At 35.9% G+C, this 144,179-nt stretch overlaps 3 protein-coding genes across 4 annotated transcripts in view; all 3 read left to right on the top strand.

Annotated features, from left to right (window-relative positions):
• Window positions 1-26,930: 26,930 nt before the first annotated feature.
• On the top strand, window positions 26,931-101,797 carry SPINK5 (serine peptidase inhibitor Kazal type 5). Of its 2 annotated transcripts, XM_003933988.4 has the most exons (34): window positions 26,931-27,050; window positions 28,337-28,362; window positions 33,524-33,651; window positions 35,632-35,704; window positions 49,986-50,104; window positions 53,590-53,653; window positions 54,762-54,889; window positions 56,687-56,750; window positions 59,878-60,005; window positions 61,332-61,419; window positions 63,259-63,386; window positions 64,663-64,744; window positions 65,899-66,026; window positions 66,803-66,884; window positions 67,229-67,356; window positions 70,081-70,129; window positions 72,500-72,627; window positions 74,193-74,277; window positions 77,292-77,419; window positions 78,510-78,576; window positions 79,913-80,040; window positions 81,338-81,428; window positions 83,088-83,215; window positions 83,632-83,704; window positions 84,606-84,733; window positions 84,898-84,976; window positions 88,032-88,159; window positions 88,913-88,985; window positions 89,670-89,759; window positions 89,870-89,997; window positions 91,119-91,215; window positions 95,537-95,667; window positions 98,024-98,114; window positions 101,498-101,797. In XM_003933988.4, the coding sequence occupies exons 1-34, from the start codon at window positions 26,996-26,998 to the stop codon at window positions 101,504-101,506; spliced, it is 3,252 nt and encodes a 1,083-aa protein (XP_003934037.2). In that variant the 5' UTR covers window positions 26,931-26,995; the 3' UTR covers window positions 101,507-101,797. The 2 variants fall into 2 exon arrangements, with proteins under 2 accessions (XP_003934037.2, XP_003934036.2); XM_003933987.4 differs by lacking the exon at window positions 89,670-89,759.
• Window positions 101,798-109,500: 7,703 nt separating this feature from the next.
• On the top strand, window positions 109,501-119,245 carry SPINK14 (serine peptidase inhibitor Kazal type 14 (putative)). The gene is made up of 6 exons (XM_074401104.1): window positions 109,501-109,602; window positions 109,742-109,776; window positions 113,309-113,394; window positions 114,756-114,799; window positions 118,076-118,212; window positions 119,200-119,245. Exons 1-6 carry the CDS (start codon window positions 109,501-109,503, stop codon window positions 119,243-119,245), a joined length of 450 nt encoding a protein of 149 aa, XP_074257205.1.
• Window positions 119,246-143,380: 24,135 nt separating this feature from the next.
• Window positions 143,381-144,179, top strand: part of SPINK6 (serine peptidase inhibitor Kazal type 6) — a 14,264-nt gene continuing 13,465 nt past the window's right edge. Inside the window, exon 1 of the mRNA XM_003933989.3 lies at window positions 143,381-143,496. Coding sequence (XP_003934038.1) covers window positions 143,439-143,496 — 58 coding nt within the window. The 5' untranslated portion in view covers window positions 143,381-143,438. The remainder of the gene's footprint in view (window positions 143,497-144,179) is intronic.

Here is a 144,179-nt window from a genome sequence, read left to right as displayed (position 1 = left end):
TGACAACTGTTTCCACTGATTGTATTTTCTGACTCTGGAGGTAAGTCAATTTGGCATGCAAGAATTTGGCCACACTAAGTAAATATTCAAAGCAGAATAGTTAACCAAGATGTTTGTTTCAATATAACATTAGCCCGCTATATTAACTTCCTATAAAGAAGAGATTTGCTAAAAGAGAGTATCAGACAGAAAAAGCCATGAGAAATAGGGCAGAATCAGCCTCTATGAACCATGTGTTGTTTCCTTTGCATTTTGGACTCATTTTTTTTTCTAAGCATATCCATCATTATTTTTATTCACCTTTGTTACTGTCTAATTAAACACTGCAATATCACTTTTCCCCCAGATATCCTCCTCCTGAGACTTACCCACATATCTATGTGTTCAGATCATTCATCTCTTAAGGTCTGTGTCAAATTTTATTTCTCCTATACATTGTATCTTTCAGCTAATAGTAAATTTCCCCAGTCTGAATTCCCATGGGACTTTATCTTTCGGGAGTTATAGCTTTTCGTTTCAAATAAGTTATATAGGAGATATGCCTTCTCCATCCTATTGCAAGCTCCTCGAGGGCAAGGTTTGTATCTGATTTATGTCCAGTAATTCCCACAGGACTTTAAAATTGATGCTCAAAAATTACTGAATCAATGAATGTGTAAAGGTTTTTGTTGGAGAAAATGAAAAATGAGAAGTGGATTTTTAAAATAAAGAAAGGGGCAACAGGTCTCAATAATGTGTTCAGTGTGGAAAGATACAATTCTTCATAACATGAGAAATATTCAGCTAATATATGACATACCTCAGAGCACTTGAACACAGGAAAAAATGTGGCAGGGAGAAAGTGTTCACAATTGTCATCACTGTGATTTTCACACTGTTTACATGCATTTTTCCTTTTTTTATTTTCACCAGTTAATCAATATATCAATAAATATGTACATGCCTTTTTGCATGTCCATATTGTGCTAGATCCGGGATAAACACTCATGTTTTAAAAAGTTATGTTCCCTGAACTTGTGATAAGGGAGGAGGCTGGATGAAGCACCCTGTTCTCATCTCTGCTTGAAAACATAACACTTCTATTTATTATGTAAATTATGGTTGTATTTAAGGTATTATTTGAGCACATTTTATTGTTTAAACATTAAATTAGATACTTTAAAGGCAGAAACATTGTAAGTCTCAGAAAAAGACCAGAAGACACCTAGAAAGGTTCTAAATGAACCAGCAGAGAGGAAGTTAGGAATGTAAGCCTTGGAACCCGAGTTTGAAATAGATCATGATTGTAAGAGTATAGAGTTAGAAACACAAATAAAGCTCTAAAATGTGACAAATTGTGGGTCCCTGAGTAGCTTGTTAAAGTTTTAGCATAGGCGAGGATCCATTCAAAGAAGAAAAGAAAGGGGTTGGAAAGCAGATCTCAGAGAAGTTCAGCTGTAGAGATGCTAGGAGACACAGTAATGATCAGAAAACTTAGAGGAGACAGATAGACCAAGGAGAAAAATCCAGTGCTCTGTATCTTCTTTTAAAATGCTCCTATCTCTGGCAGAAATGGGTAATTAATAGATTCAATATTTTTTGAGTGGGGCATTCTGCACTCACTAGAGTAAGGATTTGATTTTTAAAATCGGAGATGAGAAACGTCAATTTGATAGAGTATTCAAAAAAAAGTGTTGGCTCGACACAGTGGCTGTAATCGGCACCTTGAAGGCCAATGTGGGCAAATCATGAGGTAAGGAGTTTGAGACCAGCCTGGCCAACGTAATAAAACCCCCTGTCTACTGAAAATACAAAAATTAGCCAGGCAAGGTGGCCGGTGCCTGTAGTCCCAGCTACTAACAGGCTGAGGTGGGAGAATTGCTTGGACCTGGAGGCGGAGGTTGCAGTGAGCCAAGATGGTGCCACTGCACTCCAGCTTGGGCTGCAGAGTGAGACTCCATCTCAAAAAGAGAAAAAAAAGTGTTACTTGGCCTTTTCTATGGGTGCCTATATCCCCTCTGAGTAACATATCAGAATCCCTTGTTACAGAATTGACTAATTACCAAGATAATTATCAAAGCTTTGAAGCTAATTCTGGTTACTAAGCACAGGAAATAATTTCTTTTCTCACCTCTCTATCAACATTTCAAATGGGACAATTATTTTTTCTGGGATAAGGGGGTGTCCCGAGTATTGTAAGGTAAACACCTTACAATAGCAGCATCCCTGGCCGCTATTCACCAGGTGCCATAGCACCTCCCCTGTTGTGACAACCAAAAATGTCTCTAGACATTGCTAGATGTCCCCCGAAGGGCAAAATTTCTGCTAGTTGAGAGGCACTGGAATGGAGCAAAGCTAATAAAAATGCAGACTGAAGGTTAAACCCATGACATTAAATGCTGCATATGAGATGAGTGTGTTTGTCCCCTGGAATTGAGGGTGATGAAGGAAGAGTCAATCCCCAAATCAGGCATGAGTGGAAGATTGAAAAAGAAGCTGTGGTTTGGGAAAAGCATCTACTAGGGCCCATTTTAGATCAAAGGCTGTGGTAACTTTGTGACTGTAAATCTATACTTGGTTCTTTGGGTACTGAACTCTCTCTAGAACTACACTCTCAAGAAGGCTGAGTGTGTTTGCTTGTCAGAGCTCAACGAACAGGTTTTCCTTCTTTCTTTCTGCCTTGTCTCACTAGGCTCATTCCTATCTTCATCCTCACTGCTTAATGAGAAATGGAGGTAGAAAGTGTGATCTGGCGAAGGCAACTCCTTTGCCCGAAAATGGTAGTCATTTTTCCCCTTGAAGAAGAGGCCTGAGGCCAAACAGTTTCCCTGGAGTAATCACTATTTCTTTTAGCTCAGAAATATAATCTAAACAGGCAGGGAATCAAGAGTAAACTTCCATGAGAATTGTAGAGCCCAGATCTCTATACATGCCTCTCTTAGAAAACGGACGTCAGAGAATATTTACTACTTCCTTCATAACTAGGCTGCCATTTTCCCATTGCATCACAACTCTAAGATGAGAGATTACTTTGACTCCCAAGCTTTGTTTTCCAGTTCAGCTTCATGCATACCAGCTAATTAGGCAACATGGCAACAGGGTGGAGTGATACTTGTATTCTAGATGTCTCCACACCCACAGTGGATTTGGCTGGTGCCACTGCCAGGCACCCTCAGAGCAGTGGCATCTTACAATGCAACCACACCCAGACAATACAACAAATTGTATTTTTTGAAGATTCATGCTAATTAAAAATTGTATATTATCAATTAATCTATGGGCAAAAAAGAAAATTTTCGGCTCATTCTTCCCTCTTCTTATCCTCTACCTTTTTTGAGATTTAGAGATACAATAAGCCATGTAGGTGAGTATACCTGATGAAGGCAGGAGTTGAGGTGGCTTGACCTATGCAATGCCAATTTGGACTAACCCAGGCTTTTGGAATATCAGGAATAGAGGCTAGCTTTTGCTTGGCACCTTATAGTTTGTGGAATACTTTCATTTACAGTTTGTTTTGTTTTGTTTTTGACATGGAGTTTTGCTCTTATTGCCGAGGCAAGAGTGCAATGGCATGATCTCGGCTCACCACAACCTCCACCTCCCAAGTTCAAGCAATTCTCCCACCTCAGCGTCTCAAGTAGCTGGGATTACAGGCATGCCCCACTATGCCCGACTAATTTTGTATTTTTAATAGAGACTGGTTTTCTCATGTTGGTCAGCTGGTCTTGAATCCTGACCTCAGATGATCCGCCTGCCTCAGCCTCCCAAAATGCTGGGATTAAAGGCGTGAACCACCTCACCCAGCCTCATTTATAGTTTAATTACATTTTCATGACAAAACTTATATATAGGTGGTACTATTATTTATATTTTATAAATAAGAAAAGTGGGCTCAGATATAAATAAAAGTGTCAAAAATCACACACAAGTTGAGGGGCCCAGTTTTGGCCTCAACTTGCATTCTTTTGTCACTTTTTTCATAGCTATTTTCTATGTAACTTAATGGTGGAATGTTCTGGTCTAAGATGTCATCAATTAATTCAGTATATATTGAGCACTATTATGTTCCAGGTACTGCTACCCGCAGAGGCAATGTTTTTATTACATTGGCTGATATACTTGACAGGTATGGTTTAATTTGTCTGTCTCTTTGTTGTCTCCTTGCTCCATTTCCCAGTGTACCTCACCTCATCAGTAATTTAGGAATGTAATCTGTACTCACAGTCTTGTGAGTGCTGGGATTAAAACACAGAGTTCCTTACTCTGTAACAAATATTATTTTGAACACAACTGTGACCTTGCTAGAAAGTTAGAGAAATAAGAGGGATTGATAACAGCATGAAAGGACATATTTTTTTTCAATAAGACATTTCTTCTCTTTAAATGTTTGAACATTTAAGAACTTAAAAGGAGCTGTTTGATTTTCTGAACTATTTGAAAAGGTGTCATTTTTTCATGACTCAAGTGACCTGTCAATCCCTCCAGCCATGTGTGGCTGTTGTTCATTGAAGATGAACCAATTCCTTCCAAGGATGTCACCATTTGTAGCACAATCAACTCCAAAAGAAGGAGCACTAACAAGTAAATGATTTCTCTACCCTAGGGGCTACTAATTTGTACCCTTAAAATTAGGCACTTTTTTTTGGCACTTCCCACAAAATATTCAGCACTCCAAGAAACCTTGAGGTGAATTGCCCCACCATGTTCTCTAGTTGGATGTAATCAATAGGCTAACAATTAAGAGACTTGTAATAATAGCTAGCATTGAGCATTCCTCATGTGCCAAGTATCATCTAAAGGCATTATAACATGAATGAATGAACTTAATCCTCATGGCAATCACTATTACGCCTCTCAGTTTAGTGGTGAAGAAATTGAGATAGAGGATTTAGGCAAATTGCCCATCCTCATCCAGCAAAGAAGGCACCATTTGACCCTGGTAGCATTGCTCCAAAGCCAAACATTCAGCTTCTGAATTATGCTTCCTTCTCAAGAAGGCTTGGTTGTGTACGGCTTGACTGTTACCAATAATAAGAGTTGCTTCAGCTCTGTAATGTGATCATCCCAATCTGCTCAACAGTCCTATCAAGTGGATGATACTCGAGGTGATTTGCCTGAGGTCAAAGTTTTTAGCATTTCATACATTTCCAAAATGTCATTGGCCTATGTATGGTGCAGACTGGAGAAGTGATCTCTGTTGATGCACTGTCTGGGTGAGTCTGGAGAAGATGATCCAGGAAAATCCTAAAATACAGTTATTCCTCAGAATAGGCCAGGATTGATTTCCAGGACCCCTACATATACTAAAATCTGCAGACTCTCAAGTCCTGCAGCGACCCTACTGAATTTGATGTGTTAAGTCAGTCCTTGGTATAGGCCAATTTTGCATCCTTCACATATTGTATTTTCAGACATGCCTTTCAGTGAAGAAACTCTGCGTATCTATGGACTTGTGCAGTTCAAACCCAGGTTGCTCACAAGTCAAGTGCACTTTACTTTGGAATTATGGTGTGGGAGTTTTCAAAGGATAACTATCACCCTTACTTCCCTTCAAAATAAATCATGACGTTTGTGGTTGAATCATATTAGGGAAAGGTGGCATTGAGGGTGTAGGCTGCTTATTTTTAAACTTCAATAATGAGGAAATGCACTCTATTTTCCTTAGTTCTCCTATGCTCATCTGTAGACTAAAGGAAGGAGGCGTGCTATATGAATTTCAATATTCTATCCAGCCCTAAAAATATATATTCACTTAGTTAAAAGTAACATTTTTGTTCTTAAAAATAGTACCCAATTTGTGCAAAAAATTTATCAGACAAGAAAAGTATGAGAGAAACATAAAAAGTCATAAGTAATTCTACCCATCAGAGATAACAAATGTTATGATTTCTTTTGAAAATTCGTTTCTGTCTCCCTTAATACACACCTATACAATGCTTTAAAATAGTATGAAATGAATATGAATATTTTTCTAAAGTTAGGTTTCCTGAGATACATTTTATAAAAGCAAAATCACAATTTGGTTGTGCAGTTACATGAATTTTGGTAAGCATAATCACTTATGCAACCACCAGCACAATAAACATACAGAGTAGTTTCATCACCCCAAAAGCTCGCATGTGTACCTTTGTAGTCAGTCCCCTCCTCTGATCTCCAGCCAATGTCATTGTTCTGATTTATGCCCTTAAAATTTTGTCCATTTAAAAATGTCCTGTAAACAGTATCCTAAAGTATGTAACATCTTGTGTCAGGCTTCTTTCACTTAGAATAATTCTTTTGAAGTTCATCCATGTTGCAACAGGTATAGTATTTGCTTTTTTAAAATTCTTGAGTAGAAATTCATTGTACAGGTGTGCCAGTTGGTCTATCTATTTATCAGTTGATGTATATTTGTCTTGTTTACAGTGTTTAGTGATTACGATCCAGGTCATTACAAATATTCTCTTATGAGTTTTGTATGGACATATGTTTTAATTTCTCTTGAATAAGTAACTAGGAGTTAGGTTGCTAGGTCACACAGTCAGTGTATATAGGATTTTAAAATCTTCTTTTATAAAAACTTGTTTGAAAAAATGTAGATATACAGGAATTTGAAAGATGGTGTAGAAATGTTCTGTGTACTCTTTACCCAGTTTCCTCCACCAGTTAAGTCTTTTTTTCTTTAGATTCCTTTATTTATAACACATTTCATTCACAAAATGTACGGGTGTTAACTACAGCAGTTACAGTGATATTATTCATACTACACAGAAGAAACATTGGGTCATTAATTGATAACATCAAAGCCTCATTCACCTATACTGCATTCCCGAATCTTTTATGCCAACGGCCTAAAATGCTAAAAATGTAGACTACTACAAATTAAAAATAAATACCTTGATAGGCACAAATGACCAAAGTAAAACTAAGATTTATAGAGTCAGTTAATTAAAAATATTTCAAAACGAGAAGCCCAGAGCCACATGGCTTAACTGACAAATCCTATTAAACATTTAGTGAAGGATTAATACCAGCTCTTCACAAACCCTTCCAGAAAATAAAGGAACACTATTGGGAACATTTACCAATTAATTCTGTGAGGCTGGTATTACCCTAATACTAAAGCCAGACAAAAGCATCACAAGTAGACAAGTATGGATCAATATTCCTGATAAATACACACAGAGAAATCCTTTAAAATACTGGTGAAATGAGTCTAGCAACATATAAAAATGACTGTACACCATGACTAAAAAGGATTATTTCATGAATGCAATGTTGACTTAACCTTCAAAAACCAGTCAATGCAATACACAAAAATAATAGGATAAAGAACAACAACAATAACAAAAAGATCTCTTCAATAGACACAAAAGAGTGCTTGACCAATCCAACACCCATTCATGATTAATTTCTCTGGAAATTAGGAATACAGGAAACGTCTTACATCTGTTAAAGGGAGCTCATGAAAAACCTATAGCTAACACTATAATGGTGTAATGCTGGACATATTATCTTGACATTTGAGAACAAGACAATAATTTCTCCTCTACTATTATTTATCACAGAACTAGAAATTTTTTGAAATTATATAAGAAAAATAAACAAAATCCTCCACATTGGAAAGAAGAGGTTAGTATTGTTTTTATTGCAGATGATGTATAAAAGTTTATAAGAAATTCACTAAAACCCACTAGAACCCAGAAATGAGTATAACAGCATCACAAGATATAAGACTGATATACAGAATTCAGTTGTACTTTTATACATTAACAACAAGCAAATCTGAAAATGATATTAAGAAAACAATTTTATTTGTAACAGTAAAAAGTAAAATAATTGAAAGAAAAACTGAGTAAATAGACATGAATGTTTGTTTAGTTTAAATTATTTCATTGTCAAGTGTATCAGTTTAAACTCAACAGAATATATATATATGCATTATTTTTATTAATAATAGGGAACAGAAAACTCATGAATAAAATGTAACTAATTTTTATCTTCCAGAGTATCCCATTCTATTTTTTTTCAAAGTCACATCTACTATAATTCAAATAGAATTTGTCTCATAATTCTATAATGGATCTCAAGATAAAATCGTATTTGCTAAATATGCAAGATGAATTACAAGCTCAACAAGGAGTTCTTTGCTCAATATGGGAATTCAGAGAGCATGAAGTTTCACAGGGAAAAGTAAAGGTTTCTGAATGGATTGTGAATGACAATAGTAAAAAATAATGAGTCTTGTTTTTATTCATTGACACATACATTTGTACATCAGGACAAACTGCATGCAATTTTGGACTTTGATTCATATGAATCAGCAGTAAGTTCGTATTTATGAGAACTGTTCATTCACTGCAGATGATTTTGTCTCCTGGCAGGTGCCATAATTTTTTCTTTCATAGGCTACTCCAAAAATTCTAAAATACTGATAAAATTCAGTGAAGTGGAGCCCCCAGTCCACCCACCCCCTGCTCCTGCCAGCAGCTGGTGCCACCTTGAGCATTATGAGGTAGGGCATTCCATCAGGGCCCACCTTGGTGCTGTTCAGCTCCACATGCTAAGTCACTCTACAGCTTTCAGTGGAACTCCATCTTGTTGCCCAGCACTGCTGTCTGGTTGGCTGGCAGCCCAGCCTAGCACACCTGCCAAATGCCACCGAACTTGTTCTCCACCAGGCAGGTTTAGTGGTTGTGGTTGAAGGGCATCATAGTCTCCATGACCAGTTCTATTGCTGGTGTGGCAGCATCATGTGATGCTCTTCCTGGAACTCTTTGCAGTTCTCCAGACAGGAGATGGAATGAGTGAGATGGCCAGGCAGTGGAAGCAAATGGATTGGTGGCTGACAAAACCAGCAGTTTCATGTTCATTCACTAAGGCTGAGCTCAGTGAGTAGCCTCTGTGTCTTCAGCCTCATCCTCACATTCTTCTCACCTCTGGAGAATGAAGCACGATTTTCTGTCTTTGGGGATGTTCTAGCATCCGCCTATGGATGTCCCAGTATCTGCAGGTCACAGGGCAACAGAGGCTGTGGCAGAGCCACATAAGGTCTCTCAGAGTGAAGATAGAGCAATGGAGTTACTTTAGAGCCAAGCAAGCAAGTCAGAGAGCCAACAGTGATATTGTAATTAATTATAGTTCAGTATTAAAACTAAGAATTTGACTTTGGTAGAATGTATGTGTGTATTCAATGTCATTTTATTGCATGAATACATGTAATTACTCCTTCAATCAAGTTGATAAAGTTTGGATGTTTGTCCCCTCCAAATCTTATGTTGAAAGATAATGCCCAAAGTTGGAGGTGGGGTCTGACAGGAGGTATTTAGGTCATGCAGGAGGATCCCTCCTGAATGGCTTGGTACTGTCCTGTGGTAATGAATTCTCATTCAATTCATGTGAGATCTGGTTGTTTAAAAGAGTGTGACACCTCTCCCAGGCCTTCTTGTGGGAGTGTAAATTAGTTCAACCATTGTGGAATACAGTGTAGTGATTCTTCAAGGATCTAGAACTAAGAATGCCATTTGACCCAGCAATCCCATTACTGGGAATATACTGAAAGGTTTATAAATTATTTATTATAAAGATACATACACACATATGTCTATTGCAGGGTTATTCACAATAGCAAAGACTTGGAACCAACCCAAATGCCCATCAATGATAGACTGGATATAGAAAATGTGGCACATATACACCATGGAATACTATGCAGTCATGAAGAAAATGAGTTCGTGTCCTTTGCAGGAACATGGATGAAGCTGGAAACCATCATTCCCAGCAAACTAACACAGGAGCAGAAAACCAAACACACATGTTCTCACTCATGGTGAGAGCTGAACAATGAGAACACATGGACACAGGGAGGGGATCAACACAAATCAGAGCTTGTCATGGGGTGGTGAGCAAGGGGAGGGAGAACATTAGGACAAATCATTAGGACAAATACCCAATGTATGTGGGGCTTAAAACCTAGATGACAGGTTGACAGGTGCAGCAAATCACCATGGCATATATATGCCTATGTAACAAATTCTTGCCAGGATTTGGTGTGGTCATTATTTCTTATTTTAGCCATTCTGACACTCTACATTTCAGGAATCATTTTTCACCATTTCCTTTCTCGTATATCTATTGCAATTGAAAGATTCTACATATTCTCTCATGGAGGCTCCACATCCTTTTGTTCTTGGGTCTATGGTGATGTTGTTCTTCTGCTGAAATGTCACCACATTCCTATCCCTCCATGTTCAAACAGCCTCAAGCCACATATTTCTGAAAAGTAACTGCTGATCTCTTATGTAAAATTATCTTTCCTGGATACTTCATCTGTACTTCTTTTACGACATTATCATCGTCTATTGAATCATTTATTTTCTGATACAAGCATGATCTTCTATTCTCAGTTGCTAGATTCTATATGGTGGAGTAGCCTTTTTACTTTAGTCTTCTAAAGTTGCTAGATTCTATATGGTGGAGTAGCCTTTTACTTTAGTCTCCTTTTAACTTCCATATCCAGGATTTTCAAGCTTTCAATTAATTAAATTCAATATGATGCCTACTACAAATTGATTTTTATTTAAATTTTATTTAAATTTTTTATTTAGCACTAATCTTTGCCAATTAGGGTACAAGAGAAAAATTCTTAGTTTCAAATCTCTGCACAGAACATTTTTTAACCCTGTACCATATTCATCTTTACTTCTTCTAGTTAATTTCTATATAACATTCAAATTGCATAGTTTAGGCCAGGTGTGGTAGCTCACATTTGTAATCCCAGCACTTTGGGAGCCTGAGGTGGGTGGATTGCTTTAAGGCCAGGAGTTTGAGATCAGCCTGGCCAACATGGTGAAACACTGTCGCTACTGAAAATACAAAAAGATAGATGTGTGGTGCTATTTCTGAGACCTCTGTTCTGTTCCATTGGTCTATATATCTATTATGGTACCAGTACCATGCTGTTTTGGTTACTGTAACCTTATAGAATACTACAAGCCAGGTAGTGTGATGCCTCCAGTTTTGTGCATTTGCTTATGATTGTATTGGCAATACGGGCTCTTTTTTGGTTCCATATAAAATTTAAAGTATTTTTTTCTAGTTCTGTGAAGAAATTAAATGGTAGCTTGATGGAAATAGCATTGAATCTGTAAGTTACTTTGGGCAGTAACGCTATTTTCCCAATATTGATTCTTCCTAGTCAAGAGCATGGAATGTTTCTCCATTTGTTCTCTCTTATTTCCTTGAGCAGTGGTTTATAGTTCTCCTTGAAGAGGTCCTTCACATCTCTTGTAAGTTGTATTCCTAGGTATTTTATGTTCTTTATAGCAATTGTGAATAGGAGTTCACTCATGATTTGGCTGTCTGTCTATTATCGGTGTATAGAAATGCTTGTGATTTTTGCACAATGATTTTGTATCCTGAGACTTTACTGAAGTTGTTTATTAGCTTAAGGCATTTTTGGGCTGAGGCGATGGGGTTTTCTAAATATATGATCATGTCATCTGCAAACAGAGACAATTTGACTTCCTCTCTTCCTATTTGAATACGCTTTATTTCTTTCTCTTGCCAGTCTTCGACAAATCTGACAAAAACAAAAAACGAGGAAAGGATTCCCTATTTAATAATTGGTGATGGGAAAGCTGGCTAGCCATATGCAGAAAACTGAAACCAGACTCCTTCCTTACACCTTGTACCAAAATTAACTCAAGATGCATTATAGACTTAAATGTAAAACCTAAAATCATAAAAACCCTAGGAGAACACCTAGGCAATACCATTCAGGACATAGGCATGGGCAAAAACTTCATGGCTAAGACCAAAAGCAATGGCAACAAAAGCCAAAATTGACAAATGGATCTAATTAAACTAAAGAGCTCCTGCACAGCAAAAGAAACTGTCATCAATGTGAACAGGCAACCTACAGAATGGGGAAAATTTTTGCAATCTATCCATCTGACAAAGGGCTAATATCCAGAATCTACAAGGAACTTAAACAAATTTACAAGAAAAAAACAAACAACCCCATCAAAAAGTGGGCAAATGATATGAATAGACATTTTTCAAAGGAAGACCTTTATATGGCCAGCAAACATGAAAAAAAGCCTATCATCACTGGTCATCAGAGAAATGCAAATCAAAACCACAATGAGACACCACCTCATGCCAGTTAGAATGGCGTTCATTAAAAAGTCAGGAAACAACAGATGCTGGAGAGGATATGGAGAAACAGGAACACTTTTACACTCTTGGTTAACAGTTTTGGACTAAAGTTTATTATAAACAGATTCTATGAATTCTCTATATGTTATGCGAATACCTTGTTTTCGTCAAGGAAAACATTCTCTTCTCCAATGTTTGTAACTCTTGGCTCTCTCTCATTTATTGGGTATAAATCATTTAGAATTGGAATGTCGTCTTTGTGAAATGATTTCTTTGTCATCACAAAATGATTCTCTTTATCCCTGGTGATATTCTTTGCTCTGGAATCTATTTTGTCTGATATTAACATAGGCACTGAAACTTTTTTTTTTTGGATTTGTGTTAGTATCACATATTTTCTCCCATTTTTTTTACTTTTAAACTATTTATCTCTTTATGTTTAAAGTATTTCTTTTTAGGCAGCAAATAGTTTGGTATCTCTTTTTAAAAAGTCTAATCTGTCAATCGCTTTTAATTTACAGATATCGCCTATATTCATGTATAATACATTTACATAAACTATATGCTTACATTTAATATATACATAATTTACATAAACCAGATTTAAATGTTACATAATCCATATGGTCAGATTTACATCTACCATCTTATTATTTTTACCAATTGTTTTCTATTTTTACCACCTTTTTTCCTAAGACAGGATCTCACTCTTTTGCCTAATCTGTAGTGCAGTGGCATGATGCTGGCTCACTGTAGCCTCGACCTCTCTAGGCCCAGGTGATCCTCCCACCTCAGCCTCCCAAGTAGCTGGGACTACAGGCAGGTACCACCATTTCTACCTAATTTTTCTATCTTTTGTAGAGGTGGGGTTTCACCATGATGCCCAGGCTGCTACTACCTGTTTTTTAATTCCCCTTTTCTTCTTTTCTGCTTTCTCTTGGATGAATCAAGTATCATTATGATATCATTGTATCTTCTTTTATTAATTTACTAACTATAAATCTTTGGTTGTTATTGTTGTTCAAATGAGATTTAAATAATAAAACATAAATATTTATCTATGTAGCTACTCTTTTCAGTGATTTCCTTTCTTTTGCATATTCATATTTCTATTTATTTTTCTTATGCCTGAAAAATCTGCCTTTAATATTTTTCCTAGCACAATTCTGCTGTAAGTGCTGAATTATTTTAACTCTTTTATGTAAAATAGTCTTTATTTCACCCTCATTATCAAAAGTTGATTTCATGGGAGATAGAATTCTAGCTGGTAGTTTTTTCCTTCAGTCACTTAAAGATGTTGCTTTATTTCCTTTTCACTTAACATTGTTTTAAAAAAATCTGGTATCATCCTAATCTTTATTCCTTTGTATATAACAGGGCTTCTCCCTCACCCTCCTCACCCACCTACCAGCTGATTTTAAGACTTCTTACCTCACTATTTTTGCACAATTTGATAATGGTGTGCCTTGATATAGTTTACACACACCCACACACCCACACACCCACACACACACACAGACACACACACACATACACACACATTGTGCTTAGGGTTCTTTGAAATTCTTGGACCTGTTAATTTATAATTTGAACAAATTTTGGCTATTATTACTTCTAATATTTTTTCTACTTTCCTAGGCCCACTTTAAGGGACTGTAATTATATTAGCCTGCTTATAGTTATCCCACAGCTTGCTGTTGCTCTTATCTTTGTTTTTTTCTGTTTTATTTTGGACAGCTACTATTGTATGCCTTCAAGTTATTAATCTTTTCTTCAATAAGGTCAAATTTATTGTTGTTACATTTAGTATATTTTTAATCTCAGATTCAGTTTATGTTTTATTTTTATATCTTCCTTGTCCCTGCTTTACATTTTTGAATATATGAAACACAGTTATAATATCTGTTTTAATGTTCTTGTCTATAATTCTAACATTCATAACAGTTTTGAGTCATTTTAATCCTACTTATGGATTGTATTTCCTTGCATCTTGGTATGCCTAGTAATTTTAGACTGAATGCCAGACATTGCTAATTTTACATTATTGAGTAGTGGATGGATGCTTTTTGCATTTCTATAAATATTGAGTTTGCCCTGGGACACAAGTTACTTGGAAACCATATACTCTTTTTTGGTCTTGCTCTTAAATTTTTAAAGATAGAACCTATGGCTAATTATCCCCTACTATTGAGCCTTAACGTGGTCTTTCAGGAATCAGAGCTGTCTCCTCAACACAGAGTCTTTGTGCCTGTGGCTGAGTTTCTTCTCCATACTCTATGGCTTAGAAATTTTCTCAAGCCAGTAAACTGGAGCAATTTTACCATTTAGCCTGTTTGTTTACTATCTCATGGATGACTTTTCTTATTTCAAAAGATGGATGCCTACAATCTTGAAAATATTTGTTTAATATCTTTTGTATTTGTATTTGTTGTTGTTATTTGTTTGCTGCTGACAGGAGGGTAACCTCAGTTCCTGTGACTTTATTTTGGCTAGAAGAATATATCAAGTCAGTTTCTTTCTATTGATCATTCTTCTTATTATGGGATCTTTTACTGTTTCTTTGTATGTCTGGTATTTTAAATTTTTCTGTTAGACGTTGTGATTTACTTTGTTAGGTGATAGATATTTTTTGTATTCCTGTAAATGTTCCTGAACTTTGTTCTACAACACAATTAGGTTACTTGGAAATAGTTTATTCATGTCAAGCTTGCTTTTAAACTCTATTAGGTGGAACCAGAGCAAGTTTTGGATTTAATTTTGCCCCACTACTGGGGCAACACATGTCTCACATCTGTAAGTAAATGGCAAGGTTTTTCTTTCTAACTCATGGGAGGGAACACAAGTTATTTCCTTTCATATGTAAGTTCTGGATATCATTCCCTCTAACCTTTAGAGTGATTCTTTCCGCAGTTTGAAGTAATTTTCTCACATACATTTATTTGTCAGTACTCAGTTGAAGATTCTAAATGAACTATTTGCCACAAATCTCCAAAGATGTCTCTTTGAATCTTTCTCTTCTTGTTAACATGCCATGGGGATTTTACCTCCTTTGGTCTCCCAAACACTCAGCTTTGTATAATCATCTCTGGGAAACTCTTGGGAGCTACCTGTGTTCTCCATCTCTGTGGTACAGCCTGACAACTTTCTATGGGCAGTGAACTGTGGCAATGTAGGGATAACTTGGTTTGTTTCCCCTCTCCCAAGAATCACTGCTCTGTACAATATCATGTCCGATGTCAAAAATACCTGCTTTTACTGTTATTTTTTCTCATCGTTTTCAAGAAAAACATTGTTTTCGAATGTTTTTTGTGTTACTTCATTTATGCCAGAAGCAGAAATCATGTTTGTAATTTAAAAATAAATTGGTATATTCCTTAACCCACACCTCAATTTGTGTTTCTGTTTTCAGGATCTAAAGCAGACATATTAATATTCTTATTTGCCCAATTAAAGCCTTCATATTGATTCCTAATAAAGTTATAAAAGCTATCTCTTCAAGCATTTTTAAAATCGCTAGGAAAGGTGAAGGACATAGGAACAAGAATATTGATTTACTAGACTTCTATCTATTAAATAAATTGAAAATCTAATACATATTCAACCTGTTCTATATTCCACAGGTTGATCATGAGGGCAAATGAGAATGCATACAGAAAAACACTGATAATTTATAAGCATTTTACTAATGTTAGTATTTAACATCATCACCCAGACTAATTTAAATTCATTTTTCTCTTTCAATGCTTTGATGTTTTTCAATTCTCTTTATTTTCCTGAAGGTATACCTCTTCTTTGTACTCACTCCATGTTTTCCTTTTCTTTCATATCCGAATGTCACTGAGTTGGTGTTTAAAACTCTGTTGAATATGAATGACAAGGAAAAAGTATATATCAGAACATGAGTCAGGAAGCCTGAGTTCCTGCCTTAACTTTTCCATTTATGGCTAATAGATTTGAGGCAAATTAGTCAATCATGCAGATATTTAGACTTCTCAGCCGTAAAATGAATATAACACCTCTGCTTAACTTAAAGGTGAGGATCAACTATATAAAATAAACATAATATAAATATTTATATATTAATACAAATATTGTGTTCAAATCGGTATTGTAAAAGTTAGTCGACATGCACTATTCTATAATAAATTATACATATAATTGCTCTATAATAATATAACAAACAAATGCCTTTATTAATACTAATAACTGTAAGAAATACTTAAATAATTTTCTATACAGTTTTTAAGTATTTTTCCCAAGAGCATAACTAGTATTTTTTATTCAGAAGAGACAGAAAAAATAGTCTCTGTGCTGTAGACAATAGATAGTTATTACCTTTTTCAGGGTTATGTGGTTGGTAAATAAATGTTAACCATGTATAGCTTCTTGCTCAGAAATATTAATATTAAAATTTGACCTCTCAGTCAGAGATTGTATCTTTTTTTTTTTTTCCAGAATTTTAACATTGGATTCTCTAGCACAGTGCTAGGCCAAGGCAGGCATTTAGTGAATATTTGTCATATTCATGTGGAGAGTATTATGGAGCTCATCTGAAATACCATAACAATTATTTGACTTTGGGTTTAGATTTTTAAATTCTTGAATTGCATTTTCATAAGTTAGTCCCATGCCTGAGAATTCCTCTGATTTTAGAGTTATTACTCATTCCCTTCTTCCTTTCTTTTTTCTGTTTAATGAATCAAAGTCGTGGTGTGACACAATGATTACTGCTGTTTAACTTGGCACAGTCTTCATTTTTTTAAATTGCATTTTAGATTTTGGGGTACATGTAACTTTAAGACCTGGATTTGAGTCTCAGCTTGAACACTTATAAGCCATGTAGCCTGTTGTGAGTCACTAAGCCCCTCTATGTTTTTGTTACCTTCCTTTTAAACAAGCCTTCTTTTTTAAAGCAACTGAGATGAAATAAAAAAGTAATGTGGAAATTTGGTGTAGACTATAAAGCTGAATTAAGCTTTTAGGTTTTTTTGTTTTACCCATTCATTTATTCATTTCATTAAAAATATCTTCTCACTTTCTTTTCCTTGGCCATTTTACCAGAAGTTTGCCTATTTTCTGAATTTTTTTGAAGAACCAACCTTAGCTTTATTCACTTCTCTGCCCTTCTCCTTTATGTTCTGCTTTCTGATGGTTTGTTCTGTTGTTTTTCTCATTTCATAAATTGGACATTTAACCCTCTCATGTTCAAGGTTTTTCCCATTTTTAGTATCTGAGTTTATTTGAATTACCTCCCTTGCTTCACCCCATGAATGAGTACATGCATATATACAAACATGTATATGTACACATTTTTATTGCTTTTCCATGTGTATCTTTACATTATGATGTATTTGACCTGTTAATTATTTTAAAATGTTTTTAAATGTACAAACTTAAGAATTTTATAAATGTATTTCTTTTTCAAAAAAATTGAATTAATATCACTGTTAATAAGACAATTTTATATTTTGTGAATCCAGATAAAATGTGCTGAAGATACATTAAAATATATATGTATCATTTTTCTAATTGGAGAGACAAACAAGTCGACTTACAATTGCAAGACTGTGTCATGAGTGTAAGGTAAGGAAGTAGTAATGGCATTGGGTACTGAGAGGCAAAGAGTAAGAACACTCTGTGAATAGTCAGGAAAGGAGCCCCTGGGAACACACAGTCTAAGCTGAGTCCTTCAAGCAAAGATATACAAGTAAAGAAGAAGGAAAAGATCATCCCACAAAAGGAAGAAGCAATACATGAATGCTTTAGAAGTGGGAAACATTATCAAGTAAATATTTTTGATGGGTGGTATTTGGTATTTCGATATGGATAAACTCATCTCCATGATTCAGCCTGGAAGAGAGTGAATATCATTCATTTTTGGTAGATGGTATTTGGTATTTGGAAAGACTCACCCCCATGGTTCAGTCTGGAAGAGTCTTAAAGCAAGATGATTCTTGAAGTCTGTCTCACTCTGTTACACACATTGTTGAAAGACATCAAAATGTGTGAATTAAAGCACTTGGGAGTAGAAAAGATAAAATCTATACAAGAGAGTCAACTGGGTGATAACAAATGCACTCTGTGAACTCCAACCTGAAAGTTTGTTAACATCAGTTTGTTTTCTACTTTATCTAATGGCAAAGATTCTTCCCTTGACCAAACTTTAATCAGTTTCCTCTGAACCCTCTTTCTGACTAGGCCTTAGCCTTGGCCAATGAGAATTGCAAATTTTAAGCCCAAAAGATGTTGTCTACCTCCTTCTGTACTAAGAGACTTGAATATATGCTAGTACAGTTTCTAATACCTCAAGAACATGTTCCTGATGACCCAGCCCTTGCTTAAGTTCCTGTCTGAGAAGCTCAATGCTACCTAAATAAATTACTGTTTACCTCCCATTTCTTAGAGCATTTACTTTAGAAAACTTGCATTTGTAAATTAGCAAACACAAATGGCCTAACCACAATAACCAATCTCCTCTGCCATGTCCTTTAGTATTTTTCCTTTAGCACATGATATTCTCTGGGTCTGTGCTCCCATCTTGTAACTCCTATTAATTCCCATGTGTTATGGGAGGGACCCTGTGGAAGATGACTGAATCTTGGGGGTGAGTCTTTTCAGTGCTGTCCTTGTGATCATGAATGAGTCTCATGAGATCTGATGGTTGTAGAAGTGGGAGTTTCCTTGCACAAGCTCTCTTGGTCTGCTGCCATCCATGTAAGATGTGACTTACTCCTCCTTGCCTTCCACCATGATTGTAAAGCCTCCCTGGTCATGTGGAACTGTAAGTCCAATAAACCTCTTTCTTTTGTAAATTGCCCATTCTTGGATATGTCTTTATCAGCAGGGTGAAAATAGACTAAATTGGTACCAGGAGTTAGGTGTTGCTGAAAAGATGCCCCAAAATGTGGAAGCAACTTTGGAACTGGGTAACAGGCAGAGGCTGGAATAGTTTGGAAGGCTCAGAAGAAGACAGGAAAATGTGGGAAAGTTTGGAATTCCCTAAAGACTTGTTGAATGGCCTTGACAAAAATCCTGATAGTGATGTGAACAACAAGGTTCAGGCTGAGGTGGTCTCAGAGGGAGATGAGGAACTTGTTGGGAACTGGAGCAAAGATGACTCTTGTTATGTTTTAACAAAGAGGCTGGCAGCATTTTGCCCTGCCCTAGAGATTTGTGGAACTTTGAACTTCAGTGAGATAATATAGGGTATCTGGCAGAAGAAATTTGTAAGCAGCAAAGCATTCAAGAGATAGATAACTTGGGTGCTCTTAAAGGCATTCAGATTTTTAAGGGAAGCAGAACATAAAAGTTTGGAAAATTTGCATCCTGACAATGTGATAAAAAATAAAAATCTATTCTCTGAGGAGAAATTCAAGGCAGCTGCAGAAATTTGTATAAGTAGCAAGGAACCTAATGTTAACCCCCAAGACAGCTTTGTGACAGCCCCTCCTACTACAGGCCCAGAGGTTTAGAAGAAAAAAATGGTCCCCTGGGCCACACTCAAGGCCCCTCTGTTGTGTGCAGTCTAAGGAATTGGTGCCCTTCATCACAGCCACTCCAGCCATGGCTGAAAGGGGCCATGACTTCAGAGGATGGAAGCCTCAAGTCTTGACAGCTTCCATGTGGTGTTGAGCCTGTGAGTGCACAGAAGTCAAGAACCTAGGTTGAGAAACCTCTGCCTAGATTTCAGAAGATGTATAAAAATGGCTGGATGCCCAGGCAGAAGTTTTTTGTGGGGCCAAGGTCCTCATGGAGAACCTCTGTTAGGTCAGTACAGAAGATAAATGTGGATTTGGAATCCCCACACAGAGTCTCACTGGGACACCCCTAGTGGAGCTGTGAGAAAAGAGCCACCATCCTCCAGACCCAAGAATGGTAGATCCACAGATTGCTTGCACCATGTGCCTGGGAAAGCCACAAACACTCAATGCCAGCCTGTGAAGACAGCCAGGAGGGAGTCTGTATCCTTCAAATCCACAAAGGTGAAGCTGCCCAAGATACTGGGAATCCACCTCTTGCATCAGTATTATTACCTGGATATGAGACATGGATTCAAAGGATAATTTTGGAACGTTAAGATTTGACTGCCCTGCTGAATTTTAAACTTGCATGGGATCTGTAGCCCCTTTGTTCTGGCCAGTATTTCCCATTTGGAACAGCTGTATTTACCCAATCCTTGTACCCCCATTGTATCTAGGAAGTAACTAGTTTCCTTGTGATTTTACAGGCTCATAGGTGAAAAGGACTTGCTTTGCCTCAGATGAGATTTGGACTATGGACTTTTGAGTTAATGCTGAAATGAGTTGAAACTCTGAGGCCCTATTGGGAAGGCATGATTGGTTTTAAAATGTGAAGATATGACATTTGTGAGGGGCCAGGGGTAGAATGATGTAGTTTGGCTCTGTGTTCCCACACAAATCTCATCTTGTAGCTTCCATAATTCCTATGTGTTGTGGGAGAGACCTGGTGGGAGATGATGGAATCATGGAGGTGGGTCTTTTCTGTGCTGTTCTTGTGATAGTGAATGAGTCTCAAAAGATCTGATGGTTTTAAAAATGGGAGTTTATCTGCACAAGCTCTCTTTGCCTGCTGCCATCCATGTAAGATGTGGCTTGCTCCTCCTTGCCTTCTGCCATGATTGTGAGGCCTCCCCAGTCGTGTGAGACTATAAATCCAATACACCTCTTGCTTTTGTAAATTGCCCAGTCTAGGGTATGTCTTCATCAGCAGCAAGAAAATGGACTAATACAGAACACCTCAGCATTAAAAAAGCATCTTGCTTTTGGTTGTAGCAGAATTGAGCTTGGATTATACTGGAGTTTCTTTTCTCTGCTTGAATAGCCCAGATAAAGTGAGTCTTGCCACTTTTAATAAATATTCAGCTCAGCTCTGTTTCTCTTTGACACTATTCTGTAGGAATATAATGGTTACTTAAAGAGAAAGGAGTTTATATAAAGCTGTTTTCTCAACTGTATAACTGTTTCTATACATTTCTACACAGTGTACATGTGACTACGTCAATATATATGATGAGTGTATTGATTCCTAGAGCTGCCATCACAAAATACCACAGACTGGGTGACTTAAACAACAGAAATTTATTAATTTTCACATTTCTGGAGGCTAGAGTTTCAAGATCAAAGTGATAGCCAGTTTGGTTTTCTCTGAAGCCTCCCTCTTTGGTTTGCAATGGGCGACTTCCCACTGTGTCCTCATATAGTTTTTCCTGTGTGTGGGTCACGAGTGTCTCTTTTATATGTCCAAATTTCCTCTTCTAATGACATCAGCAAGTTTGGTCTAAGACCTAAACTTATAACCTCATTTTAATTTAACCACCGCTTTAACAGCCTTATCTCCAAATATAGGTACATCCTGAGGTAGTGGGGTTTAAGGCTTCAACATAAACATTTTTGATGGGACACAGTTTATTAACACAGAATATCTGAGATACATTAGTTACAGTTGTAGTTAATGTTGTTACTACAGTGTGTAGTGTTTAAGAGGCTGGGCTCTGGAGTATGAATGTCTTTATTACATTGACTATCATCGTTTGCAAGATCACTGCTAACAAGCTGCATGACCTTGGAAAAGTTATAGAATCTTACCAAGCCTCTATTTCTTTACCTATAAGAATAAAATAATACTTAATCTTTATATTTATTGCTGTACCTAAGTGCATGAAAAGAGTTAGCAAATTTTATGTCTTTATAAATTCTTTTATAAAGGTAGATTATTTTTCCTAAATTTGTTTATAAATCTAACAGTTTTATTCTTGCTTACTGTACACACACACACACACACACACACTCTATACATATAAAATTTGCATTTTTTTCCAAAATTAGGTAGACTCTTAGCTACTTCAGAATTAATTTATTATGATTTATTGAAAGACTATAGCTCCTCAAACCTCTGTTTTCTATTGTTAAGTTAAATCCCAGGAGAGTTTAAAATGTACTAAATTTTTAAGTGACAAACAGTGTGGGGCCATGGGTCAGGGGTTCAAGTAATATCAACTATAGGAAAGAGCTGATTGTTTTAAAAAATAAAATATGGGCTGGGTGTGGTGGCTCATGCCTGTAATCCCAGCACTTTGGGAGGCCAAGGCAGGTGGATCACGAGGTTAAGAGATCAAGACCATCCTGGTCAACATAGTGAAACCACATCTCTACTAAAAAAAAAAAATACAAAAAATTGGCTGGGCATGGTGGCACGTGCCTGTAATCCCAGCTACTCAGGAGGCTGAGGCAGGAGAATTGCCTGAACCCAGGAGGCGGAGGTTGCAGTGAGCCGAGACTGCGCCATTGCACTCCAGCCTGGGTAACAAGAGCGAAACTCTGTCTCAAAAAAATAAATAAATAAATAAATAAATAAATAAATAAATAAATAAAATAAAATAAAATAAAATATAACCCCATATGAAAATATTAATACAGTTAAATATTAGACATTGAAACTCCTGTCTTCTTAATTCTAATCTAATAAAAGCAAGAATTATATCTATAAATAGCAGTATCTACATAGATACTCAGTAAACTAACAATGCCCATCCCATTCTATTCTTAGATAAAATGATATGCTTATCTCTATAGTTCCTTAGTCTTTCCAGACAAACAGAAAGGAATTCCCACAGAGGGAGTGAAGTTAGTTGATTACCAGATAAGAAGATGAGTAAAGGCTGTTTTCCAGCTAGAGTCTTTTACAAAGGAGAACTCAGACATGTTAAATAGATAGGGAAAAACATTAAAATTATAGGAAAGCAAATAAAAAATTTACAAAATAAAAAAGAAATTATTTCATCTTTTAAGATCTACTAGAATATATAAATTTTACTCATGGTACAACATACCTCTTTTTGCTCAAGTGACTCTGTGTGTGTGTGTGTGTGTGTGTGTGTGTATGTGTGTGTGTGTGCGTGTGTGTGTGTGTGTGTGTGCTTGCATAGGGCTGTATCTAGTTTATAGCACTATAATATCTATATTATCCCTGAACTGTAAAAAAGTCTGTGAAATGTCCACAAAGAAACTCAGAGAAATTAAGGGTATAAAAAGTGAGAAAGTATCAAGGCTGAGATGACCATGCCAGCTAGTTTCTACTGCAGGTTTTTTTTGTGACACCAATTTTGTCAGGTAAGGAAAAGATAATAACACCTAATTGGCTGCCTCACAACACTGTATAAACAAATAAAATGAGCTAATGAACGGCAGGTTGTTTTCAAAGCTGTGGAAGGCAATCCAATCATAAAAGACTATAGCCATTTATTAACTATTATCATCATCAAAGATCCCTCTGGAGAGAAAAACAAAAGACTTTAAGAATGATATGGTAACTTTATATTTTGGAAATAACCTTTTTTTGTACTAACATCATTGATCTACAGCAATCTTTGTAATTTTCTCATTTCTTTCCCCTGTGTTAGTATCCTTCAGATTCTGGCCACCTTTATAAATGTGTAAGATTGTAAAGTTTGTAGTTTTTTTAATCTAAATCTACTCCTTTCTAATGAGAGGAAAGGAGTTTCTACGTGTTTGATGAATAATTGAAAGAGTTAAAAACAAGGATGACATTCTGGGTTAGAAGAACACCCTGATAACCTAACTCTGACCCAAACTCGAGTTCTCCAAAACTTCAGTCTCATTCATTTGAATTTAATATCCATAGTAATTTTCAGGAATGAAGCCTGATTAACAGAGCATGTGATGAATCACCTCTGGATTTACAACATTCCTAAAATGAAATGAAGAAAAAGCCCTGAGGAAATGAGCCAGCTGATGGGTACTTCCAGTTTTGGTGGTGCTCACTGAATCTTCTTTTGGAAGATTTCCAAACACTTTCTCTGTTTGGAAAAGATATCAGTTGCAAACTTTTTATTCATCATTTCAGAAAGGACTGCCATCACTGAGGAGCTCTTTTGCAGTAAGAAGGAAACCAACGTCTTCAATGTTTCCTCATAGAGAGATTCCTAAGACAAGCAATCATCTTTTGGTTCTTCTGTTCCACTCTAGCACCATTTCCACTCCTGGGAATATTCTCCATTTGGGCTAGACTAAGGGTCACTAAAGCATAATACACAATCATTGATTCTATTTTAAGGCATCAAACTTTTTTACCATCAATAACAGAAAATATGGTTAGGACACATTTCATATGGTCTGACAGGGCAGATGAAAGATAAAAAATTAGTATGGATATGCTAATATTTAGAAGGCACTTTTAGAGACACACAAGAAATCAATGCTGACTGAAACCAAGCAATGTAAGTTTTAACAGGTAATGTTTTGATTTGTTTTGACATTACGGCTTAAAATGCAATTAAAAGGGAAAAAGAGAACATATATGTTTATACTTTAATTTTACCTCAAAATGTATTGAGGGAGTTATTCTATGCTGAGTGAATGTGAATGTATTGGTGAAATTCACAATCAAGAGATGTTGACTTTTCTTGGTATCTTAGAAATTATTTAGTACAACCACATTATTACAATGTTGTAAAAATGCAAGACCAATTATCATTAACTATCAAGCTTATCACATATACCTGATATTTGTTCTAAGCACCTCTCTTCTCTTTCCCAAACACACACACACACACACACACACACACACACACACACACACAGATTATATGTGTATATATATATATATATATATATATATATATATATATATGTATATGATTTGTCTCTAAACCTCATAATGCTAGTACAATGTGGGTGTTATTATTTTTATTTTATGTATTAGGAAACTGAGGCTTAGAAAAAATAAGTGACTTGCCCAAGGCAACATGGCTAACAACTCCAGATTTGGACCCAGATCTACCTTGTTCCAAAGCTGGGTTCATTTCTAGCCCTACATAATTGAAAAGATCATATAGAATAGAAACAGATTTCTAAACCCTGTCTCATTTCTCTTGAAGCTGTGATGGAATTTGATTTTCTAACCTGTAACAGTAATGCAAGTTGAACCTGCTCTCTGTGGTCACTAATTTTACTATTCCATTGGGAAGGAGCAAAGCTACAATAATAGTGCAGACCATGATTATATATATATATATATATATATATATATATATATATATATATATATATATATATATTAGACAGGGTCTTGCTTTGTCGCCAGCCTGAAGTGCAGTGGCTCTATCTTGGCTCACTGCAATCTCTGCCTTCTGAGTTCAAGTGATTCCCCAGCCTTAGCCTCCCGCGTAGCTGGGATCATAGGCAAGCACCACCATGCCCAGCTAATTTTTTTGTGTTTTTGCGTTTTGTGTTTCACCATGTTGGCCAGGACGGTCTCGATCTCCTGACCTCATGATCCAGCCACCTCATCCTCTCAAAGTGCTGAGATTACAGACATGAGTCACTGTACCCAGCTCAATGATTATATTTTTATAGGAAATAAATTATCTCATGAGAAAAAAAAAGGACATATTATCTCACTTAGATAAATCTCAGAATATTGGCGTAGTCCCAAAGTTGACTAACCTTGATCAGTTTTTTGGAACCATCATAAAAAGGCCTTTGGTTGCTTAAAGTCTCAAACATTCCTTCTATGGATGTGAAGACCCTGAGAAGTACTGGAATGAAACAATTTGGCTCTGGTTTCAGTCATCTTCACATGTTTCTTCAGGTGCTTCCTTAGGCTATTAGGGCAAAATAAGCTGGTAGAAAAAAAGGTATTACTTGTAGGATGAAAGAAGAAACTAAGGAGAAGAAACTTTGTTCAGAAAATGTTACATTTACATATTTATAAATTTTACAGCTTGTTTCTTCTTTACTTTTTAGGAGACTAAATAATGGGATGATACAGGAAGAAATCTAATTTAGGGAGAACTGATGGAGCCAAAATTTTCAAACAGTAATGTGGGTAAGCATGGGCTATGGAAAGTTAAACCGAGTCTCCAATGTTTGTGATTATGATGCTTGACTAGAATATAAAGTAAGGCTTCAAGATATAAAATATCCTTCAGATGGAGAATTTTAAAAAGCAGTTACATACAAGCTTTATTTTTCCCAAGTTTCTGCCTTTTTTAATGTATAAGGGTGAAGCAGTATACAGAGAGGAAAGAATGCTATATATGTGGTCTGCTTACAAGTGCTGGATGCCTCCTCTGCCTGTTCCATCTAAACTGTCTGCTTATGAGAAAGACATTGCTCCTCTGAGACATTGCTCCATATATTCAACATGAGAATTTTGCTATGTTATATTTTAGAGTCGTTCAGCTCTAACATATATATGAGTCTGTGACACTGAACTCAGAGACTTCAGAACATCTACAAATGAAAGCAGCAGGAACCTGGGTTTCTCGAGATGTGGGAATCTTTAAATCTATACCTGACTGGTAGGACAACCAATCTGTCTTTCTTTCCTCTCTCCTCCCACTTATGAAGGGATCCTAAAAAACGGAAGCTAGCTGGGTGCAGTGACTCACGCCTGCAATCTCAGCACTTTGGGAGCCTGAGGTGGGGGGATCACTTTAAGGTCAGGAGTTCGAGACCAGCCTGTCCAACACGGTGAAACCCCGTCTCCACTAAAATTACAAAAATTAGCCAGGCGTGGCAGTGGGTGCCTGTAATCCCAGCTACTTGGGAGGCTGAGGCTGGAGAAATGCTTGAAGCCAGGAGACAGGGGTTGCAATGAGCCACGGTTGCCACACAGTGAGACTCCATCTAAAAAAAAAAAAAAAAAAAAAAAAGAATAAAGGAAGTTAAAGTGGTGTGGTATGTACATCCTGTGACCTTGAACAACTGGTTTTATGTGGGTGTCACCAGGGCTTGAGTATTTATACAAGTAAATTTCATCTGGCCGAGTTCAGTCACATTGCACCTGCTGAGCAATGCACGGAGTGGACCTGTAGGCAACTTGCATCATCTTCAACATGAAGACAGTCACAGTGTCCGTGCTTCTGCCCTTGGCTCTTTGCCTTATACAAGGTGAGCAATTTGTGTATAATCTAAGCCTCTTGCCATATGGCTCAAAGCCCTGGGGAAGGGACTTCTCTACCCCTACTCCTGCCAAAAACTGTTTACGTAGGTATGTATAATTCTGAACTATCTTGCCAGACACAGAGTTTTGAAGATTTATATATGTGCCTTTATAATTATGTTGTTATCTTTAGAAATGGCAAGTAGTTTGAGATCTGCATTTTTATCCACAAGAAATTCTTTCATTAATTCTTTATTAGTTCTGAAAACTGAATAGATTCTTCTTCATTTTCCTCTTACCAGATGTATCAATTCATAGTGCATGTACATATATATGTAATAGACATTTAAAACTTACTTGTAAATAACATATTTTAATACTGTAGGTATAAATGAAATATTTTTAAAATTTTAATCATCTGTTTTTATTTTAAAGCAATAATGTCTAGCTTATTTTAGTCTTGTGTTTTCAAATGCTAAATCAATTGAAAGTATTTCTCTCAAAGAGTAAGGGACTTTTGTGGGAGCTGGAAGGTAGATTTTTACATTTGCTATTTAACCCTAAGAGAACACAAATTGCCTAGACTTAGGTTGCTCTGGAAGATTTAAATTTTAAAAAAGAGAACCTCAGAGATAGTCTGAGATCATATACAAATAATGCCCACTTTCCTAAAATAGGTGTGTAGGTACCTATAAGGAGGCAGAACTGCCAGGTTCAGAAAATTAAATTTTAGATATTCTATAAATATAATGCTATATTATAGGTTCAGGTGAATGTTATATTGTAGTTTTCAAGTGAAACTATAATATTATCTCAAAAATTATGTTATAATTATTAATTAATTTCAAAAATTAAATGATTATAATTTAGTTTCAGAAATGTAATTTGAAAAATCAAAAATTAAATAATATAATTTCAAATTATGTTATAATTGGTATAGTATTTTGCATGTACGTTATATTATAATTTTAAAAGGGAGGCTGCCATTTATTACTCCAATGGGACCTTTTGAAGATGAGCTATTTTGATGGGGTTAGAATTCAAGTGAATATTATTTTCTAAGGTAACTGGAATTTTCTATGTGGTTAGACCTTTGTAAGTGTATATACTGATCTCCTGGTACAGTAATCTTCTTTTATTTACCATAGTAAATCTTAATGTGTTCAAAAACAATTTGTGGTTTTACAACATATTGTCATTAAAGCAGTCAAGACACTGCATTAAATGAAGTATTTGTTTTATTTATTAAATATTTTACATTTCCTTAACTTTGGTTTTTACGTTTTCATCCCAGATGCTGCCACTGAGAATGAAGATCAGGTTAGTCCTGCTTTTTCTGTTCATTGAATTCATTCCAAGATTCCTAAAGAAAAATAATTTGTGGCCAACACCTTCATGTTAATAATACAAACATATTATACTGGTAGGTACTAATAGCTTTTGTTAAAAACACAGACAAGTTTTTATCAATCAAGACATGAATCTCTCTCTCTCTCTCTCTCTCTCTCTCTCTCTGTTTCTCTCTCTCTCTCTCTCTCTCTCACACACACACACACACACACAATGTATTAATAATGATGAATGTCTGCAAGAGGCAACTTACCATGTTAAAGAAGTACTTTAAAATTTCATAAACAAAAAATAAATCAACTGGCAAACTACTATTGTTCCATTTAACATCTGAACAAACCATAATGCAACACATGGGAAGCTAAAATAAATAGTCTAATAATTGTTATGCAAAAGAGTGTGGTCTGTATCTTTTATATAGTCAGCATATATAGTTCATCTAATACATATTTATTGAGCATCTATTAGATGTCAGACCCTGTTTAAGATGCTGGAGATATTTTTAAGCAAACAAAATAGATGAAATTCCTGCCCTGAAACTTACGTTTTATAATAAGTAGCTTAGCAAAACCTATGGTACATTAAATAATGATAAATGCTAGGAGAAAAATAATCAGGAGGCAGAATAGGATTCCTGAGAATGGAGGTGGTATCCATGCTCATAAGGATAATCAGGGAAGTTTTCTCTGGAGAGACATTATTAGAATAGGGATCTGAAGGTCATTAAGGGGAACAAACCGTGAAGGTCTTTGCAGTTTACAGCAGACCAGAGAGAAGCACCTTTGAGCACAGAGGCAAGAAAGTGCTTTACCAACTCTGAAAACTCTTTTGTTTGATAAATTAAAAATTCATTTTCTAATAGAAGTTACATTTTTGATCTATTTGAAAGATAAGATGACCAATTACTTTCTCACACACATATTTTATATATTTATATATACATACACTGCTATACATGCTATTAATTCAGCACTTAAACCACAAGTTTAAATGTTTTGCTGAATATGTGGCAAAATTTGCTGTATCTCTGGCCATGAACATTAAAGAAGTATAAAGGTGAAACCGTTTTTCCTTACAATGAAACTCTGAGAACCATGGTTAAAATACTCTTGTTGTATTTTGCTTCAATATATATATATTTTTTTTTTGAGACGGAGTTTCGCTCTTGTTACCCAGGCTGGAGTGCAATGGCAAGATCTCGGCTCACTGCAACCTCCGCCTCCTGGGTTCAGGCAATTCTCCTGCCTCAGCCTCCCGAATACCTGGGACTACAGGCGAGCGCCACCATGCCCAGCTAATTTTTGTATTTTTAGTAGAGATGGGGTTTCACTATGTTGACCAGGATGGTCTCCATCTCTTGACCTCGTGATCCACCCGCCTCGGCCTCCCAAAGTGCTGGGATTATCGGCGTGAGCCACTGCGCCCGACCACTTCAATAATTTTTTTAAAGAAACTTCTTACATGAGTAGTCTAGAGAATTTTATCATGTTCTCTACTATTTCATCTAAGTTTGCTGATTAGGGAGAGGTCCAGAAAGTTTGGTAGAGTAAAAAAAGGCTGGACTTTTGGGAGGAAGAGAGCATGCTCACTTAAATGTTTTATACTGGAAAAAAGAAGGATATTATGTATAAATCTCACTGCAAAAAGTCATTTTCTTTTTTCAGGGTTCATGGTGATGGCTGGTAATTTATGGCAGATATTGTGAATTTTACACTGATATTTTTATAGCATTAACCTTTATTTCACTGAAAAATATTTAAAAAACAAATTCAGTGACTTCTTATATTGGTATTAAAGTCAAGAAGTACACAAAGAAGGAATTATTTAGTTGGAAACCTTTGTGTTCTTCTTTTTTGATACTGTGTCAGAAATGAAAACTATTGATGTAGTCTTTTTTATGATGCTGCAATTTTTGTTATTTTCCAAGTTTAGTAGCTCGGGTTCCTTTTAGCACCATAAAACCATGTTAAATGTCATAAACATGCACCTAAAGCACAGGGGAAAGCACTACAGTAATCTTCAAGGATTTTAAGTATGCTTAAATGTGTCATCACCAAAGAGTCATTCTGCAGGCAAAAGCAAACTGGTCAGTGTTTTATCACTGAGCTAGGGCAATGCCAGCCAGCAATGGAGGGTCTTATAATATCTGGAGATGGACCACAGATTAGACCTCCGCCAGTGAGGGAAACGGGGAGAACTCGGCTTCAGTTTTCCTGGAACATGATGAGAAAAAGAGAATAACAGGCACAGTGACAAAACAAACAAAACAAGCCAGGGACTGGAAGTTAGACTGCAAGTTAACAGTTGCTGAAAAGTCATCTGCTCAACTCAGGATGACATTTGGTCATATGCTTCTGTTTCAACCCTCTCTATAGGGTAATTGAAAGGGTATTCCATTTTGCTAGGAGAAAAACTCAACTGTGTCTTTCCATTTTTATGATGTTTTTCTGTTTCCTAAGAGAATATATCAGATAATTTCATAACTCGGAAAAATAGCATTGAATCTCATCTTAACTGATTAATCACAAGTTTCCTAACCTGTTATTTGGGCCTCTGATGCTCGGTTTGTAAGAGAGAGAGTCTTTCTAGGAATTAAGCTCTTATCTAATAGTGACATTGGAGAAGTCCAATTTAGGGATTATTCTGATTGATGCAATTCTTCTAATTTTTCTTTTATAAGTAGAGACAAGGTCTTATTATATCACCCAGGAGAATCTTGTACTTCTGGCAATCCTCCTGCCTTGGCATCCAAAAGTGCTGAGATTACAGGCATGAGCCATTGCACCTGGCCTGATGCTACTCTTTTATGATAAACACTCAAAATTATTTAGAGCTTTATTCCAGGATTATCATGAGTCTTTCTTCTGTACACTTTCTATAAGACTTCCTTCATAAGGGATATATTTTTATTACAAAGACATCAGGCCCTTCTCTGATTCTATTATACGGATTTTAGGATCAATTATACTCAGCAAGGTAAGCATGACTTACAAAGTTGGCATTTGATACTGTGACGTCAGAGATCAGATAGATCTGAAGATGCTCAGTTATTAATTTGTGTCCTGAAATTACTATTGTGCTACTCCAATGGAGTCACTGTGTAGTGATAATAATCTTAGAGCTGTTTTAGCAGGCGGTTCCTGGTAAAATTTCCCAGGGCTAGTCTGTGATATTATTTAGTTATTCTTCTTCACCATTAATTATTTTGTAATGCTACCAACTGTCTACCATTTTTAAGAGACTAGATTAGGTACATTATTATCCATCCAGGTAAGTATACTCCTGTTCTACTTAATGCTGTATCTATGGTATCTAGCAAAGTATAGTAATATAATAATAAGTGATTGTTGACTCATTGAATGATGATAATAAAGATACAGGAGGCTAACAGAGTTCAAGACTGAACTGGGCAATGTAGTGAGACCCTGACTCTCCAACAAAAGAAAGAAAAGAAAAGAAAAAACAAGTACAAAACACCCCAGATACAGACATAGGTGCCTAAATAGAATCCTTTAGTAAATTTTTTGGAAGAGGATGTGTTTGTCAGAGTCAAAGCAAAACTTTGTTTCCTGATACAAGAAGCAGATTTTTTCTTTTTTTGAAAAATCAAAACAAAATCAGCAAAGATCCCCTTAGATTCCAAAGGCTTAATCTAAAGACCTAGTGGATTTTCACTGGGTGCAGTGGCTCATACTTGTAATTCCAGCACTTTGGGGAGCTGAGGAAAGTGGATCACTTAAGGTAAGGAGTTTGAGACCAGCCTGGCCAATATGATGAAACCCTGTCTCTACTAAAAATGCAAAAATTAGCCAGGTATGGTAGCATGCACCTGTAGTCCCAGTTACTCAGGAGGCTCAGGCAGGAGAATCTCTTGAACCTGGGAGGCAGAGGTTGCAGTGAGCTGAGATCACACCACTGTACTCCAGCCTGGGTGATACAGCAAGACTCCATCTATAAAATAAATAAATAAATAAATAAATAAATAAATAGTGAATTTTCTAACTTAAAAAGGAACATAACATTTTAAAGTAGTACTTTACTAGGTAGCTCAAGTGTATCATATTTTAAGCTCCTAAAAAAGAACGAGTGATGTATAGCAGGACTTTAATAAAATGCATTGAATGAATGAAAAGAAAGTATTCTCACTTTTGGAGGTCATTCTACTTTCTTTTCCCCCACCAATTCTATTATTCAAAACGTTTTCACTCTCCTCTTTAAACTTTGCATAATGCAGTTATTGATATTTGCAAAACCAAATGCCCAAAACAAATATAGCAGGATTTCAAGGATGTCTCACAGAATAGTAAAATAATAGTTCCAAAGGATACGCCAAAAAAAAAAAAAAAAGAAAAAAGAAAAAAAGAAAAAAAAAAGAAAGAAAAAAAAAGAAAGAAAAAAGCAGGGGAGGCTTATGCAACTATTGGAAGTATGGGTACTTTTTTAAAATATATAACACAAATTTGAAAATGCAAAACGCTTAGGCCTCTCCCAGAACTTTGGAAGGGATGTGACAGTCCACAGCCCCGAATCTTAAGCTTTATTAGCTTTAAGGTAAGTCTGCCTGTGCTTCTAAGTCAAATGATGTATCAAGGGACATCATGTCCTTTTCAGAAAATAAGCCAGCCTAGGAAATTGTTTTCCAAATATATATAACCAAGAAATCATTTTTTCACTTAACACTGTTAAAATTTTTAGGAGCCAATATGTTGCAGTACACCATGGGGAAATGCAAGCAGACACTTAATAGTGTTCAATGCTCAAACACCTTGCCTCAGTCCTTCAGCAATATTTTCATATTTCTTTCATAGCAATTACTATTGGCCTACTGTGTGCTAGGTATTTTAGATGTGTCATCTTAGCATATTCCAGTAATAATAATGACAATCGTCACCAACATCAAAATAATAATAATAATAAAGGAAGAAGAAGAAGGAAGGAGGATAATTTATTAATTGAATATTTACTATGTGTTAGGCACTGTCTGAGGGCTTTACATACCTATAATCTTCATAAAACCTTTGAATTGTATGTATATATATGTAGATATACATATATCTACATATATATGTCAAACCAAACCTTTGTTTTGATGTAGTTTCAGCTAACACAACTTTTTTTGGCTTTATCTTAGGAAATATGCAATGGGCTTCAGGCATTCATGAAAGAGGGAAAACTGTTCTGTCCCCAGGATAAGAAATTTTTTCTGAGTCTTGAAGGAATAAAGCTCATCAATAAATGTGCCACATGCAAAATGATACTGTGAGTAAAGATTTCTTTCTTTCTTTCCAATGTTTGAGTGAACAGCTAGCCTCTGAACTGGTAAACGTATTCTGTTTCTTTTCTTTCAAGTGCATTTTTCTAAACCAAAATGGTTAAATAAAAGTGCTTAGCAGATCACTCTGACATCTTCCATCAGGTAAAGTTGGATAATTGCCACTCACCTAGAAAGATTTTAATAATCATTCAAACAAGATTCCAAAAGCAGCAGAGGACCTGGTATCAGTATCTTTTGTAGCACTCTATTGTCTTTTGAGGGTGTAGTTCCACTTTGAACTTCCTGGTTTTGGAAAAAGATGAATTTGAAAAAGAAAGTCAGATTCCTTGGGCCTGTTAAGACCTGATTCTGCTGCAGCCTAGGGGCTGAGAAGATCAGCTTAAGCATGATGCCAGAATCTCCTTGTGGCAGCCAACCGGCTGAGGACTTAAGCAAGGTATACCCTGATTCTGTGAGCTGCCAGTGTCTTTAGACACCTAGTGTTACTCCAGGATGAGATGAACTGAAGGGTAGATTATAGTTTCCAACTCCTTGCAACTCAGAAAGGATTTGTATCCTGGAAGTTTACCAATCTCTATCCAATGCTTCTTAACTTGGTTCCCTTCTCTCCCTTGTCGCTGCAAAGGTAAAAGAAGGCTTGAGTTATCAAGTGCAAATCCTCCAACCAGTGTCCTAATTTGTTTTTGAAAAGGAAGGTTAGCTTCAATTTTTGACCAATGTCAAAACTTCAACCGTGGTAGCAAGCCAATACTGAGCTTACTTACTTTTAGGATAATTATGTTATGACTGGCTTTTTAAATGTCAGTTTGGTATATGTTATGGGATTTAATTTGGGGATTGACATAATCGATCATATTGGGATAATGAAGCTCAGGTCATTTGATCATGCACTGCTTCTAGTGAAGAGACTGTGAGAAGATAAAGAGGTCAGGACAAGATTTAATAGAGGATGGGAGGCCCAGGGTAGATTGAATAATTCTTTCTTCTTTTGAAAGCTGAATGTAAACCAGCAAGGGTATTATTTACTATAAAATTTTCTTCTTGTTTTTTCAGATGTTTTAATATAAGACTGAAAGTATGAATATAACAAATGTACTGAAAAATAATGCAAAACAAAGATAAAATGCCTTAAGTGTCTGAAGACAGTTTATCATTTTGAAGCCCCTCATTCAATTATTATTTTTATTACTTGTGTAAATTATGTTGGAATAGAATTGGTATCTTTGCTTGGAAAGAAGGAGGCTGTGCAAGGCATAGAAGCTGTCCTTAGATCGCTAAAGTACTGCCTTATGGAAGAGAAAATTGATTGGCTCTGTGGGTCCCTAGATGTTGGAATTAGAACCAGTATAAGCAGTTTCAATGTGAATATTGTCTTTCAAAAACTGCATTTAAAGAATAGTGCAGATAGCTTTGAGAGTTGATGACTACCTGGCTGTTGGAAGTAGTCCAGGAAGGTAGTCTGTTATGCAGTTAAAGGTAGAGATTCTTGCCTGCAATAATACCGTGTTCCTTTGGGAGGCCGAGGTGGGAGGATCACAAGGTCTAGAGATGGAGACCATTCTGGCTAACATGGTGAAACCCCGTCTCTACTAAAAATACAAAAATTAGCTCAGTGTGGTGATGTGTGCCTGTAGTCCCAGCTACGGGGAAGGCTGAGGCAAGAGAATCGCTTGAACCCAGGAGGCAGAGGTTGAAGTGAGCTGAGATCGCGTCACTGCACTCCAGCCTTGTGACAGAGCGAGACTCTGTCTCAAATAACCATAATAATGATACGATGTTCAAGATATTTTTCAATGTTCAGGGGAGATCTTAGGTATTGTGCCCATTTCTGAACATACCTCCAATTTTGACAATGCCAGACTAGGCCGAGGAGTAGTAAAATTAAGTTTACCATGTATGCTGCTATTTCTAAAAGTTGAGCAAACAACAATGTTTAAACTATGCTATTCTTTGTCCTCTTCCAGGGAAAAACAAGCAAAATCACAGAAAAGAGCCAGGGATTTAGCAAGAGCTACCAAGGCTACTGCCCCAACAGAGGTAAGACTATTTGGAGCCAACCTGTCATGTTTACTTTTGAGAGGAGGTTCGACTCTACTTAGAGCTCTCTGTTTATTCCTTAATTACTAGGTCATACCTGTTTTAAAGCCAACTACTTAGAAGGGAGGGAACATGGGTTAGTCCAGGGGTGGGCTAAGTATCTGGTACATCTTGTCCATAAGCCCAACCCATGACCCAACTTTGAAAACATCTGAGGCACTGACAGAAACTAAGAGGTGGAGTGAGCCAGTGTGACGTCTGCCTTCCAAGGCCATCATTTCTCATTCCTCTTGTCCTGTCTTAGCCCAAAGAAGAGCTTTCCTGGAACTGTAAAACTAAGTTCAAATCTTAGAATTCTTATTGCCTTTGTAACTTGGAAAATGTATGTATCTCTGGATCTAAATTTTTTCATCTATAAAATGAGTTTTAGACCAAAGAGAAACTAAGTTTTAAAAGCCAGTCTCAGGGTTGAACATGTTCTAGCAGGCATTTGGCTCATTGTATTTCCTTTTTCTTTTCCTCTTTTGCTTTTTACTATATATGTTGTAGTACCTGGAGGGTACTCCTAATTCAACTAGAGTTGCTTGTTTATATCTATTCTGCAGCTGGGGACTCAGGCTAATTTTTTGTTTAAGAAAAAGGTTCTTCGATTTAAAAAAAAAAAAGGTAATAAAACATCAAGAAGTAAAATAAAAGGAAAGAAACTGCAAATTGAGCCTAGTATACAAACCATTTCACTTTACACTTTTTTAAATTTATAAAATATTTTTTAAATTTATACAAAAAATAGAAAAATAAAATTAAAAAATAAAAACTTAGGACCCAGATTGGTGGAAATATCTAGCCTACAATATCTCACAAAGAGGTTATTGACGAAGGTGGGACCACCACCAGCTATTCTGACCACCACTCACATCACTCCAGGCCTCCTAGGCAGTTTCTTCTCTACTTTCCTCTTTCTTTTCCTTCTCTGCTGGTTCCAACACATAATTAAAATAATCAGTCTGGGTTAGCACACCTTAATTACTTATAGCATCCATGGTCTAACCACGCTGTCATCTTCCTTGGCATTGTTAGCCAAGAACGTCTGAAAACCTCAGCCTCCGTAGTAAACATAGTCTACTAAATTCTTTGCCTGGGCTCAACCAGTCTCACTTTTAAAACAATAACAGACACCACAAAATTGATGAATAATTGCAAATTCTTTATCTGCTGCAAAAGAGAGCTACTTTAATATTCTGCAAAATCTGTGGAGGCCAGAAAGGTTTAGTGGCAACTTTGAATGTGCCTTATTTGTCACATTCAGAGAGTGGCTCACTGTGTACCATCCATTCTCCTTTTCCTCCTCTCTCTTCTTCGTAAAAAAATGATATATCTATGATGTTTAAAAATACACCATAAGAGAAAATAACAAGAAAAGCAAAATACATACAAAAATACTGATTTTAACAAATCTGCTACCTAAAAAATAGAGCTAGTTAGATGTTTCCATATATACACAAATTTATTGAATTTTAATCAAGTTTGAGTTTCAAAAAATAAAATCACAGCTTTTATTTGTTCGTTTAGTTTTGTTTTGAGAAGGAGTTTCGCTCTTGTTGCCCAGTCTGGAGTGCAATGGTGCGATCTCAGCTCACTGCAGCCTCTGCCTTCCAGGTTCAAGCAATTCTCCTGCCTCAGCCTCCCGAGTAGGTGGCATTATAGGCATGTGCCACCATGCCTGGCTAATTTTGTATTTTTAGTTGAGATGGAATTTCTCCATGTTGGTCAGGTTGGTTTGGAACTCCTGACCTCAGATGATCTGCCCACCTCAGCCCCACAAAGTGCTAGGATTACAGGTATGATCCACTGCACTGGGCCAAAATTACAGTTTTTAGATATAAAATTACTTTCTGTTAATATTTTATACCTGAGCGACCAAAAAAACTGTAAGAAAAAAAAAAAACTCTCTAGATAAAACTCTGATAGTGACATGGTTCACTACTTAGGAAACTAATTACATAAATAAGTAGTAACTTAAATTAAGTAAGTTAAGACAGTTAATATTTGGCTGTGTGCCTTTCAAATAAGTTCTGTCTAAATGTTTACTTGTCTCTGTATTTAAAAGGATTCATGCAATTAGAACATGTGTTTGTTGTTGCTGTTGTCTCTCTCCGCTATAAAACAGAACAATGTACTCGTTTTCTTCTTAGATTCCTCCTATCAAAAATCAACCCTGCTACTCACTCTAAGAATAAGGTGCTCTGCATTTCAGGGAATCTCCTCCTACAGACATCTTCTCACTCTGTCTTTCATTATAATTTTCTTTTCGTTAGTACATCATCCTTTCACTTCCCAACTCTGGTATTTGCGCCATCAACAAGTCTTGTTGGTACTGCCTCCAAAGTCCGACTCCTTTGCTCCATTCTCATCTCTACCGTCTCAGTCCAGTCATCCATTATTTCTGATTTCTGACGTTTTTGGTACATGTGAAGACTTTTCTTTTAATTGATGAATTCATTCATTCCATGTTTCTCATAATTTAGGTTGCTAACATTATACAATATTTTCACACGAGTGTAAGTGCGTGTTTCTGAGGTCCCTCTTCTTTCAGATTCATTTATTGCTTTAATAACTACTATAGTAAGTCCTCCGACTTAGTTCATGTTGTTAAAAGTTGATGGACCTATGCAGAGATATATGGTTTTCATATATATGTCAGAGATAAAAATAATTGAATTTATAAAAATTTCATCTTGAATTTGGTAACCCAATGTATTTAGGGATACAAAGAATTTATAAATTAATTTGGGTGAAACTGACCTTTTACAATATTAATTTTCTCCCCTCAAGAGCACCGAATAGTTTATGATTAATTAATACAATTTCGATCCACTTTATAAAATGTATAAAATAGTCACGGATTTTTATAATTTTTGTTAATACTTTTAAAATGTGTAAATTTATTACTATTTTGAAGAGATTTGGTTTTTTATTGCATTTTATCTGTTTCTTATTGATACAAACAAATTCTATTGATTTCTTCAGGTTAATCTTATGTCAGGCAACTTTTGTTTTTGCTCTTGGTAGTTGATCATATTATCTACATATAACAAAAGTTTTATAATATTCTTTTCCATCTTAGCACATCTTTCTTTCTTTCTTTTCTTATATAATTGGTAAAGGATCCAGAGTTCAATGGTTAAACACTAGTAATGATAATGAACATCAAATATCCCTTTGTTTCTTCATACTAAAGGGACTACCTCTAAAGTTTCTCCATTAAGTGTGATATTCATCATAGGGGTTTTTATCTATACACTTTAGCAAGTTTTGAAAATCTCTATTTTTAATTTTCTGAATATGTGTTTCTTGTTATTAAATGTCTTTTTTGCAATAATTTAAATAATTTTGTTTAATTTATTAATGTAAATACATTTCTGAATATATTACATAATGTTAAGCTATTCTTGTTTTTCTAGAGTAAATCATACTTTATATTTTAAATAAATTGGATAGTAATATTTTATTTAAAAATTTTGCAGTTACATCCTTAAGTAAAATGAATCTACACATTCTCCCTTAAATTATTCTTATCTGGCTTGGGAATCTACATAAAATTCTCCTAAGGTGTGACACTTCAGCCTATGACTTAATGAGGTCGTTGGCAGATCCTCTCCTCAAAAAGCAACTATAAAGCTAGACAAAATTGATGAAGAAAACCATTTTAGCAATCTGAAAATTGATCAGCAGTCTATGCCTATCTGAGAAGCATTTATCTTGAAAAAATCCTGACTTTAGGAATGAAAAGAGAGGTCTGTGATATTCTTGCTCAGGGATACTCCCATTTCAAACCTTGGCTTGGTTGGCATGGAGGTTTTATACAGGACAGAGTACAAATGTCAGTAACTGCATTGCCATTGTTGAAGAAGGCCAACCTTTTTGGAGTAATGAGCAAAAGCCATACTCAGAGGTGTTTTCAGTGTAAGTGATAATCTTCACCAAGGGTAAGGAAAATGGCCTGAGGTTGCAGTCATAATTGAAGCAAGTATATTCCTGGCTGAGACTTCACACAGGCGTGAAAGAACCCAAAGAGGACCAAGATATTCCCAAACTCTCAATTGACCATAAAATTGTGCATATTCACTTAATAAACACAAAATATCTCAGTGAGAAGCAAATGCTGGGGTAGATGTAAAAGTGGCCTAAACTTTGCATGCCCTACCCTACGCACAAAGGTGTATCTGAGAGAATGAAAGCCTTGCTAGCTTGAGGTATCTGAACACAAACTGTGTTAAATACTTAGCTGTCCACAAAACTACAGAGACATAGAAGAAAAACATAGGAAGCAAGGCTTAAAAAAATAACCATAATAAAAACTATTATCATCTTCTTAGCAGCACATCAGCAATGGCAATTATGAGAGAGGAAAATCTCTAAGACTCAATTCAGCCACAGAAGCAAAAAAGAATAAAAAAGAAGTGAAAATAATCTTTAAAGAAATAACTATAAACCTGAGTACCTATATTATCTAAAATGTTCAATTTTTATAATCCAGGTGAGTTAGGTTAAAAAAATTCAATTTTCACCAAAAGTCATAAAATATTCAAAGTAACGAGAATATATAACCCATACTCAAGAGAAAAAATTAATGGAATTTGTCTTTAATTGTGTACAGATGTTAGACTTGGCAGACAAAGACTTAAAGCAGCTATTAAAAATGTATTCAGAATACTAAAAGTAATCATGTTTGAGGATTCACAAGGAAGTATAATAACAATGTATAAGCCAATAAAAACTTTCAATGAAAAAGAGAAATAATTTTTTAAAAGACCAAGTGAAAATTCTGGAGTTGAAGGGCATAATAACTGAAATGAACAGTTCAATAGAGAGGCTAAAAAGCAGATTTGTGAATGCTTAAAAAATGAATTAGCAAACTTGAAGAAAGCTTAATAGAAACTAACAATGGAAATACAGAGATGGACAATATAGAAGAAAAATGAACAAAATTATACACTTTTTGAGACAGCAGGAAGCAAACCAACATATGCCTAATGAGAACACCAGAAATAAAGGTGAGAGAAAAAGAAATACAAAAATTATTTGAAGAAACAATGGCCTAAGATGCCTTAAATTTGATCAAAAAATAAATTTCACCATTTAAGAAACTCAGTACACCCCAAATAGGATAAATATGAAGAGATCCACATGTGGCTCATCATGATTAAAATGTTGAAAACAAAACAAACAAACAAAAAAAAAAAACAAAGAAAATTCAGAAAGTGGCAAGAGAAAAATGACACATCCTATATGCAGGCTGTATACAATTAAAGGCTGGCCCCTCATCTAAAATAATGAAGACCAGAAGGCAGTAAAATGACATGCTCAAAATGCTGAAAGAAAAAAAAAGGTTAAGCAATATTCCACATCCTTTAAAACTATTCTACAAAAATTAAAGTAAAATAAAGATATTCCCATACTAATGAAATCTGAGAGATTTTGTTGTTAACATAACTACCTTAAAAATAATGATGAAGGAAGTCATTTAGCTGAAAGGAAATAACTACCAGTTGGTAGCTTGTATGTACAGACAGAAATGTAAAGCACCAGAAATAATGAAAATATGAGTTATTCTCCTAGCCTTTTTAAAAGAAATAATCTTAATATATAAAGCAATAATTATAATGCTGTTTTAGCAGGTACATGTATGTATGTATGTGTATATTATATATATAATATACATATATACATATATATACTATACATATTATATATATATAATATATATCATGACAATAGAGGGCAATGGAGAAAATAAAGCTTTATTAAGTCAAAGTTTCTATATTTTGCCAGAATTAAGTATTATTCTAAAATAATTTGTAACAAATTAAGGTGCATATTGTAAGTACTAGAGTAGCCACTAAGAAAATAACATATATAATAAATGTATAACATCAATAAATAAATTAGAAAGGTATACTAGAAATATTTAACCCCCAAAAAGGTAGTAGTAGAACAATAGAGAAGTAAAAAAGAACAAAAGCATATTGAAAACAAATAGAAAAATAGAAATGTAAATACAACCATATTAGTAATTATATTAAACATCAATGGTTTAAACATCCCAATCAAAAGGCAGAAATTGTCAAATGGTAACAAAAGAATTATAAGCTATCTCCAGTAGATGGTCCTTAGATTTAAGACACAAATAGTTGAAATGATAAAAGATGCTAAGCTTAACCATAAGAGAGCAGGATTGGCTATATTAGTATGGGACAAAATAGACATTAATACATTATTAGAGATAAATAGGGATATTTTACAACTTTAAAAGTGCCAATACATTAAGAATTATAACAATAATAAAAGTATACCCTCCTAATAGGGGCTCAAAATTTATAAAACACAAAAAGCTATAATTAAAAGAAATGGAAAGAAATGAAGAATTCAAAAATAATAGCTAGGAATTTCAATACTCCACTTAAAATACTGATAAAACAGCTAGACAAAATATGACCAAACGGAATACTTCAAACAGAATATTATCAATTCAACCTAAACTGATACATAGAGAGTGCTTCTCCACTGATTGTGAATATGTATTATTTTAAAGCTATAGAAGAACATTTTCAGGATATACTCTATACTAATTTACAAACTTAATAAATTTAAAATATTAAAATAGTAAATAATAACAAGTAATAAATTTAAAAAAATTAAAATACTATATAGTATGTTTTTTTTACCACAACAGAATTGAATTCAAACCCAACAAGAAAAATAAATCATGAAAATCCCCAAATATTTTAAAATTAAGCAACATAGTTCTGGAAAATTGGTGGGTCAAATAAACGATCTTGATAGAAATTGAAAAATAATTTTAATTGAATGAAAACAAAAACACAACAATTTAAGACTTACTAGATTAATGTAAAGCACTTTCTAGAGTTTGAAATGGCTTACTCAGAAAAAAAAAAAGGTAGGACTCAATAATTTAAGACTCTACCTTGAGAAACTTAGAAAACAAAGTTTAGCAAACTAAACCCAAAGCAAGCAGAAGAAGTGATGTATAAGGATTGAAGAGGAAGTTAATAAAACACAAAACATACAAATAATAGAAAAATCAGTAAAACCAATGTTGGTTCCTTGAAAAGATCAAGAAAACTGACAAACTCTTAGTTTTGCTTTGCCTTCAAAAAAGAACAGAAGACAAAGATTACCAAAATCAAGACTGAAATATGAGACATCAATATGTGCTCTGGAGAAACTACAAGGCTTATGATGATATTATGAAAAATATTATGTCAACACATTAAGTAACTTAGTTAAAATAGAAAAATTCCTAGAAAGAATCAAATTATTGAAAATTGACCCAAGAAGAAACAGAAAATCAGAATAGAATTATAGTGTAAGTAAAGACATTGAATCAGTAATTTTTTAAAAAGAGGCTAAGAGCAAATATCATTGGCAATTTCCATTATGTACTGAAAGGAGAAACTTACAGATTTCATTCAAGAAGAAGGGGAGACATTTCACAGCTCATTATATCAGTTCAGCATTATTCTGATAAAAAATCTAGAAGATACCACAAAAGCAGAAAACTACTGACAAATATTCCGCATAAACATAGACAGAAAAATTCTTAACAAAACATTGCCAAAGTGAATCTACAATATGAAAAGAATAAAATCAGTATCAAATAAGAATTATTCCAGGAAAGCAACCTTGGTTTAAGAACAGAAAATCTGTTCGTCTAATACACCATATTAATAGAATAAAGGACAAACCACATGATCATCTTAATAGGTGCTGAAATTCACTTATTAAAATCCAGCATCATTCAAGATGAAAACTCACACAAAAATTATCAATAGAAGTAAGCTTTTCCAGTCTGAGAATGGCTGTGAAAAACCTACACATTATATTAATGGTTAGAGAATGAATGCTTTACCCTAAAATTGAGAAGAAAGCAAAGGGTGGTTAACTGTCACCACTGCCATTCAACATGGTACTGGAGGTTCTTAGCCAGTAAAAGTCAAAATTAATTAATTAATTAAAGATATTCTTAATGGAAATGAAACAACTGTCTTTAATTCTAAAACGTGATACCACATGTGGAAATTTCTAAGGATCCACAAAAAGAAAAATTACTAGAACTAATAAATGAGTTTCATAAGATTTCAGTGTGCAAGATTAATAATACAAACTCAGCTGTATTTCTATATGCTAGCAATGAATAATTCAAAATTTAAAATATTAATTTCATTCACATAGCATAAAAATGTAGACATACATTTAACAAAATGAGTACAAGACTTATACACTAAAAACTATAAAATGGTGCTGAGGGAAATAAAAGATCAAAATAACTAGTGAGATAAATAGTTCATGTTCATAGATGAGAAAACTCAATATTGTGGAGATGGCAGTTCTTCCAATATTAATCTATAAATTCAACATATTCCCAATGAACATCTTGTCAGATTTTCTGTTTAGCAGAAATTGAGCAGTTGAACCTACTATTTATATAAAAAATATTGGGACTCTTAAGAGTAATTGAATTTATATTTTGTTACAAAGCAATAGTGATCATAACAGTGTCCTGTTCTTTCAAGATAGGCATAAAGACTAGAGGAATAGAATTGAGATTATTTACTTTTATGATCAGTTAATATTTAACCAACATATCAAAATAATGCTGAGAAAATTGAATATAATTAATTAAAAAAGAGTTGTACCTTATAACCTACACAGAAATTAACTCAAATTTGATTTTAGTACTAATCGTAAAAGCTAAAAATATAAAATCTCTCAAGTAAATCATAGGAGGAAAAATTTCATGAACTTGGGTTAAGTATAGCAATTTTAGGTATAAAATCAAAAGCATAATCCATGAATACAAAATTAACAAATTGAATTCTATAAAAATTGCAAATTTATGTGCTTCAAATGACAGCAAGAAGTCAATGAAGAAGTATGTCATAGACTGGGAGAAAAATAGTCACCACTCATATAGCAGGTAAGGACTTATATCCACGAAATATAAGAAACTCTTGCAACCCAATTTTAAGGAGACAAACAACTCAGTTGAGTATAGATATTACACCAAAGATATATGAATGACTAATGAGCACATAAAAAATGCCCAACACCATTATTATTTATGAAAATGCTGGGGTATTACTACACACCCAGTAGAATGACTAATCACAAAGAGAGAAAATACAAGATGTTAAGGATGTGGAGAAATTGGAACACATATAGATAGTTGGGGGTAATGTACAAGGTTATTGCCACATTGGAATACAGTTTGAGAACTCAAAAATTTAAACAGATTTACCATATAATCCAGAAAATTCAGTCCTAGGAGTTCAGTGAAATGAAAATATATGTCCATACAGTGTCAGGCATGTGAATATTCATAGCAACATTATTTTTAATAGTTCTAAACTAAAAACAATCCAAATGTCCGATTGTCCACTGGTGTATGGATAAACAAAATGAACTATATTTATACAATGAAATATTATTCAACCATAAGAAGGAATGTGCTGCTGACAATCTTGCAATGTGGATGAACCTCGGAAACACCATGCAAAGTGAAAAAAGCTAGAATTAAACAATTACAGATTTATAATTCCATTTATAGGAAACATTCAAAGAAAAATTATATAGAGTCAGAGAAACATTTAATGATGGCTTGAAGCTGAAGCTGGGAGCTGGGACACACTGTACAAGAGCCCAGGGGAATCTCGTGGGGTGATGAAAATATTTTAAGACCAAGTTCTGATGATGGTCGTACAACTCTATTCATTTAATAAAAATCATTGAATCACTTTAAATCCATTTAAATTGGTGAATTTTATACTATTTAAGTAATGCTTCAGTAAAGCTGTTTAGAAATTTATTTTTCAGCTTAAATACTTGTAACTGCTTTGAAATAACATGTAAACAATTATTATTTAATACAAGTTTTCCTAGAATTTCAGAAAAACAGATTATAAAGCTATTGGGACTGAGTTATTTTGGGGTGGGAATATCTCAGACCAATATATCAATTGGATTAATGTTTATTGACCTGTGTAACAAATGTAGTTATTTTATACTTTTTGTAGTCATATATTCAATTTGGTTTTCAAATGTATTAACATAGTAATACTCATAAAATGCTTTTCATTGTATTAATGTCTCAATATTTATATGGTTATTTTAAATTATCATTCCGTATATTTTTACTTTTCATATTACTTTCCTCTTTGGTAAGTCCTACTAGAAATCTTTTATATCAGCTTTTTTGATAATATTCTCAATTGTTTCTGTTTTCTATGGCATTAATTCCTGTTTATGTTTATTCTGCTCATTTTACAATGGGATTGAGGAATACCTTATTCTTTAAATTTAATTGTTAAAAAATTTCTGACAAATATATTTAAAGATATTCATAATCATCTTAAAATTTTTACTTTAAGTGTTTCTATTTATCATTATTTTCCAAACATTTCTCAATTTCTCTAACCCCAAAGTTATTTAGTAATAAATTATCTAATTTTCAAATATGTGGAACTTTTAAATATTTTATATTAGCTTTTAATTTTATTAAATTTTGGTCAGAGAACATAAACGATGTAGTATCAATTATATGTTGTTTCTTAAGATTTTGTGATCTAACAAATATTCTGCTTTTATGAAGGTTTAATATATTATTTTTTAAAAAGTTTATTTTCTGTTTCTTTACTTTTCTATAAAAATGTAATGGTTTAAGATTCTTTTTTTCTCTACTTTATATCTAAATTTCTGAGAAGTGTTTGGTTATATCTCTAACTTTAGTTATTGATTTTCTTTTCTTTTTGCTTTCTTTCTATCTTTTCTTTTCTTTGTTTTGTTTTGTTTTTTTTTTTTTTTTTTTTTTTTTTTTTAGATGGAGTTTTGCTCTGTCCCCCAGGCTGGAGTGCAGTGGCATGATCTCGGTTCACTGCAACTTCCACCTCCTGAGATCTAGCGATTCTCATGCCTCAATCGCCTGTGTAGCTGGGATAACAGGTGCACACCACCATGCCTGGCTAATTTTTGAATTTTTAGTAGAAACCGGGTTTCACCATGTTCATCAGGCTGATCTCAAACTCCTGACCTCGTGATCTGCTTGCCTTGGCCTCCCAAAGTGCTGGGATTACAGGCGTGAGCCACCGTGCCAGGCCTTAATGCTATTACATTTTATTGGTTCTTGTTTGACATATTTAAAGTCTTTATTATTAGGTGAATATATGCTCATGATTGTTATACTTTCCTGTTCTTGTTCTTGTCTTTTTTAAAATTTCATATATTGTCATTCTTTGTCACTTATAATGCATTTTTGTACTAAATTATAATTTTTAAGTGTTAATATTCCTGCATATGCTCTCTTCTTATTCATTTTGGTCTTGTATATTTTTATTATCTTATTAGTTTGATACTAGCATGCCTTTAGTTTTAATTTTTCTCAATACATGGTTTGATTCCTTTTTTGAAACATCCAATTACTAATTGTCTCTTAATTGTATGTTTAGCTCATTTAAATTTATTGTTATTTCTGTTATAGTAGGACTTGGTTCTTCCATTTTAAAAGTATTTTCAATTACTATACTTAGTAGTTTCTTCTTTCTAGCTTTTTTTGGGTGGTGATTTATTTTTGTTCCTAGTATGACTATCCTTAACCAAATCATCCATACTTTTAATTACTTATTCTATTGCTAATATATGTGTCTATTGTCAGTATCTTTGTCTTCTCTCTGAATGTATGTTAATTTACTCTCCGTTTATTTTCTGTAAACACAATTTTGTTATTAACTAGATTTTAGTTTAAATTCTTGTTTTTCTCTCTTTTATTCTTTTATTTTTTGTTAATTATAGAAATTGTTCCTTTCTTCAAATATTTATTTCTATGCTTATTTCCTTCTTTTGGAGACTTCTAATACTATTTTAAATGTCCTTTGGCTTTTCCTTTTTTAGAAAAATTGTTTCTTACTTCTTTTGCCTTCTAAGAGAATTCCTTGACCTGATCATCTGGTTCACAAGTTCATTATTTATTTGTACCTATCCCATCTTTATTATTTATACTGTTAGATTTATTATCATTTGACTATTTTCCATATTCAAAATTTCTACTTTGTTCTTCCTTTATAACTTCTTTTTTGTTATTGTTTTATATTTGTTTATTCAGATATCTTCTCTTATTTTTCTATAGCATAGACTTGATAAAATATTTTTCTACCCATTTCAGTGCTTCTACTTCAATTGATACATGTTGTTTAGTATATTCTATTTTTTAGTTCTCAGATACACAGCTATTTTTATTGTAAGATTTCATAACGGCTGTATTTATTTTTTCTGCTAAATTTGGCTAGGTAATGTTCAAGGCCAAGCTTCGGTCTGTAGCCCTTTTGGTGAGTGTAAAGATAGAAAAAGAGACAAGACCCACGGCTGGAGGTTCTGAATCCACTCTTTCCCACTCCAGTTTGCTGCCACTCACCAGGTCAGGAATCCATCTGTAAGCTCTCAGGCATTGTCAACATTAGGAAGAGGTGTTTTCTGTAGGTTGTGATCCTCCTCCTTGAGGTTTGGAGGGGAAGGAGGTGGAGTTGTAAATCCTTGCACCTGCTTTCATCATCTCCCAGCTGGCCTTTTGACTTGTTCTGTCCTTCCCCTCTCTACACCTGTGACCTCGTTAGTATGTTGCTGTTGATTTTCTGGTGAAGGAGGATAGCAGTGATTGTTTTGAGTTAATTAGTTCGATCTATAATTTCTGTATGCTTCTGCAGTTTTGGTAGAACTATTTTTGAGAGAAAACCAGTTACCTGCTTTTTCTTTATGCTTCAGTCAGACTTTCCTTCTTTCTGTCCATTCCTTAAAAAGGAGAGTCTGGTTTCTACCACGCCTGTGGTAGCTTCATAGTCCAGAAGAATGCTGAAACATAGATAATATGTGGTAAATTTTGTGGAATATGAACAAATGAATGAACGAAATAACATATATGGGCACTACTTACCTTAGTTTCAATCTATTTTTAACTTCTTTCTAAACATATGAATATTTTAGTATATTCTTTAGCTTTTCTTTCCTATTTTCAGTTCTTTTCCTTCTAGATAAGACTTTCTCAACTTGATCTTCTGTATCCGCCTTTTATCCTTTATATTGTGTGAAATACTGATTCACCATCGGTCTACATTCTAAGTGTTTCATATTTATCATTAAAATGTCTTTATTTTGATGCTGATGTGAAATTGTATTTTTCAATGTGATATTTTAATGAAAAATTATTCAGTTTTCTTTAGATAAAAAGTTTTAGATAAAAGTTAAAATCAAGTTAACTCTATATCTTTTTTAGTAGCTTTAGTAGTCACAATAATATGATGCCAGATAATGTTTCATAAGAATTCATTTGATCCTTACTGCAAATCTGGAATGTGGGTAGGGTGTGAATTTCCATTTATCTGATGAGGAAAGTGAGGTGCAAAGAGATGAAGTGTGTGGGTGGCAGGTCTGAGACTTGAACACAACTCTTCAGTTACTACCTTGTGCATTTGTTTTCCTTTACCATTCAGGTTTGTTCCCAAATATATGTCATATTATTAGTATAGAGACTTGGGCTTTCTCCTGCTCTACCTAAAGATGTTTAGTTTTCTTGGCTTGTCAATAGAAAAAACATTGAAAATTACAACAACAACAATAACAATAAATGGATCTGTGCCAGGCACTGTTTCAAGTGCTATACATTCAAATCTGTATATAATGCTGAGAGGTTGATGAAATTACAACTGTTTTGCAGATGAGGACGCTAGAGCATAAGGTTTTTTAAAATAACTTGTGCAAGTCATACAGCTTAAGTGGCAGACTTAGGAATATGAAACAAGCAATCCAGCTGTTAATTACTATCCTCATTTATAATAACAGAAACTTGACTGTAGTTTGTAGTTTGTAAACTACAAACAAAGAGCTTTCATATTCATAATCTACTGAGCATCACTACTCCTCTGTGGAGAAGGCAGGCAGATTGGGCAGACAAGCAAGCTTCAGAGAGGTGAGCTGGCCTACTTCACCCAGACAGCCTAAGTGATACTGAAATCCTTTCTTCTGAAATCTAATTTTATCTCTGTTCTTGGATCATGTTTTATTGCCCTTAAATTTATTAGCTTACTATAGCCTCCATGATATGTTTTTCTTCTCCAGCAATTTACATTATTGTGGGCTTAAAATGTTAATCTAGTTATACATCTAAGGATTATTTTGTCTCTTATATTTTGATGTTCCTTGATCATGTCTTTCGCAGCTGAATTGTGATGATTTTAAACGAGACGGGGATTTAATCTGTCTCGATATTTATGAAGCTGTTTGTGGCACAGATGGGAAAACATATGGCAACAGATGTGAACTGTGTGCTGAGAATATGTGAGTATTCTCTGAAGTAGGCTTTCTCCCTGAAATATGTTCTCTCTATAATTACATGACACAGCTTTCCCTATAGTCTTTAATATAACAATTTATTGTGTGGGGGTTAGCCATTCCTAAATTATTAGTACCACTTCTTTTTCTACTCTTCAGACCAATAAAGGTATATAGCATAACACTTTATATTTTACAAAGCACTTTTATGTATGATTTATCAGATGGTTATCACTTTATGAAGTAGACAGGATAGAGGGATTACAGATGATATGTTTTCATCTATAAAATGTTATATATTTCACATTTAAAATCTATAAGAAAATATAGGTTTAATATTATAATACACTATAGATTTAATATTTTATAATCTATAAAATAAATTATATAATTATAATATATGTTTTAGATTATATTTATATAGATACACAGACATATATACCTATACACATCTGTCTATCTTCTACCTATTCATTGTCTGTCATCTATTTATCTGTGAGTATACCCTTTTTCACAGAGAATTATTTCATCATCAAATTATATTTCCTAAGTGCTTAATAATTTATATCAGAGTAGATAATTGGGACTTTCAGTATTAAACTTTCTTCCCATCTCTCAACATTTGCCAAATAGCTAAGGCATTTTACCGTCCTATATCTTGTCCCTGTTTTCTTCTTTCTCCACCCTCATGCTAGGTTTGGTTATCAATTGTCTTCACCAACAAGATGACATACCGGCTTTGCAGGTTCTGGCTGATGACCTCAATCTTGAATTGTCTGGTCTTCAGGCTTTGCAAACATAAAAACCAATGTTTGTATAGGTTAATGAGGGACATCATAATTATTCACTTTTTGAGATTCTGCAAACTTTAGCTCTCCTTGCAATAAATATTTTCAGCAAAATAAAACTGCATTAAACTACTCTCCTCCTTTGCATGATGGTACTTTCAGAAATTCACTTTAAAATTGTGTCCTGCAAGGAAAATGTGGCACATATCCACCATAGAATACTATGCAGCCATAAGAAACGATGAGTTCGTGTCCTTTGTAGGGACATGGTTGAATCTGGAAACCATCATTCTCAGCAAACTGACACAAGAACAGAAAATCACACACCACCTGTTCTTACTCATAGGCGGATGTTGAACAATGAGAACACATGGACACAGGGAGGGGAGCATCACACGCTGCAGTCTTTTGGGGGAGGCCAAGGGAGGGATAGCAAGGAAGGTAAGGAGGTCGAGGAGGGATAACATGGGGAGAAATGCCAGACGTAGGTGACGGGGGGGGTTGGAGGCAGCAAACCATATCGCCATGTGTGTACCTATGCAACGATCCTGCATGATCTGCACATGTACCCCGGAACCTAAAGTACAAAAGAAAAAATATTATGTCCTGAACTCTTGCCAAGGGTCAACAAAGAGAAACAGAAAACCAACATAAATATATGAAAAATATACAGATTTTAATCAGATATATATTTGGTAGCACAAGTATTAGCATGCTATGTATTTCATTCTTACTGCATCTTATGTGGGGAATCCCATTGTAAATCTTTAAATCTCTGGTACAGATGAAGGTTTCTCTCCCCGAATTTCTGGTATATATCTTTATTTTTTTATTTATTTATTTATTTTTTTTTTCAGATTTTGTTTTATTTATTTAGGTTCTGGGGTACACGCGCAGATCGTGCAGGATTGTTACATAGGTACACACATGGCAAGGTGGTTTGCTGCCTTCCTCACCACCACAACCACCACCACCACCACCCCCGCCACCCCCACCAGTCACCAGTTTCTGGTATTTCTCCCCACGTTATCCCTCCCCACCCTCCCCACCCCCGCTGTCCCTCCCCTAGTTCCAACTGACTGCAGTGTGTGATGCTCCCCTCCCTGTGTCCACCACGTATTCTAACTGTTCAACATCCGCCTTAATTTTTCTTTTTTTTTTTTTTGGAGACGGAGTTTCGCTCTTGTTACCCAGGCTGGAGTGCAATGGCGCGATCTCGGCTCACCGCAACCTCCGCCGCCTGGGTTCAGGCAACTCTCCTGCCTCAGCCTCCTGAGCAGCTGGGATCACAGGCACGTGCCACCATGCCCAGCCAATTTTTTGTATTCTTAGCAGAGACGAGGCTTCACCATGTTGACCAGGATGGTCTCGATCTCTCGACCTTGTGATCCACCCGCCTCAGCCTCCCAAAGTGCTGGGACCACAGGCTTGAGCCACCGCGCCCGGCCAATTTTTCTTATTCTGTGTATGTGAGTATGTGATATTTGTTTTTTGTTTTTTGTTTTTTGTTTTTTTTTTTTGAGACGGAGTTCCGCTCCTGTTACCCAGGCTGGAGTGCAATGGCGCAATCTCGGCTCACCGCAACCTCCGCCTCCTGGGTTCAGGCAATTCTCCTGCCTCAGCCTCCTGAGTAGCTGGGATTACACGCACGCACCACCATGCCCAGCTAATTTTTTGCATTTTTAGTAGAAACGGGGTTTCACCATGCTGACCAGGTTGGTCTCGATCTCTCGACCTCGCGATCCACCCGCCTCAGCCTCCCAAAGTGCTGGGATTACAGGCTCCAGCCACCGCACCCGGCTACGAGTATGTGATATTTGTAAGGTTGAGAATAAAGACTAAAGTTAGAGAGAGAACACTTTACATTAATCATACAGCTCCTATGTAACCTTCTTGTTTGTCAAACATACCCTGGTATATATCTTTATACTATGCAATGAGAATCATATTTCTCCTCGTGTTGTTTTCCTTGCAGTTCTGGCTGGTAGGAGGCTCTACAATAAAATTGAAATTTTAATTTTTGTAGTGTTCCTCAGCTGATATCCTTGGAAATAACTTTTTTCTTATCACTTTTAAATATTTAGTTTTGTTCTTTACATTGTTTTTATTAAATTTTTATTATTTTACAGATGCTATCATTGTAACCTGCTTTAACTTTTTAGAAATTAGGAACTATCTCTTACATTTGAGGATCCGTGTTTTCAGATATAAATACCTTAAAGGTCGACTAGACGGAACAAAATTAATTATCAAAACTTTACATACTTTTTATGAAAAATAAAATACTAGTCCGCATAACCCAAATAAAGAGTAGCAGAGTGGGATATTAGGGAATACAGATTTGACTTTGTTTATTGAAAACAACAAAAGCTTCTTGGGGGCTGAGGGGTATCTGCTATCCAGTTATAAGCTTTACTCATCTTCGTCTTCTGATGTGGATCCCTCCTGGGAACACAGGTTAAAAATAGATTTCTAGAAATAATATTTACAAGTCTGAATCCTTCCCATCTCTTCCATGTTAACTACATTTCTTCGACTTCAAGTTATAAACAGGGGCTCTTATTAGAAAAAGTAAGAAAATAATACAATGTGGCAGCTGTTTTGGGGAGCAAAAGAGAATGACAATGTAATGTAGACCAGTTAGTTTTGCATGGTGGGAAGTTGTAATATTAAACTGCTGTGTCTGCTAACTTTCGATTCTAGGAAAACCGGGTCCAAAATTGGTGTAAAAAGTGAAGGGGAATGTAAAAGCAGTAATCCAGAGAAGGTGAGGTCAAACATCAGCGTCTGGGAAATACGGGAGGCTAACTTCAAACAGGAAGTAGGTGCTTTCGTCTTTCTTCTTGAGTGGGAACCTTGAAAGGAAGTAATTCTTCCTTTAAGTGAAATGGAATACCTAGTACTGCCCACTAATGTGAAAAAGCTATTGATAGTCTCTTAAACTGAATCAAATTACCTTGGTGGTTAGACCTTTTGATCCTATTTCTGCTTTCTATTTAAAAAAGAAAGAAAGAAAAGAAAAAGAAGAAGAAATAAAAAAGGAGACTACATGTGTAGTAGAAAGGGCACAACACTTCAGTCACTTTGCCTGAGTTAAAACCCTAGCATTGTTACTTGCTGTTAGGAGATCTTGGACAAATCACTTAACCTAAAATGAGATTTGAATTAAGTAGCTTTTTTTTTTTTTTTTCTATGATGCAGTTTTGTGAGCCTGTGATGGTAGGGGAAGGGGAAGGAGGAAAGGATCTCACACATCTCACACTTGTCTTTTTCTAGGTGAATGATTTTCCTAATTTTCAAGGTCTGATGCTCTTTTTATAAGCTGCCAGAGCACCTGAGGTTACTTCCACCAAGTCATTTAGCATCATACTATTTGTAATGTCTCTTTTGATCACCTTGGAGATTGGGAGCAAGTTGAGGGGAAATGACTGTGCTCTGTCTGAGTTCTAGCACATAGTAGGTTATCTGTTTACTAAATAAATGAATAAACAAGTAGCATTAGGAGAAATACCTAATGTTGATGATGGGGTGATGGATGCAGCAAACCACTATGGCACAGGTATACTTATGTAACAAATCTGCACATTCTGTACATGTATCTCAGAACTTACAGTATAATTTAAAAAAATTTAAAAAATTTTAAAAATAAATGAAATAAATAAAAAGTTATTTTCCCAAATAAAAAAAAAAGTAAAAGAGTTTTATGTTTAACCATGTGAATTATTCAGTACTTACTGAGCTACTTCTACACAGCTGGTACTGCTCTAAGTGGCCCGTAGCAATGTCAGAGGGACTGAGTTCTATAAAATTTCTGAAACTAGTGTCGTAAGCATTACCATCTTGGTACGTCTCAAGTTCCTTTCCCTGATCTTCAGGATGTATGCAGTGCTTTTCGGCCCTATGTAGTGGATGGAAGACTTGGATGCACAAGGGAAAATGATCCTGTTCTCGGTCCTGATGGGAAGACACATGGCAATAAGTGTGCGATGTGTGCTGAGCTGTTGTAAGTATCATCAACACAGGTGGATTTGATGATGATGCAATTGGTTACTGTCCTGAGAATCACTCCTCAGGGAGATAAAATCCTGTTCCTGAAGCATGCAATTCTTTGTCTTTACAATGTGAAATAGCCTTTCTCACAGAACGGCTTCTTGTCTTTTTCTTCATATTGAAGTTTCTTAAAAGGAGAGAATAAGGTGGTCATGTTAGTTATTAAATTCAAGACTTTTGTGTCTTTTAAATTACAATAATTTGAAAATGCATAGTGTTTTATAAGGCCAAATATTTTAAAATTTAGAAACCACATTCATATGGAATAATCTAGGTCAGTCTTTTGACATCCATTGCTTCAGGCCGGGCGTGGTGGCTCACGCCTGTAATCCTAGCACTTTGGGAGGCCGAGGAGGGTGGATCATGAGGTCAAGAGATCGAGACCATCCTGGCCCACACGGTGAAACCCCGTCTCTACTAAAAATAAAAAAAAATAAAAAAAAAATTAGCCGGGGGTGGTGGCACATGCCTGTAGTCCCAGCTACTCGGGAGGCTGAGGCGAAAGAATCGTTTGAACCCAGGAGGCGGAGGTTGCAGTGAGCTGAGATTGCGCCACTGCACTCCAGCCTGGTGACAGAGCAAGACTCTGTCTCAAAAAAAAAAAAAAAAAAAGAAAGAAAAGTAAAGAAACGGAATCATGACATCCATTGCTTCATTTGGGCATGTGTAGAGACCCTTACTAAGTAATGTAAGTCTAATTAAAATAATAATAGTAATAATGCCATGTGTCTGCATCTATTATTAGCTTAGAAAGTGGAACATGGAACATTATGAAAGGAAAACTATTGGGTTAATCTTTGAGTGACTGGCAGTGCCTGGGCATTGAAGGTACAGAAGTGAGTAAGATCTAATCAATCTCTCATATTCTGGTTGTTAAGGGTTAGACTCTCTAATTTGTGTGCCAGGAAGCCTTAAATTGCTATATTTACATCACTGGAACTTTACAATCAGGACAGAGATTTAACAGATTAGTAAACTTCACACCTGCCTTTGAAAATTACAGTTAATCCTTGTAGAATTCAAGGACATGTCCAATCAGGTTTACAAAAGGTTGATGATAACTGGTTTCCCGACAGGAAATCAGTCTGATTTTCACTTTCTTATCTAGGAGACATGTGCTCTCAGTGTTCAAATCTGCCCTAATTCTGTGGTTTTCTTTCTTTTCATACATTAGGTGAAAAGGGAAACTTCACCTCTCTAACTCCTGGTTTCTTCCTCTGGGTACTGGAATAGCCACCCTATCTCCAGGATGAGACTCTAATCAAATGATATACGTGAAAGGGCTTAAAGCTCAATTCAAATGTAGCTTTCATTAACAACCTAGTACTTTTACATGAAAAGCAAACAAATACTTTATGAAGTATACAAAGTTATACTTAAGGGTGTGGATGGCAAGCCTCAAATGCTTACTTTGGTTTCACCCTTGTCACAGCATTATTTTAAAGCTCTTGGTTCTACCTGTTAAAGGGAATTTTCCTGACAGTCTTCTGTTTGTCAATCAAGGTGTCACACCCATTCAGTTTTACAGAACAAAGCTTCTAATTGACTGTCAGTGAGTCAGTTTCACACCCTTCCTTATCTTTGGCAATTTCTCTGGCTCAGACATTGAAGACAGGGAAATGCTTGTCTCTTGTAAGTGGATCATTTCAGCAAGTTGTAACAGAGGACATGAAAGTGTGTCGCACAGGACTGAGGATACTGACAATATGATTGCGTCGTAAACTGACCAACTGTTTACTTTTCTTCACAGTTTAAAAGAAGTTGAAAATGCCAAGCGAGAGGGCGAAACTAGAATTCGACGGAATGCTGAGAAGGTAAAATGACACACCAGCACAGTTTGATTCTTGTGGCCATAAATATCAACAAATTTATGCTTAAACCTTTGAGTAATGAAATAAAGTCATTGCCTTTTATTATTACATATTTTTCTTAATATCAAAATTCCCCAGATTGACTTCCTAGAATATAAATCATTAGATTCAGATTTAAATCAGCATTTCCTACCTAAGGCTCAAAATGTGCAATTTCCATCTATGCTTCCCCAGTCCTCCAGCTCCCAACAGAAAGTATAAAGTAGAAAGTTTATACAAAGTTCTGCTTAATTTCTACCAGCTTTCTTTTTGGTTTAGTTGTAAAACCATTTTACTCTGAATACATTGTTTAAAAATTTCAATATAATATAAATTAAACAGGAATAACTTTAAAAGAGCGTCACAGTCTTTTAAACACTATATTCACTGGTGCATTTTATGTGTAATTACATTGACCCAAGTTGAAGTTATTCACTTTGCCATTATGATTGTTCTATTTAGAGAGACCTGCATTTATAAAGTTCTTGGTTCTGCTTAAAAAAAAAAAATGGACGAATTTTTAGATTGTGTTTTAAAAAATGCCCTTAAAATAATTTGAATTACTTGATAATTTAATTATTCAATCTAGTATAAAATAATTTGAATGAGCACTTTAGGTAATGCAGCCTGGATTTCTTAAATCACCGGTTTCAATGAGAGAGACAGCATTTTCTTTGCTAGATAGCTAACCTTTTGTTGAGAAGTCAGAACACCTCAGTTTTAGCCTTGGTTTTTTCGTGCTCTGGGTGTGGGAGACTAAGCAAATAATCATCCTGGGCCTTAATTTTCTTGTCAGCAAAATAAAGAGGTTGGATATATGACCTGAATTTTACCTTACTGTCAGACTGTGTTTCTATATCCTGTAGATCACTTTTGTGCTAATACAAGTGTACTCCTTTTTTGCAGATTGTAGGGTTTATGTTTTCCTAAAGGGAGAAACAAGCCCACTTTTGGTAGTCAAGAGCTGGTCCTTCAGTTCATAATGCTATTTAATGAAGCAAAGCTCTCATCCTAAATAGGGTGTCAAAGGTTTACATTTAGAAAAACTAAGTATTCAGAACCATCTACAGTTTATGCCACACTTGCCAAGGATTGAAAAGCAATTCTTTTGTGGTGGTTGCTAAATTTCAGTCTAAAACTTTGGGTCATCCTGTGATATTTAGCATTTTATTACTTCATAGACATAGAGAGTTCTTATCCTTTGTTGCTCATCAGGTCTCTCTGTGCTTCCCTCTTCCGCTCAGTGGCTAAGGTCATTGTTTTGGTGGGGTCATTGTGCCTGACATGTGAATAGGACTGCTTTATTGTGATGGCTCAATATGTTCCCTATAATTAACTTGTCACTGAGTTGTATACAGAATGTTTCTTCAGAATCTCCTTGGATGAATCACAACTTATAAACTGAAATTATCATTGTTTCTTTTATGAGAATCATTGAGCATTAATTTTTTTATACTACGCTATGATTATCAGGTGACTGTCTTCCGTGTCTCTATTTCTAGATTATTACAACCATGAAGTTTGGAGCACACCCATTGCTCCTCCAAAAATAAATATCTTCTTAATAGGAAGCAGTTAGATTCTCTGTTAAAGCATCCCAGTGGAAGTTGAATTATTTTTTTTTAAATCAAAGAATGCAAGATCTAGAAAAGGTCCTACAGAACATCTGTTCCAAAAACCTCATTGTGGAAGTGTTAAGATTGTGGTCCCAAAGGCGAGGGGACTTTGCTGTGGTCTCCCAGTTGGATGAGAGGCACAATGTGGTGGCCCAGGTCATTTGACACCCAGCATGTTCTTTATGCCCGTGTTTTCTTGCTTGAAATGGGATGACGAAGGTCACACAGTTGAAAAAAAGTTATAGACCAGGATTTCTTTGTAGGTCTTATTATAGTACTATATCCCACCACAAATGTTTAATGGTGTAGAGATCCCCAAGCCTAGAGGAGCTTAGAGTATTGTTTTTTGTAAAGTTTAGCCCTCACCACACAGTAGAATTTTCAAAACACAGAAAGTATCTTGAAAGTATTGGACGAACGCATCAGGAAATCTGAAAACAAATCTCTCTTGGATTTTTCTTGGGGGGAAGTCACTCTGTTTTAGGTTTTCTAAATCAGTATCAGTCTTGATGGTCTACCCCTCTAAGGTGAGGGTGGAAGGAAATTAGATCCACTCTCTTTGAGGTTTCCACCTATGATGTCAGAAATGATCATGGATAAAGAAGGCAGAATACATAAAAATTATCCACAGATCCATAGAGAAAATCAACTGAAGTAAGCATAACACTGTTGAATAATATCGTGTTTCCTTTTACTTACAAACTAGGTTGGATTATTCTTGACTAGGTCCATATTAAGTCACCTTTAGACATTTCATCTCACTATATATATGTATATATATATGTTGTCTTGGCTGCTACATTTTGTTGTGTTTGTGCTGGAACCTCATGAAAGATATCCCTCTGACCCCCATTAATTTGAAAGATGAAAAGAAATATCTAGCTTTAATCCAATAAAATTATTAGTCAGCCTTATTTTTTTCTGAGGCTATTTTAACTTTTAATAAATATACCACATAATAGATATAAGTGCCAAGTAGTTGACATTGTAATTACTATTTCTTAGTAATTCTCATTAATATGTTGTATGTATTTTCCAACTTCTAGAGCTGATGTTTTGTCATAATAAAACTATTATAAAATTTCTAGATTAAAAAGTAGAAAAATGGTAAGTAAAATTACTGTTGGCTGGGTATGGTGGTTCATGCCTATAATTCTAACCATTTGGGAGGCCAAGGTAGGAAGATTACTTGAGCCAAGGAATTCAAGACCAGCCTGAGCAACATGATGAGATCGAGTCTCTAAAAAAAAAAAAAGAAAAAAAAATTAGCTGGGTGTGGTGGTGGTGCATGTCTGTAGTCCCATTTAGTTAGGAAGCTGAGGTGAGAGGATCTCTGAGCCTAGAAGTTAGAGTCTTCAGTGAGCTATAATCATTCTCCTGCACTCCAGCCTGAGCAATAGAGCAGAATCATGTCTCAAAAAATAAAATAACCTGAAATGAAATGAAGTAAAATAAATATAATTGTCTTTTCAAAGGATTTTTGCAAGGAATATGAAAAACAAGTGAGAAATGGAAGACTATTTTGTACACGGGAGAGTGATCCAGTCCGTGGCCCTGATGGCAGGATGCATGGCAACAAATGTGCCCTGTGTGCTGAGATTTTGTGAGTATAGAAACAGTTTTTTTGGAGTGATTCAAAAGGTGGACGTGGAGATTGATTTGCTTGATGAGTAAAAATAACTTTGAAAGGAAGCTTTGTTGTTGAGAACAATTTGAGCAATTTTATGTCCTCCACAAATCGTAATACCACCTAGTGAGTAGGCACTACTGATGTGTGTCTATTTCTGAGAACAAATGGAGTCCATTTGCTGTTGGAATATTGACTTACATCATACTTCTTAACATTGCCCTGTGACCTTTGCGAACCTCTTTATGAACTAAGTCTAGTATAGAATGGGGGTAAAAGCGGGTATCAAGACTTCGATTGTTTTTATTCAGTAATTATCCCATAGTAACAGTGTTCATTAAACACTCTGTTATTTCAGACGTATACATTAATTGGGTTACTCTTATCTTTTTATCTGGGACATGTGACCTTGGGAGAAGGGCAAATATCACAACATACAAATTACTACATTTGTGATGTCTTAGATGACGTCTCACGACACTTTCAGCTTCTCAAGCTCTATGAGCCCTTTCCTGTGTGCTGCCCTACGCCAGTTCCTCCCAGTCTTGGCCAGCTGATGTCACTTCTTGTAGATTACATTTCAGATTATCTTTCCTTGGATAAGAACTCCAAAAGTCCCTCCCTTATTGAAATTAAATCCTCATAATCTTTAGTAATTCTCTTTCCTAATCGCCATCACAGCTGGCAATTATACAGTTATTTTTCCAACTATTTGTTGACTTTCAGTTTTTTCCACCAGCCTCAAGAATTCCAAGAGGGCAGGGTATGTGTTTATGTGGTGTACTACTACATGGCCAGGACTCAGTCAATATTTGCCCAAAAAACCGTAATTACTTACTAAATGATGAGTGAATGAAAGAATGAAGATATGAATGATGACTACCCAGTCTCAAGAAGCTTAAGTTCAGTAGCAGAAATAAGCCACGGACATGTGCACATATTTATATATTGCAAAATAGAATTAAAACTGTTGTATAAGAAAAAGAACATTCAGATACAAAAACACAGCAATAGGCATAGAGCTTATTTGTATTTGGGAACTGGAATGTCTTCTTCAAAAAGGTAGAATGTAAGCTGAAGAATTTTAAATTTCTTTTAAGAAAGGGAGCTGAGAAAAAAGATCATTTAGTGGAAAGAAATGGTATAAAAGTGAAATTAAAGGGTCTTTTTGGGGATTTGATGTGTTTTTAAAGTGTTTGTATTAAAACTCAGGAAAACTTAGATTTTTTCATCTGTACCTAATGACTGTTTTATAACATAAAGCTCGAAAGCATCTGTACTGATTTATTCTTCTTTTTCCAGCAAGCAGCGTTTTTCAGAGGAAAATGGTAAAACAGATCAAAATTTGGAAAAGGCTGATGAAAAAACTAAAGTTAAAAGAGAAATTGCGGTGAGAATCAATTTGATCAATCTAGTTATAACTTGTATGTGAGGGTGTGTGTGTGTGTGTGTGTGTGTGTAAGTGCATATTATGTAGTATGCATTTTCAGTATTGTTCAATATTTTCCCCACTACTAGTAGGTTTGCTGGAAACTGTAGTTATTGTTTTTATGAAGCTTAGATTAAAAAAATTATGGCATTACAATCTCTAGCTGTATTTGGAGGAAATTAATCAAGTCACATTAATAATATAGTTTTGTACTCCTAAATGAAGGTAATATATCAAAACATTGTCTGAATTCAAAGTGATATGTATTCTTCGATGTGTGGTGGGTATTGTGAAGATATTTACTTCAAAACCAATATTAATATTGAATTTTAATGTGCATCCTTTTAAATTATACTGTGCTCTGCCTTCTAAACATCTCTTAACTAGTCATCTCTCTGTTTTTCTACTGCTACCATCTTAGCTCAGACATTTAATAGTTTTGTTTTGCATTGATGTATTGGCATCATGTCTGGTCTATATATTGCTGGTCTCCATCTTTCTCAGCCTTCAAGATTTAATTCATCCTCCATGTTGTTTTACATTTCATAGACTATGAAAACAAATATTATGGTTCCATGAGTCAGTGATGCTATAAAATTCCACTGTTGGAGAAATTCAGATCATTTCACTTCCTGTAGAAATCCTAACTTATTTCTTACAGTTTTCCAGACTTCTATGATGCACAATCCACAGTTCTAAGTAAGCCACCCCATCAGGCCACCTTCTGCCTATGTAACTCCATTTTCTTTCTTTTTTTTCTGTCACTCAGGCTGTAGTATAGTGGTGGGATCATGATTCACTGCAGTCTTGACCGCCCACTCTCAAGCTATCCTCACACCCCAGCTTTCCAAAGTGCTAAGATTACTCAGCCATGAGCCACTATACTTAGTCTAAGCCTCATTTTGAACTGCTTTCTTCCCCTCAGTCCTAGATTACCAAGTTCTTTTAATACTCAAATGTCCTTCAGCTACTCTTTAATCATTTATTTCCAGTTTTCTCCCACCTTCCTTTTCTTTCTCCCTTTCCTTTCTCTTTTCCTCCCTCTCTCTCTTTTTCTCTTTTATTATAACATGATTAGTGTCTCTGACTTCACTCTCTAGTCAATCAAATCCTCCACACATCTGGTTGATAAACTTCATAAAACAAAGATTTGATTTTGCCATTTTCTGCTATAAACATTTATAATTTTCCCATTGCCTAAAAGTAATATCCAAATTCCTTTCAAAGTTTAATGGTCTTCGATTTTCAAAGTCTCCTTTTGACCATTTCCTGAATAATCTCTTTATCCAACTAATTATTTAACCACTCTATTCATAAATATGTTAGATTATCACAAAATAACATGTTCTTTCATGCCTCTGTGTGTTTGCCTATTTAATTCCTCTTAGATGGCCTTTTTGCCACATGATGTTCCTGAATATATTCTCAAGATAGAATTTAGACATAAGTTCTCTGAGCGTCCATGAATTATTCTTTCCTTTATGTTCATACGCACTTAATTCAGACTAGTATTATATTTCTTAGCTTTTTATATTGCAATTACTTATCCTTTCCATTTGACTGATAAGGAACATAACTATATCACATTTATGTTTATATATTCCTAACTTAAACATTTATTGAAGATACAAATGGATATTACAAGGAGAGAAATATCACAATTTTTGGATGGCCCTAAATCCTAACCTTTTTTTTTTCATCCTTTGATGACTCTTTTTCAGTCAATTTGTAAAAATAACATGTAACATTAATAAACAGCAAACAGAACTATATCTAAACTATCTCATATTCATTATTCAGAAACTCTGCAGTGAATATCAAGATCAAGCAAAGAATGGAATACTTTTCTGTACTAGAGAAAATGACCCCATTCGTGGTCCAGATGGGAAAATGCATGGCAACTTGTGTTCCATGTGTCAAGCCTACTTGTGAGTATAGAGTTTTAGAATGTCAAAGAAAGAAGGGATCTTGCAGGTTATTTAATAGAAACATCTTGTTTCATAGATGGGGAAACTGTGGCTCAAGACAGGGAAGTGAGTTGAATAAGTTACATGGAAAATATCAGTAATAGAGCTGGGAGTAAGTACCTAGATTTATTTGTTAAAGACGCCTTGTTCCTTGGACACTCCCTCTTTTAGCACTGGAATGTCCTGACAAACATGAACTTATATAAATATTAGTTGCTCCCTCACTTCTGAAACTTCACATGTGAGCCTGTTTTAGAAATTTATAGGTATCTCATCTTCTGTGGGAGTCAAGAGTCTAAAGGTGGAGCTTAATGCAGAAATGGAATAAAGTCAAACTGCCCATGAAACAACACTAAACTCCTATAAAATTACACTGGGTTTTATTTTGTAAAGTGTGACATGTCTCGATATGTTAGAATGGACAATTTTCTTTCAAAATTTAAGACAGCTTTCACTTTATTTGGCTGAGCTCAAATTAAGTATTTAACTTAATATAGAATCTACGGCTTTTTTTGTTTTGACTGACAACTACATATGATTGAAATATCATCAATTAACCGTACAATTAACTGTGCAAATAACTGTGCAATTCCATTGTACAAAGTAAATTTAAGCTTATTTAAAAGTATATGGAAATTATGTTTTTTTCCCTCACATCTCGTCCTTTAGATAAAACAGCTATGAGTAAGCAAAATATTTACGTTTAAAGGAAAGCTAGGGTATGCACGGTGTGGTAGATAGACCATGGACTTGAAGAAGAAGAGATGCAGCCAAGGCCACCTCTACCTCTGAGATGCAGCCTCTACCATCCTGAGATGCAGCCAAGGCCCCCTCTACTTCTCATGTTCTCTGAGAAACAAGGGGATGAGTAGACATGCTTTGTTAAGGCCACTTTCAGTCTTCAGGTGTTATGTCACCATAATTTCAGTTTTGGTGCCTGTGATGAACATTGATGATGCTCCTTTTCTCACTATAGGCAAGAAAGCTATTTTACAGAAAGCAAGTTTCCCAGATCCACTATCGTTGTCTTTTTTTCAACATTAAACAGACATTAAGAAGGAATCATAGTATCATACTGTACTGGAGGATAGTTTGTTGCTTCTTATTGATACATAGTGATAAAGGGACAAAATTTTTCCATCCTAAGGAGGAAGAACAGTTATCAGTGCAATTAGGTGGAGAAACCAAGGCATATGTTTGTTCCTAATGGATCTTCTTCATTTTCTCTTTTATTCAGCCAAGCAGAAATTGAAGAAAAGAAAAAGGCTGAAGCACAAGCTAGAAATAAAAGACAATCTGGAAAAGCAACCTCGTATGCAGTGAGTAGAATCCATCCAATAAAACCTATTTGATGCTATAATTTGAACAAAATTTAAGAGCCTAAAGGCTGAGATTTTGCCCTGCAGAAATCCCCAGAATATCTTAACTCTTCAACCTGGGGGATGGTATTGAGATGAATTATATGGGAAGATTGGTTCCTTCTTGTTGATTCAAAACTAACTCCGCAAAATTAAATAAAAATCGTTTAAAAGCTAAAAAAACTGAGTTCTAATTTTATCACTTATAGACTATTAGCTTTTGCTAACTACTTTCCAGAGAAACTCTACATATATGCTTTCTACATATGAATTTCTGACATTTCACATCTAATTTGAGAGAAAAATACCTTGATTCCCCCCCAAAGCAGGATTTTTATCCCTAAAATATTACAATAATTGTTTTCAAAGACTTAGCTCAGTTATCATTACCTATGGTTTTGCTGGTAAAAGTCTCCTAATTTTTCCTCTGGATTCTATCCTTTCCCTTGTCCAACCAGTCTCCCTAACACAGCTTGAATAATGTTTCAAAATGTAAATCAGATCATAATACTGCTCTGCTTAAAACCCACAAGCAGCTCATCATCAAATACAGGATATACTTTAATCTCATTATCTTTTTCTTATTTGTACCTTTATCTCCATTCAGAAAATCATGCTCTGCTATGTGCCATGTCACTTCCTATCTATGTTTTTCAGCTATTTTATTTTCATAATGTTGTGTGCATATTTTCCAATTCATTTTGTTCACCCAGTCAAATCCTATTTATACTTTCAGGGTCTCACCTAAATTATTCTTGCTCCCTGACATCTTCCCTGGTTTCCACAGTCAGATTTCATGGTTCCAAACTTTGAGTTCTCAGATTTTCTTGTACCCTACATGTTTGTACTTTTTTTGTTATGTTTGGATTATAGTGGAATTTGCTTGTGTATTGCTTGTATTATATCAGGTCATCATACTATATTTATTTTTTTCCTCTCTCTTAGCATATGATATTTTTCTTGTTGTTGAATTGAATTTTGTATTTGAGAAAAACACAATTAAAATCATCAGCTCAAGGAGACTTAACATTAGTTTCTGCCAATGTAGATGTTTGAATCTTCTGCTTAAAGTAGAAATGAAAAATATGGCCAACTTACTTGTTCTATCTTGACAGGAACTTTGCAGTGAATACCGAAAGCTTGTGAGGAATGGAAAACTTGCTTGCACCAGAGAAAATGATCCTATCCAGGGCCCAGATGGGAAAGTGCATGGCAACACCTGCTCCATGTGTGAGATCTTCTTGTGAGTAGTCCTGCAGCTGGGAACATGAGGGTTGATTTTGTTCTTTCTACTTTATTTCCATTTTCAGTTATGAGAGGGCTACTTCAACATAAAAATGAAAGAATTAAAGTATATTTAGAGAAACTGCCTGATTGGAGACATGTAGTTAAAAATCCATGTCCCTGGAAGATTGTTAAGACTTCATATTTAAGCAAGGGGAAAGTCACAATCTTGAAATATTCAAGTAGTTTTTGTTTTTAAGTGTGGAAACAGGATAAATTCTAGTTTATCTCCATGAATAAAAGTGAGGCCAATGGGCCAATGGATGAAAGCCCTGGAAGACAGACTCCCACTGGATTCCGGGAAGAACTTCCTGACAGTTTGAGGATTTCAAAGATGGGTGATTTACCACGGAGTGCTAAGGATGATATAAGTAGACTTTACAGGCAGATTAAAGAAAAGGCTTGAGAGTCATTAGAGATACAGTAGTGAGTACTGGAAATTTAGAAAACCACCTCTGGACTAGGGTTTAAATCCCTCCACTATACTATTATCTCTATGTCTTTGGGTGAGTTATGCATTCTGTCTGTCAGTTTTTTAATTTGTAATTTGGAGATATAATACTAGTTTTGTAATATAATTGTGCGGATTTCACAGTGTTTTAAGCACAGGGTTAGGCATATCACATTATAAGAATTTAATCACTGTTAAGTGTAAAATTAAATTACATTTGAGATCACTTCTAATATGGATATTCTATGATTTTTACTCATCTCTTCTTAACCATACCCTTTTAGCCAAGCAGAAGAGGAAGAAAAGAAAAAGAAGGAAGGCGAATCAAGAAATAAAAGACAATCTGAGAGTAAAGCTTCCTTTGAGGTGAGTGAATCTCCTTCAGTAACTCTGAGGGACATGGCACTGAGGATCCACAGATCATATTCAGGGAACACATGCATTCCTTAAAACTTTATGAAACAATTGTGCAGTTTGTGTTTTCATGTGTGTTTGCATGTGTGCAGTTATGCATGTCCATATCTGACTATTTCTTGGTTGAGGGGTTCATTGCTTTTATCACTTAAAAAAGCCATGCCTTCAAAGTTAACCATTCTAAAATAAGCCAATCGCTGATTCTCATTTAAGAAAAAATGTATAAGCTTCAGCTATTTTTGCAATCTGATTCAACCTATGTTCAACACTATCAACTTCCCTTCTCAATTTCACAGGAGTTGTGTAGTGAATACCGCAAATCCAGGAAAAATGGACCGCTTCTTTGCACTAGAGAAAATGACCCCATCCAGGGCCCAGATGGGAAAATGCATGGCAACACCTGCTCCATGTGTGAGGCCCTCTTGTGAGTAGAGCCGTAGACCCATAGAGTCTGAGGACTGAACAGTGGGAATTTCCACAAGAAGTTTTCAAACAATTGTGCATAATGCATTTTCTTCTTCAGCGTAGCATTCAGTTTTGGGTGTCATATTTAAATGGACTAAAAACAAACAACAGCAGCAACAAACAAGTGGAGTGCTTTCTGATTATAACTATTATGATATAAAGAGATGCAGAATACGCCAGACACAGAAAAACATATAATGTGTGATCTCTCTTACATGTGGGATCTAAAAAAGGCTAACTTATAGTAGAGAGTAGGATGGTGCTTACCAGAGAATGGGGGTAGATAAGGATGGGGTTTGGGAATGAAGAGATGTTGATCAAAGGGTACAAAGTTTTAAACAGGAGGAATACGTATATGGAATGTATTGGACAACAATATAGTGACTATAGTTAATAAGAATGTATCATATATTTCAAAATTATTAAAAGAGTAAATTATAAATGTCCTTAAATCTTTCAAAAAAAGATAAGTATTGTGGGACAACTCTGTAAATTGCTTGATTTAATCAACACAATATATGCATCTTTGAAAACATCACATTGAATTACATTAAAATGTACAATTACTATTTGTCAAGTAAGACCACAAGTTAAAAAAATGAGGTGCAGAATAATTTCTTCTATAGCATTTCAGAAGTAACCTAGAATCATTCACCCAGAGAAGAGAATACTTCATGATAATTATACTAATTGCCTTTAGTTTTATGAAAAAATTATCAGATGAAATAGGAAATACATATGATTACATATAAAATATTAGAATGCATGGAAAATTTATGAGTTTTTTTGTTCACTACCTTTCTTCCTACTTATTCTATGTGATTTTAAGGAATATAATTAAAATGGAAAAGAGCTATAGGAAGAAATATTTGGGCTCATAACGAAGACTGGCTTTGTAATAAAGCAGAGAAAGACAAGAATGGGAGTTTTGTTATGTAGGAGTTGGGTGCCTATTTATAGGGTGCCTAAAATAGGTCTTTAGAATTAATAGCATGGTATGGCCTTTCAAAGGCATGACTAGGATTTTTTTCAACACTTGATTTTTTGGCTAAAGAAATATCCCATTGTATTTCCCATGTGCCAAGAATCTTAGAAAGGACTTAATTTATTATTCATATAATCCAGCATATTTTCCCATAGCATTTGAGGCTTGGAGTACTATAGATCTATTAGAAGGAAAGTTAAGATGATGACCATATAATTATCACAACAAACATTTGTTGAATGCATATAATTATATGGCATTTGCTAAGAGCTTTGCTACCTAATCTCATTTAATTTTCACAACAACCACATGAAACAGATGAAACCAGATAAAAAGTGTAAACAAAAAACAAACCTAAGGACCAGAACAGTTGGGAATGATGAAGTAAGGACAGGATATAGGACTTATAGATGAAGAAAAAGAAAACGCATTTCTTGATTTGGGATATAGACAGGAAATAATCACTTAGCAAGGCCTTTCAGCCTGTTTTTTTTCTTCTCCTTTACATTACTCTTTCAGTAACAAGCAACTAATTCTGCCTCTAAGTAGTCATCTTTGCTGCTTCCTCTGACAATTGGCCACTGGGGAAAGAAAATGCTGCTTAAATGTTTTAGTCAACTTAGACTCATGGTAAAGGTTAGATCAGTTTTCATATAAAGAAGTATGAAAAATCCCATAATTTTAGATCTATTTTAGTCAGTTTATCCCATAAATATATAAATTCTTTGTTGAAAAGGAATATACCTTTATCACCTCATGTTTTATGGAGACGTTAACAAAGGTGATTGATTTTTTTTTTTGAGAATTATTCTACCCTCCATAGTTAGTTTTTGCACACTTTCATACCATGTGAAAACAGTCTTTTCAATTTTAAAAAAAGTTTTAGTTTAATCTATAAGCAAGTCTTTTGTTGATTGGAACACATTAAAACATTTTCACAAATTATGTCATTTATTCTACATTTTGAACTATTTGTGTTTTATATATCCAATTATGCTATAGATCCTATCCAGGAAGCTCAAATTGCAACACTATTAGCTATTTGAAATGTATCATCTATCACTTTCACTTCATTTCCATCATATGCCTAATTTTGGAAGGAAAGTTTCCTTTCAATAATTACAATAATGATGATGTCAATCCCTTATCACAATTATACCAATTATTCTATTATGTACCATGTACTGTTCTAATTGCTTTACATGTAGTCACTCATTTAATGCTCATAACATTCCAGTAAGAAAGATACTTTTGTTACCTCTTCTCCTTCACACACACTTAAAGATGAAGAAGGCACAGAAAGGTTAAGGTACTTCTTGTTTTCCTTACAGAATTTGGCTCCAGAGTCCTTCCTCTTAACCATCATGCTATACTGCCTCTCAAAATAAATATTACCTCTAAATAAAGAGTAATCACACATGCAAAAGAATTGGCAAATACGAAAGTACTATTGCAATGCATATACTGGGAAGTTAAACAGATTTACTCCCTAATTCAGGGGCTTTTTCTTGCACACCACCCTCTTGAGGTAGAGTGAACCATGATTGTTTATTGTCTAATAAAATTATCAACTATTATGGGTAGATATTTGGCATTGTTTGAGAATAGTCAAAGCAATAAGTAATCAAGCTATGAAAGTTAAGGATCTATTCTAGTAAGATCTATTTCTTCTCTCTTCTTCTTTTTGGTGTCTTACAGTCAACAAGAAGAAAGAGCAAGAGCAAAGGCTAAAAGAGAAACTGCAAAGGTAATATTCTCAGGAATGCTGATGCTGTACCCTGACGTTTTTCTTTTCTTTACAATGGTACTCTATTCATCTCATTAGAATAAATGTTTTCTGTTTAATTTTCATGCCTAGAATGAATGAAGAACACTTTTAACCTGAACAAAAAGGGTTTTGATTAGAAGTGTCCAGAATATCAATTTTATCTTATAATTATTCAAATTTAGAAGTTTATTTCAGCCGGGCGCGGTGGCTCAAGCCTGTAATCCCAGCACTTTGGGAGGCTGAGGCGGGTGGATCATGAGGTCAAGAGATCGAGACCATCCTGGTCAACATGGTGAAACCTCGTCTCTACTAAAAATACAAAAAAATCAGCTGGGCATGGTGGTGCGTGCCTGTAATCCCAGCTACTCAGGAGGCTGAGGCAGGAGAATTGCCTGAACCCAGGAGGCGGAGGTTGCAGTGAGCTGAGATCGTGCCATTGCACTCCAGCCTGGGTAACAAGAGCGAAACTCCGTCTCAAAAAAAAAAAAAAAAAAAGGAGTTTATTTCATAAAAATTAGATTGTTAACTTTTTGCAAGGAATTTTCCCCATATTTTGCTTTTATTAGATTTCTGTTGTTAGAGTATTAACATTAACTTATACCATTTACTAATTTCAGTTTACATTTTTCATATCTCTACTATTTCAGATAGAGAGCGTAAGATCTCAATCATCCAAATTTACAAAACAAAAGCACATATATTATCATATTTGAGCTTTGAAACCACCCAGCTATGGATCAAGTAGTAGTTTTCTTGCACCCAATTAAGATCATTAAGTAGGGTCTCTGACTTTCCAGTTATTTTTAGTCCACTCACCATGCATTTATAATTTTAAAATTTTATACCTAGCAGAGCCCAATCTATCTTGTGTAGCTATCATATAATAGCTACATACAAGATTTACCTTTCTTTATTCTGTTTCTTTTTGTTTGTTTTTCTTTTGAGATCGAGTCTTGCTTTGTTGCCCGGTCTGGAGTGCCATGGCCTGATCTCAGCTTGCTGCATGCTCCACCTCCCGGGTTCAAGTGATTCTCCTGCCTCAGCTTCACTAGTAGCTGGGACTACAGGCATGCACCACAATGCCTGGCTATGGTTTTTGTTTTTTGTTTTTTGTTTTTTTCTTTTTTTGTATTATTAGTAGAAACAGGATTTCATCATGTTGACCAGGCTGGTCTCAAACTCCTGACCTCAAGTGATTCTAACAGCTTGGCCTCCCAAAGTGCTGGAATACAGGTGTGAGCTATGGCACCTAGCCTGTTTATTCTATTTCTTAGCAATAGCCGCAACAGTACCAGCCTCATCACTATTTGGGAAAAAGTTGACACTGTTTAAAATTTACCTTCTTACTGACTCATTTTTTAAAAATAAGTGTTTCTGTTAGGTGAAGCTATCTTTTCACTGACCAATTAGAATTGAAAATTTGTTTTCATCCATCATATTTGATCATCTGCCAAATCCTCTTAGATTTTCCAGTGGTATTAACATATTTCTCCTTCTTGCCTCTCCTATTGCTACCCCCTTGCTTCAAATCCATATCTCCCATTCCGAGTATTTAAGTTTTTTAAATCAACTTACTCCCAGAAATATGTCAGTTTCTCTAGGGATAAGACTTGTTCTCTTCTCTGTTTATAAAGATATGTCTTTTAAAATTTATTTATTTATTTTTGAGTCGGGGTCTCACTTTGTTGCCCAGGCTGTAATGCAGTGGTGCGGTCATGGCTCATTACAACTGCAAACTCCTGGGCTCAGGTGGTCCTCCCACCTAAACCTCCTGAGTAGCTGGGACTACAGGCACATGCCACCATACCTGGCAATTTATTATTATTATTATTTGAATTTTTCTGTAGACTCAGTTTTTCTATCATGCTCAGGCTTGTCTTAAACTCCTGGGCTCAAGCACTCCTGCCGTGGCCTTCCAAAGTGTTGGGATTACAGGTGTGAGCCACCATATCTAGACAAGATATATATTTATTTCTTAAGTTAAGCATGTTTTTTCTCTTCTTTCTCAGCCTCCTAAAGACAAACCATGGGTGAGCAATATTCTCATTTCCTCCAGGAAGGCTTTTCATTTAGGCCTGCCTATGGAATCTTCCCACCTCTGATCTTCCTTAGCTTTTATAGACCATGGTATGCAACAGAACATGTATCTATTTTCAGATCTGCTATAGTGCCAGGATAATTCTGAGTTTATGATGGAAGTTTTAAAAATACTTAACTGATTTACTACGACATGTTATCACTTTTCTTTTTACATTTTACTCTGCATTACATTATTGTATTCCTCACAATAGGAAAAGATGCAGGAAGGATAGAAAACTACTCTGAGAAAACATTTTCTTCATTTTCTAGGAAATCTGCAATGAATTTCGGGACCAAGTGAGGAATGGGACACTCATATGCACCAGGGAGCATAATCCTGTCCACGGCCCAGATGGCAAAATACATGGAAACAAGTGTGCCATGTGTGCCAGTGTGTTGTGAGTGCCCACCCCAACTCTCCCACTGAATTTCTTCATCAGGGATCGCCCCTGGTCGCAGATCCTTCTTGCATGTGTAGGGTATAGACCATGGGTTGTATGCTAGCAAGATTTAAAAGCAGATGGACAGGACATTAAATAGTATTGAATCATATGGTGACAATACTATACTTTATTCAATTATCCTCCTATTTTCTAATTAAATTTAATGCTAATTTTTTAACACTTGATAATATTTATTTGTAAAAAGAGAGATCAGAAGTTTCATGATTTGGATTGGATGATCTTTTGATCTCTTTCCCACTCCTGACATTTTATGATTTATTAGTCTATTTAGATAGGAGCTAAGGAAAAACCAGCTAGATGGAAGTCAGTATATAAGGACTATTAAAATAGCCTGAACAAGAAATGGAATAGGGAGGATTGTTATTTATCCTTTTAGGGTCATTACTATATAATGCATACATTCTTAAGTGGATTATTGTGGAGTAAAACCTTTAGGCAACAGGCTCATACCCTAAATGTTTACTAAAATGTCCCTTGTTAAGCCAGGTTCAGGGCCTTTGTTTTGCCGAGTGGTGTAGGTAAGCCTGTGACCAGAGCTCCATCCTGTGGGACAATATAGAAGTCAGTTATTATCACTTCTAATTCTCCTCCTTTTTTAGGCTCTTAATCTGCTCCTGAACTTAATCCTAAAATAAATGTTGAGAAAAATATTTATTTAAATAATCCCTGTTGAGGTGCAAAGTTAATGTCTCCCAACTTTCACGTGTCTTGATCCAAGTTAGATCTAAGTTAGTCCTTAAGTGAATGCATGCAATTCCTCAAGAGGAGAGCTTGACAGAGCAGAGCACTAGAAGAAACAGTGGCCTGAAATTCAAGAAGCCAGGGTTTTTCACCCACCTGTTCAATTTGCTGGTGTTGTGGTAATGACTAAATGGAGTACATGCTAAGGATATTCCAGCGTTAACATGCTATATGTCAGTAGAAAATGACAAGAATACCAGAATATTAGACTTGTGTTCAACTTCAAAATATTAGCAGTTGAATCTTACTGGACTTGAATCGCTACTGCAATCCAATCCTTAAATTTCAACTTAAATATTAGCTCTACTGAAATAATATTTAAAATTTTCAGTTTAAAATGAAACATGGTTTATTATGACTTCGAGCCTATCATCTGACTTAGCATCACCCTTTTCTTTTATCACTGATATGGTAGCTATTTGGAGAGGAAAAGTTTAACAAGTAAAATAAAATCAAGACAATTGTAGCTTTATTCAGAAAGCTAATTAAAGTTATTGACCTACAGAAAATAAGATCGTCTGAGGGCCACAGACTAATAAAGATTCATGCTTGTTTTATCATGATTCCTCTTTAGAGGGGGTATGTAAACAACTAAATTTATCTGCACTATTGGTCAAGGCAAAAGCATCTCTCAGACCAGATAAATTTGCATTGAAGACTGAATCTATTGGTTTGCAAGATCCTCATTCCTTTTAAAAACTTACTTCCAAAAAGAGTAGGGAATCATATTCAGCCTATATCCTCTTTTTGTATTGCAGCAAACTTGAAGAAGAAGAGAAGAAAAATCATAAAGAAGAAATAAACAATGTTGAGGCTGAAAAAGTTAAGAGAGAAACAGTACAGGTAGTTGTTTGAGATCATCAGAGCCACATAAATATTAAATGGCAAGGCTCCTGCTCCCTCCTCCTCATCCTAGCATTCTCAGTGACTTTGCAAACTGAGAAATCGTGTTTGGATCCTCGTATACAAGAGTACTCCTCTTTCCTTCTTCAGTTTATTCACACTATATCTATTAATTGCTTGTGCATTAGAGAGATCAGTCACTATTTTCTCCCCTGATTGTGTCAATAATATTACACAAGAAAGAAGTATATATAGATTGTCATCTGACTGTCTGAATGCAAGCTAAGAGAGACAGATGTTCAGATTTTTCTCAAGTGCATATTTGAATATGGGTGTTTAGCTTAAAAACAGCACAACTAGGTTTTCATCCCACTTAATTCTCTGTGAGATTTTGAGGAGATAAAAGCATCTCTGAGTCTTCAGTTTGCATTCTTTAACATCTCACATGATGATGATAACAATGATAGTTGTACATTAGTTACTATTGTTTGCATCATGGCATAAAAGTTTTGTGACTGATTTGTGTAATAGCCATTCAAGTTATATATTATTATCTGTATTTTGTAGAAGAGGACTTGGAAGCTGAGATAAGAAGTTAAGAAATATATTTAATTAGTCAATATAATGTAATGATATACTAATAATATAGTGTTTACTATGTATTAACATAATAAGTGTTATAATATATGACACAAATAATATTACATATAATTATATGTAGTTAGTAATTTGAAAACAAAGAATTGAATCACAAGTTCTAGCTTTAAGGCTCATGATGCACTTTAGATTTTACACCCTTCTGCCATTTGTATTATTCCTGAAGTTTATGCCTCAGGTCCTCATTATTCTTTCTTTACCCTTTTCTGATTTAGAAGATCTCATTTCTACTGCTCTTACCTTTGCTCTAATCTACTCTCGACTCTTAAGCCAAAGTAATTATTTAAAAACATAAGGCAGGTCATGCCACCCAGTGGCTTCTCATTTTTACATCATTAGACGTAAAAATCAAGGTGCTTATAGTGGCTGGAAGTGCCACACGTGGTCTAATTCCCTGGTACCTGCCACAGATCACATTTGCTGTTATTCTACTTTGTGCCAATTATACTGGCCACCTTTTGATTTCTTGGACATGCCAAGCACTGATTCATGGTTTCCCATCTTATGGTTACAAAACCAATGTGGTTAAAAAATTGGACTCTAGACTCAGACTGCCAGGGTTCAAATCCTTGCTTCATTTCTCTACCAGTAAGATTCCCACAGTTAACATCTTTGTGTATTAGCTTTCTCACTTATAAGATAAGGATATTGTTGGAATGTATATTATTTCTATGAAGTCCCTAAAACTTACTCATGTATAACAGTACAACGTCATACTTAAGTACTCACTCTGCCATATTATATTCATTAATGTTAATGTCATTATTGATCTAATCTCATTGTCCAGTAGGGTGTTCCACATTGGACAATTCACCAATTCTTCAACATACAATGATCTTTGCCTTCTATATGGCATTACTCACAGTCAGAATATCCCTCTTGTCTACCAAAATTCTGGCTATTTTTCATGGATCAGACCGTGTGTTAACTGCTCCCTACAGATTTTCCCATCCATACAATATGCTGAATAACCTGTCATCTATTATGCCAACAATTTTTTTAAAAATTAGTTATATTATTTGTTTTATTATAACTCGTAGTTGCTTCTATGTGTTTTCTTCAAAGAAATTAAAAACTCTGTATTAGTTTTCTATGGTTGCTGTAACAATTAGCACACTTTAGTGGTTTAAAACAGCATAAACTTCTCATTGTTCAGCTCTCACTTAAGAGAACACATGGTCACAAGGAGCAGAACATCACATACTGGGGCCTGTGGGGGCTTGGCGGAAAGAGGACAGAGAGCATTAGGACAAATACCTAATGCATTCGGGGCTTAAAACCTAGGTGATGCGTTGATAGCTGCAGCAAACTACCATGGCACATGTATATCTATGTAACGAACATGCACGTTCTGCACATGCATCCCAGAACTTAAAGTAAAATAAAATATAAATAAAAAATAAAACAACAACAATAACATAAACTTCGTATCTTATAATTCCATAGGCTAGAAGTCTAAAAAGGATTTCACTGGGCTAAAATCAAAGGGTTGACAGAGCTGTATTCCTTTTCTGGAGTCTCCAGGGTAAAATCCATGTCTCTTTCTTGAGATCTAGAGGCTGTCTATGTTCCTTGGTTCTTGAACCCCTTTATCTACAAAGCCAGCAATGTTATATCTCTCTGACTGTTCTGCAGTTACAGCTCCCTCTCACTCTGTCTTTTGCCTCACTCTTGCAGTTTTAAGGACTGATCTTTGTGACTGAGGTTTGCATTGAGCCCATTATGGCAATACAGGATAATGTCTTCATTTCAAGGTCATTGACCTAATTATATCTGCAAGGCCCTTTTTGCCATGTAAGGTAGCATATTCTCAGGTCCCAGGTATTAACACTTAGACGTATTTGGTAAAAGGGTATTTATTCTGCATGCCACAAATTCCTTCACTTGTTTAAGAGACCAGACATTATTCTTCTTTGTATCTTTCACAGTGCCTAGTGTGGAATGATATTTGACTCGAAGTTTTTCTAATGAGATAAATAACTGCAATCCACATTCCAAATAATGTGTGACCTAGGTCTCTGAAAAGCATTTTAGCTAATAACCTTCATCATCACCTTTTTCCATGCAATCATTATGTTTTAGTTTTTAAAGGGGTAATGTGAATGAATCTTTCCAGTGTTTAGTTCAGGTGTCCCCAAACTACGGCCCCGCAGGCCGAATGCGGCCCCCTGAGGCCATTTATCCAGCCCCCTGCCGCACTTCAGGAAGGGGCACCTCCTTCACTGGTGGTCAGTGAGAGGAGCACAGTATGTGGCGGCCCTCCAACGGTCTGAGGACAGTGAACTGGCCCCCTGTGTAAAAAGTTTGGGGATGCCTGGTTTAGTTATTGGATTCTTAACTCCTCCTTCATTTGGCAGGAGCTGTGCAGTGAGTATCGTCAGTATGTGAGGAATGGACGACTCCCCTGTACCAGAGAGAATGATCCTATTGAGGGTCTAGATGGGAAAATCCACGGCAACACCTGCTCCATGTGTGAAGCTTTCTTGTGAGTGGGTGGCGGCCACTGCTGCTACTGAGTATAGAAGATAAGCATCGGGTGGGCAAGAGGGCTGGCACTGGAAGTTTTCTCAGAAGGTAGAAAATAAAGGCTGTCTTTGCATCGAGTTTAGAAATTTACAATTATAAAGCCATATACTCAGCACATTTATTTTTAGTGCTCTTCAATATTCAATACTTGAATCACCACTAAGAAAGAGCCATGTGCTAAAAGCAAAATTACCCTGGAGCTAATGGCATAAAAGGACTAGGACTTCTGTTCTCTGCAAGCATAGGTCACTATCAAGTAATCCAAAAGTGTAATCATGAGGTGCTAATAAATTGAAAATGTGTTAACATCTAATTGATATCTTAGATGCTTTCTGGTGAAAAGAACATCTATTTTTCAAAAGAAATGTGTAGTAAAAATGTATTCACTGGTTTGCTATGGCATGTGTGTCTTATTCTTTAAACAGCATTAACAAGAACATGGTATAGAGGGGCGTGTATTTACTTTTCTACTCGAAAGCTAAGTTGGTGGAGGTATAGAAATAATGAACCTGCTGGGCGTGGTGGCGCGTGCCTGTAACCCTAACTACTCAGGAGACTAAGGCGGGAGAATTGCTTGAACTCTGGAGGCAGAGGTTGCAGTGAGCCAAGATTGCACCACTGCACTCCAGCCTGTGTGACAGAACGAGACTCCGTCAAAAAAAAAAAAAAAAAAAAGTCAGAAGCGGTGGCTCACGCCTGTAATCCCAGCACTTTGGGAGGCCCAGGCGGACGGATCGCCTGAGGTCAGGAGTTTGAGACCAACCTGACCAACATGGAGAAACCCCGTTTCTACTAAAAATACAAAAAATTAGCCGGGCTTAGTGGCGCACGCCTGTAATCCCAGCTACTCAGGAGGCTGAGGCAGGAGAATGGCTTGAACCCGGGACGTGGATGTTGCAGTGAGCCAAGATCGCGCCATTGCACTCCAGCCTGGGCAATAAGAGAGAGAGGGCACAGTAATGGACCATTTTTATGCAGAGACATTTCTCCTTTAGAATATTATGTATTGGGTGCTAGGAATGATTGTTTTCTCCTCCCTTCTCTTATAGCCAGCAAGAAGCAAAAGAAAAAGAAGGAGCTAAACCCAGACCAAAAACTAAAAGAGAAGCTGGAAAGGTAGTGATCCTGGAATGTTTATATTGCAATGAAAGGATAAGGTTTTGCAGTATCTCTATAAAAATACGGAATTACTGAAGCCCCCAGCTGTGAGGGAACTAGAGGTTCATTTAGTTCAGAAGTTGAGAAACTTTTTCTGAACAGAACAGGTAGCAGATATTTCCATCTTTGTGGCCATGTAATCTCTGTCGCAACTACTCAACTTGGCTGTGTGGCTCTAAAACAATCATAGACTGTGTACAAACATATGGGCATGGCTGATGCCAATGCAATTTGATTTATAAAAAGAGATGGCTGGTCAGATTTTCCTCACAGGTCACAGTTTGCAAACCCCTGATTTGTTCTGTTCCCATACATTAAGATTTAAAATTCAGAGATAAACAAGAACTTGCTTATAAAGTTAATGAGAGTATAAGTATCAGTACCCATATCTTCATATTTCAAATTTCTGGAAAGAATAGAATTCAAACCTAGACTTCCTGATACATTCTTTCTAGCACACTATGTGTTTTGGATTACCACCTTTGGTCAATCCATGTGTTCCTTGCTTTACCTCTGGTTATGTATTAGTCCCGGCATTTGGGGAAAAGATTAAAAAGTAGCATCCCCATATAATATTTCCTTGGGTTCCAAAAGGCTGGCTCCAGGCAGGTTATTCCAAGTTGTGGTCATTTCCCTGCACCCATCAGAGACTATTGATATTAAAATAACCTCTAAAGAAGTATCGCCCTGGAATTCTGTATGTTTGGCTTATTTGCAGTTGCATTTCACAGTTGAGATTCTAAATTTAAAAATAATAGCAGTTCATATGAAAAATAGATTTACTCTTCAACATCACAAATTCTCTTCTCATATCATTTTTCTTTTGCTAAACATGACTAATAGGGGACCTGGCAATGAACGTTTAAGCGGAGCTAGGAGAAAAATTCCCTTTTTCATCCTCATGAATTTCAATTTGAACTGAAGAATTCAGAATAAAATTCAAACTCAATTTTAATTGTCATTAGTAATTTTTTGATCTTCAGTGATTGCTTATTCTCTCTCAATTCCTCATGTAACCCTAAACAAAGATTGTGCCCAGTCATCAGAGAACCCAGTTTATTAAGAGTCTTGTGTATGGTTGCAGGTTTAGTCTGGACTTTGGGGCTATCAAGGAAAAAGAAATAGAGGCTTCTTCTTACGTCCTGTGTGCTTAATAGAAATTAAACTCTATAATTGCCAAAAACAAAATCAAAAATGGTTATTTTCTCTTTTTTCCCATAAAGCACTTAGTAGGAACTCAATATATTAACTTCTAAGAAAAAACTCAAGCTTTTTCCTTTTCTTTTCCTTATAGGAGACATGCGATGAATTTCGGAGTCTTTTGCAAAATGGAAAGCTTTTCTGCACGAGAGAAAATGATCCTGTGCGTGGCCCAGATGGCAAGACTCATGGCAACAAGTGTGCCATGTGTAAGGCAGTCTTGTGAGTGCACACACACACAAAAAAAACCTCCTACTGTGGGATGGCAAAATTGGGAAAGCAACTGAGCCAGATAATATACATTGTGTTTGTCCTTTCCTTACATGTAAAAGAAACAAAAGGTTATCTATAAAGGATTTGAAATAGTTCTTTCTTTATAATGGTCAAGATTCACAGTTCCAGAAATTAAAAATATACGACTAAGCTACTACATTCTCAGTTAGTTCTGGGGTAGAGCCTACCAGTCAATTACACTTTCTTGATAAAATTCTTAAGTTATTTGCTGTCAAGTGAATCCTTTCTCCGGATTATCTCTCAATTCACATTGGAAAGAAAACACACAGCTTTTAATGTCAAAGTCCTCACCTATATTGTTGAAAATGACACGTTTTCAGGAAATGAAAAGTAGGTCTTTACACAAACTTTGTTAAGTACATGTAGAATATTTAAGTCACTCAACAGCATTTACTGATCATCTACAATGTACAACGTGTATAATGATTATACAAAGGTGAATGCAATAGATGATCTTCTCAGAAATCATATAGTCCACTGAGATTAGATGTGGACATAAGATAATATAATATAAAGAAGGAATTGTTAAATGAAAAATGTTTCTGTAGTATGTTATGGTACTTCAAGAAAGGGACAGTTAATAGAAAGTTTTATGGTGGGTTGGAACTGGACCTTATAATGCAGGTGAAATGTGGACATGACAGAAAGTGATAAGAGGGAAAGAGGAGAACAGCACGGGTAAATAGATAAAATTGGGAAAACTGTAGTATGTACAGTAAAAAGCAAGTCATTTTGTTTAGTCAGAACTTACCAACTTTATCAACCTTGAATGCGCACCAAAGATTTTGAGGTCAATTCTATATGTAATGGGAAGCTGCAAAACTTGTTCAGAAAGGACGGTAAGTGGCATAAATATTGTGCAAAGTGGAAGTTTGCATTGTTGGCCAGACTGGTCTCAAACACCTGACCTCAAGGATTTACCGGCCTGGGCCTCCCAAAGTGCTAGGATTACAGGTGTGAGCCACCACACCCGTCTTTACTCACCTTGTCTTGTTTGTGGTGATGTATATGTGGTATTCTTCTACTGTAATGAGAGTCCTTCCTGGCAAAGGACTCCATGTAATTCATATTTTTATTTTCAGAGAAGCCTGTAGCACAGTAGATGTTAAATCAATACTTGATAATTCTATACAAATGTGATTTGCTCATATAAGGAGAAACTCATAGAAATGCACACCACTCTCTGTAATCTATTATTCCCTACCTCCCACTTTCTAATTTCCAGCCAGAAAGAAGATGAAGAAAAAAAGAAGAAAGAAGAGGAAGATCAGAGAAATGCTGCAGGTTCCAGTGGCAGTGGAGGAGGGAGCACTCAGGTGAGAGCAATTTCTAATTTCAGTAACTGGAGTGGGCTTAACTCCTTGACAGTGGGACTACGACATAGCACATATATATGATAAAGGCAATTTTATGCAGAGCTAAGTCCTTGGGAGAACAGAGAAGTTTCTCCTTAAGGTTGCAGAGTAAGATATCAGCACATTTTCACTGCTCTGGGGTTCATTTTGACTTCTTTACACTTTGAAATAATTAACAATATGTAATGACATTTTCCCAGTCTCCCGAGCCCTCTGTGGTAACCAAGACCTTATGTCAATAATGGTTCTCATCAGCATCACATGCTCTTCATTTTCTTTCATTATTCTTTCTTGCCTTGAACAGAGCCACTTTTTGGAGGTATCTTTTCTATTGATCCAAGGCAGCATGATAGGACGAAAGAGCACAGGCTTTGGAGTCAGGTTGGGGTACGATCCTGCCCCTCCCACCTGGACTTAGGAGACAGTGAGGAAATTACTTCTGCTCACTGAATTCTACTCTCTCTGGTTTAGCAGTACTCTTACCGGGATAAAAGAAAATAATTTAGGCAAAGGTTTAGCATGTTTCTTGAGCCATTTTAAAGTGTCAGCATGGTAATGTTGCATATAAGGTCACTCCTTGGGTCTCTGAACACTGTTTCATAAAATTGCAGTCACCTTATTTAACTTTTTACAGCCTTAGAATATCAAAACCGTGTCTTCAGTTCCAGACCTGACAAAGGCCCCATATTTACCTTTGATAAACTCTGGCTGCTCCGTTTTTTTCTCCATCTTCTTTGCTGTAGGAGGCTGAGTTTTCCCTTTCGAGGAATGGTCCTGTTGATTAGACTTGTCTGATAGACATTTTGTCTGTCCATAACTTGGTCAAACCTACCTTCCTTGATATTTTACAGAACTTTGAGTTTTCCTCCAGCATTTTTCTCTCTCTTCTATCTGCACCAGAGATCTGCACATTTTTTTTTCTATATAAGGCCAGATAATAAATATTTTAAGCATTGTGGGCATTGCGGGTCGTATGTTGTCTGCTGCACCTATTTTACTCACCATTGTTGTGGGAAAGAAGCCAAAAATAATATCTGAATAAATGAGTGAGGATGTGTTTCAGTAAAACTTTATGTGTAAGAACAGGCAGCAGGAAAGATTTTGCCTGTAGGTTGTACAATTGACCCTTCGACAACATGGGTTTGAATTGCCCAGGTCCACTTGTACATAATGTTTTTTCAACCAAACTTGGATAAAAAAAATACAGCATTTGTGGGATGTGAAACCTGCATGGTGGAGGGCAAACTTTTTGTACAGGTGGGTTGTACAAGGCCAACTGACAGACTTGAGTATGCATGGATTTTGATCCTGGAACCAATTCCCCAAGTGTACCAAGGGGCACTATAGTTTACTGACATTTGATATATGTTATTAAATTCAGTCATATTTATAATTTCCTTGTACAGATCCTTAAAAGCAATAGTAGTAGCCATGACAATTCATCTCTTATAATTAGAACATGGGTGATTCTGGTCCCTTTTTCTCTGTGGATACCAGACCTAGATCTTATGTTTCTTATAAAGAGAGGTGAAAGAACTCTCACTCAGATTGTTAAAAACATTTACTAAGACTACAGTAGACTAAATAATCCAAGGGACCTTTGTTCTTCTCTGTTTTCAGGACCAATGTGCTGAGTATCGGGAACAAATGAAAAATGGAAGACTCAGCTGTACTCGGGAGAGTGAGCCTGTACGTGGTGCTGATGGCAAATCATACAACAATAAGTGTACCATGTGTAAAGTAAAATTGTAAGTATTTCTCTCAACAGGCATGTCTAAAACATAGTCATATTTCTCTTGAATAAATGGCTATTTCTCATTTGCTATGGATCCTTCCATGAAAATTATTCTTTTTGTTAATTTTCAAATATTACATTTTTCTCTTGCATTCCCTAAGGAACAATGAGCTTCAGCAAGGACAGCTAACCAAGTGGCTGATTCCTGTTGTATTTTCTATTACAATTCTGTGAACTCTAAGTGCTATCATGATAGACCCTTGTTCTTCGTTGTACCAGAATCCTAGGAAGACTTTGTGATGGCCATTCGAATTGTTGGCCAGCACAGTTGAAGACAGTTGACTTCTTGTCATTTGCACAGAACACTTACTGCATAATCCAGGGTTAATATGTGTTCACAAGATGATTATTGACTTTTTTCTCCTCCAGGGAAAGAGAAGCAGAGAGAAAAAATGATTATTCCGGTTCCAGATCAAATGAGAATGGATCAGTATCAGGGAAGGTGAGTTATTATTTGAGTTTTGGCAAATCAAAACTATGGAAGAAGGCGTCAATATGATCAAGCTAGAGCTTGCCCTTAGAAGGCCATGAGTCACCAAGTTATCAGTGACTATCACTGATAACTTGTTCAGTGAAGAAAACTAAGCTCAAGCCTGACACTTTAAAAGGAACTTTTATAAATGATAGTTTATTTAATTATCTCAATAGCCTGGTTGAATATGGCCTTTTAACCTTATTTTGTAGATAGGGAAAATGAGGTTTTGCAAATATATTTGATTTATTTTTGTTTTTGTATTATTTTGCTGCTACTATAAGTTACTACAAGCAATTGCTTGAAATTACACAAACTTATTATCTTGTATTTCTGGGTTCCATAAGTTCTAAATGGGTCTGATTGTGCTGAAACCAAGGTGTTGGTAAAGCTGCATTCCTCTGTGGAGGCTCTAAGTGAGGATCTGTTTCTTTGCTTTGTCTAACTTCTAGAAGCTAACTGTATCCTTTGGCTTGTGGCCACCCTTAAGCCATTGATGGCCAGTCAAGTGCTTCTCATGTGATGTCATTCTCACACGGACTCACCTGCCTCCCTCTTTCATGAATAAGAACCTTTGTGATTACATGGGTCTCACTTAGATAATCCAGGGTAACTTCCCCATTTTAAATTCAGCTGATTAGCAATCTGAATTCCATATTCTCAGCATAATTCCTCCTTGCTATGTAAAGTAGCATGTTTGGAGGTTCCAGGAATTAAAACATGGATGTCTCTCTCTGTGGGCCATTATTTTGCCTACCACAGTAAGGTTACATGGCTGCCTGCCTCTTGGAAAGAAATCCTCTGATTCTCAAATCCAATCAAATACTATGTAAAAACAGCACTTGCAATATGCTCTTTCCATTTTTTTCAGGATACATGTGATGAGTTTAGAAGCCAAATGAAAAATGGAAAACTTATCTGCACTAGAGAAAGTGACCCTGTCCGGGGTCCAGATGGCAAGACGCATGGCAATAAGTGTGCTATGTGTAAGGAAAAACTGTGAGTATTCTTCAAAATAACGTTTTGACTGTGCGTCTGAAAGTATAATAATCATTTCCTACCAGTTTGGAAAAATGACAATTGTTTTAGAAGCAGATCTAGTAATTAATAAGGTGTTTATTCACTTTGATTGAAATGTTTCATTCCCCTCTTCACCCCCACAGGGAAAGGGAAGCAGCTGAAAAAAAAAAGAAAGAGGATGAAGACAGAAGCAATACAGGAAAACAGAGCAATGACAAGGAGGTAATCGATGTTGACACACTAATACCTGAATTCGGCTAGTTCATGAATGTTTATTCAACAAATATTCATGAAATGCTGACTCTGTCCCAATCATTGGCAATATAATGGTGAACAATAAAGTCATGGCCACATCTTGCAAATAAATAGCATGCTCTTCAATTCCCCAAGAGTGATTCTGATGGAATTGTAGAACCAGTGGCAATTGTCAAATTATTGTAGTTACCCAGTTAATTTCATTTTTGAGTTTTTTCTTTCCTTTGTGACAGGGTCTTGCTGCTGCTCAGGCTGGTCTTAAACTCCTGAGCACATGCAATCCACCTGTCTCAGCCTCCCAAAATGCTGGGATTACATGAGCCACCACACCCAGTTGTTTCTGGATTTTTTAAACAATAAATATCAAGCAATCAGATGCTAAAGATTACAAAGAAAATTAGTATCAAAAGTCTGGAGTTTGAGCTGATAAATTCTTGACCTGGCATTTCATTGCCACCTAGAGTTTAATTTTGATCTTTATAAATAGTACTCGACACTACAACACCAACACATAGAATATTACACGGCACAGTCCCTTTTAATCCACTGATGGCCTCCCATTAGAATAGCAAAGTAGTAAAATTTCTCTAGGAAGATTTTTTCTATGAGCAGGGCAACTTTTCATTAAGCCCGTAGTGACTAAAGAAAATGAAACATTAATATTAATTATCATTATTTAAAAATATTTTGGGAGTATCTGTTGTGTATTTTGGTAGATAAATGGCTTTGAGAAAATACTTTATTGCACAACTTCACATGATCTCTAAAAGGCATCTATTTAAAATCTTGGTAAATATTTAATTTTATGATATTTATTTTAAAAATTTCAAACAGAAAAATACTATGTATATGTATATTTAGAAAATACTGAGTGAAACAACAACAACAACAATTAAAAAATATATTGAGGCAGGGTTTGGTCACTCACTCTTTTAATTCCAGTGTTTTGGGAGACCAGAGCAGGAGAATTGCTTGAGTCTAGGAGTTCAAAACCAGCTTGGGCAACATAGTGAGAACCTGTCCCTACAAATAATAATTTTAAAAAACAACCAGGAATGATGGTGCACATCTGTAACTCTAGCTGCTTGGGAGTTTTAGGTGGGAGGATCACTTGAGGTCAGGAATTCCAGGCAGCAGTGAGCTATGATCACACTATTGCACTCCAGCCTGGGCAACGGTGCGAGAACCTGTCTTAAAAAGAAAAAAGAAAAGAAAAGAAAAGAAAAGAAAAGAAAATACAGAGGTGGGGCTGAGAGACAGAGAGTCAAATAGAGAGCTACAGTTGTATCTACCAATGCAAAGTTAAATAAGGTATTTAAACCTCCCCCAAATCTACGCACTGGGTAATATTGTTCCAATTTTACAATTCAGAAAAACTTAAGGGAAGTAACTACACATAAGTAATGAATAGAAGAGCCAAAGACTGAATTGCAGAGTTGCAATACAGGCACATGAGTGCTATTATAGACATATGTGGGATTGTGAGCACCTGGAAAAGAAAATACTTCTAGTCATTTGTGAAAATGGCGGTTGTGAGACATTTAATATGTTGATACGTATTTAATTCCAGAGAATTTTTTAAAATGCTACAATTCAAAGTAAGGCCCAGAATTGTTTATGGACATCACAATTTAAAGAAAGAAGGGCAAGTACAATCTAGGTTACTGGGGTATTTTTTATGGTAATGTTCCCATATCTCCACTTTGGCTCTTTGGGCTTAAAGGAAGTTCCAGAGACTTCTATAGCTCTCTGAAGATTTTAATACAGTCTAGATTCTGTCTGTAAACTTGGTTCCATTGGCTTCTTTTCAAGCTCGTTACGTTTCAATGGACACAAAAGGCAGCTGTATGTATACTTACCCACAGAGAGGAGTTTTAGTCTCTGCCTTGTAAAAGCAAGTAAGTAGAAAAGTATAGTCTGGTGGTTCACAGGTTTCTGATCACAAATTCAACACTAACTTTATTTAATGTCTCTAAGATTTACTTTTCTCATCTATAAAATGGGGATGATGAATATTTATCTTTTACGATTTTTATGACCACTGAAGGAAATATATTAAACCACATGACAAAGCACCTCACACAATAATAATACTTTTCTTTTTCTTGGTAAATTGTTGTTGAGGAATAAATCTGGAAGTTTACATGTTTGTATGTTTTGCCAGGATAGTATCTTTCAGTTCATTCCAGGGCTTTTGAAGTAGACTTTTTATGTGTGGAATACTGAGTGCACTCACAGGAAGACAGGTTTAGAGCCCTGCCTTAGAGAAAATTGTATTAAAATGAGGTGAGGCAGTGCATTGGGGCTCATGCCTGTAATCTCAGTGCTTTGGAAGGCCAATGTGAGAGGATCACTTGAGGCCAAGAGTTCCAGACCAACCCAAGCAACACAGAGAGACTCCCGTCTCTACAAAAAGTTTGAAAATATTAGCCAGACATGGTGGCACATGCCTGTAGTACCAGCTATTTAGGAGGCTGAAGTAGGAGTGTTGCTTGAACCCAGGAGCTGGAAGCTGCAATGAGCTCTGATTGAACCACTGCACTCCAGACTGGACAACACAGCAAGATCATATATATATATATATATATATATATATATATATATTTACATATATGGTGCTCACAATACTACATATGTTTATACATACATATACATATACATATGGTTTTTAAAGGGATGGGCTGCTTTAGGCATCATATATATATATATATATATATGGTGCTCACAATACATATATATATGTGTGTATATATATATAGTTTTTAAAGAGATGGGCTGCTTTAGGCAGTAGAGAATTTCCATTAGAGCAAGACAATCATTTGAGAGAGAGGCAATGGAGAAGATTCAAAATTCTTAGGTAGAGATTGAATAAAGTGCCTTTGAAACGTATTTTTTCCCTGAAATTTTACTTTCTCTGTTTTTGTTTCCTGTGCTATGAGTTAATGTCTAATCAGTCAATCATATTCTCAGGTTTTAGATACTATGCCATCACAGTAACATCTTTTTTTGCTACTGTTGGTAGGATCAGTGTCGTGAATTTCGAAGCATGCAGAGAAATGGGAAGCTTATCTGCACCAGAGAAAATAACCCTGTTCGAGGCCCGTATGGCAAGATGCACATCAATAAATGTGCTATGTGCCAAAGCATCTTGTACGTAAAAAGGTTTATCAATGAATTTGATAGTTGTGCCTGTTTCCCAGAAATAGTTTTTGCTACTTTTAAAACCTAATGTACTTGGCATCACACATTAATGATTAAATAGCTCCTCTCTTTCGAAGAGACAGTTTCCAAAGCACTTTCACAAGATTTTTTTTATTATTATTATTTTGATGTTGTGAAGCATAATCATACCTGGAACCTCTGGGGTAGGAAGAGGTAGTTTATCAGCTAAGTAACCTGGGACAGGCCAGTTCATCGTGCAGAGCCTCAGTTATTGAGGGAACAATAACTGAGTTTTGTGGAGATTCAAAGACATTTAAAAAATGTTTATGAACTTCAAAGCATTATACTTATGTAAATAACAAACAAAAGTGTGAGTTTAGTTATAATTTAATTAGAAAAGTAAACATGAAAAATATAGCAACTTTCAAGATGAGAGTCTTAAGTCTGTTTTATGTAAGAAAAATAAGGGCCTTTTAGATTCATATTGTTCTGGGTAAGAGTATAGTAACAAAATCTATGAAAGCTGATAGCATTACTGCAAATACGTTGTCATGAAAATTCCAACAATCAGAATTGATTAGCTTATAAAAGAGTATTCTTAGATTTTTCTTTTTTTTTTTTTTAGGTATAAGAAAATAGTGTTAGATTTGCCAATGTTTGGAACTGAAGAAATGCGTGATTAAAGACAACTCAGTAACAACCCTGGAAAAATTACTCTGTCTTTTTTTTTTTATTCTGCAGTGATAGAGAAGCTAATGAAAGAAAAAAGAATAATGAAGAGAAATCAACTGTCAAGGCCTCAAATGATGCAAAGGTTATTTCTTAAAGTATACCAAAATAACTATTTTACTTTTCATTCTCAGAATTTCACATTCTTCTCCAGTTTTGGGAATAATACAGATACTAATCTCTTAACTTCAAAGAAAATTGATTTTGCTAATATTGTCACTTTGGATCATAGGAAGATTTTTTGGGGGCTTCGGGGTTTGATACCTTTTTTGATTTTTGTGGAAAATTCTCTAACAGTGTGTGTCAATTATTGTTCTAGTCTTTTCTCCTTGGGAAAAATATGGATTGAAAAGTAGAGGGTAAAATTCTTTACCACTTCAACTGCATGCTTATGTTTGACATTTTAAGTGTAAAGTAAGGCTTTGGGTAGATTGTTGACGTTTATTTTAATAATTCAGGCAATATAAACTAAGCTTCCCTTTTAGCTTCTTTTCTGTTTTCTCCAGATGATTTTATCAGCATTAAAAAATCAGTAGTGTGCATGCGTGATGCTTTTTTTTTCTATTTGCTTTTCAAGACTGCAGAGAAGACATCTTCATTCAGTTCTTTAACAGTAACAATCACATTTATAGAGTAAGATCCCTGAGTAATTGTCCTTTTGTCAAAAGCATGCTTCATGTGGAAAATAGGGGAAAGGAGGGATGGATGAAAGGGAGAGGAAAACAGGAAGGTCTGTCCAGTGTTGTTTTATGTTTCCCTACATTTTCAGGACCAGTGCAGAGAGGTTCAGAATGAAGCAGAGGATGCCAAGTTTAGGCAACCTGTGGGTTCCTTGGCCTCTATTGCCAGGATAAGTACAGTGAGTCTGAGCACAGAGCTAATTGTGGACTTTCTAAAACCAAGTTGGACAAAATCACTAAGCCAAAAAAGGGACAAAGCCATGATCACTTTCCCTCTCTCATTTTCTAGGATCAGTGCAGTGAATTTCGAAACTATATAAAGAACAATGAGCTCATCTGCCCTAGAGAGAGTGACCCAGTCCGTGGTGCTGATGGAAAGTTCTATACAAACAAGTGCTTCATGTGCAGAGCTGTCTTGTGAGTAAGAGGATTCTGCTTCCCCTGCAGCCAGCAAGGGAACTGCGTTTTTAGAAACTGCTGATTGAATAAATTTGTATGTTTATGAACCCCATAGAATTTTTTAAATGTCTTTAGAATTAAGGCCCCCGAGCTGAGAACACCTAATATAGTAGAAAGGACATTTAGACTTGGAGACAGAAATTCTACATGAAAGGTCTAACCACGATGTATACCAGCTGTGTCATTAAACAACTTTTTTCAGCTTTCAACATCATAATTAGAAGAAATTATTTGAGATCTTTATTTCATAACTAGATCAGACTCAATTGAGATGCCTTCTAAAAATAAATACAAATTTTTACACCCCGAACTATATTAAATCAGAATTTTAAGGCTATGGAATTTATTTTCTGGGTTATTCTAAAAAGCAACTAGAAATGGGGACCCATGGACATTATAGATGATGATGATGATGATGGTTGTAAAGTGCACTGTGAATACAACAATAATCAAATGTATTTAGCTTTTCATAGTGATTCTTCCTTGAGGAAGGAATTACCAATACTACCCTCCTTTTATGTTCTAGAAATCAAAACTTAAGAACATGAAGCCACTTGTCCTCTGTTAAGTGATTAAAGCTCTAAACCAGCTCCTAATTGTGTACTTTTCCTAATGTATCATCCTGGTCACTATCTTAATGTTCTGTGATTCTGTTTTATGTATGTATGTATTTATTTATTTACTTACTTTTTGAGACAGAGTCTCACTCTGTTGACCAGTCTCACTCTGTTGACACAATGGTGCAATCTCAGCTCACTGCAACCTCTGCCTCCCAGGTTTAAGCAATTCTCCTGCCTCAGCTTTCTGAGTAGCTGGGATAACAGGTGTCCACCACCACATCCAGCTAATTTTTGTACTTTTAGTAGAAATGGAGTTTTATCATGTTGGCCAGGCTGGTCTCTAACTCCTGAACTCAGGTGATCTGCCAACCCAGGCCTCCCAAAGTGCTGGGGTTACAGCCGTGAGCCACCACACCAGGCCTCTGTCATATTTTATGAGGATTGCTTAACTTCTCACTGGAAATTATAGGAACAATTCCCTGTGAATATTATTTTAAATTACTTTTTTTTTTCCTGTAGTCTAACAGAAGCTTTGGAAAGGGCAAAACTTCAAGAAAAGCCATCCCATGTTAGAGCTTCTCAAGAGGAAGACAGCCTAGATTCTCTCAGTTCTCTGGTAAGAAGGACTATTTCTGAAAAGCTACTTATTAATTTAATTGTCTTGATTTTTTAAAACCTATTGCCATTGGCTGTTTTCATAGAAGGCTCTGAGATTTGCTTATTCAGTGTGACTTGAAGTCCTTTGAGGACTAAATGCAGTTTATGCTTGGTGAGAGTTCTGGGATTTCTCATTAGTGGATTATTCTATGCCCTTTGAGATTATTAGAACATTTAAAATTTTTCAATGTGAGTATGGAATAATTGTGACTTATCTCAAATGTGGTAATACGTAGTCAGGTGCCTCAATTCTGTAATTTTAGCAGACCAGGAGCTTCTGCTTACTTCCCTCCCCCAACCAAATCCATTTCTACATCCTAGAACTCTATGCTGAGCATGCTCACAGGCATAGATTTCCACAAATTAGCAATTCGCAGTAGCTAAAACTTCTTATTTAAAATATGGGCTGGGCTGGGTGTGGTGACTCATGCCTATAACCCTAGCGCTGTGGGAGGCCAAGGCGGGTGGATCCATTGGCCCCAGGAGTTTGAGACCACCCTGGGCAACATAAGGAAACTCTGTCTTTACAAAAAATTCAAAAAAAAAAAAAAAAGAAAGAAAGAAAGAAAAATAAAGCCGGGCATCGTGCCTTGTGCCTGTAGTCCCAGCTACTTAGGAGGCTGATGTGGATGGATGATATTCCTCGGCCCCAGGAGTTTAAGACCACCCTGGGCAACATGGTGAAACTCTGTCTCTACAAAAAATACAAAAAAAAAAAAAGTTAGCTGGACATGATGCCTTGTGCCTATAGTCCCAGCTACTTAGGAGGCCAAGGTGGAAGGATGGCTTGAGCCAAGGAGGTCAAGGCTACCAGGAGCCATGATAACACCACTGCACTCCAGCCTGGGTGACAGAACAAGGCCCCATCTCTCTCTCTTTCTCTCTTTCTCAGCTGATGGTCATCAGTAATGTAAGTGTGGTGTACATTAGCATGATAGGATTTACTTTGTAGAACCTTGGCAAGATGAGGAGTAGAAAGAAGCAAAGGGGATAAGAGATCATCAAGCAGATTCTCAGATTGGGCCCTAAAAGGAAGATTTTAGCACCTAGGCCGATGACCCAGAAAAGGAGAAAGAAAGGTATCCAACATGAATTTTACCTAATTGTTCATCCAATGCAACTAGGGTAATAGATGAGTTACATACATGAAATATGCATTAATTACATATTTCTGGTAAGTTGGGCTCTGCATCAGGTATCCAAAGACGGGGAGAAGAGGTATTCACAAAATGTGTGTTTCTTTTTTTAATTATTGAAGTATAATAGTCACATAGAAGAAATGCACACATCCAAGTAAATAGCTAAATGAAATATCACAAAGTGATTATATCTGTGATAGCAGCAAGAAATAAGATATGACCAGTAGACCAGTAGCCCTCTCATTCTCCCTCCTAATCTACAATCTGTTTTGAAGTTGAGATTTCTTTTGGAGAAATAAATGTTTCATTAGTCATCATTTCATCAAGGTGGCAGTCCCTTTGTCAGTCTACAAATACTTATTGAGTACCTGCTATTTTTCCAGGCATTACTTATGTATGCTAGGTTATAACTATAAACAAAACAGATAGCACTCACTACATGGAGTTCATAGTATCTTGGAAAAGCAGATAGAATAAATAATATGAATAAATAAAAATATAATGTCAAGGAGGAAATAAGGCAGAAAAATATGGTACAGTAAACTCTGAGATGGGGAGTGGAGAGGATACAATTGTAAGTAGCATATACAAGGAAGAACTCTTTCAGAAGGCGACATTTGCAGCAAGACGTAAGGGTATTGATTCTGTAGGTATATCTGAGGAAAACATATTCCAGGCAGAAAACATAGCAAAGCACTTAGTGTTATTGAAATACAGCTACCTCAGTTGTAGAGGAGGAAGTCAGGAAGCTAATGGGAGGGCGTGTTATAAAGGATTTTGTAGACAATTTTAAAGACTTCACCTAGTATTCTGAATGAAGGTTTTGAGAAGAGTAATATAATTTGATTTATGTTTTTGTTTTTTTGTTTTTGTTTTTGTTTTTTTTTTTTGAGACGGAGTTTCGCTCTCGTTACCCAGGCTGGAGTGCAATGGCGCGATCTCGGCTCACCGCAACCTCCGTCTCCTGGGTTCAGACAATTCTCCTGCCTCAGCCTCCTGAGTAGCTGGGATTACAGGCACGTGCCACCATGCCCAGCTAATTTTTTGTATTTTTAGTAGAGATGGGGTTTCACCATGTTGACCAGGATGGTCTCGATCTCTTGACTTCGTGATCCACCCGCCTCGGCCTCCCAAAGTGCTGGGATTACAGGCTTGAGCCACCGCGCCCGGCCTGATTTATGTTTTAAAGGAATATCTTTGACTGTTATCTATTGAAAACACTGCAGGGAGGCCAAGGGCTGGACAGCTGGTTAGCTATTGCAGTAGTCCACAGACAAGATGATGCTAGTTTACAGCATCTTAGTAGTGGTGGAGCTCTTGAAAGCTGCTTAGATACTGGGTCTGTTTTGAAGGCAGAGTCAACAGAATTTGTTGAGTTGATATATTATGTTAAAAAAAAGAGAGAGAGACTGAGAAACATTGTAGTACCTTTTGAGCATTATAGCACCAGCTACCTGAAAAATACGATTCATATATACCTGGCTGAGTCTAACCTTTGCCAGAGATTCATATAAGTTACTGATCTAAATTGTCCATGAATATTTATATCAATATGGAGAACTTACCACAACCTAAAGCAATTCATTTAGATGTTTGAATCATTTATCAAAAGAAAGGAACAAACAACCGAATACTGCCTGACTCTTCTGAAATGAATATTAACAGATGTCATCCTATCAAATTTTCTATATCTTCTCTGTGTCTGTTTTCAGTAAGTAGTTTTCAAGGAATTTAGTAATTTCATCTATGTTTTCAATTTTTTTGGCATATAGTTATTCATAACATTTCTAAATTATCCTTTTAATATTTATAGTTCATATAGTGATGGCCTTTTATCTCTAGTATTGGTAATGTGTGTTTTCTTGATTCTGGTCAATTTTGCAAGTAGCTTATCAGTTTATTAATCTTTTCAAGCAGCTAACTTTTGGCCTTGTTCTGTTTTCTATTTCATCAATTTCTCTTCTTCATTATTTATTTTAAAAATTTTTCTATTCTCATCATTTGCTAGCTTCTTCAGTTAAAAGTTTAGATAATTCATTTGAGAATGTTCTTCTTTTCTAATATATGTGTTAAAGTTATAAATTTCCCCCAAATTACTGCTTTGGTGCTGGGATTTGATCAGTTATATTTTCCTCGTGATTCAATTCATTTCTAAATTTTATGATTACTTTGAGCTGTGAGTTATTTAGAACTCATTCTTTTACTTATAAATATATTTCTTATAAATATTATATAGTTGATTCTTTTCATTCTTCTAGTTTGATAATTTCTGTCTTTTAACAGAAGTACTTAGTTATTAATATTCTATGTAATTACTGATACCATTGGATTTAAGTCTTCCATCATCCTATTTGCTTTTGAATCCACTTTTTTTTTATATTTTGGCTCTACCTTTTGCCTTTTTAAAAAATCAATCAAGTTCTTGTTATTATCATTAATCACTAAACCCATACTTCCAAAAAACTACAAAGAACAAATATGTTTCCTCTTCTACATGGAAAATATACATATATATTCTACCATGGAAAACATACTGACAACTAAAATTTACTGAACACTTAGTATGTGACAGACACTGTGGTAAGCATGAACTTATATGCATTACCTGTTTTAATCCCCTAAAGCAGTAATATGAAGTAAGAACTACTATTATTTATGATTTTCAGGTGAGAAAATTAAGGCTGCGAAAAGTTAGATAAGTCATTTCTTTAGTTAGTAGTAGAGCTAGGACACAAAAACTCATGCAATTTATGGGTATTTACCTCCGATTCTTTCCTTCCTAGACTGTATGTAACCTGTACCTTCACTTAAAAAAGCGAATATTATTTCTAGCATGCTATCATTCTGGTTTTCTTCTTTGGGTCAGATAATCGTGTCACATATTATAAAGGGGTTTTGCTTTACTAAAGTTTTGTTATTCTTTGTTTCTTTGTTTACTTACCTTGTTAAAAATTGCCAAATTCAAAAAGTTAAATCCAACAAATATGATGCAAAAGCAATCTTTTAGTTTGCATAACCTATATCACACTCCTTTTACAACCATTTGTTCAAGTTGGGTTAAGGAACTCAAGAAGTTTTCTCAAGCCCATCACTCTCCTTGAATGTTAACAAGTAAGTCTGCTTCGTGTTTTGCTTGTTCAGGATTCTGAGATGTGCAAAGACTACCGAGTATTGCCCAGGATAGGTTATCTTTGTCCAAAGGATTTAAAGCCTGTCTGTGGTGACGATGGTCAGACCTACAACAATCCCTGTATGCTCTGTCATGAAAACCTGTAAGTATTCAAGTTGCCCCATCATATCTTCCAGTTTAGAATTTCTCATCTAGAGTGTTAAGCCATAGTAATGTAATGATATAAATTTGGAGTGTGTCACAAGTAATCTATTCATCGTAGAATTTAAAAATTCAAAATTTGTGAATTATGTTACTTTTATGTAAAATAGAAAAGATTTGAGGTTATTCCCCAAATTGCTTACCTACATTGCTTAGCTACATTGCTATATGCTTTACTGATAGAAGAGAAAGAAAAAAATAGTGAGGTTACAGTAGCAGAATATTGGTATAAGCTTGTGTACACTCATGGGAGCGTGAACATCATTTGTTCCGTGTGTAGTGAAGAAAAACGGTAGAGAACAACTGCTATATAAAGTCAGCCCAGCATAAAATGTCTTGAGACTGTAAGATAGCCACAGATTTCTGATTTCTTTAAGCTTGCCTCTTGAAAGAAATAGTACCTTGCAAAAGGAAAGTGCACCGTACAAAAGGAAGCACAATAAATAAATGGTTGATGTGATGTCTGCTCTCATATTTATGACTATGTGGAGGCATAGTATCTCATTCTGAATCTCACTCCCTTCATTGGAGAAATGGAGACAGTTCTCTGAGCTTCTGACTTCACAGATGATTAAGAAGAACTGCTAGATATAAAAATATTTTTATTTTAAGTTCAACACAAGGGATTCATTTTAACACTTTTATTATTGGCTTTAGTTTTGTTGTTTCTTCTGTGCTCAAATGCTCTCTGAAATTTTTAAGTAATTTCTCCCTGCCTCTATATGCGTCCCTTTCCTCTGGCCTCCATTTGACCAGCTTTCAAGGAGAGGATGGTGACAAAGCTTGGTCCATCTCACCTGGCCCCAGACCTACACTGCAGTTCATGTACTACTTTATCTTTCTTAGGACACTGCAAGCAAGGGCCAGAACAGGAGGATAGGACTCCCTGATATCCTGCTTTTCAATCCTGGAAAAATATTTAAAAAGAAAAAGGCACTCTTCACGTCATATGCTTAAGAGCATAAAATCTGAACATAATCCTTCATTTACAGATAAGGGGGGCACCTTCACATTTCAGTCACTGAATCCCTGCAACCTGCTATAGATTGTTGTTATCTTTATTGTACAGAAGGTTAATCTGAGGGTCAGAGAGTCCAAATAATTTGTTCAAAGTCATAAAGCTAAGAAGTAGATCAGACAGGATTTTGACCTTATTGATTTGGGCCTAAATACAGTTATTTTTTTCTTCACTATCCTACTGTTATTTCTAAGACAGTAGTTCCTTAAATTTTCAAAGACCAAAGATTCCTCAGATAATATGAAGAAAGGTACCCTTTTCAAGAACATTTAAAAAAAATTATGTGGTATGAACAATTCACACACATAATATTCGTTGGTACCTGGAGTACTTGAAATTCATTCATAGACCTTTTTAATAATTAAGAAATTCTTGTTTAAGGAATAAATATAACTGTCCAGGAATTCCATTTCTATATATACCTTATTTCCAGCCCAGAAATCCTGCAATTCCTCTTTCGTGTAAATGTCAGGGCCTAAATTGGCCATATAATTTTCTTCAACATTTTCATCAACTTTATAGACCCATAACAAATGATCTATTTAAGGGAACTTTAGAGTAAGAAACTGAAATGATGAAAATATTAAGAAAGCATTCCTCAGGATAGTTTGTTTGGCTAAGGGAGTTGGGAGTATATATTATAAAGAAGGATCAGGTTATCTGAGGCAAGAAGAAACAATGTTCATTTCTAAGGCTTTAGAGAAAATTATAGGAGAGCAATTTCAACTTAAGCCATGCCAAAATACAAATTACACTGCCTTGATAGATAATGAGTTTCCCATCACCAGAGGAAAACAAGTACGTGTCTGATTCATCATATTTCTCCACCGAGAGGCATTAAAATTCATACTTCTTAAGATTCATTCCAACTATAAAGTTCAGACTATCATTTTTGTCTTGTTATATTTTATATTCCCCAAATCATATTATTGGTACTCTATAGTTAAACATCTCTCTGGGATCTGATTCTCTTGTCTATAAATGTAAGATCGCCTTTAGGCCAGATGATCTGCAAGTTTATTTCCAATATTTTCTATGAATATGTAAGTATATGAAATGTGACACTATAGGTCCAGAGCTAGGGAATAAATCTGGAGCAGAAGAGAGACAGCCTGAACGATGTCTACTGAAAATGGAAACAGTTGAATCCAGATCCCAGATTCTCCCTCTAAATGCAGCTTGGTTTGATGTCTAAATGTCCTGCACGTTGGTCCTTATTTATTTTCTTATTATAACTGAGAATTTCCTCACTGTTGAAGCATCCTCTGATCTGTTTTAGGATACGCCAGACAAATACACACATCCGCAGTAAAGGGAAGTGTGGGGAGAGCAGCACCCCAGGAACAAGCACTGCCAGCATGCCCACATCTGTAAGTGCATAAGTAGTCTGGGCTCCGTGGTTATGTTGTGAGGAGCAGTGGGTTCTGCTTCTGTTCCCTTCCATTGAGTAATGGACATTTCTCTGGCCAGAAAGGTGACACTAGGTCAGGTGACTCAGAATTGGTCACATTTTTCACTGGAAGGATAACTAATTACTGAAATAAGTAAAAATAATGTAGCAGTTAATATTTTAAACTATTTACTGGGTTCATTAATAGACAGTTTATGAGCAGTCTCTCCAACATAACATTACTTAGCTCAGGATAGGTTGTGTTTTCTGTGATTTACAATAAAAAAAGTTGAGACAGAGACCAAGAGAGGTCAGAGAGTGACAGAGCTGGATTTAAACAATTTCTATATAATTCTTGAACTTTACATTATATTAAATTACTTCCCAGAATTAAAAGTTGACCAGTTTCATTTAAACCCCTGAAAGGATGTTTCAACATATATTACTGAGTTTAAGATTCTCCCTGATGACTGTATTTGAATAGTCATCCTCAGAGAGATGGTATATAATGTGAAAAAATAGAAATTTTCAAATAAGAGAAAATATTTTGTTATGAGATAAATATGACTTCAAATTTCAAATTTTGCTGTGCTTCATATATGAGATTTTTGGCAAATCACATAAATACTCTAAACGAAAGACCCCAATGAACTATGAAAATATTCAATGAAGACTGACTTCTATGCATTTGACACAGTGTCCGAAAAATTAATGACACTATTATTATTATTAAGCCTATGACCAAAATATGAATTTAGAAAAAGAGAAGAGTCCAAAGTATGAACTTAAAAAAAATAAACTATGGTATAGTGCTTATTTATTTTTAATAAATTATTTTCAATGATACTTTGATAATATATTTAATAAATAATATTTTAATGCATTACACTTAATAATACTATTTATTATTATTCACACTGTCTTTGCTCCATTCCACTGCCACAGAAAGCTCTGGGAGTAATGGAATCAGAAGCTATTCAGCCAGATTTGGAGATCTTAGTCAAGCAATACTAGATAAGGCCATTTTATTAAAAACACTTACCAAGCAGTCTTTGCTATGGGAAACTGTGAAAACAAGAATCATAAGCTAGAGTCTTTCTAGTTCCACATTAGCAGCTGAAAGCAGTGTAGAGAAAGCCAAGGATAGGAATGAAATCCAAAGACTCTATCTTTCTCACGTGGACTCGACAAAGTTATTTACCACCCACTTAAAGACCTTTATTCTGGTTATTTACCAGAATCCATAAAAAGAGAGTTTAAACTTTTACTCTAGTCCCTATATTGTGTTCCAGTCCCTATATTATTATATAGAAATTCTTAGTAGTTTGCCCCCCATTTTATTGACAGAATATATTGTGGCATTTCCTCACAAACTCACCTAGTTACATATATCTCAGGATAGAAAAGTCAAAATAGTTTTATGCCAGTCCAATAGACCATACCTTAAACTACATTTCCCTGTAACTCTCATTCTGTGTAGGCATCTTGAAAAAAACTACTTTATAAAGAACTTGCCATAGGTTTATACTGGTAAGATGTATTTCTTTAAACAATGAAGAATCTTGCCGGAACTCAGCACACAAGGTGTTGTAAAAGGGTGCCATTCCTCCATTTCTGGGTGTATACTTTCCACTGGAGTTGCATAGCAGGCATTAATAATGACAGAAATTACTATAGTATTAGTTAATGAAACAAAAATTAAAAGTGTCCTGAACACAGATGGAATTTCATGTCCCTGTGTAAGATTCAAGGGTGTGATCTTGGGTACAGGTGGTACGGATTGGTCATGGCCTAACATTGTTCTGATGACTAGTAAGAATGTATATACTGGGGTTGAAGACTATTGTCTGAACTTTATTTCTGGGTGAAAGTTTCTCTAAGAAAGTGAAATCTCAAAAATAGAATAAGAGTCCAGGCAGTCACAACTTTCTTGGGAAAGTAGGTTGAGTATCCTGGAACCCACACTTTGATTACTAAGTGCATAATACTTTCTATTATGCAATGACTATTATACAGTAACTACTAAGATTTACATAGCTCTTTAGAGGTTTATGTGCATTTTGATTAGGGCGGGGATCACTGTCTTTCCCATTTTACAAAAAGTCAGCCTGGGGGAAAATGTCACTTAATAAAGTCATTCAGTATAATATCTTGAGTTCAATGTAGATATTCTGATTTCATTTCCAGTGCTCTACTACCATGCTTTAGTTGTCAGGAGATTCTAAAGTCTAAGCACTCTCAAGAAGGCATTATCTCAATTAAAACACAATTTGCTATATTGGAAAGCAATTTCCATATTAATAAAAACACCGATATTATTTTGTGAGATAAATAAATGACTGTTCTTATCTATACCTATCAATTTCATGACGGATTTTCAAGGATTCAGGAAGACCAAAGCTTGCTACTTTCAAACCAAAGAAAACCTCCTGGAGTGAAGGTTTGAGTTTGGAATGACAGTGCTGCTCATGCCCCAGGTGGTACTAGTTGAAGATGTGCAGTTATGTGGAGGAAAAGTTCCTGAGGCCCTCACCTCCTATAAGAATATTTTTAAATATTGATTTAATGTTTTAAAGGTTGATTTCAAATGCCTGAATGAGTCAGGCAAAGGAAGACAGCTGATTCTATTCTAGTGGCCTACAACAAACTACGGTAGAAAAACATTCACATGGCCGGGCGCGGTGGCTCAAGCCTGTAATCCCAGCACTTTGGGAGGCCGAGGTGGGTGGATCACAAGGTCAAGAGATCGAGACCATCCTGGTCAACATGGTGAAACCCCGCCTCTACTAAAAATACACAAAATTTAGCTGGGCATGGTGGCACATGCCTGTAATCCCAGCTACTCAGGAGGCTGAGGCAGGAGAATTGCCTGAACCCAGGAGGCAGAGGTTGCGGTGAGCCGAGATCGTGCCATTGCACTCCAGCCTGGGTAACGAGCGAAACTCCGTCTCAAAAAAAAAAAAAAAAAAAAAGAAAAAAGAAAAACATTCACATTACAGGAATTGGATTCAAGTCATGACCTAACATGACAGTGACAAGTTCCTAATCTCTGAAGCTCAATTTTCTCATCTGCAAAATGGTGCTAATGACACCTACTTCTTTTTGTCGGCATGAAGCCTGCATGTAATCAAAGGCAGAGTTACCGCATGTTTATTTTTGTGTCCACCTCAACATGTAGTACATGCTAGGTGCTCAATGCTTGTTGTATCAAAGTGATAAAATGTGAAAGTGATTTTAAATTACTTCTTTACAGAGTGTGGGAATCTATGGATTTCTTTGATTAAGATGCAGCTATAAATATACAGCCCACATTTCTGCAATATCTCTGGTTCTAGCGTCTAATCTACCCGTCTTCTCTTCTAGGATGAATGACAGGAAGATTGTTGAAAGCCATGAGGGAAAAAATAAACCCCAATTCTGAATCACCTACCTTCACATCTGTATATACAAGAAATTCTTCAGAGATTGTCTTATTTGCTATAGAAAACAATACAGAGCTGTTGGGATTGGACTTACTGACTTTCAGTCTTTTCCATCTCTTTTCTCCTAGGTGTTGTGATCTGAGGGCACAAAGACATCTCCACCAAGTCTGTGCCCTTGAAGAGTCTTGATCACAATGCTGTCTGTCCAACTGCCTGTTCAATAAAAGTAAACTCAGCAGAACACCCTTCCTGGGATTTCTTTGTCACTGTCTGGATAATAGAAATGTGTTTTTATAGAAACTGAATAAACTCTACCCTTTGTCTTGCTAAACCCATTGGCAGACAGAGAATGCTCACTTTTTTCCTACTTAAGTTGCTGTCATAGTTGAGAAGAACTGTCTAGAAGAGAGGTGGGGAGATATGACTTCCCAGCAGCCAACAGCTATACAAAGTTAAACTAGCTGTAAATCAGCTTCATCTTAACTATTCATTACCATGCCAGCTCTCCTTTCTAAATTTTCATGAATGGAATAACTGTCTCTCAGTTATTTAGGTCCCATCCAAAGACACAAACCAGTAAGTTCTCATGTCTGTTCATTAAGTCACCTCTTGACAATTAACTATATCATAGACTTGTACCCATAATTTGGGAAGTAAGAAAATTAATTACCAATGTGTGCAAGTCTCTAAAGTGGCACTCTCCAATAGAAATGTAATTTAAGCCATATATGCAATTTTAAATTTTCTAGAGGTTAAAACTAATCATTATAACATTTTTAATTTTAATAATATATTTCATTTAGCTTAATATATCAAAACTACTAATATAATCAACATAAACTTTTAAACGTACTAAGTCTTTGATATTGGGGTATATTTTACACTTACAACACACCTCAATTTGGACCTGCCATATTTCTTTTTTTTTTTTTATTTTTTTAAATTGCATTTTAGGTTTTGGGGTACATGTGAAGAACATGCAAGATTGTTGCATAGGTACACACATGGCAGTGTGGTTTTCTGTCTTCCGTCCCCTTGCCTGTATCTGTCATTTCTCCCCATGCTATCTCTTCCCACCTCACCACCCCCCGTCCCTCCCCCATTTCCCCCCAGTGGACCCCAGTGTGTAGTGCTCCCCTCCCTGTGTTCCTGTGTTCTCATTGTTCAACACCCACCTATGAGTGAGAATATGCGGTGTTTGATTTTCTGCTCTTGTGTCAGTTTGCTGAGAATGATGGTTTCCAGGTTCATCCATGTCCCTACAAAGGACGTGAACTCATCGTTTTTGATGGCTGCATAATATTCCATGGTGTATATGTACCACATTTTCCCTATCCAGTCTATCATCGTTGGGCATTTGGGTTGGTTCCAGGTCTTTGCTATTGTAAACAGTGCTGCTATGAACATTCGTGTGCATGTGTCCTTATAGTAGAATGATTTATAATCCTTTGGATATATACCCAGTAATGAGATTGCTGGGTCAAATGGGATTTCTATTTTTAGGTCCTTGAGGAATCGCCACACTGTCTTCCACAATGGTTGAATTAATTTACATTCCCACCAACAGTGTAAAAGTGTTCCTATTTCTCCACATCCTCTCCAGCATCTGTTGTCTCCAGATTTTTTAATGATCGCCATTCTAACTGGTGTGAGATGGTATCTCAATGTGGCTTTGATCTGCATTTCTCTAATGACCAGTGATGATGAGCATTTTTTCATATGTTTGTTGGCCTCCTGTATGTCTTCTTTTGTAAAGTATCTGTTCACATCCTTTGCCCATTTTTGAATGGGCTTGTTTGTTTTTTTCTTGTAGATCTGTTTTAGTTCTTTGTAGATTCTAGATATCAGCCCCTTGTCAGATGGGTAGACTGCAAAAATTTTTTCCCATTCTGTTGGATGCCGATTCACTCTACTGACTGTTTCTTTTGCCATGCAGAAGCTGTGGAGTTTGATTAGGTCCCATTTGTCTATTTTGGCTTTTGTTGCCATTGCTTTTGGCGTTTTGGTCATGAAGTCCTTGCCTACACCTATGTCCTGAATGGTTTTGCCTAGATTTTCTTCTAGGGTTTTTATGGTGTTAGGTCTGATGTTTAAGTCTTTAATCCATCTGGAGTTAATTTTGGTGTAAGGTGTCAGGAAGGGGTCCTGTTTCTGCTTTCTGCACATGGCTAGCCAGTTTTCCCAACACCATTTATTAAACAGGGAATCCTTTCCCCATTGCTTGTTTTTGTCAGGTTTGTCAAAGATCAGATGGTTGTGGGTATGTTGTATTTCCTGTGAGGCCTCTGTTCTGTTCCATTGGTCTGTATCTCTGTTTTGGTACCAGTACCATGCTGTTTTGATTACTGTAGCCTTGTAGTATAGTTTGAAGTCCGGTAGTGTGATGCCTCCTGCTTTGTTCTTTTTGCTTAGAATTGACTTGGCTATGTGGGCTCTCTTTTGGTTCCATATGAAGTTTAAGGTGTTTTTTTCCAGTTCTGTGAAGAAGGTCATTGGTAGCTTGATGGGAACAGCATTGAATCTGTAAGTTACTTTGGGTAGTATGGCCATTTTCACGATGTTGATTCTTCCTAACCATGAACATGGAATGTTTCTCCATCTGTTTGTGTCCTCTCTTATTTCATTGAGCAATGGCTTGTAGTTCTCCTTGAAGAGGTCTTTTACGTTCCTTGTTAGTTGTATTCCTAGGCATTTTATTCTCTTTGTAGCAATTGCAAATGGGACCTGCCATATTTCAAGTGCTCAGTAGATACATGTGAATAGTGGTCACCATATCAGGCAATGCAGTGCTGCCATGAACTAATGGACATGGGAAATCAGAGTAGGAAGGCAGGCATTATATAGGGGTGGATGAAATGCTTGTAACTGCCTGCCTCTATGCTGAAACTCTATAACTCCCTAGTCTACCTAATCTCTTTGTTCAGTTGAAAATTCTGGGCTGGTGCTGAATACACTCCATAGGGAGAAATTATATGGAAAATCCATTATGGGGCAAGGTGTTCTCAGCTCCAGAAGAACTAGCCTGATGTGACAGATTTACTTGGATTTGGGAAGTTAATTTTTTATTTTTCCTCTCTAACTTTTTTTTTTAAGTCTCTACTAGCTCTATTATAGTAGGATTTGATGATCTTTGTCCTTTGTAACTGAGTGAAAATAAATGATTCATTATGGTGCATTCTTTTCTATGCTACATTAAGAAAAAAAAAGAAGGGCCTCTGAATAATTTTTTCAAGCATGAAAAATATGAAGTAATTCCTGTTGAATTCTTATTATTATTATTTGGCAATTTTAGGATGTTGAGCATGCGTTCAGAGAGCTCATGATATATGGGATTCTATCTTCTTCCCGTTCACGTCTAGGAAATCCAGAAACTCTCTTCTTCTGGCTAAAACATATGCTTTTCTGAAAAGGTGTTTTGTTATGTCATTTTGAATATTTGATTAGAATATAAACATAAATCTTTTATATTTATTTTATCATTATTATTATGCTCAAAAGAAATTTTTATCCCATCCTTAAGACTTAACCAATTCTTGGCAATCACTCAGTACAGAGAAAGAGTTCAACTTAGGGATAGAGTGGGGTAGAGGATATAATAGTCTAGAATGGGATGAGACAAGGGAATGAGGAGAGGCCCAGTGACCTCAGGAGTAAGAATCAAAGGTGAGGGGCGGGGAGGATGCAGAGGTCAGTAAAGGAAAAAGGTCAAGGAAAATAAAGTTAAAAATACAGTGAGGCTCAAGGATTGGGATTAAGAGTGTGAATGTGTAGAACACATTATTCGGGATTTAAAAAGCTGAAAGTTGATTTTTTTTTTGAAGGTATGCAAACCAGGAGTATATATAAATTTTCATCTATGTCAAAATGGTAACAAATAAATGGCTGCATTAAATATCAAGTAAATTAATCTTTGAGTTACTTAAGTTATATCCTGATGGGCAAGAGGTAAATGGAAACCAGAACCATCTCATTGAAGCTTCTAAACTAAATCGAAAATTCTAAACCAGGAGGTGATAAATAATCCTGAGATGGAGCTAAAGAAAGCAAAAATATTTCCGTCAGCCCCACCTGTCTACTACTACCATGTGCTTATGCATTTCTCTATATAATTTGATCTTCAGATTGCATTTTGTGTTAGGGGTTTTCAGAGATCTATTTTTTTCAAACTCCTTTTTCTCAAACAGAAGACTGGAAATGAAGCCATCTTCATTTCTTCTATAAAATGGGGGCTAATAATTTCAATATTACAGGTTACAATGAGGATTAAGTAATATAGCTTATGAATGTCACAAACTGAAGATATCATACATATTAAGTTCTTAATAAATGCTTATTATCATTATTTATTATAAAACAGTAAGTTGTCAGAATTTGCTTATTCAGTAAGCTCTCTAATTCAATTACATTAATTTTCTTGTGATTTTTTTTTATTTTAATCTCAAAAATATTTTGCCAATATATTTGTCCTCCTGAAGCCTTCCCATTTCTTTCAGGTTTCAGAAAGACCTAAGGATGTGGAGAAAAGTGAATATTTACACACTCTTGGTGAAAATATAAATTATTTTAACCTCTATGGAAAACAGTATGGAGACCTCTCAAAGAACTAAAAGTAGAACTATGATTTGACCCAGCAACTCCACTACTAAGTGTCTACCAAAGGAAAATAAATCATTATATTAAAAAGACACCTGCACTAGGATATTTTTCACAGTGCAATTCACAGTAGCAAAATCATGGAACCAACTTAAGTATTCATCAACAGTTGATTGGATCAAAAATGTGGTATATATACACCATGGAATCTTATGTGGTCATAAAAAGGAAGGAATGTTCTTTGTAGCAACATGGATGGAATTGGGGGCCATTACCCTAAGTAAACTAGCTCAAAAACTGAAAATCAAATATTGCATATTCTCAGCTATAAGTGGCACTCATGGACATAAAGGCAGATAATAAACTCTGAGGACTCCAGAAGGAAGATGAGAGAGAGGTGAGGGTTGAAAAATTACCTATTTGACATAATATTCACTATTTGTTTGATGGGTACACTAGAAGCCTACAATATACCCCTGTAATAACATGCACATGCACTCTTTGAATCTAAAATTAAAAATGAAGCAAAACATCAAATTACCTCTGGAACCAACAGCAAAGAATTCTATAGTTGATTGGTAATTCCTGTCATAAGCATAGGTCAGAAGTAGCAAAGGCAGGAACACCAGGTATTTTCCATCCCACAACAGGGCAGATACTTTGGAACTGAACAGATCTAAGCTCAAATCCTGACTTTGTCACTCACTAACTCTATGACAATGAAAATGATACTTTATCTCTCTGGGTCCTTGTTTATTCTATAAAATAGGGACTAATAACTTCTATCTTACAGGTTACAATGAGGATTAAGTTATGAGAATGAAACCAAATTGGAAAACACTCTTCAGGATATTATCCAGGAGAACTTCCCCAACCTAGCAAGGCAGGCCAACAATCAAATTCAGGAAATACAGAGAACACCACAAAGATACTCCACAAGAAGAGCAACTCCTAGACACATAATTGTCAGATTCACCAAGGCTGAAATGAAGGAAATATGTTAAGGGCAGCCAGAGAGAAAGGCAGGGTTACCCACAAAGGGAAGCCCATTCAACTAACAGCAGATCTCTCAGCAGAAATCCTATGAGCCAGAAGAGAGTGAGGGCTAATATTCAACATTCTTAAAGAAAATAATTTTCAGTCCAGAATTTTATATCCAGCCAAACTAAGCTTCATAAGTGAAGGAGAAATAAAATCCTTTACAGACAAGCAAATGCTGAGTGACTTTGTCATCATCGTGTCTGCCTTACAAGAGCTCCTGAAGGAAACACTAAACATGGAAAGGGACAAGGGGTACCAGCCACTGCAAAAACATACCAAATTGTAAAGACCATTGATGCTATGTACTACGTGTTGAGGTGGACACAAAAATAAACATGAGGTAACTCTGCCTTTGATTACATGCAGGCTGCATGCCGATAAAAAGAAGTAGGTGTCATTAGCACCATTTTGCAGATGAGAAAATTGAGCTTCAGAGATTGAATTAGACATGCAAAGAAAATTTAATTTGACCTCTTCAATTGGCTGAATGAGTATTTACTAGTGATAGCTAATAACTGCTTTTGAGATTTTTAAAATTCTCAAGTTACAAAACATTTTTGAAAAGTATTACATTTTTCTCTGAATCATGAAGATCTCAGTTGGTCAAGAATAGACTCTAACTTTCTCCAAATCCGTTACTAATCAATTAATGAAAGTGAGTGATATTCCTAGTTGTTTAATTTTTTTCAATAATTTATCATTAAATATCAGAAAATACAAAAACATTGAAAGAATTTTATGCCAAAACTCATATACCTGCCTCCAGGATTTTGCCGTTAATGATATTCCTAGTTGTTTAATTTTTTTCAATAATTTATCATTAAACATCAGAAAATACAAAAATGTTGAAAGAATGTCATGCCAAAACTCATATACCTGCCTCCAAGATTTTGCCGTTAATATTTTGCCATATAAATAATTTAATTTTGAAATTCAAAAACAGATTTACCATCTCTCTGTCAAACTTATGGTTCAATGCAATTTAAAAGTGCTTCAGAAAAGTCAAATGAGCTATTTAAAAGCATGTTCAACTGTTTGTGAATCTAAGTTCTCTAAACATGCAACTGTATTAATTTGCAAGGGCTGTCATAATAAAGTACTGCAGACGAGATGGCTTAAGCAACAGAAATTTGCTCACAGCTCTGAAAGCTAGAAGTCTGAGACGAAGGTGTCAGCAGGGTTGACTTATCTCTGGCTTATAGATGGCAATGTTCTTTGTGAGCCTTCTCATGGTGTTTATTCTTTGCTTATCTTTGTCCTAATTTTTCTTCTTATATAAGAACACTAGTCATACTGAATTCGTGCCCACCCCAGTGACCTAATTTAACCTTAATTACTCCCTTGACTACCCTATCTCCAAATACTGACACATTCTGATGTACTGGGTATAGGGATCACAGCATATGATCCCCTTGCCCAGTTTCAGGTATGTCTTTATCAGTAGCATGAAAACAAACTAACAAACCCTCTAAAGGAGTTAGGGGAAAAGTAAAAATTAAACAAAACAAAAATGTTTTGCTTTTTCATTTTGTTAGTGATGCGATCCAAAGAGAAAAGGTAACAAAATCTGTTATTTGGTATGTGGTATTCTTCTGAAGCAAACATAAAGCTGACAAAGTTACACGAGCAAGAAGTATTATATTTAAGGTTATTGCAATCAGGAAAAGAGGCCAGAACTCAGTCTGAACTCAACTCACCGAAACAAAGGAAATGAGAAGGTTTTAAAGGGCTGGGGCGAGCTGATGCAAAGTACTGGAGGATAATATGGGGAAATCATAGGCCATCTGTGTTTGCTAATTGGCTTCATCCAAAGCAAAAATAAACTCATATCTTTATGAGAGGAGGTGTTTTTGCAACTTGGAGCAAGGTGCTTATCACCCTGGAAGGTAGATCTGTACCCTTCCACAGAAACTAGTAGATACGAGCATTATTTGTCTTGATGATTACATTTCCAAGGAATGGCTCCCAGGCCACTGAGAAAGGCAGTCCTGGGTTGTTAAACTGGCAGGAGGCTTCTAAAAGGATTTACAACTCAAAGGGATATATAAAGAAATTAGAGTTACACATTCTAAAGTAAATCCTCTACAACAAAACGTAGATCAGGGGTCTGGAGTTAAGAAGTTTATCAGTTCAGTTGAGCCAAAGAGAAGGTTAAGGCCATAAAACCATCTTGGTCAGTCCAAATAACTGGTTCTCCAAACCAGTGGTCCAGATTAGTGCTGGAGAATGTACAAGTCTAGTTAATGCTGTCCTAGGGCTTCCCTAAAATCCTTCAGAAGGGGAAGGCTTAATCCTACAGCCTGGATGGGAATGATTATTTGCTTGGTATCTAGTGCTTTTACTGTGATAGATAAAGCATTGCTGGCAGCTCATCAGTACTGTGTTGGAAGTATAATTGGTCATCAGAATGAGGTAAACTATGAAAGTGCTATCCACTGGCAGTAGAGCTGAGACTTTCTGCAGGAAGAAAGTAGAGCCTTACATCAATCCAGTGACAGTAGAAGGGTTTTTGCATCCCTGAAAAGTGATAAGAATCTGCTTTGGACAACAGGAGGAGGCAATGGTTTTTGAAGATGTGGATTTGAGGTGAAATTGAAACACGTAAATTTAATTACTTCACAGCTAGGGAGCCTGGAATTCAGTGAGAAAGCCCTAAGCCGTAGCTTTTGGAATTAGACTAGGTGTGATAGATGATGACAAAATCATAGACTAAGGATTCTCTGAGGGACATATGATCTTTTAATCTCACTTATTCTCTTCTCCCAATATTAGTTGAACTGAAATTTGGGGGAGTTTGGAAAAGGCAAAGATATTCTAGCCTTAATTATTTCCTGTAGCACTGGCTTTTCCTCAGTGTGCTTCAGGTTTAAACAATGTTTATAGACTTCTTTCTGTTATCTTATTTTTACATCTATTAAATAGAGCCATGTGGTCATAATATGCAATCCTCTTTATCTTAGAGTATTTTGTTTCAGTTTTACGTAGTTAAAATATTGAATATGTGGCATTTTATTGTTTGATTTATCAATGCTAATATGAATGAGAAGCACAGGGGTCATCATTAATATCTAAAAGTCACAAGATTCAGAAAACTCAAATATTGGAAATTTCCTCCTCAAGTCTACCTTCCTTGAGTAATTATTTGTGTAATGACTTTCCCCTAATGTGGTCTAAGCTCCATTAGGGTAAGGGTGATACCAATAGTTTTCACAGCTATATTTCCAGGGCCACTCACAGTTCCTGAAAAATCAGAATTCCAAACTGTAGAAGGCCTATGAGAAATCACCTTATGTGTGATGCTCTGATAATAAAATTTGCAACAAAACTAAGTAAAAAAAAATGTAGATTATTTATTCTCAGACGGGAAGTAATTTCACACTTATTTTTGAATGCCATAAAATGAATCTGTGCCTCTGGATTTACAACATTCACATCCATATAGTGGCTGCGAAGAAGTCAAATTAAAATAGCATTTATTGGTGGCTTATCTGTCTGAGTTTTCAAAGCTGTTTAAGTGTTTGTTCAATTAAACCTCCAAAGAGCACTTGATAGAACGTGTGACTCCCAACAGTGCAAATGGGAAAATTCTGTGGTCCAGATAGAATAAATTATTTTCCAAGTTGACAAAACATTATAACTTGATGTTCTGTTTCTGCATTCAGAATGCTTTCTAAACAACAGAGTACCTCTGCCTTTCCAAATTGGGGAATAAATGATTTACTCAGGAAGATAACAGGGTGTTTTCAAAGTATTTTATGTAAGATTACAAGTATGAAGCTCACAAATTGAATGAAGACCACCTCTCTCATATTCTAGGTGACCTAAGTTCTTTCTGGAAGTTTCCAGGTGGCTTATTTACAGGCATTTATTAAAATGAAATATTAAAAGACAAATTAACTGAGGTAAATAAAAACTTACCTATGCTAGCACCATTAACAACAATAAAAAACGGACATCACCCTAATTGAGCAACAATTAAAGAATATTAGTATAGTTAAAATCCATATATGCGATGGAATATGACACCAGGCATCTAAATTCATGTTCAATATAACTATATTTAGAGAGCAAGAAAATGTTATAGTCCATTTCTAAGTGAAAAAACAAGATATATTGTAAAAGTTGAATATTGTAAAAAACATATATGTACATGTGTGATTATGTATATATATATATATACATATCTTAAAACTAGAATTAATTTTACATTTATTTAATAGGTACTTCTGGGCTGTGAGATTTTACACCTTTTATTTCATTTGCATATTTTTATTTTGTATATTTCTATTTCATTTTGTATATTTCCTATTTTGTATATTTCTATTTGGCCATTTCTTTGTATGTTTTTACCTGCTGCACCTCCCTGTCTTTTATATTTCTATTTTATAAATTTTCTAAGTGAGCATGTATTGGTTTTATGTAAGAAAGGTAACTTTTTACAGAAGAAATGGTAGAGGCCAGAAGTTCAGATAACAGGAGGAACTTAGCTATAATAAAATATCTTCCCTGTTAAAACGGCAGAGGCCCTGGATCACTACGGGCACAAGGCTGGACTTACAGCAAATGGTATCCAAGGATCTCATCTGTTGCTGAAACCTCCTCTACCAGCCTTCTCTTTCTTAGGCGTTTCCACGCATTTTAAATTCTGGTCCTAAGTGCTAATTATTGTTGTGGAACATGTCATATTTTTCTCCTTGCTGTCTCCTACTGTGGTGTGTTTTCTCACGCTATTGCCTCTCTTGAATTGCCTAATGGCTGCCCTTTCCAGTGATCTGTTCTTACCCCCTCATGTCTCCCCTGCTGAGGTTTGACCTTGATGCAATCTGTATGATGGGCTTCCATGCCCTGCTCAGTCCAGCACACGATGCCTCAGTGACTTTTCTCTCCTACGCAGCAGTTATTCCATCCCCTCCTGAGGACCTAAGGCATGCCTCTTAAAAGCAGCACATTACATTCCTCTTCCTTTTCTCTTCTTTCTGAGGTGGGTCAGCTGTGGCATGAGGGATGGAGAGAGTGAGCCTCCGTGTTTTCCTTTAGTCTTCTGGCTGCCCCTGAACTTCTCCTGTTCCTGCTCCATTTCTGGAGGAATCCAGGGAAAATATCAGGATGAGATGGGGATGTGTTTAGCAAAAACATGGTGTCCCAGACTCTGCCAGGAGTAGGCACAGGAGTAGGCAACCTTGCACAGTGGGCAAAGGACTTCTAATCATCCTGGCTACATTTTAATGTCTTAAATAACAATAACACCTGCCACACTATAACGTATCAGTAGAGTTTATATAATTACCCACTGACATGTGTTGCCGACAGAGATAAAAGCCTAGTGAACATATGGAAGATCAGGCCACTTTTGTAGGATTAGGAATTGAGGTAGAGTTAAATGTGGTCATTGGTCAACCCTGGAATCTGCAGATACCATTCTTGGGGATCAGAAATGTTGCTACAAGAAAAGGCCATCCTTAGGGAGAATTTGCTCACTGACTTTTCCCTTTCTATGTCTGGGTTAAAATAGCTGTGGGACCCCAGTGAGATGGCAGGGAATGATTTTTCTCCTGTGAATGTCCTCAAAGAGTCTAGGATTCAATATCAGAAGAGTCTCAGTATAGTCAAGCATGCCTGAATTATCAGAAATATTTGTCTTAATCCAAAGAGGTATTCATTGCTTGAGGAGCAAGTATAGACCTACTACTCCATTTATTGAGAAGTCCATATTGTCTGGGGACCTCAGTAGACCCATATTCTTTTTTCATCCCCTCAAAAACTAAATTTAGGTGAAGCTTCAGAGAAGGAGTTGCTACCTCATGACCTGTAAAATACCTTCCCACTAAAATAATAAAGTTATGCCCCTAGAGTGGTCTGTGATTTAATTCTGAGGATTCAAAGATCTGTTACTGAGCTCTATACTTTTAATCAAGATTGTTATTCAAGGTTTGTCTTTTTAAACCTTTGTTTCTGAGAAGGAGTGGAATAGGCTTTCCAAATACAAAGTACTGAGGATACAGTGGGCAGACTGGAGATGGGTCTTCATTGTAATAGTTGTCTTAAATCTCGAGTCTCCACTTCAGTGATTATATTAGAGGGCAACAACCTGAGACAATATCACAGCGCATCATTCCAGAGACACCCCAGGAGGAAAAATAGCCAAATATTTTCCAGCATTCTCACTTTTGTCCTTTATCTTGATACATTTGGTGTTATCTTCTGGTGAGTAATTCAGCTGGTCTGGACCAGCAGTTGAAATTGATTTGCAGGCTTTTACATAGTAATCTGAGAGAGAATGCTTTGAAATTTTTCTTAAAATCATCTAAAAAATATGAGGATTGGGCCCAAAATCACTTTAAAGTTACAGTATACTTTAAATACATACTTTGAAAAGTAAAATTATATACATATACACTTTGAGAGATGATATTCAGAGTATATACATATGTGTGTGTGTATATGTATATATATATATATACACTCTCAAAATATATATGTATATTTTGAGAGATGATGTGGTGTACTCTAACAGACTCCGATTCAATGGGCAGAGAACTTCATTTCGTCATCTTTTGCATGCAGATTATTATGAGATTTAACTCATGGGGGCAAAGAGGCTTGAGTGACTCATGAGGTAACATGTAAAAATGATTAGCAATATGATATGCATACATCAGAGCACGTCATAAAAATTTAGAATGTTTGAAAATGCTTTGCTGTGTATTTGAGTGGACCATTATTTTTGTTGTTGTTGTTGCATTTTAGGTTTTGGGGTACATGTGAAGAACATGTAAGATTATTGCATAGATACACACATGGCAGTGTGGTTGGCTGCCTTCCTCCCCATCACCTATATTCCTACATTCCTACATTCCTCCCCATGTTATCCCTCCCCAACTCCCCAACTCTGTCCCTCCCCTATTTCCCCCCCACAGACCCCAGTGTGTGATACTCCCCTCCCTGTGTCCATGTGTTCTCCTTGTTCAATATCCGCCTATGAGTGAGGGAATATGGTGTTTGATTTTCTGTTCTTGTGTCAGTTTGCTGAGAATGATGGTTTCCAGGTTCATCCATGTCCCTACAAAGGACCATCATCTTTTATCCTCTTCTAGAGAAGAAATCGTGTAGGGAGTCATAAGGAGAACTAGCCTCAAGGGCTGGAGAGCTTGCTTTTTCACATACCTACCAAGAATTCCTGAGTATTACCCAGGTGTCATTTCACTCTAAAAAACATGTGGATTGGGTCCAAAATCACTTTAAAGTCACAGCATTGCTTGTTTCTTTCATACAAGCTCTGAATCCTCTCAAGTCCAAGCTAATTAGAAAAATTATTTAGTACACTGGACTGCCAGCCTTCATGAAAAGAGTGATGCATCTATGTAATGCCCTGCTAATATCAACCAGGAGAAAAAGAGTTATTACACATTTAAAAAAACATTAATGAATACATGTATAAATGAGATAATGTTTTCCATTGCTGCAAGCTTCCTTGATAATAAATTAGAACTCTTTTATTCTGCCAACAGATTAAGCTATGATTCACCAGGAATTAGATTCTGTAACTATTTTCATGTATTCTCTAGTTTCAGGCCCTAGACACTGGTGGCCACCACATGGAGTTATTAAGGTAACATTCCATCAAATTTCCTCCCTGGACTGACCTTATAATATGAGGTTTTTTTTTTTTTTTTTTTTGGAATTGTTACTGTGGAAACTTAATGCATCAAGGTCATCCATAATATTCTTCAAGACTTCTTTGTATGACGGTGGTGAATACACTGCTGAAACAGTACCCCAGAGTTGAGATACAGACTTGGAACCAAGACAACATTCAGTCACATATACACCAGAGAACTCTCTGTAGTGCCTGAAAAATATTTAAGAGTATTGACAATTGCCAGGAGCATGACAGGTTCTTAAGAGCCTATGGACTTGGGCATAACATGGTCCTGGCTCTAAAGGGGCTCACAGTTTGATGGAAAGAATGACTGAAAAGAATGCTCCTTAATGTCTTGAGATGTACAGAGAATGCCTACGCAAGTTGTGAATGGAGAAGGCAACTTCCGGATATGGATGGAAGAAAATGTGGAGGCATAGTAGATATCTGAAAGGAGCCTCAAATTATGTTTGCAACGTGTATGAGGGCAAAATGGAGAAATCTTTTTCATTTTTGTCCACCTTTCCGAGCACTGCGTGTAATGTGAGGTCAATTGATGTTTGATAAGTGAGGGAAAAGGTGAATGAGGGATTAAACTTTTCATTTTGATTCACATTTGCATCACTGTATTCCTTCCCTTTAGAAGTATTAGCAGCTTCAGCTTCTGTCTCATTCTTAAATTTTAAATTTATGAATTTTAAAGTTATGAATTAAATTTGTAAATTCTCCTTTGTAAAAAAGTCAGTCGTGAGTTGACTGTTGAGAAAGATATTTTGAGGGTAACTCTACCTTCAAGAGACTCAGGGATCACAGTGTAAAACTTGTCAGAGGCTACTACCCCAGGAAAAGGATCTGCACAATTTTTCCAGGATTTATACCCTGGTCTCATAAAGTTCAGTTCTAGAATTTCCTTCTCCAGAAGGTTACCTGCAGGATGAATCCTCCTCATGCCCATAATCCATAAATAATAATAAATGCATTCATTTTTACTTATTTTCTTTAACAAATATTTATTAATCATCTGTGCTGTGCCCTAAGATACAATATTGAGGAAAGAAGTTATATTCCTTTTTCTTACGAAGCTTACAGATAGCCAAAAAATGAAGAAAACAACGATTTATGGTAAGTTTATGAATACAAGAAATAAAATGGTATGATAGAGAATATCTGTTGAGCATAGAGATATAAACAATGGGTTCAGGCAAGGGTTTTCTGTTATGGGGAGGTCTAAGGTGAGAACTAAAGGACAAAAAGGAGCCACCCAGGTGGAGAGTGAGGAGAAAGACCTCACCACCTGGGTCACTAATTGAAGCCCTGTGTGACTGGAGCACAGACAAGGAGGAGAAGTGGCAGATGTTACAGTAAGAGCAGCAGGTGAGATTCTCACCTGATGAATGCATATCTTCCTCTAAAGACAAAGAGAAAAAACAAGCTATATTTATAGACAACAATATAAACTACTCTCCTTGTCTTTGGCAACTATATATTCTTTCAGATTGAACTATCTTATATCTCATTCATTCATTTTGCAAATGTTTATATAGCAATGACTAAATGCCAATATATATACTGGGTACATAATGACTAGCCTAATCAGACACAAATCTTTCCCTTAAGGGCTTATAGTCCTTTAGAGGTATGGGATTAGTTAAATAATTAAACAAATGCTTTGCTACAAACTGATTAAAAGTATAAAAATAAATAACAGAGAGTGGTGACTGTATTTTAATAAATAGCTCTGAGAAAGTGGGTTATAACCTGAGCTCTAAAGATAGACTGACTTTAGGTTCAGAGAAAATATATTTGGCGAGGTGGTCATGACACTTCAAAAAGGCCTTGAGGTGAGGGGAAGATAAAGGCTGTATATATTCAAAAAACTTACTAAAAAGGTAGAAAGCAAGGTAGTATAATGTAAGGGTAGAAGACTTGGGAGGTTCCAGGTCACGTAGGGACTTTTAGCCCATATTAAGAAAGACTTTTATAATGTGCAATGAGTTTCAATGAAAGAACATTTATCAAGGAAATAAAATGATTCAGAGAAGTTTAAATTGTGAAACTTCACGAAATGGGGAATAAAGGGAATGGAGGGATTAATTGGATAACAATGGTGGCCTGGCCATGATGGTGATGTCGTATAAAAAAAGAAGGAAGAGGAATTTCTATGTTAAAACATGACCCTCTTCCTTCCAATTTTCCAGCCTAAACTTTCTCCTACCTTGTGTGTGAGTTACTTTATTTGTACCAATCATATGGCATTTATAGAGCCCCTGAGTACACTAGCCTCAAGCTTCGTAAATCTCAGAGTCGCTGCTTCAAGTCATCACCAGCACCATCATTGTCCAGAGAAGAATTTCCCCTGAAAACAAGCATCCCTGGGTCAGGGTCCCTCATGAGACATGTCCCTTCCTTTGTTTTCAATTTTCCCTACAGTGTCAGGGCATTAGTCTTAATGACTTTGCACTTCACAACTTTGAAATAGGAGATGGCTTGAGGATTTAGAAAGTGAATAAAATGTAATAAACAGTTTAAATGAAGGCCTGTGTATTCTTCAGTTATTGATCTTCAGTTTTCTTAGCTGAGCTGTCACAGAAAATCTCTAAGAATCTTTCCAGATCTAATAGTTGGGGCATAAAGAAGATTGAGAGAGAAGTTCCAGATAAATCATCTGTTTATCTACACTTTTTTTTTTTTTTTAACCATAACAGAGCTGGTCATTGTTCTCCTTTAGTGAGAAGGTCCTGACAACAAGGGCATCATATTCTCACCAAAAGAGATACATATAGGTTCTGGTTTCATGGCTTTGTGGAGATGGGAAAGTGAGAGCTTCCGTAGGACTGACATATGGTCTGGGCTATGCTCAGAATTTTTTTTTTAGATGGGATTTCACTCTGTTGCCTAAGATGGAGTGGAGTGGCACCATCATTGCTCACTGCAGTCCTAACCTCCTAGGCCCAAGTGATCCTCCTGCCCTAGCCTTCTGAGAAGCTGGGACTATAGGCATGCACCACCATGCCTGGCTAATTAAAAATAAAAATTTTGGAGAGACAGGGTATTGCTCTGCTGCCTAGGCTGGTCTTGAACTCCTGGGCTCAAGCAGTCCTCCCACTTCAGCCCCCTAAAGTGTTGGAATGAGAGGCATGAGCCACCACACTTGGACTATGCTTAGATTTTCCTAATGAAGTTCAAAGGTGACCTACCTGTCTAAGAGAGGTTCTAATTGTATAAATCTTTGCAACTCAATTTCAGGTGAAATGTCCATATAAGAAAGTAAACTTGAGTTGGTTTAATAGAACCGTCAACCCCTGTCCTGTCTTATATCAATCCATCTGTGGCACCAATTTTATAACCTATGATAATCCCTGCATCCTGTGTGTTGAGAGCTTGTGAGTTCTACTTGGGGAAAAGAAGGGAACTGTAAATATGCTTGTTTGTAGCGATTACCATCTATCAAGTACATCAGCCTTAAAGCCAGAATTGTGCTCCAGGTCACACAGATAATAATCAGCCCCCACTCAGAAAAGCACATAGTAATAGAAAGTCCACTGGATTAGAAAGCAGACTCATTGTACCAAATGGCATTCCTCAGATCCTTTCTGGTATCTGAGCCCTTACGTTCTCATATGCCAATTGATTGACTTCCACTTAAGAAACTCTCAAATATCCCTTCAAGCCCTGAATGATTTTTAATTTAAGACAAATTGTAGCTTTGCTTCCTCTTAAATAACTTCCTCCTCTCAAGTGTTTGAAACTCTGAACTACAATGATGAGGTAATTGCAAAGTTTGGGTGTTTTATCTGAGACAATGTTCAGATTTTTGGATTTATATGACATAAATCAGTGATTAGACATTGAAATCTTGTAACACAGTGCTTTCAGCTTTTATTCCTATATGAGTGAGTGCATTTCACAGAGAGGAAAATTTTCCCCATAGTATCATATCAGAGCCTTTAGTCCAGTCGTTTTTTAATTCGGTGCAAGGAGCAATCACAGGAATGTACAAAGCCCAGCTCATTCTCACTAATAAGTAATTCGACCCCACTAATGAGTAATACAGTGTGAGGGTATTAACAGAATAGTTGATGACTGATATGCCTCACATATCACAAACTCAGACCTGATTACACAGCTTAATTTAAAAAAGATTGCAGCATGTGTCATAATATCTTCAGTGGCATCTTAGAATCACTGAATGAGAACTAAATAAGAAATCCAATAATTTTGTCTTTTGTCATTAGTCAATTTCCTTTATACTCTGGATCTTAGTTTCTTCAAAATATAAAGTCAGGTTTTAGATGAGGTAACTTAAAAGTATTTTTGTAGTTCTGACATTGTATTACTTAATAAAATGTTTGTTCTAATACTTCCTTTAGGAAATCTCATGGAAAGCTCAGGTTTTACCACGATGGAAAATGTTAGCTGAGTGGACTTGAATGGGGAAGATCCCTTCTTTTTTTTCCCCTCCATGTCTCCAATCTTTCTCTTTCACTTTTTACATCTATTTGCATTTGTTCTTGATGACAAAGAGCTGTTACTACTGCGCTTGTAGCAGATGGCTTCAAGGTTCCTTCCATGGACCTCTCCTCTCACTGATTCATTGCATTCCACAGTCTCCCTAATAAATAAACTTTTATGAAAGTCTGATTGACTTGTGTCTCAGATCTGTGTCTAAAAATCTAAGGAGAACAAATTCAGAATTTGAGTCATGGGTCAAAGGCAAATACTGGGATTAATCAGCTCTCTAATGCTAATAACAATAAAGTAAACTACATCAAGCCTCCAGATTATCTTCCAAAGAACATGACAAAAATTTCCGCCATATTTCTTTGGCATTTTAAAAAAACAGATAATAGGAATTATAGGACATTGTACTCTGCTTGTAGGGTGCCTGTTGCCTAATTTCTGCAAACTCCTCATTAGACATCCTCCCTTTTGGACTCAGCCTTGAAACACAGGTATTTACACATGTGCAGCTTTGATCAACAGGACCCCACATTCTCACCAGATCCATTTTGCCGAAGAAAACCTACATTGTTGATATCCATAAATGGCCCATTGGTCATCAGTCTTTTTCTTAAATTCTGAAAGGGTTAAAATGTGGGACACCTTTTTCTCTGTTATACTTCATATATATTTTTTACTTCTATATGTATAGCAGACTAATAATATGCTCTAATATGCTCTCTTCCCTTCAGAACTTTGCTCCGTACTGGCTTGGGAAAGAGCATCTATTCTGCCTCTCAATACCTTGCAAGGCTGTGGTCAGAGTGTGCACATGTTCTGTTAGATTTTTGATCTAACCTCCCATGCTGATCACATGGTGAGTTCATGGCTCCAGTGAGGAGGAAACAACCACTTTTCATTTTTCATCTTTAGAATTAATATCACTTGGAAAAACAAGATATTCTCCAGTTTTACAGCATGCCAATTTCCATTGCTCCAAGTCCTGGGCTATGTAAGGATGCCAAGAATTTCAGGGATCCTGGGAGGTGTTTTCTAACATTATTGCTGTATCTTTGTTGACAAGTATTTTTTTCTGCAATAGTTAATTTGCCATTAATGTCATCAAGTGGATTCTTAAAATCTCAAATAGGCACTATTAACAGCCTTGCATGAGATCTGAGCTCTGTCACCTCTAATCCGCTCTAGCGACTCTCTTTGCTTTGGGTAGTTTCTTCACACACAAGCACCAATTGGTAATCTTCTGATCTTTTATCCAGCTCTCCTGTGCAGTAGTCCTGCAGACTCCAGCCACTTTTGTCTCTATTTCCTTTCGGCTCTGTATTCTCAACACGGATTTGCTTCATCAAGATTCCTCTTTCCTATTCCCAGAATCTCTTATAATGCCAAAACCAAGGCCAACCACAGAGTTTAACTTATTTATTTTCCATTGGGCAGGAATCTATCCTTCGGTGCCTGGTGTCCTACTGTCATTGTTTTACATATTTTGTCTAACTTTTTTTTGTTGTTTCAGGTAGGAGGAGATAACTGGTTTTTCTTGCATCATATTGTTTGAAAGTAGAAGTTGACTTTATCTTTTATCATGCCTTTGGAGTTATGTTTTTATACTTCTTTTTTCTGTGATACTTCCTGAAGTCTAGACTAGAATACTTTGTCATTGTTTTACTTTTTCTAAAAATTCCAGTGTATAAGATTTGTGCTCTATAATACTACAAATCGTTTTAGTGGATAAGAAAGCACTGACTTAAACTGTCAATGCATACCAGAAAAAAGGTCAGTAAAAATAACATTTCTTTCTGTCATTTGATAGTAGACAGCCCCAAAGAAGTGAAGGAGATCAGCATACATCTAAATGCAAGACTGCCACCTTCCAGTTCAACCCGTAAGGATAATTGTCACGGATCCCTTACAACTGCTAATGTAAAATGAACGTCTCCTTTGTGGTCCTAGCTCTGACAGTTACTGCCTGTGTTCTCATTGCTTCTCTCCCTTTCTCTCCCTCTGTCTCTGGCAGGTGATTTCAAATTTCTCCCTCTGATTCCCTGTATATTTTATCCTTTGGTTATTGATTAGACCTAGGTTTTTGTCACTGCTATCTTCTAACCCACCCTGCTTCCTCTGCATGACAATCCCACTCACATCTGTATTTATTCTGTTGCCTTTATACATATAACTCACTTACCCATGTCATGAGACTGTACCCATATTCTTAGCATCAGGCACTGGACATCTTTATACACACACACACACACACACACACACACACACACGCATGCAATTTAATGAGTTTGGACATATGCATACAACCTTGAAACCATCGTCATAATCAAGGCAGTAGACATATCTGTCACCTCTAAAAATTTCCTCACGACTCTTTTTTTTTGTTTTTTGATCTCATTCATTTTTATGGCTGCATAGTATTCCGTAGTGTAGATGTACCACATTTTCTTTACCCAGTCTCGCTGATGGGCATTTGCGTTGGTTCAATGTCTTTGCTATTGTAAATACTGTTTTAATAAATATACAAGTGCATTTGTCTTTATAGTAGAATGATTATATTCCTTTGGATATATATCCAGTAATGGGATTTCTGGGTCAAATGGCATTTCTGGTCCTAGATCCTTGAGGAATTGCCACACTGTCTTCCACAAGGGTTGAACTAATTTACATTCCTACCAACAGTGTAAAAGGGTTTCTATTTCTCCACAGCCTTACCAGCTTCTATTATTTGACTTTATAATAATCACCATTCTGACTGGTGTGAGATGGTATTTCACTGCGGTTTAGAATTGCATTTCTCTAATAATCAGTGCTGATGAGCTTTTTTTCATGCTTCTTGGCCCCTAAATGTCTCTTTGAGAAGTAGAAACTGGACATCTTAATTTCACTGGACCTTATGGAATCTTGAAAGTCAATCTATCAAATATGAATCTTATGTTTTTCTAAATTTGCTTCTACACATATTTTGATGTAGTGAAAGTTAATGCTCTTACTCTCTCTAAGACCTTTTTCACTCACAATCAATTTTAATATACCGTAATACATATTCTTTACATCAACTTACGTATTGACTAAACCCATGAACATTTAATTCCAGTCGTCTTTTTAAAATGTTATTCTAAGGCCGGGCGCGGTGGCTCAAGCCTGTAATCCCAGCGCTTTGGGAGGCCGAGGCGGGTGGATCACGAGGTCAAGAGATCGAGACCATCCTGGTCAACACGGTGAAACCCCGTCTCTACTAAAAATACTAAAAATTAGCTGGGCATGGTGGTGCACGCCTGTAATCCCAGCTACTCAGGAGGCTGAAGCAGGAGAATTGCTTGAACCCAGGAGGCGGAGGTTGCGGTGAGCCGAGATTGCGCCATTGCACTCCAGCCTGGGTAACGAGTGAAACTCCGCCTCAAAAAAAAAATAAAATAAAAAAAATAAAAATAAAAATGTTATTCTGCTGTTCATCTTAACTGTTATCTCAGGCTCCATTTTAGCCTTCTGATCATAATTTTCCACTTAAATATTACCTGTTAAAAATCACTATCCTCGGTGAGTTATAATTGAAATAAACATCTTAGTATGACTTACAAAACACTTTATTTCATCTGCAAAAGACACTCTCTAAGCCCAAGTTTAACTATAATGAACTCTAGTAGGACTTGTAGCTACTCCATTTGCCCATAAGGTGGCAGCGAAGCATTGCTTTTTAGATCAACAACTTTGACAAGACTTTTGGCCAACTAGTCATGTAACAGTATGATTTGGGGCAGATTGCTAGGTCTCTATGAGCTGCAGATTTCTCATCATCTAACATGGTAATATCCTTCTCTCCAGGAAGGTGAAACTTCCTAATATACTCTGGCCTTGACACTTATTCAGGTCTCACATTGGATGAGAGTATTGGGAAATGTTTCTAACTAATGAAATATTTATAACTAAGGAACGGACTAAACATTACTCTTCTAATCCCATGGAGTTTTTTTTTTTTTTTTTTTTTTTTGGCTTTAGAATGAGATTCTTTTTACCCTGAGAAAGTTAATTCAGAAAGGCAGACTTGTGTAAACTGTTTTCCATGTATTTTCCAGGCAAAAATTGAAAATGAGTTAAATATGGGCCTATATAGGCTGCCAGAAAGTCATTATTATTTAAAATAACATGAAAACAATAAGACAAATCTATATCACAGTTAATTTTCTTTAATTTAAAATTTTTTGGTTTCTTTTTATTATTTCTTACAAATTATAATTATGTATACTTATGGGGTATAATGTGATGTTTTGTTGCATGTACAGAAAGTGGAATAATTAAATTAATCTAATTCACACATCCATCACTTCACTTATTTTTTTGTGATAAGACATTGCAAATTTACTTTCTTAGCTATTTTGAAATATCTGACATGTTTTTTATTAATTGTAGTCATCCTTCTGTGCAATAGATTTTTATAAGCCTATTATTTTGTGTAACCAAAACTTTATACAATTTGATAAACACCTCCTCATTTCTTCCTCCCCACCCACACTTCTAGCTTCTGGTAACCAGCATACTACTCCCTACTTCTACTTCTATGAACTTGATCTTTTCAGATTCCATGTTTAAGTATGAATATGTGGTGAAAGTGGGCATCTCTGTCCTGTTCCATATCTCAGAAGAAAAACTTTCAACTTTTAACTAATAAGTATGATGTGAGCTGTGGGCTTGGCATATATGCCGTAACTGTGCTTAGATACATTTCTTCTATGCATAACTGTATTTAGGTACAGTTTTTTTCTGTGTCTGGCTTATTTCACTTAACATAATGTTCTCCTATTCTGTACATATTACCGCAAATGACAGAGTTTCTTTCTTTTTAAAAGATACATAGTATTTCACTGTATGTCACATTTGGAAATATATCACATTTCTTTATCCATTCATCTATTGATGGACACATTGGTTGATTACATATTTTTTTCTGTTGCAAACAATGCTGTAATAAACACAGCATGCAGATATCTCTTCCACATACTGACTTACATTCCTTCGGCTATATACCCAGAGTGGAATTGCTGGATTATATGGTAGTTCTATTTTTAGTTTTTTGAGAAAACTCCATCCTATTTTCCCTAATGGCTGTAGTAATTTGCCTTCCCAAAAGGTTCCTCTTTCACCTCCTCGCTAACACTTCTTATTTCCATTGTTAGAATAGGCATTCGAACAGATGTGAGGTCATATCTCATTCTGGTTTTAATTTACATTTCCCTAATTATTAGTGGTGTAGCGCATTTAAAAATAAACCTGTTTGCAATTTGCATGCCTTCTTTCGAGAAATATCTGTTCAGCTTCTTTGCCAATTTTTAATTAGATTATTTGTTTTCTTGCTATTGAGTTGCTTGAATTCCTTGTGTGTTTTGGAATATTAACCCTTTGTTAGATGTGTGGTTTGCAAATATGTTTTCCCACTCTGTGGGCTTTCTCTTTATACTATTGTTTCCTTTGCTGTGCAGATGCTTTCAGGTTTGATGCAGTCTCATTTGTGTCGATATTTTGCCTTTATTGCCTTTGTTTCGAGTTCAGATGAAAAAAAAACCAACATTGCTCATACTTACTTATGCAAATTTCTCCAGCCAGCTTGTATTTCTCCTCTGAAAATAGGTTTTTCTTTTCTATTACATTGTGAGGCTACAAGTTTTTCAAACTTTTATATTCTGTTTCCCTTTTATAAATGAATGGTTTCAACAGCACCTAAGTGACATCTTGAATGCTTTGCTGTTTAGACACTTGTTCTGCCAGATACACTAATCTATCTTCCTCAAGTTCGAATTGCTACAAATCTCTAGAGCAGAGGACAATGCTGCCAATCTCTTTACTAAAATATAGCAAGAGTCATCTTTACTTCAGTTCCCAAAAAGTTCCTCATCTCCATATGCGACCATCTCAGCCTGGACTTTATTACCCGTATCACTATCAGGATTTTGGTCAAAGCCATTCAACAAGTCTGTAGGAAGTTCCAAACTTTCCCACATTTTCCTATTTTCTTTTGAGACCTTCAAACTGTTCCAACCTCTGCCTGTAATCCAGTTCCAAAGTTGCTGCCACATTTTCCACATTTTCTTTTCTATACATTTTCCACATTTTCAGGTATCCTTAGGGCAGTGCCCCACTCCCAGTACCAATGTACTATGTTAGTCTGTTCTCAGACTGCTAATATGCCTGAGACTTCTCACACTGCTAACATGCCTGAGACTGTTCTCACACTGCTAACATGCCTGAGACTGTTCTCACACTGCTAACATGCCTGAGACTGGGTAACTTATAAAGAAAACAGAAGTTGAATGGGGAACTTACAGTTCCCCCTGGCTGGGGAGGCCTCATAATCATGGTGGAAAGCAAAGGAGGAGTAAAGCCATGTCTTACATGGCAGCAGGAAAGAGTGTGTGCAGGGAAATGGCCCTCTTGAAATTATCAGATCTTGTGAGACTTATTCACTATCATGAGAACAGCATTGGAAAAACCCATCCTCATGATTCAATGACCTCTTGCCAGGTCCCACCCACAACACATGAAAATTATGGGAGCTGCAATTCAAGAGGATTATAAGTATATAATTATTTGCACAACTCAATAGCAGAAAAACAAATAACTAGAAGAATGTGCCAAGGACCTGAATAGACATTTTTCCAAAGAACACATAAAAACAGCCATCAGGTACATGAAAAAATGCTCATCATCACTAATCATCAGGGAAATGCAAATCAAAATCATAATTACATACCACCTCACACTTCTTAGGATAGCTATTATCAAAAAGACAAGAGGTAACAAGTTTTGGTAAGGATATGGAAAAAAGGAACCCCCAAAACATTGTTGGCAGGAGTGTAGATTAACAGGCCATTGTGGAAAACAGTATAGAATTTCCTAAAGAAATTAAAACTAGAACTACCATACAATCTAGCAGTCCCTCTTGTGGGTATATACTCAAAAAGATGAAATCATGACCTTATAAAGATATCTGAGCTTCCATGTTCATTGCAACCTTATTCACAGTAGCCAAGATATGTGAAAAACCTAAGTGTCCTTTGATGAATGAATGGATTAAAATCACTGTGGCACCTGTATAAACGTATATATTATTCAGCCCTAAAAACAAATGAAATCTTGCCATTTGCCACAAAATTGATGAGTCTGGAGGACATTATACTAAGTGAAATAAGCCAGACCCAAAAATAAAAGAATTTCATGATCTCATTTATATGTGAATATCAAAATAATTCTAATATACAGAAATAGAGAACAAAACAGTGTATAACAGGGGTAAGGTTGGTGGGGAAGCACATGAAAATACAGAGACGTAGGTCAAAATATTTAAAAAATAACACATTTGTCCAGAACTCTGTAAGTCTAGAAATGTCTAGAAATCTAATATACGTGAGAACTGTGGGTAATAAAATTGTACTATGCTGGGATTCATGCTAAGTTAGTAGATTTTAGCTACTATTGCCAAACACATTTAAAAAAATGTTTACACGTAATACACACATACACACAGAAAATGAAAACAAAGTTACTATAGGTTGAAAATCCTTTTTCTCTAGGCTCTGCACGTGTACATTTGCTCCTGCTTTCTACATTGCCCTGTTTAATTTGTAAAGCGTAATTTTTAAATTGAAAATATATTTTGGTTTATATTCCTATTGTCTTTCTATTAATATATAAAACCACTTCTTTATATATTGGTCTCATATTATGTGTCTTTGGTAAATTTAACTATCAGGTCCTGAAGCTCTTTTATATCTCTTGTGGAATATTATGTAGACACTCATGTAATCTATGAGTAGAGGTAATTTTATTTACTTCTCCTCTTCCAAACTGGTTTTAATTTTTCTCCTTATTTTTGCTTTGCTACACTGGCCACAACTTCTAGTAAGATTTAGAACAGTAGTGCTGAGAATGTACATCTTTGCCTTATACCCAGTTTTAGGAGGAAACCATTGTCTTTCACCTTTAAGCAGGTTGTTGTTGTTGTTGTTGTTGTTGTTTTTTGCTATTTTTATCTTGTTAAAAAATCCATTCTACTTTGGTTTTATCATAAATGAATGTCAAATATTATCAACCTTTTTTTTCCGTGACCATTGAGATGATCTACTCACAAAATGGAAACCAAAAACCTTATAATCATTCTTGACTTTACTTTTTTCTCACACTTAACTTCCATCAGGAAATTATTTGACCTGTATTCAGAATATACCGCCAAACTAATGACTTTTCAATGGTCTCTGTTGTTAATTTCTCAGAGCAAACACAGCTTTATCACATGTGAATTATTACAACAGTCTCCTAATTACCATCCTTGCTTCCACCATTTCAGTACACATTCAGTATTCAACAGTATAAATCAACCGTGTATGTTCAGCCAGAATAATTCTGTCTAAATATAATTTTTATCATGCCACTTCCTTCATCATATATCTCCAATGTCCAGGCACAAATTGCTAGTCCTTTGATTAAGGCCCAGTACAGCTACCTGGGGATAATTCTCTGCGGTTTTCATTTCTGCCTTCTGGTTTTTTGGCTCTTCCCTCTGAGTCACCTTTTAGTTTTCCCTCTTAAAACATAACCTGTGTTTATAGCTGAGCAGTTTTCTTAAACTGTTTCCTGACCAAAGATAAAACTGCACAAAACACAGCCTTTTCTTTTTTTCTGTCTCTCCCGTTTAATCTTGGTTTGTTTAATATCTTCAAAAATGTGTTGAGTTCTTTACACATTATTTGATATTACACTTTATTGGACAAAAGTCATAACTCAAACCTCCTTCAGATAAACCCACCTTAACCTTTGGCCCCTGTATGATTTCTGTTAGACAATGTCATTCAGAGAGAGGGCCTGTGTTTCACACAGAGAATTTATGAGACATCATCTTAAGATGTTTAGGAAGTCTATTGTCTAATACAAAGGACTTATGAGGGCCCATTTGAAAACTATCTGAGGTTTCAAGGATTTGATTTACACACTTGGATTTCTCTTTACCTCAAGATGTTTTACTGGTAGCATCAGAATTTTATTTTGCTCTGAAATTCTCTGAGGATGAGAATTATGTTTTCAAACCCAGAAAATCCTAGATCCTTTATATTCACCTAGATTCTACTTGGAGACAGAATTTTTCGTTTATTAACTCTTCTCTCTTTTTTGTAACTTTTGATGAAATCAGTTGGTACTTTCAGGATTTAAACTAGAAATATCCTTAGCAAGGTCTATCAATTCATTCGATGTAATTTTTCCTAGTTTTCATATGATTTCAGGCCTCGGTTTTGCTAAACTTTCCATTGCTCAACAAAAAAAAGTTCCATTTCCTCTAGCTTCCAGTAACATTTTCCTCATTTTTATTTAAACTGTCACCAGCATCACCCTTGAGACTCACCAAGATTTTGCTAAATAGTTCCTCAAGGATCTTCTAGCTCTAACAAAAAACTAGTCCCCATAATAATGCCACATAATAGATTTTTTTATTATTGCCAAACACAACCTCCAAATACCAAATTTGGTACGACTAAACTGATACATTACAAACCAGTCTTAAATTAGTGGTATAAAACAACTACCATTTTGTTAGACTCATGGATTCTACAGGAGTAGTGTGTAACTTAATTGGAGAAAATTCAAATGGTCGCAATGGCTCAAATGGCTGGAAACATGTGCACGTTGACACCCATCAGGGAAAACTGAAGGCTGAGCTCAGTTTGGACTGTTGGAACAGGTACATGCAACACTCCTGTATAACTTGGGCTTCTCATAACATGGTGGCTGCAGTCCAAAAAAGGTGCATACCAAGAGGAAGCACCCTGGCAGCATGGAATCCCAGACAGCCAGGTGCATTCTCTTTGGTTTTTTATGACCTACCCTCCCTTTTGAGACAGTCTAGTGACTCATACAATCTCAAGCCTACCAAGATTCAGGGGCATTACCTAGAGAACTCACTTCTCAATGAAAGGAGTGAAAAGAGTTTTGAGATCATTTTAAAATTTCCACACTCTAAGTTGAAAGTCAGATTGCGTGCTGCAGATGTCTGTCGTTCTGGAGAAAAAGATTGGAAAGAGTCAGAGTGAGAGTGTATTTTGCCTTTTATTTTCTTATTGCGACAAGATGGGATAAGAAAAAGAGCTGAGGCAGGTATTTGGAGACTTAAATTAGAAATTAAAGGTAATGTAGAGAATATCAAGAAATGTGATGAAGCAAAGGAAATTTAAAAGCTTTCTTCTAGACAACCCAAAGTAAGAAATGCTTTGAGTAGCAAAAGCCATATATATTTTCTGAGCTTAAAAAAGGTTTTCAGGTTTGTTGCCATAATCATATGAAGAATGTTGACTTCTCTCCTAAGTTATCGTTTCAGATGGCCCCAAACGATACACCATTAAATTTAGAAACAGAGCTAGAAAATTGAGGAGAGAAAAAAGGTAAGCTTCAGAATTGTGGCTAGAAAGAACTTTGGACACTTTTAACATAGTTACTGGAGTATGGAAAAAAAACGAAACAGTTAAGGAACTCTGTAAATTTTGACGGATTTGTATTGTCAGATAAACAGTAAGCCAAGATTAAAGAAACTATGACCTTCGATAAATTTTCAAGATCCTGAAATTGACCATTAAAAAGTCGCCTTTGAAGGTAGTACAGCCTCAAAAAGTAAATGTGGTTTTTAAACTTTATCTCAGTTGGGTTCTTGGTAGAAGTACAAGAGCCTATCAGAGGGCACAGCCAGAAACTTCCAAGAACAACTGACAAGGGCATTGTTTTCAATAACAGAACCAGAGTCTTATCAAAGAATGTATGCCACTGCCAAAGCAGGGGTCTTTACCAGTCCAGGCAAGCAAGTTTTATCAGTGCTATGTGCCAATGACATCAATATGTATCTCATTGCTCTTTTTTTTTTTTAAGTGAGAGTTTAAATTATTATTATCCTGCTCATATTTCTCTAGTGTATAAAAAGTATGGGGGAGGGGCAAGAAGTTGATAGTGTGTAGGTCTCCATAAAAAGCTACTTTTAGAAACCCTGAACTTCCTGGTGGTTTCAGTGACTGGGGATAAGTCCTTAGATTGTCTCCTTTTAGGGACAGAGTATGTCTCACATGCAGACAAAAGGGTGTGTATAGTTTTCTGTTGGTCACAGGGCCAAATTGTCTACAAAACTCATACTACAAAACTAGAATATAGAACATTGCTGGGGACTGGAAGTCTAATAAGGGAATCTATTTCTCTGTCCTTTGGCATGTGGTGTTTCTACATGCCTAATTTTCAGCAATGATGAATAAAAATGTTGCATTTCACTTTTAAGTCACCTTTGAAGAGTCACAATATTTTATTCTTCTCCTCACTTTGATGCAAATGAGCAGGGCAAACTTGAGCCACGTATTGAAAATGGAAGAGGCAGAAATGAAGGAGACAGGGTATCTCCATCACTGCCTGGAGGAAAACTGCCTATGAATTAGGGACAATTAGGTGGACGTTTTATAATTGAGAAGCAGACTTCTATCCTGTGCAAATTATTACACAAAGGGGTTATTTGTTGTATCAGCTGGGATTACCGCAAGCGAAACATTTATAATAAAAGGCACAGTGCAAAATTTACCTGCATTAGGGTATGGAGATAAGGGAGTTATTGCATTGTGCTAGCTTTAGAAATTACATCAGGCAGGGATTGATTATTCCACCCAACATGGTTATCTTGCTTTTGTTACTTGTTCTAGTGGTTGTAAAGGATACTGGTGTGTATGAAGTAAATGCCACCCTTACAGGCAATATTGTATTTTAAGTAATAAATAATTTATTAATAGGACGTATACTCATGGTATGCCACATGCTATATGCCATGAAAGATAAAATGTTATACTTGATTTTAAGTCAAAAGAAAGAGATTGGCCTGGCGTGGTGGCTCGTGCCTCCTTGGGAGGCTGAGGTGGTTGGATCACCTGAGGTCAGGAGTTCAAGAACAGCCTGGCCAACATGGTGAAAACTTGTCTCTACTAAAAATACAAAAAAAAAAAAAATTAGCTGGACATGGTGGCACGCACCTGTAGTCCCAGCTACTCTGGAGGCTGAGGCAAGATAATTGCTTTAACCCAGGGAGCGGAGATTGCAGTGAGCCAAGATTGCACCACCATACTCCAGCCTGGGTGACAGAGTGAGTCTCTGAGAAAGAAGAGACGAGAAGAGAGGAGAGAGAGAGGAGAGAGGAGAAGAGAGGAGAAGAGAGGAGGGGAGGGGAAGAGAGAAGAGAAGAGAGAAGAGAAGAGAAGAGAAGAACAAGAGGGAAGGAGAGATGGAGGGAGTGAGGGAGGGAGGGAAGGAAAGAAGGAAGGAAGGGAAAGAATGGAGGAGAGAAAGAAAGAGAAAAAGAAAGAAAGAAGGAAAGAAAGGGGAAGAGAGAGATTTATTGATTCTTTCTTAGATAACTGCAGAACATATTGGAGAATAGGCTTCATTTTAGATTAGTCAGGAAAGTTGAGTTAGATTCTGGTAGGTAGAGGTGGCAAAATGAGCATTAGCAGAGAAAATATTAATGGGCAAAAGTACTGAAAAGTACTAGTGGTTCAGGTCTCTCTGATATCTGGAAGATGAAGTAACAGCAGAAGTACGCCATATTGCAGAAGAACGTTGAATCAGAAGCTAAAGCTCTTTAATTTTATTGGATAAGTTTAAACAATGGGAAGGCACTCCCAGCTATTTTTCCTTGGGGTGGCTTGGCCTGACCAGAGATGATAGGCTTGGGGAAGAATTTGCATAGCAGACATAATGGGATTTTTGAATTTGGAAGTAAAAAATATTGCAGAGGATTTTTATTCCTAAAGTTGAGGGCAAACCTAATAACAATTTGTTTAAAGTAAATCACCTGATCAGGGCATTACTGCTTCCTCGTGATTTTAAAAGACTTTGGCAAACCTTCCCTCTCATATTTCAATGTCTTAGCAAACATTTAAGAGGCTTCCTCTGATGGTTATAATTAAACTTCAAAGGGAAGGGAAAAAGACAGACGTGTGGTTGGGATGAAATTATTTCTTTTTTCTCTCCCTCTCTCATTGTTACCAATATGCAATTCTACCTTGCTTATTTTCCATTACATTTTCCACAGGGTATTATTCACATTTATTATGTTATGATTTAAGATGGTAGGGAAAGTAAGTATGTTGGCAAGAATTTTTACTACTGTGTGATTTAGGCCTAGCTCTCATTTCACTTTAGGCCACTGTACATACTGAAAACAGCATGGTGTTGCATGACCTATTTTGTACATACGGCCTCTTTTCAGTCTCGTTTTCAACCATCTTTACCTGATATCCAGTGCTCTGGTCTGCTGAATATTTGGTGTTAGCGCAATCAGCATTCTTCACACATTCATGTCTATTTTCATGGGTGGTAGTTTAATTTTAAATCTGTAGATGTGTCTTCCTCTTCTTCTTCAACATCCCGAATTACTACTCTGTCTACAAGCAGTCTTATTTTGCCACAGAACTCTCATTTAGCCTTCGAGATTCATACCTGTGCAACGGTATCTTTTAAATAGGGCTTTCTCTGATGATATCATGTTAGCAAAATTAATTGGTTCTTTATTTATGTATTCACAGCTCTTTGGGTACAGTTTGTTTTCTAGGATGTTATCTCATTATCTTTGAATTATGTTGTATGTATTGGACTTGCTAAACCGTGAGCTTTTTGAGTACAGGGATAACACAATGTAAGTACTATATTCAAGGCATGTGCAAATTGCTATGAGAACAAAAAAAGAAAGACAAACAAACCTTTAGAACCCACTGAAAACTTCTACAATCAAAGAATAGCATAGAAAATTAGAAGGCGGTTCACATAAGATAGAAAAAAGATTAACAAATAAAAAATGGCTAGGCATGATGGCTAAGGCCTATCATCCCAGAACTTTGGGAGGCCAAGGGTAGAGGATTGCTTGAGGCCAGAAGTTTGAGGCCAGCTTGAGCAACATAGCAAGATCCTGTCTCTACAAAAGGTAAAAGGTCAAATTAAAAATGTGAATAAATCTTAAAACAGTTTGTATTTTTTCATTCAACAAATATTGTATAACTGCAGACTCAGCCCAGGAAAATCAGTAGTAGAATTTAAGAGAAAAATGAAAGAAGCTCATGGTCTGCTTTAAGATCATTATAACCTCATGTTATAGACTAAGCATCAATCAGTCAGTAAATAATCTAACATAACCACTTAATATTCACCTCTGTGGAACAAATTTATAAAAGTTCTAAGAAGAGGGAGATAAATGATCACAGAAATATTAATAGAATTAAGCCTGATTCTCTTGAACATTTTCCCCATTGTCTAACCTGGGCCTTTTTAAAAATTGGTTTTTAGGCTGGGTACGGTGGCTCATGCCTGTAATCCCAGAACTTTGGGAGGCTGAGGGATGTGGATCAGCTGAGATCAGGAGTTCAAGACCAGCCTGGCCAACATGGTGAAACCCCATCTCAACTAAAAGTACAAAAAAATTAGCTGGGCATGGTGGTGGGGGCCTGTAATCCCAGCTACTTCAGGAGGCTGAGACAGGAGAATCGCTTGAAGCCAGGAGGTGGAGGTTGTAGTGAGCTCAGATTGCGCCATTGCACTCTGGCCTTGGGGACAAAAGTGAAACTCTGTCTGAAAAGCAAAAGATTGTTTTTAACTATGTTAAGATGCACATAACATAGTATTCACTATCTTAATTACTCTTAAGTGTCCAGTTCAACAAGTCAGTGGCATTACGTGTGTTCATTGTGTGTGCAGCTAATACTAACATCCATCTCCAGAACTATGATACTATGTCTTCCTCAACTGAAACTCTACACCTGGTAAACAATAACCTGCTAACATCCATCTCCAAAACTGTGATACTACATCTTCCTCAACTGAAACTCTACACCTGGTAAACAATAACCTGCATTACCCACTTTCTGCAGGCCCTGGAAACTACCATGATGCTTTCTATTTCTCTAATTTTGACTATTCTAAGTACTTCATAAAAGTGAAATCATGCATTTGTCTTATCGTGACTGGCTTATTTCACTTAGCACACTGTCCTCAAGATTCATCCATCTTACAGAGTATGTAAGAATTTCCTTCTTTTTTACAGCTGAATAATATTGCATTTTTCTCTGCGTAAATATGTATGTGTGTATATAGGAACATACACATATATATAATCGCAGGTATATATAAAATGTGGTATATATATATATATATATATATATATACACACACACACACACACACACACACATTATGATCACATTTTGCTTATCCATTTATCTGTTGAAAGACACTTGGATTACTTCTACATTTTAGCTACTGTAAATAATGCTACTATGAATATATATGAACAAATGTTTTATTGAGACAACTTTTCAAGTATTTTGGGTATATACCCAGAAGTCCCAAAAGGTTTTGTTTTTTTTTTTTTTTTTTGAGACAGAGTCTTCCTCTGTGGCCCAGGCTGGAGTACAGTGGTATAATCTTGGCTCACTGCAACTTCTGCCTCCTGGGCTCAAGGGATTCTCCTGCCTCAGGCTCCCGAGTAGCTGGGATTACAGGTGTGTACCACCATGCCTAGCTACTTTTTTTTCTTTTTTTTTTTTTTAAGTAGAGATGGGTTTTCACCATGTTGGCCAGGCTGGTCTTGAACTCCTGATCTCAAGCAATCTTCCTGCTTTGGCTTCCCAAAGTGCTGGGATTATAGGCATGAGCCACTACACCCAGCTTTTGATAATCTTGTAATTGCCACTTTCTTTGGTCTTTTAAATAATCTTATTTTCAAAAAGATTTATTTTTAAAATCCAAATTCAGATGGAATCACTGAAGATGGGATTCTATGTCAGGAGTCAAAAAGACCTTTATATATTAAAAATGATGACGAGTCAAAACGAACAAGACGAAACTTGATTAATGGCTTTCTACCTATGTCAAGAAAATGAACCACAAAAAAAGGAGGATGACAGAGCTCTGATTTTATGTATAAAGCATGCCTTATATATCCATCATTTAGGTTAGTTATAAACACACTGACTGGGACAAGATTCTATTCCTCTTGGTTATACTAATTAATCTGTCAGGAGTTTTTTGTTCGGTTGTTCAGCCAGGTGTAGTGGTCTACCCATGTATCTTTATCAGTTTACAAAGACGACATGAGAGCTTAACCAATGCCTTCCTGATGTTCAATTCCACTGTATCTACCTTATACCCATCAGACTAGTTACGCTGTCAATGAAAAAAACAGAGTACTGGGACGTAGTTTTTTCTAAACCTAGGGATCATGGCATCCTTTTGTCACGTTTTTAAGGCTATGCTGAACTAATCTCTCCTTGAATAATTCTCTAAATTAATATTAACTGAAACACTAAAATTTAAAAGCAGAGAGATTTGAGGAGACTTATCACAAAACACATGTATAAAATTCAACTTTAATAAATGAATTTAAGAAGAAATATCCAAAAACATAAAAAGGAAAGCAAATTAAGAAGAGATTTTGAATGAAATACAAACTTCTTAATGTTTTATTAATATTCATAACATCTGTTAACTTCCAAAAGTTTTATATTGCAGACTACACTTTGCGATATAGTTTGATTTCCATTGTGGCAAAAGTAATTTAGAGAAACATAGATTGCTTTGAAGCAATCTACTTGAAAAAGGTGAAAAGGGATATGAAGGGAGGATAAATGGTGGAGCAGAAGTGATGAATGACACAGGATATAATAATTGGACACAGAATTACCACTCAGTAATCCCCAAATTGCAAAAACTGACTTCCAGTTATGTACTTAGTGAAATGTACTCTTTTCCAAGCCAGTGAGTGTTAGAGACTTTCCCCTTTATCTCATTAGAGAACAGATAAGAATATAGGGATTCCCAGGTGAGATTGCAATCATGTTAAAATACATCAGTAAGAAATCAAAGAAATGAAAGCAATGGTAGAAAACTGGAGATGAGCAAATATCTACATGTTTACAATAAGGAAGAAGATAAATTTTGGAAAACGTTAGGATGGTTACTAATAATCTCTGGTAAACATATAATGGTCATTATTTTTAAATCATTTTTGAATAAACATTTGTGGAGTAATTGCTAAATATAAGATGATAATTTGAAGAATTAAAGATTAATAAGATACAAGTTTTGTTCATAAAGAGCATCCAGACAAACAGGAGATGCAATATAGGCATAATTTTATAACATAGAACAGTTTTGTAAGAAAAGCAAATATACATATTCTGAAAACTAAGAAATACTATTAGTGTCAAAGGGCAGGATTCTCAAACTCAAACGCCTCCAAGGGCCAGTAATGAGTAAGGCAAAAGAGTGAAATAAGAGCATGTTTAAATGTCGTATGTACCACTAAACTCTAGCTGATGTGTGTTATGGCAATAAAGTGCCCAAATATTTTCTGAAAAATCTGTTTTACTTCTATTTTTATTTTTTGTTTTGTTTTGTTTTCTTTTTTTTCTTTTCTTTTTTTTTTTTTTTTTTTTTTTTTTTTTAGGCAGAGTCTCACTCTGTTACCCAGGCTAGAGTGCAGTGGCATGATCTCGGCTCACTGCAACCTCTGCATCCTGGGTTTAAGGAATTCTTGTGCCTCACCCACCTACCTGTAGCTGAGATTACAGGTATGCACCACTATAGCTGGCTAATTTATTTTTCATAGAGATGGGGTTTTTCCATGCTGGCCAGGCTGGTCTTGAACTCCTAACCTCAAGTGATCCATTCACTGCAGCCTCCCAAAGTACTAGGATTACAGGTGTGAGCCACTGCACCTGGCCTATTTTTCTTAAATATTCAAATTTTTAAAGCTGTGGATTATTTAGAAAGACATTTGAAATCACTGCATAGGCTAAATAAAATACATTAACAAGCCTGAGTTTGTCTCTATGCTACCAGTTTAGAATGTCTGCCATGGAAGATAAAGAAATGTTCTGTGAAGAGTAAGATAATTCGGACTTTTTATTGTTTGATATATAGAATTGAGACATATAGTGATTTTTAAAAATAACATCCCAGGCAAAGGTAACACTATGAGTTAAGGTAGGCAAATAGATATGTAATGAAAATAAATGAGAAATGAGGTAGAGCTTATTTTGGGACAGGTATAGAGTCTATGATGGGAAAGAGCAGGACACATGACAATATGAGCATTTACAGAAGAAGGTGAAGATGACTAGTAGCCCACTTAAATTCATTACAAGCAAGTCATACCAAACTTCTTTCATTGTATTTCACAAAAATGAGAAGCTTGGTACCACTCCGTAAAAAGTATGAACATTTATTTCAGTAGAGTAACCTTGGAAATAAGTTGGTGAAATATCTTTGAACTTGCTTTGTTCAACTTTTTTGCAATGTCATTGCCGATTACCAAGAAGACATAGCTAATAAATTCGCAGTTGATATAAAAGTGGAAAGGATTGCTAATATGATGGTATAGTTAAGCCTAAGTAATCCTGAGGGACTGAATGCAAAGTTTAGTCGAAAAACTAAAAGTGTTTATAATCCAAGAATGTCAGTGAAATAGGCATATGATGTATGAAAATAACCTAAAAATCTACTCTTGTTAAGAATACTAAAACTCAGAAAGGTTAATTAACATTCCCCATATCATAGAGATTTGGCAGAAATAGAATGCACATCCCACATCTATCTGGACTCAGACTCTGTGTTCATTCTAATCTATAACAGAAACACAATGTGTATTTCTCAGCAGAACTTTAGGTCATTAAAAAAAAATATATATATATATATATATATTTTAATATTGAGTGGAAGATTGAGGTAAATGTTTTGTAAGATGACAATCAAAGAGTCTATGGTGTTTTCTTTGGACAAAACATTAATAATGATTGAATCTAATTCATCGAGTAGGTCAAATTTTATATGTTAAGATTTATTAGTGTCAAAAGATAAAATGTTTATGTTTAATTGTTATCTTCATGTCAATGTAATATCAGAAACTATCTTACCAATTAAAGATATATCAATCACAGTCATTCAACAAACATTTTCTGAGTGCCTATGAATTGCTAAGCATGGTTGAAAGCATTATGGATACCACATTGAAAAAATAAAATAAAATCTCTCCCACTAAGCACTCATATTTTATAAACTTAGTGTGTCTCTCTGGTTCTCCCTTTTTCTTAACCCCCTTTCTTTTTTTTCCCAAAGATAACATTTGATTCCAGGAGAAAGCTACATAACATCATGATATTTGCATGACATTGGCACCTGGTGAGGTATTTCTTACCAGTTGGTCCCTGGATGTTGACTTCTATCTCTCCAGGAATTTTTGCAGTGTAATATGACTCCTGTGATCACTGTATCATAGAGGGCCTGGGTCTCCCTGCCCCAGCTCCGTTTTCTGTTTGATGTGTTAGCACACTCTGCTGAGTTATATGATTTCCTCCAACAAGCCATCAATTGTAGTAGTGTCTCTTAATACAAAGTCCCTTTTTAAATTTTGTAAATATATATTTTATTGCATTTTATGTTTTGGGGTACATGTGAAGAACATGCACGATTGTTGCATAGGTACATACATGTCAGTGTGGTTTGCTGCCTTCCTTCCCATCACCTATATCTGGCATTTCTCCCCATGTTATCCCTCCCCAACTCTCCACCCCCCACTGTCCCTCCCCTAGTTCCCCTTAACAGACCCATGTGTGATGCTCCCCTCCCTGTGTCCATGTGTTCTCATTGTTTAACGCCCGTCTATGAGTGAGAACTGCAGTGTTTGATTTTTGTGTCAGTTTGCTGAGAATGAGGGTTTCCAGGTTCATCCATGTCCCTACAAAGGACACAAACTCACTGTTTTTGATGGCTGCATAGTATTCCATGGTGTATATGTGCCACATTTTCCCTGTCCAGTCTATCATCGATGGGCATTTGGGTTGGTTCCAGGTCTTTGCTATTGTAAACAGTGCTGCAGTGAACATTTGTGTGCATGTGTCCTTATCATAGAATGATTTATAATCCTTTGGATATATACCCAGTAATGGGATTGCTGGGTCAAATGGAATTTCTGTTTCTAGGTCCTTGAGGAATCGCCACACTGTCTTCCACAATGGTTGAACTAATTTACACTCCCACCAAGAGTGTAAAAGTGTTCCTATTTCTCCACATCCTCTCTAGCATCTGATGTCTCCATATTTTTTAATGATTACCATTCGAACTAGAATGAGATAGTATCTCAATGTAGTTTTGATTTGCATTTCTCTAATGACAAGTGATGATGAATATCTTTTCATATGTTTATTAGCCTCATATATGTCTTCTTTTGAAAAGTGCCTATTCATATCCTTTGCCCATTTTTGAATGGACTTGTTTTTTTTCTTGTAAATCTGTTTTAGTACTTTGTAGATTCTGGATATTAGCCCCTTGTCAGATGAGTAGATTGCAAAAATTTTTCCCGTTCTGTTGGTTGCCGATTCACTCTAATGATTGTTTCTTGTTCTAAAACAAAAAACCCTTCTTGTTCTTGAGCTCTCTCAGCACTTGTCTATCTTGGGGACTATGGATTTCAGCTGTCTTTTCTGCCCTTCATTGCAGCATGACAGACCCCCGTAAAACTGCTATGAAGTCCAAATATCTGGACATTTCCCTCCGTACTGCGCACTCTGTTTCACCCATGACATGTTACATAATGCTTTAGCTGCCTCCAACAGCCAAGGATTTTGAATGAAACCAGGACAATGAAGTCTAAGCTCAAAAACCCACTTTATCTTCTCTTCCTGGATCCCTTCTCTTGGTTGTAGGAAATATTTCTCCTCTTTCCTGTGTGTTCCAATGGAAGTTCCATGAAAAACAATCTTCACTCTGAATAAATATTGGATTGTTGCAAATAAAAAATGCTTGACTTTTGTTTATTGCACAGCTAAGGATGTTAAAAAGGACCACTCTGTATTTCAATGGCAAGCACTGACTTTCTCGATTAGTACTTTTTTGCATTAAGGTGGTGGCTATCCTTTTTTAATTTAAAACAACTTAAAAAAATTGTTTCTATCTCGTGCCCTATGCTAAATGGTGAAAGGGTTCAGGGGGTTGAGAGAAAATAGAGTACATAACTGTCTAAGAAGTGACATTTCAAAACAATACATTTTACTGTCTATAAACAATGTTGGTAAAAGGAAAATTTATACAAACAAGTAAAATGTTAAAACACACAGGCACAGATACATGTATCTCCTTGGACTCAGAGCTAACCATTCTGAAAGCAGTGAAGCTGCATTTCAATAAATGAAATGATATTATAGATATAGCTGGCAGTAAAAATGATAGAATTAAAATTTACTTCAAAGTCCCTTGCCTGTGTATTAAATAAAATCCAGATGATTTTATATACTACCATGAACAGTAATATTTTTAGTAAATGTATAATATTTGTATAATAAATTTTACGTTGGAAATGTATTCTTATAGGATTTGTGTCTTTACATAAAAATGTATGCATAGCTGTATTTTGAAAGACCCCTGTATGTATGTTGGGACTGCATTGTATTATGTCTGTATAAGAGCCATGACTTCTACTGCATTCTCCCACATCTTCCTTCCTTTTTTTTTTGCTTTTACCTGATTCAGTATATTGACATTTACTTGTTCTTAAATGTTAAGATTTTAAAAATTTTCTCTATTTTTCTTCAGGATATTAAATAAAACAAAATTTAATTGCTGTATTTTACTTATGCAGGCAAAGACTATAATTGCATATAGTCTGTGAATAATTGCCTATAATTTATTAACTTCTATCATTTCAACTTCTTAAAGGGCCAATTAAGTGATCTCCCAAAGAATGTTTCTTACCATTTCCTTTAGGATGTATTAAAACACAGCCCAAATCTTTCATATGGCCTCAGAAACCTAACACAAATGATGATTCAATGATTAGGTGTCAGATTCTTTCTTAAAGTAGATATACTTATGATGTAATATTTTCTTCCCTATCTCTATCCAGAGCCAATACTTAATTTGTGCTTTCATGTTCCTAAGCTTTTTTATGATAGGTAGTATAAGTGTTGAAGATAGAGAATTGAAAACATTCAGAAAAAGAGGATAGAACCATTCTAAGTAAATCTAATTCTATTTAAAAATTTTTAAATCTCTTGAAGATCAGAGGAAAGCAGGGAAGGAAAAACTGGAAGATAGGGAGATAGAAATATTTAGATAAACAGTGACTGAGAGTTTAGAGGTGAATATGAGAAGCAAAGACCAAAAATGAAACTTTGGGGAGAGAGGAAGAAGTTTAAACAGGAAGTTCAGAAATGCCACCATGAATTTAATGATGACATATGATTGACTACCACTGTTATTTTGTTATTTTATTATTTGTCGATGCTTTCAAATTTTGGCCACTTTTGGACCTAAGATTATGATTAGACTAATTCTGTACATTCTACTCACAGAAGAAGAAAAAAAGGAGGAAGAAGCATAGAAAGTAGAATGGAAAGAAGGAGGAAAGTCACAGCAATACCTAAAACCAGGGTCTGCAATGTTTTCATTTTAAGAGCTGATCTTTATATTAGTGAGAAAACATACTTAAATATCACAAGTGGGTAAATTGTTGTTTTTAAATTTCATGACTTAAGCAATTTCCCATGTATTCTGTTTTTCTAAACATTCTGACTCCTCTTCACATAAAGGGTTCAAGAAATTTTTAAATACAGTTTTTAACGTGTTTCGATAGTGTCTTTGAACAGCTTTAACACCTGATCTACATCTCTCTGTAAAGGACTTTAAGATGATTTCTCTCACGATATTTTAAATAGTAGTTTATGATTTTAGGTAGATGTTCTGGTTTTCACTACAACTATTCTTTTTTGTTGTGTGTTCCCTGAAAGAAGATTATGAATTCCCACTCTTTCATCTACCTGGCAATTAAATTGGCCATAAAAGCTAATGCGATTCATCTAACTTTTGCGTGAAAAATATATTTTCAAGGAGTAAAGATTATAAAGATCTTTATGACTACTTCTTTTACTTTCAGGGAAAAAAAGGAAATATATTGCTCATTTCAAAAATTCAATTCAGGCTGGGCGCAGTGGCTCATGCCTGTAATCTTATGCCACTGTAGTCCAGCCTGAGTGACAGAGCAAGACTCTGTCAAAAAAAAAAAAAAAAAAATTCAATTCAGTAATTTTAGAAAATAAATTTCATGACAAATTAAAGAAAATAATTCACTCCTCTTTTTATTTTGACTAAAAAATGGAAAACCACTGACATTTGACTGCAATAATGATTTAAAAATTAAGCTGGACCAGGCACGGTGGCTCGTGAGTGTAATCCCAGCACTTTGGGAGGCCAAGGCGGGCAGATCATCTGAGGTTGGGAGTTCCAGACCAGCCTGACCAAAATAGAGAAACCCTGTATCTACTAAAATAACAAAAATTAGCCAGGCATGGTAACATATGCCTGTAATCCCAGCTACTCGGAAGGCTGAGGCAGGAGAATCTCTTGAATCTGGGAGGCAGAGGTTGTGGTGAGCTGAGATCACACCATTGCACTTCATCCTGGGCAACAAGAGTGAAACTCCATCTCAAAAAAAAAAAAAAAATTAATAAGCTGATTCCTGCCCAGAAAATGCTTCTTCCAATGTAGTTCTGGCTACAGTGTGGAATATCTGTCTCCTTTCGGTACACCTTGAATGATTTCGACTCTAAAAATCCAAGTTACACCCAAGATTCCATTATCCTGTGGTTACTCATTTAGACCACAGACATGTAGGACCTGTCTGAAAGAAATACAGGGATCAAGTGGAACTCAGCCAGTGAATCATCGCTATGATGTAGTGAAACCTTAGAAGAGACTGGAGGATGTATTGGTTGTTAGGAAAATGTAGGCTACCAGCAGAAAATGACATCCTCTATTAATAAGATCTAAGGTGCGACTCACATAATTGTCCTAATTTTTAAGATTGATGGGGAGCATGAAGCATTTCTTTAAAGTGTTGACAGGCCCCAATAAATGCATAAACTGCATAGGACTCATATGGTTTTAGAATGTGATTTTTAAAGAAGGTGGAGATCCCAGCTCACTGTATCATGTCTATGTGTATTTATGTATATATATGTCTGAATGTGTTTTATGGCTCTAGGAATTGTCTTTACAGAGAAGCTGAGCTGGACGAAGCAGACACCTTGATCTGAGTTAGCTAACTGACACGATGAAACTCTCAGGTATCTTTCTGCTCTTCTCTCTGGCTCTTTTCTGCTTTTTCTCAGGTAAGTTTTTTCTTAAAATTAATATCCCATATTTATACTGAACTGGATATGATGGGTGGTTTTTTTTATCATATTATAAAATCCTAATGATTTTGATGTAAAAGACCAATTCTGAGAGATTATCATAATGATGATAATGATTGCAATGACGACAATGATGACGGTAATAATTATAAAAATTACTGTGATTTGTTAAGCATATACTATATTTTAGGCATGTATTAAGGGATTTTAAGTATTGTCTCCAAGACTGAAAATAAGGTATTTGTGCCTCTGTTCTTCATATAAGAAACTGCGGAAGAGAGAAATTGAAAAAATTATCAGAAGACTTGCAACTAGTAGGTAGAATATGGAATTTGAATCAGATTTTCTTGGCATCACATTTGATGCTTGTTCCATAAACTAGACTGGAGGATGGATAATTGCATTAAATATTGGTTTTGCTTTCCAGAACAAAGGAATATTTTCCTCCCTTTAGTTATTATTAAAAAGAAATTCAAATAAGTAAAATTAAGACAATGGAGAAAATGAAAATGCAATGCAAAAATTTTTGAAAATATGTATTTGAACTTTAGAATGCAGAAATATATATGTTTGGGTGAACTAAATAATCTTCAAGAAGGAGAATATCCTTGGCTACTTTAGTGAGGTTCAAAGCACAATCATACTTGAAAGTCATGTTT

The sequence above is a fragment of the Saimiri boliviensis genome, chromosome 1, assembly GCF_048565385.1.
Source record: "Saimiri boliviensis isolate mSaiBol1 chromosome 1, mSaiBol1.pri, whole genome shotgun sequence".
Classification (NCBI taxonomy): Eukaryota; Metazoa; Chordata; class Mammalia; order Primates; family Cebidae; genus Saimiri; species Saimiri boliviensis.
This window is presented reverse-complemented; position numbering and strand designations above follow the sequence as displayed.

Excerpts from the sequence above, each read along its gene's own strand:
- SPINK5 (XM_003933988.4), top strand. The coding sequence starts at position 26,996 with ATGAAGACAGTCACAGTGTCCGTGCTTCTGCCCTTGGCTCTTTGCCTT. Across the intron at positions 67,357-70,080 it reads TCCATGTGTGAGGCCCTCTT|TCAACAAGAAGAAAGAGCAA; the intron begins GTGAGTAGAGCC and ends GGTGTCTTACAG. Across the intron at positions 91,216-95,536 it reads TAGATTCTCTCAGTTCTCTG|GATTCTGAGATGTGCAAAGA; the intron begins GTAAGAAGGACT and ends TTGCTTGTTCAG.
- SPINK14 (XM_074401104.1), top strand. The coding sequence starts at position 109,501 with ATGATTATTTGCTTGGTATCTAGTGCTTTTACTGTGATAGATAAAGCA. Across the intron at positions 109,603-109,741 it reads TAATTGGTCATCAGAATGAG|GAGGAGGCAATGGTTTTTGA; the intron begins GTAAACTATGAA and ends TTTGGACAACAG. Across the intron at positions 109,777-113,308 it reads TTTGAAGATGTGGATTTGAG|AGACACCCCAGGAGGAAAAA; the intron begins GTGAAATTGAAA and ends GCATCATTCCAG.